This window comes from Xyrauchen texanus, chromosome 32 (assembly GCF_025860055.1).
Source record: "Xyrauchen texanus isolate HMW12.3.18 chromosome 32, RBS_HiC_50CHRs, whole genome shotgun sequence".
In the NCBI taxonomy this organism is placed as follows: Eukaryota; Metazoa; Chordata; class Actinopteri; order Cypriniformes; family Catostomidae; genus Xyrauchen; species Xyrauchen texanus.
Genome location: NC_068307.1, coordinates 3,778,659 through 3,922,837, shown reverse-complemented (window position 1 = coordinate 3,922,837; position 144,179 = coordinate 3,778,659). Strand labels below are relative to the sequence as shown.

The 144,179-nt window shown below is 40.6% G+C and overlaps 5 protein-coding genes across 7 annotated transcripts in view; 2 read left to right on the top strand and 3 right to left on the bottom strand.

Annotated features, from left to right (window-relative positions):
* Positions 1-31,973: 31,973 nt before the first annotated feature.
* Positions 31,974-53,377, bottom strand: LOC127626211 (vascular endothelial growth factor D-like). Its single transcript, XM_052101833.1, has 7 exons — positions 52,746-53,377; positions 41,479-41,677; positions 37,812-38,002; positions 37,281-37,411; positions 35,330-35,436; positions 33,508-33,629; positions 31,974-33,275 (listed from the first exon to the last, which is right to left on the bottom strand). The coding sequence occupies exons 1-6, from the start codon at positions 52,821-52,823 to the stop codon at positions 33,532-33,534; spliced, it is 804 nt and encodes a 267-aa protein (XP_051957793.1). The 5' UTR covers positions 52,824-53,377; the 3' UTR covers positions 31,974-33,275; positions 33,508-33,531.
* A 1,865-nt stretch (positions 53,378-55,242) lies between these two features.
* On the bottom strand, positions 55,243-76,288 carry pir (pirin). Its single transcript, XM_052101831.1, has 9 exons — positions 75,966-76,288; positions 75,792-75,884; positions 69,669-69,749; positions 67,170-67,376; positions 62,707-62,791; positions 59,209-59,253; positions 56,129-56,211; positions 55,979-56,045; positions 55,243-55,845 (listed from the first exon to the last, which is right to left on the bottom strand). Exons 1-9 carry the CDS (start codon positions 76,053-76,055, stop codon positions 55,727-55,729), a joined length of 870 nt encoding a protein of 289 aa, XP_051957791.1. The 5' UTR covers positions 76,056-76,288; the 3' UTR covers positions 55,243-55,726.
* A 19,458-nt stretch (positions 76,289-95,746) lies between these two features.
* On the top strand, positions 95,747-121,965 carry LOC127626207 (uncharacterized). Of its 3 annotated transcripts, none has more exons than XM_052101827.1 (7): positions 95,747-96,588; positions 96,700-96,806; positions 96,992-97,088; positions 97,371-97,722; positions 97,823-97,942; positions 103,880-104,016; positions 120,870-121,962. In XM_052101827.1, exons 1-7 carry the CDS (start codon positions 96,577-96,579, stop codon positions 121,104-121,106), a joined length of 1,062 nt encoding a protein of 353 aa, XP_051957787.1. In that variant the 5' UTR covers positions 95,747-96,576; the 3' UTR covers positions 121,107-121,962. The 3 variants fall into 3 exon arrangements, with proteins under 3 accessions (XP_051957787.1, XP_051957785.1, XP_051957786.1); XM_052101825.1 differs by lacking the exon at positions 120,870-121,962 and adding an exon at positions 104,164-105,562; XM_052101826.1 differs by lacking the exons at positions 95,747-96,588; positions 96,700-96,806; positions 96,992-97,088; ... (1 more) ...; positions 97,823-97,942; positions 103,880-104,016 and adding exons at positions 111,180-111,620; positions 111,732-111,838; positions 112,858-112,954; ... (1 more) ...; positions 119,958-120,077; positions 120,586-120,722 and having other exon boundaries at positions 120,870-121,965.
* A 12,795-nt stretch (positions 121,966-134,760) lies between these two features.
* Positions 134,761-141,282, top strand: LOC127626210 (uncharacterized). Its single transcript, XM_052101832.1, has 6 exons — positions 134,761-134,783; positions 134,876-134,948; positions 135,219-135,516; positions 135,758-135,883; positions 135,996-136,126; positions 139,934-141,282. Exons 2-6 carry the CDS (start codon positions 134,895-134,897, stop codon positions 140,159-140,161), a joined length of 837 nt encoding a protein of 278 aa, XP_051957792.1. The 5' UTR covers positions 134,761-134,783; positions 134,876-134,894; the 3' UTR covers positions 140,162-141,282.
* Positions 141,283-141,583: 301 nt separating this feature from the next.
* LOC127626203 (angiotensin-converting enzyme 2-like) overlaps positions 141,584-144,179 on the bottom strand; it is a 19,657-nt gene continuing 17,061 nt past the window's right edge. The window contains exons 17-18 of the mRNA XM_052101821.1: positions 143,920-144,114; positions 141,584-142,019 (exon numbers count right to left, since the gene is read on the bottom strand). Coding sequence (XP_051957781.1) covers positions 141,917-142,019; positions 143,920-144,114 — 298 coding nt within the window. The 3' untranslated portion in view covers positions 141,584-141,916. The remainder of the gene's footprint in view (positions 142,020-143,919; positions 144,115-144,179) is intronic.

Below are 144,179 nucleotides of genomic sequence, written 5' to 3'. Positions count from 1 at the left end.
GATTGTTATGAAAGTATATGATAAGATTTGGTGAAAATATTCACAGATCATTGATCTCATGTGCACGTTCATGATAGGGCATGAGAGCAACAGTTCACGCAGTGCCCTCGTGACATTGGGACGTTCAAGCGAAAACTCATTTTGTTTATCTTAACAGGTCCTCCACAGTGATAGTGACAACAGAAAACAACACAGCTGCAAACAAAACAGAGAACAGAACTAACTAAACATGTCTGAAGAGTTTGTAATCGAAGACTTGATGCATTTCTATGCCCAGCCTTATTTTTACTATAGTAAAAAAGGATTTAAAAATGTAACTTTTTCTCACCCACACCTATCATGATCACTACTGAAGACATGGATTTAACCACTGGAGTCTTATGGATTACTTTTATGCTGTCTTTATGTGCTTTTGGATCTTTAAAGTTCTGGCCACCATTCACATGCATTGCATGGATGTACAGAGTTTATATATTCTTCTAAAAACCTTCATTTGTGTTCTGCAGAGCAAAGACACTCATACAGATCTGGGATGGAATGAGGGTGAGAAAATGATGATAGAATTTTCATTCGTGGGTGAACTGTCCCTTTAAATGGTTAAAAAAAACATTCTAAATTAATCTTTGGAAAGTAAACAATGAACTTTTGGGGTTCCTAAGTTGATAATGTTACATTGGGATGCCAATTTAACAACCATCGGTGGGAAATCTTGTTCTATCGGGAAGACACGCAGGCTTGAGTGAAGTTTAAGATACCATTTATTTGATAAATGTAAAACAGGAAGTAATGTCTCTCTTTGGCGTAGGCCCCTTCCAGCAGTCCGAGGGAGTTGTACCCGGAACCGTCATGTTCTGCCGGAGATAGGAGGCAGGGGCAAGGAGCCTACCCCTGTGCAGGACAGGGCTCAACTGGTGGTGGTGGGGTGGTGGAGGTTGCCGTATTAGCACACTGATACAGCAATTTTATTGAGCATCTGCCTGCACCTTTGTGTTGTTGATGTGCATGCTTTCTGAGGTTTATAATTAATCTTTGAACCGAGCAACATTATAGTGTGTTAAAATAACTGTTTATTTATTTATTGTTTTTAAATATTAGTGTAAAACATTTTGAAAGAAATTCCTCTGAAAAAGATTTAAAAAGATCAAATTTGACTATATATACAGGCCCTTGTAAAAGGAAGTGTACCACTTTTACAATACAAGTGTCCCATTTTACCAGTGTTGGCTGAAAAAATTTGGGATTTAGTCAAAAGCGGGCCTTCAGAGGTTCCCAGTATTTAGTATTTCTTAATTTATATCTATGACTCATGTAGGACACTTTGTTAACTTTCCATAAAGGCATAATGTCTGGTTGAATGGCATCTGGATCCTTATCAAAATTACCAGGAAAAGTAAAATTGCCAAATGTGTCCCATTTTGCCCATATTTACGCTACTTTTATAACCATACAATGTGATATATTTAAGCAATATTATGTAAGAGTGCCGATGTGCTGAAAATGAAGGAACTGCGGGTAATCACAGTTATTGTGCTGTGTCTGCACGCTGCCAGGTAAATGATGTTTAAAGCAAACTATGAAACATACAGTAATTCTTCACAAAGAAAAGAAAGCAAAAAGGTAAAAGTAATTTGTCATAGTCGCTATTGTGCTTTACCATTATAGTGCCCATGTACTTACTAAAATGACAGGAAGCCCATTAAACAAAAGAGCTGAATTCTGCTTGAAAGAACACCATTCTCATTTTCTTGTCACAAGATCCTCAAATGTATAGCTATTGCTTCCTCTAGAAGAGACGCGAATGATCTTAGCTATGATTGACATTCTGCACCCACCACATCTATTTTGGACCTCTTCACATGGAAGAGAAGATCACATACATTCATCACAACATACACAATGGTGCCCACTTATTGCCCAGTGGAAGGCACTGAACTGGCAAATGGTTGGAAATGAGTTGTTGATGACCCATACTATCTATTTCTTTTGTAAAGAGTTGCAAAAGATGTCTTTCATCAAGTTTGTCTCTCACACAGTCTTTGTGACTCTCAAAAACATTAAACTGTATTACTTATGCCACCGGAAACACCCACACCTATCACAATTCCTGTATTCAGAATTTTCTTTACGGTTTCATTGATGAGTTTGCTTTTGGATTGACAAAGGAGGAAAGTACTTTTAAAGCAAAGATATGTAAGTGCAGCGTAGTTCTAGCGGGAAGATTAGCAGCTGTACATCATCGCACCATTAGCTGGGTAATTCCCGGCCAATCACATGTAAGCCGTTGCTTTATAAGTCTGCTCACAATCTATCACATTGCTGTTTCAGTGTGTTAACACGGCAACCTCCACTACCCCAGCACCACCTGTTGAGTCCCGTCCTGCACGGGGGTAGGCTCCTCGCCCCTGCACACTATCTCCAGCAGGATTTGATGGTTCCGAGTACAACTTCTTCGGACCGCCAGACGGGGCCTATGCCAAAAAGACATTACTTTTCTGTTTTATATTCATCAAATAAATGTCATCTTAAATCTCACCCAAGTCTGCAAGTCTTCCTGATAGAAATCTGGTTCTCACTAACTTTGACAAACCCATAAATTCAGCTTTATATTTGATACACACAGAGAGCATACTGTATATACCACTGTGCTATTACTTATCTGACAAAATAGAGGAACCATGTGGGAGGAAATATATTCACTCCTACTGCCTCTGTAGAAAGGTAACAATTAGCCAAGTGGTGCTAATCAAATGCACTTGATTAGACTATTGGAAGGACGTTTCACCATCTCCATAAATACAGAAGTTTTGACCGTTTTTTGGTCATGCCAAACAAAGACACGAGCTGGCAACTTTAATAGCAAATTGCTACTGGTCATCAAACTAGGAAGAGCTTTCAAGAGCATTTCCAAACAACGAAACCATTTGAAATCCAATTGTGGCTTCCCAAGCTACAAAGCTTCTCATAATTATGTTGGCTTGAAAAAGCCAACATACAGTCCTGTTATTCTACTGAGTCGGGTTAGGTTTTTTGTTTAAAAATCCCCAAATCTCAGACCACGTCCTCTTATTTTTCAAGCTACAGTTACTAAACTTGGCACAAACCTTCAAACTGTTCTGACTAAGTTTGCTTTACATTTTCAAACTGATTGGGCTTATGGTTTTTGCATAACAAAGTCCTTTTCAAGGCAAGTCAGTCCACTCAGCACTTAATTCTGACAGTGGTTTATACTGTACTGTACATTGTTTTTCTTACCTAAGATCCCTCTGAAAAATGCTTTTTTCCAGGCTGGTCTAGCTAATGTGCCTGCATGTTCTGGAGTATATTGAAAGGTGATGTTTGTATCTGAAAAGTGATTGGCTCTTTTACCTGTAAGGCGGACTTCTTTATCTACTGTGCATCCAACAAATGGACCCTTTTTACATATGTGGGTTTGGAATATGGAAGTAAATAATAGCAGGGTAAACTTCTACTGCATAGACTAGAGGTGAATGAGAGACTATAGCAAATACCATTTTGGCTAATCTGTTTGCTCCAACAGCAAAATAAAAAATCCACTTTGGTGCTTTCCCAGCTTTTTTTTTTTTTATTTTAATTCAAATAGTGCAAATATAAAAAGTGTATGCTGCTAAATGAGGCAGAAACTAATCATCACAGTCTGTGAAAAGGACCAATATTTTTTGATACAAGTGGTTTGGTCTTGCTTTAAATAAGCCGTAAGTCTGAAATGGAAAGTTTGTGAATCAGAGTTTCAGAGAATCAGAATCAGAATGAGCTTTATTGCCAAGTATGCTTACACATTCAAGGAATTTGCCTTGGTGACAGGAGCTTCCAGTGCACAAACAATACAACAACAATACAGAAATAATATATTTTTTTTATAAATATAAAAAGAGAATATATATATAAGGTAAGTACAAATAGAAATCTGTTATATACAAAAGTAAGGGAATGTAATGGCAGAAGAGGTGTGGATAATGGGGCCTTGGTAGGTCAGTGGTAAATACACGGACTACCACATCTAAAGTCATGAGTTCGAATCCAGGGCATGCTGAGTGACTCCAGCCAGGTCTCCTAAGCAACCAAATTGGTCTGGTTGCTAAGGAGGGTAGAGTCACATGGGGTAACCTCCTCATTATCGCTATAATGTGGTTCACTCTGTGTGGTGAGTTGTGCGTAGATTGGCGCGGTGGATGGCGTGGGCCTCCATACGCGTGTACATGGTAATGCGCTCAACGAGCCGCATGATAAGATGCGCGGGTTGACAGTCTCAGACGTGGAGGCAGCTGAGATTCATCCTCTGCAACCCGGATTGAGGTGTCACTACGCCACCACGAGGACTCAAAGCAAAATTGGGAATAGGACATTCCAAATTGGGAGAAAAAGGGGAGGAACCCCCCCCCCTCCAAAAAATGAAGACGTGTGGATAAATATAAATAGACTCAATGGGGCAGTTTTAACTGTTCATGAGATGTACTGTATAACCTGAGGGGAAAAAACGGTTTCTGTGACTGATGGTTCTAGTGCTCAATGCTCTGTAGCGCCGGCCAGAAGGCAACTGTTCAAAAAGGCAGTGGGCTGGGTGGGTGAGGTCCAGAGTGATTTTTCAGAGGTATATATATATATATATATATATATATATATATATATATATATATACATACATACCTTAAATGGAAGCTATTTCGCTTTTGATAAAAGTGTCAAAGTTCCAAATGTGTAAATATACAAAATATATAATATGCCAAGATCAGAACGTATGCATATATTTAGCACCCCCAAAAAGCCCCATTTGTAAGTCCAACATAAATGAAATACTATGATGTGAGAAGAACTTTTGTTGAAAGCAAGGCTCTGCATCATCATAGCAGAGACATAATAAGACATCAAGCTGTGTTTAAAGCCTGGTACGTATGTGGGCACTGTATATAGGAAGGCGATATCCTTCTTTTTAGATGACGACTGCATGGTGTTTGTTGCTTGGCTTCAATAAAGATCATTCATATTACATACGTCAATTTACAAAAACACAAATTCCTTGCAATGATCTGAAGTGAAATGCATTAAATGTAGAAGTGTCAGTATGAGGCAGCGGGCACATTTGTTCCCAGTACCAAGCCTCAGAGGCCTGAACATTTCACTATGAATTTCATTTTAAATCCTTGCTTCCTCTCTGAATGACTGGCAGCTCTGAAATACTTTTCTGTCCGGTCTCTTGACACCACGTCTTCTGAAATGATAAGCTTGAATGGGCAGCCCATGTTTCTACTCAAAGTCCTCAAAAATGTCAAAACAGAGATGACTGGGTGAAAAAAAAAAAGAAGAAAATTAGGATAAAAATCAATATGTTTGGGAAACAGTGCTTACTGATTTGTGTGCAGGATAGTGCTTGAAGAGCGAAATATGCGTTAATATATATATATATATTCAGTATATATATATAGTGCATTTGACCTGCTTTAATGGCCAAGAACAAATTGAAGTTAATGACAAGTGTGTTGGTTTAGAATATATATGTTTCAAATTTGTCACACATCTTTACAGAGCTAGTGAAATGTGATTTCTATCGGGAAGACTTGAGTGAGGTTTAAGATGTCATTTACAGTATTTGATGAATGTAAAAGTAATGTCTCTCTTTGGCATAGGCCCCGTCTGGCGGTCCGAGGGAGTTGTACTCGGAACCGTCATATCCTGCCGGAGATAAGAGGCAGGGGCGAGGAGTCTACCCCCGTGCCGGACAGGGCTCAACTGGTGGAGGTGGGGTGGTGGAGGTTGCCAGGCTAGCACACTGAAACAGCAACGTGATAGATTGTGAGCAGACTTATAAAGCAATGGCTTACATGCGACTGGCTAGAAATTACCCAACTAATGGTGTGATGATGAACAGCTGCTAGTCTTCCCGCTAGAACTACGCTGCGCTTACATTTCTGCAAGCTCCCAGACTGCACTTAAAATAATATTAAAGGCCCGGGTTCAACATAAATTAAGCTCAGCATTTGTGGCATAATGTTATATAAAGTCTGACTCGTTCTTCCTTTTCTTTAAAAAAATACAAAAAATAAATTGTTTACACTGAGGCACTTACAATGGAAGTCAATGGGGTCAATCTGTAAACGTTAAAATATTCACTTTTTCAAAAAGTATAGCCACAAGACATAAATAATATGCATGCTAACATTATTTTTTTCTATGTAACATTATATGCAAATTTTAAAACTTTGTTGCCATGTCAACACAACACCACCCTTAAACCTAGGGTGGCCAGATGTCCTGTTTTTCCCTGGACAGTCCCGTATTTAAGCACTTTTTTTTCCATACCAAGTAAAGCTAGCAAAACCAATACAATTTGTTATTTGAAGTTCATGGTTGGATTAAACAATCCAATTAGTGGACTGATTGAAGAGTCAGTTTGAAAGAGCACACAGATGAAATTGCGGCTGGAAAAAATGTCAAGGAAGTTGGAGAACACAGAAAACCTTGAGTGGGCTCTACTGAGAGACATCCCAGAGTGGAAAGACATTCAGAGCAGACTCGAACATTTCTACTCCAGAATCCCCACTCTCAGTTTGATTGAAACCAGGCTCTATGATGAGTGGGCTTGCGCGAAAAACATTGGCACTCGTCGCATCACTGAGTGGAACATGAACAAGATGGCCGTGTCTGAGATGCATTTTACGATAAACTCTTGAAAGACAAACACACACTGAGAAAAATTGCTGCCAGTGAAAAGTACAAGGTGACAACAGTTACAGATGCGGATGCACCCTCTACTTCACATTGATCTGTGCCTAGATAAGGATACGTCAATGTCATTTTTGCTGGGTGGGGGCTGTCCCATATCCACAAGCAGGAATCTGGTCACCCTACATAAACCCTAAACCAGTGATTAACCCTATAAGCTCTGAAGATGTTTTTAAAAATGTCCTGCTTCAGTGGCATGCCCAAAATTAAAGGCTTATAACTCGACAAACAAACAAACAAACAAACAAACAAAGGAGGATCAAGTGTTTGGTATCATTGTAAATAAAACTTTATATATATATATTTTTTCATGATTTAGATTATGATACATTCTGAGACTCTCAGCCTAAGAAATTCTGAAAAATAAATGGGTTCAAAAATTAACTTTTTTTTCTTATTTGACATTAAATATCTCTGGATGTAAATGAGGTGGCTCCGCCTTAGCGGTTGAGAGCGTTTTCTACCAGCGTTAGAAAGCGTTATGTGCTTTCCCAAAACTGTGCTTAACATGAACGTGCGAGGATGCGGTTTAAGTGCTACTTAAGACAGTCGCTGTCCATGTGACTGTAGTGCTGCTCGTCATTGCAACTTCATTATATTTGTGCGTAACTTCAAAAACATTAGTAATTTGCCTCGCTGGAAATATTGAAAAATATTTTCTTAAAAGTACAACTTAATTCACCACATAATAACTGCATTTTGTTTTGCAGAACGAGATTTTTATTTTACACAATCACTGCTTCGTTCATCAGATGTGCATTTTAATATTTCGTTTTAAAAAATTTACTCTATGGGTTGAGATTAAAGTTTACAGGACCAGTGAAGACAGCGGTTGCCCTGTGCACGGTCCTGCTAATGACAACAAGCATTAATTCAATAAAGCAATGTTAAACGATTAAATGAGTAGACGATTTTCATGCACGGCAGCAAGTTATTGACTTTTTTCCTTTTCCCTCTGATTGTAATTTTTACAGTTCACTGCAACAATCATGCTACAACATTGTTGTTACCAACTAGTCCACAAATAACTTGATTTGTTTTCTTATTAATTTATCTGTTCATCCAATATTGACTAACCATTTTCTGCATATGTTATTGTTGATATCAACAATTCATTTCCTTTGAATGAATTAAAGTTAAAACGGCTTGCCATATGAGGACTGCAGTTTTCAAAATCCTTTGTTCCCATTAAAACAGCCCTTAAAAGAAAACGATTATGGAATTCATACAGTCTTTTATTAAGAGAACAGAGAGAAAAAAATGTGTACTTTCACCAGTCTGTTCAGTGAAATGCTCTGAAGGTACAACACAAGACAGAAATAGCACTTAATGGTTGTGTGCACCCACATTAACTGACATAAAGTCCTCTCCTGTCCGCCTACATGCATCAGGTCAAAAGAGCAAATGTCAAGCCGACATTTGGCCAGCTTCAAATCAGAGACTCAGGTGTGTCCTCTGTGTGTGCATTACCACTCATTTATGTGGTGTATGCTTAAAAAAATACATTCATTATTTGTAGTTAGTTGCACAAACGGATGTGAATATTGCACATTCATTGTAATTTTAATATTTTGTAAAGAAACCAACAGAAACACAGTTACTGGTATAAAGGCATTTGTGAAACAGGCTTGTATTGTTTATATGGAAACTTCAATAGCCCACTGGGGTGATACTGTACATAGCAAACTTGTTTGTTTAGGTTTAATCACATAAACTTTAGTTTTATCTTATCCTTATTCTGAAATGTTTAATGGAATATTTTTGCTCACTGCTTTCATGTATGAAGACACCAATGCCTGATAACTTTGTTCTGCTGTCCTTGTTGATAAGATGTGTCATAAACACGTTAAACGTGTAATGTTGCATGTGACAGCAATTTTCTGAAACATATGCAGCATTATTACACAGTAGTATAGTAGCATGCCATTATAATAATTGCATGTGATCACAGGGCATGGTCTGATATGAGAAATATCAAAAAATGCTTTATTTATTTTATAAGAATCACAAAGACAAATATGAAGGGCAGTTTAATCTGCATTTAGGGTTCTGAGGTATTATCAGCATTACTAATATAAACATTCTTAATATCAAAGGATTAAAGAGATACAGTAACATTCCGGAATGTCTCTTAAAGTGACTCACATTTTCTGCTGCTGTATTGTATTTCATAAACTCATCAAATTTCAATGTATTTGGGAACGTTTTTCCTTCCGGGCCAAAAGCACCAAAAAAAAAAGAGTAAAACAAATGATTGGGCTTACGCAGTAGTCGTGCATCTTTATGACTTAAGAGACTCTGGTTTCTGAACATGTGAAAGGTTGGCATTTTATTTAAAGGGGTCATATCATAAAAATGCAAAGTTCTTTGTGCTATGAAAACATTCTGTAACTTCTGAATGTAAAACTTCCTTTACAGTAAAAAACACTTTTTGTGAAATCTAAGCTGCAAAAACATATTCTTTTATAATTCCACAACTTATGTTGAGGGCAAGAAAGAGAAAACTGGATTGATATTATGGTAATATCCAATATAATACCATATGATAAGAATGAAATAAGAGAAAATCCAGCATCAAACTGTCAATTCGGCAACACTAAGTACTTTTACTGCACGGAGCCGACCCCTCAGCTCGTCCGCTCTCACTGACGAGTTCTGAAGATGCCTCTCTAGGACCTCTTTCTCAGTCTCTAACCCACCCCCTGCCGGGTGCGTGGAGTGAGGTAAGACCCAGCCGCCTCGATGCTGTGTCCGGTACGTCCTTTGCTCACACCCTACGAGAAGTGTGGCATCCTCGTGGGCACTGGCCCATGGCACCTACTTAGCAGACATCTGCAGAGCAGCGGGCTGGGCAACAGTAACCACAACGTTCCAATACCTTTGCCAGATTTTACAATCTCAGGGTTGAGTCGGTCTCGTCCCGTGTTTGGTCAGGTCTGAGCCGGTAGAACTCGGTAATGCGGCACAACCGACCAGGTGTTCCGCTTGCACACAGCACCCTTCACCAAGTTGATCCAGTGTGCCTTCTATCCCTGGATGTTCTCATCCCTAGCCTTCTGGCTGGCGAATTCAGAGAAGCAAATACATGTTACCTACCCTTAGACTGGGCAGGATGTGGCCTCCGCAGGGTCTTTTCTCCCTGAAAGAATAGGACCGGAAAGACCGCCTTCCCCGACGCGTTTCATAGCTTTAAGATAGCCCCAGCCATTTCACGTCCTATGTGAGAGACATAGTGAGAGAAAAGGCCGCGGCTGCCGGGCTTGCTCCCATGCTAGTCATGTAGCGCCTGTTCCCCCCCTCAGGGGTGCGGGGAACCTAAGGTATGTATGTGACATCTTTTTGGGGGCGTTGTGGAGGGCTACGTGCAGCCAACACAGTTTCCTCTAGCACGCAGTAGCCTGCTTGCACCTGTCTCGACAGTTCACGTAATACGGTCAGTGCGTAGCGTTTTTATACGCGACCCTTTGTGTCACTTCATTTGACACAACGTTAAGTGAGTGACAGAAGGGGAATGTTGTGGTTACTATTGTAACCTCCGTTCCCCGAGGGAAGGAACGAGACGCTGTGTCCCTCCTGCCACAGCACTAGACCTACAACTGTAAACGGCCATACCTTATTTTCGGCTCCTCAGTGCAAAATCCTGACTGGCACTCACTGCCCGCTTCCCTTTATAGCCGTATGTCTGGGGCGGGGCATGCAAATTTTGTCTGCCAACTTGACATTGGCCTTTTCTCAGGTTCAGAGGTACATTTGGCGTACCAGGAAGACCCCTTGTGTCACTTCATTCGACACAACGTCTCGTTCCTTCCCTCGAGGAACAGAGGTTATAACAGTAACAACGATGTTTTATGAACTGTACCCCAAACCTAAACCTAACCATCAGTGGAGCAAACCTTTTTGGCAGATGCAACCTTAGAATCATATTCATCACTGATTAAGCGAAAACAAATAGATCTTGGTTTCAATGAGGAATGCAAACCCCGGTCTCCCACCAGATGACAATGTGATTCCAGTCATGCCACAAGGGAAGGTAGATGGTTCTTATCAATGAGTCAGCATAACATTGCCGATCCTAGGGTACGGTAACTCTCGGAAACAACATGCCAACTTATCGTGTGATCATGTTGGCAATGCAGTATATTAGATAATCCAGAAAGTCCACAGATCACAAGTGAGAGCAGCAAGGTACTACTATTCATTGCACAAGCAAAGAGGGCACTTTGAAGAAAATTGTAATTTAAATGCAACACAGAAAGAAAAAAAATATATAAAGGTAAGAGGGTGGAAAACGTTCATGAAAAATGTAATTACATCTGTTTTTAGTTGAAAGTAGTCACGTTCATATAATGGGTGAATTTCCTCTAACATTAAATATTTTCTCCACTGATGGTTAGGTTTAGGTTTGGGGTTTGGGTTGCAAGTGTATTAAATATGCATTCTTCTTCTTCACTGCATTACACCCTGCACATCTGAAAACAGCTAGCTCTTGGTGCCCTACATGGACATTTCAGCCAGAAAATTTAGCTCACACTTGCCCATTTGACCAAATACACTTACTGCTTTGGCCACTGGGGGCAGTGTTTAAAATGTCTGTGAGCACAAACCGATTTTAACAACCGAAGTCAACCGAATATTTCCGATTTCACTGTGAGATCAGTCTGGAGTGTTACATTTATCAAAGACAGAGAAAAAGTAAGTCTGTCTGTCTTTTATTGTTCTGCCATAAGCATTTAACTTGTTGAAAGGTCAGACAATGAGCACTGATCAAAGGAAAAACAAGCTTTCATGATATCACAAATATCCATCGAGAAAAGTTCATGGAAATGGAAGAGGTTTGATCAGTGGTTGCTGAAAAACATTGTAAGCTGCGATCTTTCATGTTTGAAAATGAAAGGTATAGTTTCAGAGCAGCAACATTATAATGCTCATACGTTGGGTTAGTGATATGAACAAACCCCTAACGCTAAGTATTGTACTTTGGCATAACCCGTCCTGCACCATTTGAGCTATGGACATGAATGAGGCCTCAAACCATGCGACTTGTCGAGGAGAAGTATGCAATTACTCTTTGGAGTGATTGGACTGATGTTTGAATGATAAAAGGGTAAAAACTCACTTAGATGTTTGAGTGCCACATCTTGGGACCAGAATATTTGAGATATAGAGACTTGGGGGTGGGATTTTACTGTATGTCTTGTGCCAGTATGGAACCACCTTGCAGTGTCCTAGCAAACACTCACAACATAATTGTTCTGACTTTTGCGAGCAAGCACCACTCACATTTTCTTAAAAAGTAGTTTTGAACTAGTTTTGCATCCACTTCATAAACACTGAGATGTATTGTAAATGCAAAGTGATTTAACCCTCCTATTGTCTTAGGGTCAGTTTTGACATGAGGACAGAAATAGGACAGAAAACTAATGCTCTGCTCATAACTTCAAATGTACAAGTGTATCTCAGTACATCTCATCTTAATCAAAAACTTTGACACAATCGCAAGACAAAATGTTCTTGGGTTTTGCAATGTATATACATATATTATGAGCAATAACACTATAAAAAGACTCCATTGTCTCATTATTCTGCACTTATCAATGCACATAACCTAATTTTAATATGCTAAGTGCCTCACATAATGCCTGACTGTAGGTAGAATCATAGACTGCATTATGCGGACCTCATGCATACATGTTGATCAATTATTCAATGTGACTAAATGGCAGAGGGAGCGAACGCTGGCGCATGTTGACTGCCTCTGTTCCCTGGGGATATCTGACTTGTACATCTATTTTAGTAGAACTTTTTTTAAGTCACAAAGAACATTGGTGGACATTATTAACATCCTGTTTGCTTAATTTTGGCCAAATCTGACTCAATTTGGCTAATTTTGGAGTTAAAAGAAGCAGTCATTTACCTTGTATGTGGATTTGCATTGTGATTCCATCTCACCGAGTCTTCTCCGGATTTGCATCTCGTTGCAAATATATCCACCATGGGTCAAGATGGAATTACAACTTTGACGTTTCAAACGCTTTTCAGTCCTTATGGTCGTCTTCGTCGTGTCCTATTAGGAAATCGGCACTGACTGTTGACCACACTGTGCTATCTGATCAAGACAGATCAATTATCACTAGAACTGGTATGGATACTCTCACTTTTGGATTATTCAACAGCCGCTCAATCAACAACAAATGACCATTCGTTTATGATCTACTGAATGATTGTAAATTTGACTTTCTTTGTCTAACTGAAACTTGGCAGCAACAAAATGACTTTTTACAGTTTAATCCATCAATTCCTAGGGGTTTTGTTTAAACTGTTAACCACGTGTTTCTGGTCGAGGGGGTGGTCTTACAATGCTTTATAATGAGAAATGGAAAGTGTCTAATATATCTGTACCTTCTTATGCCTCATTTGAATCAATGGCTTTACAAGTCAATGGGCCAGTACCTACTATTTTAACTACTATATATTGCCCTCCTAAGGTAAACACTAGCTTTTTTTACTTTACTATGTATAATTACTTCAAATATGATCATGGTTGGTGATTTTAACATACATGTTGAGAAGGAAACCAGCACTGATACAGAAGATTTTTAATCATGGCTTTGAACTGAAACAATTTATTGATTTTCCAACTCCCACTAAGGGTCATACAATTGATCTTATTTGCTGTTCTGGAATAACACCTATTCATTTGAATGCACTTGACCTGTCCATGTCTGATCACAAATTGGTGTCTTTTAATGCCAATTTAGCAGTATCAAAGATCGTTCCAAGTCGTACTATCTATTTCCGTAACATTAAGAATATTGATTTATCAGCATTTTCTAACGAACATGACAACCTTCCAAGTACAGATGAGCTATCTAGTCTGGATGAACTGGTTCTTCACTATAATGATCGATTACAGAATATTTTAGATGCTGTTGCCCCTGTGAGAACACGACCTGTGTCATTTGTTCATATTGCTCCCTGGTTTAATCAAGAATTACAATGAAATAAAAGGTCAATTAAAAGCAAAAGGTCAATGACTGGAACGTTTGCATGTAAAGACTGGTCTTACTGTGCATAAGGACATGTATTATAATCACATCTTCCACGGCAAAATCTAAATATTATGATTTAATTAATGTGGAAGAAAGCAATACAAGAACATTGTTTTCCACAGTGAATACGTCCACCTGATTTTATACCATCACACCTGCACTCTGTTGTTTTATGTGATGGCTCATTTTAACGATAAAATCAAAAACATTCACCAACAACTGATGACATAAAATGATGGGGCATATAGTGCATTTTATTCTGTTCAATTAGATTCTTCTTTGATTACTCTCTCTAGTTTCTATCTGCCTACTATGGATGAGATAACTAAGTGTGTTCAAAAATGTAAATCTACTACTTGTTAGTTAGATCCCATTCCTTCACATTTGGGCAAGTTTTGCTTACCATCTTTGTTACCGCTAATAACTCAAATGATACATTCTTCTCTTATTACTGGTACTATTTTTTCATCTCTTAAAGTAGCTGCGATAACCCCTATAGTTAAGAAACCTGGTGCAGATTATAATAACCCAGAAAATTTCCATCCCATCCCTAATCTACCTTTCCTGCTCAGCAGGTACATGCACATCTTGTAGATAATAAGTTATATGAACAATTTCAGTCTGGCTATCGGCCATTTCACAGCACAGAGACTGCACTAATTAGAGTTCCCCTTCTGTCACTCACTCGACGTTGTGTCGAATGAAGTGACACAAGGGATCTTCCTGGGACGGCAAATGTACCTCTGAACCTGAGAAAAGGCCAATGTCAAGTTGGCAGACAGAATTGACATGCCCCGCCCGGACATACGGATATAAAGGAAGCGGGTCAGCGAGTGCCAGCCAGAATTTTTCTTCGGAGCTGAACGGTTATGCAACAGCAAGCTGAAGTTCACCACAGTATCGCTCACCTCTGTCAGCGAGAAGCATCGCTGTTGGATCTATGGCACATTTTAGCTGGCGTTCTCTCTCTCTGCATGCTGTGCAGTCTACGCCCCTGGGTGCTTCGACAGCGCTTTTCACTCTTAAAAGAGTGTTCTCCTCCTAAAAGTGTTTTGATTTCTCTAAAAGAGTTTGAGTTTTCCACTCACATAAGAGTAATACACAGCGGTGTTGAACGTCCTTTTCAGGACGCGTCTTTTTCAAGATGCCTTTTCCGCCCCTGTGTTGTTCCTGATGCGGTCGATTACTCTCCAAGACCGACAGCCACAGACACTGCCTCATGTGCCTGGGCAGCGATCACAAGGAGGTGGCGTTTGTGGATGGCTCATGTACTCATTGCGAGAACATGACCATGGCAACGTTACGGCCGCGGCTCTCCTTCTTCAAGGTGAATGCAGCTTCAGCCACCCCCCGGGTTACTCCTTCTTCCCGCGGGATTGAGGACGACCCAGCTGGCGATGAAGGCGATATGGGGATAACGACGGGCTCGGTTTCGCCGGGTAAATCCCCACGAACCACCCGCCCCCTGACATGCTCGCTCGCTTCCGTCCGAGGTCGGGATGACTGCGGCTCGCCTCACAGCCAGCCATGACGTTACCAATGATCTATTGATGGGTGCAGATTCTGGACTTCTATCAATTCTTATTTTTCTTGATTTAAGTGCTGCTTTGATACAGTTTCACATAGCATTCTACTGGAGAGATTGGCTTCCATTGGTCTTACTGGTATTCCTTTGACTTGGTTTAGATCATATATATCGGGTTGAACACAGTTTGTTCAAATGAAAAGTTTTAGATTACACAGACCTCAGAGATTATTACTGGTGTGCCTCAGGGCTCAGTCGTGGGCCCTCTTTTGTTTATTATTTACCTTTTACCTTTAGTACAAATGTTTTGTAAATTTGGAATACTTTTCCATTGTTATGATGATGAAACCCAGCTGTATTTGTCTTCTAAGCCAAATTCAATTTTACAGCCTCTGTCACTATTGCCCTGTTTAACAGGAATTAAATCAAGGTTAACATGTAATTTTCTTAACAGTGACAAAACTGAGATCCTACTAATGTGCACCAAATCTTTATTGAAAAAGTTTGAAAAATTCTCACTGACTATCGAAAATTCTGTTGTTTTTCCTTCAGTTCATGTTAAGAGTCTGGGTGTCATATCAGATAGTACTCTAACATTTGAAGCACATATAAATAACATTATTCGGTCAGCGTAATATCATTTAAGTAACATAAATTGCCTTCGACCATCTCTAACGGCTAATGGCACTGCAGTTCTTGTACATGCGTTAGTCACATCTTGTATAGATGTTGCAATTCTCTTTTTAGCGGTGTCCCACAAAAACTTCTGCACACCGCTAAGAAGAGAATTGCAATAGTCTATACGAGATGTAACTAACTGCACACCGATTAAAATGTATTTTGGAGCAGGAAATGGGAGTCTTCACAGACAAAGAAGGAGGGACATAAATTACCATGTTACTGCACATAAGACCTTTCTGATTGGCTCAAGACACCTTTGGGATGTGGCTAACCTCAACATTACAAAGCCTCCCCCCCAGAGGATCTCTGCTCTCTAATCTCTCTTCTTCTGTGCTTCTTCAGATCTCTTCATCCTCTGCACTCTTGCCCTCGTGGCTCTTAGCCTTCTTCGGCACCCTTCTGTCTTCGCACAATGTAGAATCCAGGAAAGCTCGGAATGCAAAGGTTCAAGGAAGCTTTTCTCCCTCACTGCTCTACGACTCACACACGTGATGGGAGTCACGAGTCTTCCTTGCGGAAAGCCTCGCTTCAAAGCTGCATCATCAACCCAGCAACAAATTATCCACGATCTTAACAGAGGTCCAAATCATAGACGGAACAAACAGAACTTTCTACAAAGAGCCAAAGAACCAATGCATCATCCAAGTACATCTCCAACTTTTGTTGAATGTGCTGGTGTCTCTTTAATATAAATTGAGTAACCTGATCGCAAATCGAGTTAGACTAAATGAAGTATCGGTGGTTCTCAAGGCATTGTTTATAGACTCCATAAAGTTCAATTTCTCTGTACAGATGGTTTTATTCACCTTCTGTTACAGCTCACTTGTCAACCTGTTGTTTACAGTACGTTTGTCTATATGTATTAGTTAGTTTGATGATTTAGATTAGCAATAAAGTCTTGTTTGTATTCAAAGTTAATTTGACTGTGGTATATTTTAATAAATAATCTCGTCACTTGATTGTTTAAAGATCTGCTGTCTGAAGCTCGAACCATATTTTAACATAGTTGTGATATTATTTTGAGTAAGCCATGAGAATAGTATTACTCCAATACGTGGATTAATCATAATTCCCTTATTAAAGCTAATTACTTACATAGAAAATGTGAGTGGATACAATGAGCCATTGCATTACATTTTAATAGTGGAGAATTTATTCAGATTTCTAATCTGATCAATTGTTATTTATCATACATATTATGGTAGAGGTACACTGGCACTTTACACTATACCAAAGTTCCTACATTAGGATCACCTGTACATCTACTTATTGTGATAATCAAATCAGCCAATCATGTGGCTGCAGTGTAATGTATAACACCATGCAGGTACAGGTCAGGAACTTTAGTTAATGTTTCTGAATAAAAATTTATCTCATTGTAACGTGCACAAGAAGAGACAGTCACAATGTCGAATTAAAACAGCTTTATTAAACAAAAGCAGGCTACAGTACAAAGGGGCAAATCCAGTGAAGAGTAGTCAACCGGAGCGTGAGGTCGAGCCGGGAATCAGTAGATGACAAGGGCAAATCCAAAGAAGCGTAGACAAGGGGAGCGTTAGGGTCGAAGCCGGAAATCAGTATACAAAGGGGCTGAGACAAGCGAGAGGAAAAGACTGGGGATTCTAGGGGAACACTAGAGCTGGCAAAGCGAAGGGGTAAACTAAACAATAACCAACAAGAGTGAAGCGAAAGGGCAGCGTATATATAGGGGAAAACGAACAGTGCAGGTGAGACTAATAATCTAGTGATTAGAACGAGTGCGGGTGAAACTAATACTCTGATGAATGTGAGTGAGCGCGAGAGCCAGAGGAGGCGGGTGCAGGTGAAACTAATAACAGGGAAGAAGGTCCACGAGGGCACAAAGGGAAATGAAACAGTCCACGGGGTCAATGGGCAGTTCAAGGCAAGGTCTGGGGGGACATAGCGGAAAGGCGGGTGGCCGGGAGATCTGGGGGGCAGCCATAGGGCAGAGGCTGGGTCCGGGGGCCTGGAAGGCGACTGTAGGACAGGGACTGGGTTAGGAGACCTGGGAGGTGGCCACGGGACAGGAATAGGGTCAGGAAGTCCGGGAAGAGGAACGGTTACTGGGGGAACTGGCAGAACCAAGTGAGGAAGGGTTTCCGGGGGCGGAGCCATGAAAGGCGGGGCCGTGGAGGACTTGGGAGACGGAGTCCTGGACGGCGGAGCCCTGGGAGACTCGGCAAGCGGGGCACTGAGAGACTGAGGAGGCGGTGCAGAGGAAGGCTCGGGGGGCTCAGGAGGCGGTGCCATAGGGGGCCCAAGAGACAGGGCAGAGGGAGGTGGTGCCGCAGGAGGCTCTAGAGGTGGAGACCTGGAAGGCTCTGGCGGCGGAGCCCTAGGAGGCCCGAGAGGCAGAGCCGTAGGAGGCTCGAGAGGCGGAGCCGTAGAAAGCTCTGGAGTCTCTGGGAGCAGAGCCGTAGGAGGCTCCGGAGGTGAAGCCGTAGGAGGCTCTGGAGGGGGAGCCGTAGGAGGCTCGGGAGGCAGAGCCGTAGGCGGCTCGAGAGGCGGAGCCGTAGGAGGCTCGAGAGGCAGAGCCCTAGAAAGCTCTGGAGTCTCTGGGAGCAGAGCCGTAAGAGGCTCGGGAGGTGGAGCCGTAGGAGGCTCTGGAGGGGGAGCCGTAGGAGGCTCGGGAGGCAGAGCCGTAGGAGGCTCGGGGAGAAAGGCCGGGGAAAACTCGAGTGACTTGAGGAGCGGAGCCCTGGAAGGCTCGAGTGATTTGAGGGGCGGAGCCCTGGAAGACTCGAGTGATTTGAGGGGCGGAGCCCTGGGAGGCTCGAGAGACTTGAGAGGGGAGCCATGAAAGACTCGAGAGACGGAGCCTTGAGAGGCTCGGGAGGAGGAGGAGCCCTGGAAGACTCGAGAGACGGAGCCCTGAGAGGCTCGAGAGGAGGAGGAGCTCTGGAAGACTCGAGAGACGGAGCCCTGAGAGGCTCGAGAGGAGGAGCCCTGGAAGACTCGAGAGACGGAGCCCTGAGAGGCTTGAGAGGAGGAGGAGCCCTGAAAGACTCGAGAGACGAAGCCCTGAGAGGCTTGAGAGTGGGAGGAGCCCTGAAAGACTCGAGGGACGGAGCCTTGAGAGGCTCGAGAGGAGGAGGAGCCCTGAAAGACTCGAGAGACGAAGCCCTGAGAGGCTCGAGAGGCTCGAGAAGCTTGAGAGGCTTGAGAGGCTTGAGAGGCGGAGCCCTGGGAGGCTCGAGAGGCGAGGCCCTGGGAAGCTCGAGGGGCAGAGCCCTGGGAGGCTCGAGAGACTTGAGAGGCAGAGCCCTGGGAGGCTCGAGAGGAGGAGCCCTGGGAGGCTCGAGAGGCACGGCCCTGGGAGGCTCGAGGGGTAGAGCCCTGGGATGGTCGAGAGACTTGAGAAGCAGAGCCCTGGGAGGCTCGAGAGGAGGGGCCCTGGGCGCTCGAGAGGCGGGGCCCTGGGAGGCCCGAGAGGCGGAGCCCTGGAGGACTCTGAGGGGCGAGCAGAGGCTGGCAGAGTCATAGATGACTCTGAGGGCGGAGCAGGGGCCGGCAGAGCCGTGGAAGACTCTGAGGGCGGAGCAGAGGCTGGCAGAGCCGTGGAAGACTCTGAGGGCGGAGCAGAGGCCGGCAGAACCGTGGAAGACTCTGAGGGCGGAGCAGAGGCCGGCAGAGCCGTGGAAGACTCTGAGGGCGGAGCAGAGGCCGGCAGAGCCGTGGAAGACTCTGATGGCGGAGCAGAGGCCGGCAGAGCCGTGGAAGACTCTGAGGGCGGAGCAGAGGCCGGCAGAGCCATGAAAGACTCTGAGGGCGGAGCAGAGGCTGGCAGAGCCGTGGAAGACTCTGAGGGAACCTCTGTGGTCTTGAGCACAAGACGAGACTGGGGAGAAGGTGCCCTCTTCCTTCTCTTTCTCCTTTGGCCAACAGGGAGCATGGCCGGCATGGGCGCTGGCTCGCTGGCCGTGGCAGGCATGGGCGCTGGCTCGCTGGCCGTGGCATGCTTCGGGACTGGGGCCGTGGCAGGCTTCGAGACTGGGGCCCTGGTAGGCTTCGAGACTGGGGCCGTGGCGTGGAACTCTGGTTCAGTGTCTGCCTCCCCACAGTAAATGAGGAACCAGTGAACAGTAGGGCGAGGTCAATAAATTGAGCAGGTTGAGGGAGCAGCGACCACCAGGCATGAACGATGAGGTTGGCTCATTCAGTCCACATTGAAAAATGTCTTTCAGAGCCACCTCATCAAAGTTCACCTGGTTAGCCAGGGCACAAAAGTCAACCACATAAGCCTCCAAGGGTTGACTCGCCTGACGCAAAACCAAGAGTTGGGCCGCTGGGTCCATAATGTTAAGGGCAAGGTTTATAGTTCTACAACCGCTGCCCTGCATAAAAAAACCCTTGGCAAGCGTCCGAAGAGCCATCAAACCTCTCCGGGGGTGGAAAGCTTACGGCGCTCGCGGATGCGTTGAGAGCATCAACGGGCTCAGGGACAGACACAGGTGGAACAGGGTGAAATGAATGGGAAATAGCACCTACCTGCTGCCCCTGGGCCGTGAGCGCTTGGTCATGTCTCCCAACCGTAGATCCTTGTGCCGAATGTGCTGTAAAAATCCGCTCTAGTGAGCTGCGCAAATCGTCCGCGGGATACATTGTGACTGTCTTCGGTGAGGCTAATAATCTAATGATTAGAACGAGTGCGGGTGAAACTAATACTCTGATGAATGTGAGTCAGCGCGAGAGCCAGAGGGGGCGGGTGCAGGTGAAACTAATAACAGGGAACTTATTTACTTGGAATGCTGCCAAAAACAAAAAACATCCAGAGAGCAGCAGTTCTGCAGAAAGTTACGGCTTGTTGATGAAAGAGGTCAACAGAGAATGGCCAGACTGATTCGAGCTGACAGAAAGGCTACGGTAACTCAGATAACTGCTCTGTGCAATTGTAGTTAGCAGAACAGCATCTCAGAATGCACAACATGTTGAACCTTGAGGTGGATGGGCTACAACAGCAGAAGACCAAGTCGGGCACTTCGTTAGGACCACAGGACCTCAGTGAGTGTAACTGTTAAAGAGAAATATCTATTTAAAACAAATTGTTCCTTCCATTGTCTTGACGGGTCAATTTTGAGCCGTATGGGAAGAACCAGTTGTGACCTTTTACCTTCGGACTTTCTGGATGTTATAAAGATTTTAATAGTTTTTGTACAACTATGAATCAAATTTGACATTTTTACATTTTCAAAAAACATAGTTTAGTATGTTTTTTAAGCAATTTGAATTATGGAGACACTAGAAATGTCCTTATAAACCACATTTATAGCATAATACCCTTGTAATTACCAGTTTGTAACTTAACTTAAAATATCCTCGTAAACCACCCAACAGTGTTGAGTTCTGTTATCACTATCGCTGTGGATGACCTGTTTTTAGATTAAAAAATTTTTTTTCGTTTGAACGCCCCAGGGCGCTGTGTGAACTGTTGCTCTCGTGCCCTATCATGAACGCACATAGGAGATCAACAGTCAGTGAACATTTTCACTAAATAATACATTAGATTTCGTTTTTTATCTCATCAAGCCTTCTCGTATGCTTTCATAACGATCATGAGTCTCGTGGAATAATTTATTACACTTCTGAATTATACTTTTGTGTTCTTTTGAAGCTTGAAGAGGGGGTCACCATAAACTGCCATTGTATGACATCACTGAGTATTTTAATATTATAATTTGTTTTTTGCAATATCTCCCTTTGTGTTTAGAAAAAGAAAGGAAGTCATATCTTTTTGGGTTTCATCGTATACTTTTTACTCTCTCTCCGTCTCTCATTATTTTTCTTTCCCTCATTTAGCCTTTGTCCTTTCTGGTCCTCATGACTTCACAGACAAATAAACAGGTCAATGTTTGAACTCCATCTGGGGTTAGAAAGCAAATTAAACATGATTATCAGAGGATATTATATGTAATCATCTTTGATGGCATAGAAGGTACGCAGAGTTCAGGAAGCATCAGAGCAAAAAATTGTTAATTAAAATCAAACAAACATGCGCACACACATGCACACATACACGCGCGCACACACACAGTAAGGCAACTTAGCTATCTAAATGAGGAGTGGTGGTGGCATAGTGGGCTAAAGCACATAACTGTTAATCAGAAGGTCGCTGGTTTGATTCCCACGGCCACCAGCGTTGTGTCCTTGAGCAAGGCACTTAACTCCAGGTTGCTCTGGGGGGATTGTCCCTGTAATAAGTGCACTGTAAGTCGCTTTGGATAAAAGCATCAGCCAAATGCATAAATGTAAATGTAAATCTAAATGAGGACTTCTATTGTTTTTTTGTATATAGCTAATTATAATTACTCTATAGACTAAACCCTTACCAAAACCGCAACTGGTTGGGCGCTAATGGGAAGCTAGATGTGCAGCATATGCTTCCTGTGTTGACAACATCATTGATCATAATGGTAGTAATTTGCATTTGATGTGACGTGACGAGCCGCTATTGTCCGGTGTAGACAGGGTGTAACAAATGTTTACATTTTTCAAAAACTAACAAACACACAAAAACAAAAAGATTATTTATTTGGTTTATGAATCATTGTTCCAATTGAGGATGTCGCAAAATGTCAGATTTAGCTCACTTGTGGGGACATGTTTGCCTTAAGTATAAAGTATTTACACACAGCCATGAGACACATTCTTTTCATCTCTCTCATTTCATGTTCTGTTGTTTTTTGCACTCTTGTCTTTTCCCTGGAACCCTTTCATATAGATATGAGGTCACGTGCTTCCTGTCTGCACAATAGCAAGCAGTGGCGACTGTGACAGGCTGACCTGAATACATGTCTATGGCCCTACAGCTCTGCTATGAATTTGTTGAGGATTGTTTAGGGACATTCCGGCACTGACGCTTCAGAGCTTTAAAATGAAACTGAATCTCTACGGAGAGCGTGATCTAAAAGACCATTAGTAAAAAAAGGAGGTCAGTCTGCTGTTTCATACTGAACAGTTTGAAATGTCTCAGACTGTTTTCAATTTGCATGCTCAAATTCAATTCTCTTTGATCACAGAAAGTTGCTAATAGCCAAAACCAATCAGTTTCTTTTGACAGTTTGGGTGTAGACTGAGTTGATTTTGATTGCTGTTGGCATTTTAGCTTTGAGTTTTAATCAAACTCTTGATTAAAATCCAAAGATAAACACTTGACAAGCAATAACATTCACCGCAATAACTCTGCAACAAACAATCAATCTAGTTGTAACAAAAAACAAACTGATTTTATGAAATATCATCCTGAGCTACAGCTGAATAACAGATAAACCAGCTTAATTCTCCCAGTGTTTAGTCTGACTTTTATCATTCTACATAAGCAAAGTTGATTTAGAGCTAGAACTCAAAACTCAAGTTCTAAAAAGGCTGTTTATTCAAATATCCACAGTTTTTCTGAACAACCACTGGGCGCTGTCATTATAATTATAATCGCCACTGGACTGGTTCTGGTCTCTGTAAGAAGATATGTAATAACTACCAATATGAACGTTCCAGATGGAGAGCAAAACCCATTTTAAATCTTAGTTGGAGTGAAAATGAGTTTGGGCTCAACTTGGGCAGTTGTTGGCTGTTATAACAACTCAAAGTAATTTATGATATCAACGTAACTCACCTCAAATCATAGCTTCATGTCATCCACCCATTCTTCAAACTTTTACGAGGGAGGAACTTTAAAATAAGGTCATCGCTGAAATACTGGTACTATGGATCCACATGCTTTTTGACCATTTTTAAAATGTAATTCTCCAACATCACATTATCAGCTTAGAATATGCATCGATGCGAATGGAAACAGTGGAGAATAGAAGTTGATGAAAGGTTCTGTATTTAATTTAAAATGCAACTCGGCTGTTTACGCAACAGTCTTAAAGGCATAGCAGCAAAATAAAATCTAGTTCAAAGCACATTTTAAGCAAGTAACCCCCCCCCCCCCCCCAAAAAAAAAATGTCAATAGGCAACCTTAAAAAAAAAAAACAGACCTACAAGAAGCTACGATGATGTTAATAAATCATATATGGTTCTCTTGAAGCCATCAGTTCTCGTTATTTCAACTTAAAACCCCCCAAAATTGGGTTTATTAGTTGAATTTGCAAAGAAAAACTACACTTCCCATGATACTGAGGAGGAAAATCCACCAATCTGAAAATCGCTGCAAACAAAGTGCGCCAAAAGAGCTCTGCAGATACCACCCACTCCCATGAATCACTGTGAATTAATGTCTTCCTACAATCTCAAAATACTTACATTTAGGTCTATGTAATGGGAGCCAATTGGTAGATAGCTGTGCAGTGTGTAAACCTCACTCTCCTGTACCTCAAGAGGTACACTAGCAACTGTTGCTGGGGCTGAAGCCTTTAGCCTCCTTGTTAGCACACTCGCCTCCTACGCCAGAGACAGCAGTTCGAGTCCCATTCGGAGCGGAGCAAACAGGACCGGGTACATATATAGTCGAATATTTTGCAATAAACGTAAAATATGTTGTTGCTAATTTTGCATAGTTTTTCCATCGATTAAGTCATTCGCAATGCTTCATGGGAACGTAGTTCAGTCCCTTATTATAGAAGACAAGTACACTGTCTTCCACTTTTGGCTTTTATTCAGATTCTTAAATCCTTCTTTGCTTCCAATACAAATGTGTAATTTTGTGAATCACCGCAGAGCTGGTTGGTTTGGTTCATGGCTAACAACTCTTTTATGAAGGTTTTTATGAAATCCCTATGGGAAAACATTCATGGGAAAAACGCTTTGGTCCCACTTTATATTATGTGTCTTTAACTACTATGCACTAACTTTAAAATACATAAAATAACATTTATTTATTGTGTAATTTGAACGTTCACATTCACATTAATTCACATTTGCTGCTACTGAAGTTGAGGGTTTAGGGTTAGGTTTAGGGAAGGGTTTAAGATTAACAATGTAACAAGAATGTAATTAAGAGGTCATTTAAATGCAAGTACAATGCAAAACATTTTTACATTATAAGTACATTGTATCAAATACTTAATACATAATTGTTAAAGACACCTAATATAGGTGGGACTGGGTAGCTCAGCGAGTATTGACGCTGACTACCATGCCTGGAGTTGCGAGTTAATCTCCTAAGCAACCAAATTGGCCCGGTTGCTAGGAAGGGTAGAGTCACATGGGGTAACCTCCTCGTGGTCATTATTAGTGGTTCTCGCTCTCAATGGGGTGCGTGGTAAGTTACGCGTGGATCACAGAGAGTAGCATGAGCCTCCACATGTTGTGAGTCTCCGCGGTGTCATGCACAACGAGTCACGTGATAAGATGCGCAGATTGACGGTCTCAGAAGCGGAGGCAACTGAGGCTTGTCCTCCACCACCCGAATTGAGGCGAGTAACCGTGCCACCACGAGGACCTAGTAAATAGTGGGAATTGAGCATGCCAAATTGGGAAGAAAAGGGGATAAAATTAGAAGAAAAGAAATAAAAAGACATCTAATATAAAGTGGGTCCAATACTTTCAGAACCTTTGTTGTGCTCTTTTGCAAAATAGAGATTGTTTTCAAATATTCCTCCCATCCTACATTGGTCGAACAAACAGATGGCCCCACCCCAAACTCACACAATAGGGTGCAACTTTTTCATTCATCCTGGTTCCGGAAGTATTTTCCCCATTCATTTCTTTCATAGACTTTTTATAACATTCTTCCTAAAAGAGTTATATACTGACTCGATTATGTCTTCACAGTGAGTCATGGGAGTGGGCGGTCGCTCCGAGGCACGTTTTCGCGGGTTTCGTTGGCCGCGGTTCTCCAACACGATTTTTAAACAATGAAGTTGAAATAATGCAGGCCGATGGCCTCAACTGAAGCATATACAATAGATGAACAACCTCATAGCTCACAGTAGGTCTGTCTTTAAAGCTTTACAAGTTATAATGGAAAATCCATTAGTCTATGTGATAAATGAAAGGGATTTTTACTTCTAGAACCAGACCATTTCGCTCTATTGGTTGAGTCAATGTTGCTGGGTCGGGCTTGTCAGGACGGAGCAATGTTTGATTGCACGACAGAGCCACAATGTAGTTGTCTCCTCATATTAAGCCCGGAAAAAGGAATATTTTAACATTAAAAAATGACTAAAGGAAAAATGAATGAATACATATCCGATTTAACCCTTTCAAAAAAGTGTGATTTAGGCCTGTAAGGCCAATCTGGCATTTCTAACTATATCTGAGCTTTTATTCCACCATTGGTTCAAAGTTTCTTGAAGGGAGGCAGATGCCTCTTATGTGGAGAGATGAGAGACCTTTTCATCCACATATGTCTTGGTCTAACAATCAATCATGGGTGACAGCCATCTGTTCATTTGGCAGCATTGGTTAGTAAACAGAGACACTTGACCACTGATGAAACGTGAGAATTCTCATAGATTGCATTAAAAGCATACTGCTTATAGATCTGTTTAAGTGGTCGTAAGATGCAGGCACACCAGCAATTTATGATTTGCAACCCTAAGTATGAGTGAAGAGTGGAGCTGAGTGCAATAAGGATGCTGTAAGTGCTGGATGTTTCGTATTTTTCAGGACATGAAGAGGCAGGGCTGTGAATTTGCTGCAAAAAGTGATCTGTAAAGGTCAAGATAACTAGGATGTTTCCCAGGCATTTAACACTCCGGGGGGGCAATGACTGCGTGACCTTCAACAGTAACGGACAGAGTGCATGTGTATGTTTGGGGCTCTACCGGGAGAAAAAGCCTTTCCAGATTGTCAAAGATGAGCTGGAGGTGATGAATACGTGTCCAAGTGAAAATGTCATGTGTGGCAGGTGGAGTCTTTTCTGTGGAAAATCCATTTCAGGATAAACTCTCATACCATGCAGAAATACTGCAGTTTTCGTTCACCCATCTATCACAATAATTGACATAACTTGACAAGTACGAGATGAAGTCAGAAGAATACACATCAAATGTATTTATTGTCAATATGTAGTTACAGAATCACAACACATGGTTTACCCTTATACAAAGCATTTAAATACAGCAAATCTTTTTTTTATTTTGCTTGCAACCTGATGTAAACCTTTACAAAACGATTGGTCTGCATACAAAAAAACACTTGCAAAATTATTATTTATTTTCACTTTTACAAATCTTACTTTGCGGATGCAAATATTTCTTGACATTAAATGTAAGTGCAGCGTAGTTCTAGCGGGAAGACTAGCAGCTGTACATCACATCATTAGCTGGGTAATTCCCAGCCAATCGCATGTAAGCCATTGCTTTATAAGTCTGCTCACAATCTATCATATTGCTGTTTCAGTGTGCTAACACAGCAACCTCCACCACCCCACCACCACCAGTTGAGCCCAGTCCCGCACGGGGGTAGGCTCCTCGCCCCTGCCTCCTATCTCCGGCAGGACATGACGGTTCCAAGTACAACTCCCTCGGACCGCCAGATGGGTCCTATGCCAAAGAGAGACATTACTTTTCTGTTTTACATTCATCAAATACAAGCCTGCGTGTCTTCCCGATATAATTTATCTTCCTTATATATTTAGTGTTTCATGTCATTTCATGTAAATGAAAAGTTTAGCCTTAAAGGGACTTTAAGTGAAATATTTAGTGTATTGCTGCTGTTTATCTACTATAGTACAGGTGAAACTCGAAAAATTAGAATATCGTGCAAAAGTTCATTAATTTCAGTAATTCAACTTAAAAGGTGAAACTAATATATTATATAGACTCATTACAAGCAAAGTAAGATATTTCAAGCCTTTATTTGATATAATTTTTATGATTATGGCTTACAGCTTATGAAAACCCCAAATTCAGAATCTCAGAAAATTAGAATATTGTGAAAAGGTTCAGTATTGTAGGCTCAAAGTGTCACACTCTAATCAGCTAAACACCTGCAAAGGGTTCCTGAGCCTTTAAATGGTCTCTCAGTCTGGTTCAGTTGAATTCACAATCATGGGGAAGACTGCTGACCTGACAGTTGTGCAGAAAACCATCATTGACACCCTCCACAAGGAGGGAAAGCCTCAAAAGGTAATTGCAAAAGAAGTTGGATGTTCTCAAAGTGCTGTATCAAAGCACATTAATAGAAAGTTAAGTGGAAGGGAAAAGTGTGGAAGAAAAAAGTGCACAAGCAGCAGGGATGACCGTAGCCTGGAGAGGATTGTCAGGAAAAGGCCATTCAAATGTGTGGGGAGCTTCACAAGGAGTGGACTGAGGCTGGAGTTACTGCATCAAGAGCCACCACACACAGACGGGTCCTGGACATGGGCTTCAAATGTCAAACGTCTTACCTGGGCTAAAGAAAAAAGAACTGGTCTGTTGCTCAGTGGTCCAAAGTCCTCTTTTCTGATGAGAGCAAATTTTGCATCTCATTTGGAAACCAAGGTCCCAGAGTCTGGAGGAAGAATGGAGAGGCACACAATCCAAGATGCTTGAAGTCCAGTGTGAAGTTTCCACAGTCTGTGTTGGTTTGGGGAGCCATGTCATCGGCTGGTGTTGGTCCACTGTACTTTATTAAGTCCAGAGTCAACGCAGCCGTCTACCGGGACATTTTAGAGCACTTCATGCTTCCTTCAGCAGACAAGCTTTATGGAGATGCTGACTTCATTTTCCAGCAGGACTTGGCACCTGCCCACACTGCCAAAAGTACCAAAACCTGGTTCAATGACCATGGTATTACTGTGCTTGATTGGCCAGCAAACTCGCCTGACCTGAACCCCATAGAGAATCTATGGGTCATTGCCAAGAGAAAGATGAGAGACATGAGACCATACAATGCAGAAGAGCTGAAGGCCGCTATTGAAGCATCTTGGTCTTCCATAATACCTCAGCAGTGCCACAGGCTGATAGCATCCATGCCACGCCGCATTGAGGCAGTAATTAATGCAAAAGGGGCCCAAACCAAGTACTGAGTACATATGCATGATTATACTTTTCAGAGGGCCGACATTTCTGTATTTAAAATCCATTTTTTTTATTGATTTCATGTAATATTCTAATTTTCTGAGATTCTGAATTTGGGGTTTTCATAAGCTGTAAGCCATAATCATCATAGTTATATCAAATAAAGGCTTGAAATATCTTACTTTGCTTGTAATGAGTCTATATAATATATTAGTTTCACCTTTTAAGTTGAATTACTGAAATTAATGAACTTTTGCACGATATTCTAATTTTTCGAGTTTCACCTGTATATTCCAATTTAGTTAATATAAAATAGGGTGTTTTCTAGTTTATTAGTGTACTTTAAGTACTGTATAAAATTATGTTCAATTTAATGTCGTCACCTTATTTGTTTAACCCTTGTGAAAATTAACAATGTTTTTACTAATATTATATAGTACTCCATGGCTGAAGTAACCATGCTTTTTTTTTTTAGTTTTAATACAATTAACCATGGTTTTACTACAGTAGGCCTAATATTGTAGCTTAGTAACTATGACTGTAACAATAGTTCATTTGACCATTTATAAGGGAATGTTTAAAAGATCTTTAATTTTGTATAAATGCATCTCGAGACACCTGTATCCCATTTCATAATTTGTTGCACTGCATCAAGCTTTTTCAGCACTGGAGTCTCACATCGACATTATGATGAAGTTCAGGTTGGAAAGAGGACTTAATGTGACCGTTACACATGATTCCAGATTGTTTTTTACCTGGCAAAGTTTCAGCACGTGTTAAACAGTGAGCCAATGTTTTTCCCAATTTGCTCTGGTGTGCAGGCAAAATAATTTCAAATCAGAGCATCCTGAAGAGGTTTATAAACCCAAGTGTTCGCTGCCTCATGGAAAGTGAACATGCCCGGGCAAAATTATGCATTTAACATTGATTCGAATAAGCCTACTATGTTGCAGACAGTGACAGAGATTATTTTTGTTCGACTTTAATGTGATTTTACCATTTGAAGATCTATGTATTGTGCTATTTACTGTAGGCTCATAAGTCACTGTGCACTTTATTCCCTGCATCCATTGCAATGAACGTTCTTTATTCCTGAGTCCCGGCTCCTGTCAAATAACAGAATAACAGATTGTGAACTCTCGCGGTTAACCAAATATTACAAAAGATTACCGTGCACATATTTAGGGTATTAAGACATCTTTCACTTTATCATTAAACATTAAATGCATGCAGGAGATTTTAAAGTCATCCATACTGTTGAACGAATTCTGTCGCTTATATAAATTTAAACCATCAGCTTTGTAGACAGCCAGGGTAAACGGCACCATGTCTTTGTGTTTGAAAGTGTTTTGTGAATCAAAGACTGTTCTCTGAAGTCCTTCAAATAAACGTGCTGCACCCGTGAGACACACAATCTCTGAGCGCACACTAGATATCTCAAAATAAATAAATAATTAATTTAGTGCTCTTGGCCGTTTGGGTTTAGAGGCCACTGGGTAATGGCCCAATCGGCCCGGTGGTTAATCCGACCTTGAAGGTGAGATCATATTTTATCACCAATTAATGCAGAAATCCAGCTAATTCCAAAGGGTTCACATACTTTTTATTGACACTGTAATTTGATTAAAACAGTAGTTTAACTGTAATTTAACTACTTGAAGTTAAGAGTAGCTTGTAGCTTGAAAAGCAGTTTCAAAGTAGCTTCGCCAGGATATTAAGGTTACAGCTTATTATAAAACATCAGTCATTTTTATTGCATTAATAAATCTGGAATGAGTCACAAAATTTGTTCACAGACATTCCCTTTCTTAAAATAAAATTGTTGTTGGACAACATGTGATGCCTGTTTGTTGATTGGTTGGTCTCTATGGGCATAAAAGTCATACCTTTTCAAGCCAAGTCGTGGAATATCTTACAATTTTGTCATCTCGTACAAATTAATACAGGGCAGACAGTGTGAATCAACCTAATGGATGTGATTTAGTTTAATTGGAGTCTGCGTGGACATTTACTTCAATTGTCTTGGTAGCCATTATTATCTGATATTGTTAAACTGTGCACTTCAGACCATAAGTCATGGTTATTTTACAAAAGGTTTATGCCAATTAATGATTTATTAATAATTGCCCCCAAGCTGCTTAGACCTTGCGTTCATGCCATGAGCATCTGATGTTACTCTCTTACAATCGACTTTCCGTTTTGATAATTTATTAAAAAAATTACTCTGTGCATATTATTGCAATCAGTAAAAGCATCAATCTGATCAAAAAGCCATGTGTCATATGTTGTTGGAAAGCTCCCAAAAAGTTGTATACAGCCAGCCTATATGTTTTACTCACAGAAAAAATATAGTGAGTAATAGCCAAGTATACGTCTTTGACAATTATGATTGTGCTGCTTATATGCTGTTTTTCTGCTTATAACTTCATGAAAAAAATAAAATATTACATATCATTACTTAGAGGAGATTATCTTTTAAACGAGGTATGCACACATGGTAATCAGATGTATAGATCATTAGATAATCCACATGAAGCACAATGTTACATATGATCACCAGGAGATGGCGCCAAATACACGACACAGACTCAATGATGACTCAAATGACACAGAATGAAACTCATTTTGTGAAATCTCATTACTAAAGTCATGACTCCATGTTTTGCAAACCTTTAGTAGTTGTTGTGTTTGCTTGTATAATTAGTTCTTTTGTACAATTATTTAGTTTTGTTTGTTTGAAGATGCTTTTGGATACACAGAGAGGTTTTTGGACTCTATGATAAATTATATTTGTAATGGTATAACTTTTGATTGCTTTATCGTATCAACACAAACATTTTCACAGATACAGTTTACATGATAGGGAACAAAACAGAAAGTTTTTACACCCAGATATTTAAAAAAAGAAAACAGGTACATTTTTGGAAATTGTTTTTTGTTGTTGTTGTTGTGATTGTGATTTTTTTCAGCAGATTCTTAGGCTGAGTCTCAGAATGTGTCATAATCTACATCATAAAAAAATGACTTTTTTTTTTACAGTGATACCAAACACTTGACCCTTCTTGTTTTGTTTTTATTGCATTATAAGCCTTTCATTTTGGGTATGCCCCTGAAACAGGAAATCTTTAAAAACACCCTTTAGAGCTTAAAGGGCTAATCTGACTAAATCAACCTGACAAACATAATTATTATGTGTTTGATCAAGTAGAATTAGATCCTTGAGCTGACAATTGCAGGTTACCATTTTTAATTTTTAGTGTAGAAGCTCAAAGACTCCCCTAAGAATAGGGGAAACCAACACTTTTTACTCCAGTCAATATTTCTTAGGGTAGGGTTATTTTTGAAAGACCATTTCTGTTCACGTTCATGAAGTTTTGGCTTCACAAAAGCTTTTGAATATTTTCACCAAACAGTTCAATAAACACATATTGACCTTTTGTGACAACATAGTTTCATAGTTTATTTAACATAGCGACAACTTCTCTGTGTGACAACAATAATAATATTAATAATAATGTGAACACTTTACAATAAGGCCGTATTTGCTAAAGATTGCAAATGCATAAGGTATGAAATAACAATGAATATTACACAGCTCTCTGGAATACTTGATTCTGATTGGTCAATGGCACCATCTAGTGGCCTGATATTAAACAATAACAACCGCACGGCCTTGTTCTAATCCAGGAAATGATTTCCTGTTTTATCCTGTGTAAGTTGGAAGGCAAACAAAAATGATGACATGTCCTTGGTACAATCTGTGTGCCAAGGACTTTTTTTAAGACCCAAAAACAACAGTAAAATGGTATTTACAGTTCAATTTCAAATATCACAACCATAGGCCTGTTTATTAAATTACCGTTTTTTATTTGGCCAGCTTCTATCTCTGATAGAAACTTTATTATTGTTGGCTGCTTGCTCAATGTTGAACTCAAAGTCAATGTTGGACACTTCAGTATAAAAGAAAACTTATGGCTATTCGTACCATTGACAATTTCACCAATCTACTGAGACTGGGGAAAAATGTAGGTTTTGACACATTTTAAATCCTTATCATTTATACTTAGATACAATTTACAGTATATCTAAAATATTTATATTTAACAAATCCCACAGACATTGTTTAGTGTGAATCATATGTAGTGTTCCGTGCAAAGGAGGCATTTACAGCACATTTCATATTTACATTGTGTTCAGACTTGAAGAGCAGCATTGTTTTTATATTTTAAAAGCTATCGCTGCTGTGTTACTCACGAGATATATGATTTGATATAAATAGAGAGATAAATTAATAAAAATTTTTTGCAGTCTCTGCTTTCAGCACTTGAAGATTATCAGGACGTTGTGCTCATCGTAATGTATTTTCTCTCTTGCAGCTGTGAAAGAATGAATGATAGCGAGTGTCACTGGGAGAAATACCTCAAACATGCTTTAATGGTTTGATATTTGTCATGATGCCGAATAACAAGCCATGCTTCACTACGTGACTGCAAAACTACTTTACTAAACAAAATTTGAAGATCATGGCACACAAGAAGCTGGAATTGAAGGGCTGTAGTTTGCTCTAAATGTATCAGTTTTAATGGTTTATTTTGAAAATCGTTCTACCTTGAGAAGTATTGTTGAATTGTGTCACGTATTTTGTATTCTGTGTGTCCATACTTTTGGGATACATTCACATCGCTCTATGTCCATCTCACAGTCTTCTGTGTTGATGGTGGATGGCGGCTCTGTTAAGAACAAATCAGGTTATTGTGGGTGCAGTAAATGTGAAAATCATAAATATAAATCATGTGTTTATATTGAAAGAAAGTTCTTCCAACATAGCAAACAAATATTGTTTGAGACCACTAGTGAAAATCCTTCTATTTTTACAGACTGATCTCACTGTGAATTCGGTGACATTAGTTCGAAAGTTTGTTTTGCGGTTGAAATCAGTCTATGCTTATCGAAATTGGAATCACTGCCCCCAGTGGTCGATGCAGGAAGTGCTGTTGATCGTATGAGTGAAATGTCCACCGAGTGGCGCCAAAAGCAAGTTATATTTTTTGTTGTAAATTATGCAAAACAGTCAATGGGAATGCATTTCTTTTTAACTCTACCCCCTTAAAGGAATATTCTGTTTAATACAAGTTTTGCTTAATTGACAGCATTATATATTATAATATTATAATGTTGAAAAAACTAAAAAATCTGGGTTCCAGTGAGACACTTACAATGGAAGTGAATGGGGCAAATTTGGAGACGTATAAATACTCACTGTTTCAAAAGCATAGCCACAAGACGTAAAATAATATGAGTGTTAACATGATTTTATGTGATAAAAATATTTCAGTAAACTTTTCTGTGTAAAGTTATAGCCAATTTTACAGCTTCACTGCCATGAAGATGTGATGTCAACAAACCGAAAAAACCTAAAATGACTGCAAAATTACGATTTACCCCTTTAAGCTCGGATGAGCCCTCCCGTGAGAAAAGAATGGTCAAAATAGTCTTTAGTCTTGACCAACGCTCAAAGTGTAGAACACAACCAGCAATTTGTTTAACTCAAAGTCAAAAATATAGTGAGTAATATAGGTACATGTCTTTGTCAATTATGTTGGTGTTGCTTATATGCTTCGTTTTCGCTTAGAACTTCACGAAAATTAAACAGAACATAAAATATTACATACTATTACTTAGAAGAGGTGATTATCTTCCAAACGAGCCCATACAGAAGGTATAACACGCTACCATAGCAAAATAACCATATAAACAAAGACATTGGTTAATGTAAATCCGTTAAGAACGTCAAACAATGTCAATAAATCCTACTGTGGCAGGTGGAGGGCGGGGCCGGGTGGTGATCCTACACACCAGGTCCCGTATTAGGCTAATTAAGCCTCCGTGAGGGATAAAGGTGGACTGCAGAGGATCGTGCGGGAGAGAGAGATCGTTTACGGACATGTCCGTCGTGTGTGTGTTTATGTTGTCTTTTAAGTTTATCATTAAACCATTATTTATATTGAAAAGCCGGTTCTCGCGTCCTCCTTTCCATTGATCACTTTACACCTACATTTATTTCAATTTAGGTTGAAAAGCTCCTCACACTTACACACGCTCACACAATTACATTTGGCATGCCAAATTGGGGAGAAAAGGGGATAAAAAAATAAAAAAATAATAATATATATATATATATATATATATATATATATATATATATATATATATATATACACACATATCACACATATCTTATTCAGTTTATATTGTTTCTTTGTTTTACTATTTTTTAAATCCTAATATCTATTTCTTTCCATGTTTAATTTAGGTTTTTAATCCCAGATTTTCAATATGGTCCCAGACTTTTGTAGGCCACCAAAAATATCTAACTTAAAAATAAAGTAACCAAGAAAGTAACAGAGAAAGTGCTAGAGCCAGTACTGACCTTGTTTACTGGAGGGGTACGGTACGCATTGTCCCGCCATCCAGTCCCATATTAAACCTCTGTTACATAGCCTCCTGACCTCTTCTGCCTTGCGTGTAGGAGAGCAACTGCACAATCAAATACACATCCACACAGATCTATCATTGCAAATGTAACAATATTGCACAGCACCATGATGTGGGAATGATAATTGCCTCACTTTTCTTAAACTTGAAGAAACATTAGGCAAAAAATAAACAGTTCACTCAAAAATGAAAATTCTGTCATTATTTACTCACTCTTACATTGTTCAAAATCTATATGACAAAAGGAGAAATTCGGAAGAATTGTACTTATGGCCAGGTATTGATACAGAAGTCCTATACACAAGCTCTCGGTTCGATTCCAATTTGATATCGATTCTTTTGGGAATATTTAAGTTATAATGTCTGTGTTGCTTAAATATGACATAAATTCACTCCAAGCTAATGCTGAACATTATACAGAGGGCCTTCTAACAAGGTACATTACAAAAATATTCATTTTACAACTAAATTTTATTAGTTTTTCATCATTTTGGTCACATTTTAGCTTTAAAAAAATATTAAAATCCATAATTTAATTCAATAAATATGATGTTTTATTGCATGTATTATATTATCTGCATGTTTATTGTTAAATGTATAATTTATACAATGTACAAGTATTTACATTGATTAGTAGAACACATACTAAAAATTGGTACTGTCTCTTTAAGAAAACCTGTAGTTCTGTAAATGAGTGCATATTAATGATAGAGGACTAGAATGGCTTCTTTACCTCATCCATGTTATAATGAGTAGGATTAAAGTTTATTTTTTGTTGTTTTGATCAACAACTGACTGTGAAGAACAGAAAGTATATTATAAGAGACTTTATTCAATGATAAATGGATTGTGTGGATCTCGTCTTCAGACACACATTACACGGAACGAGTCAAACCAAACTTTATCTCTCAACACACTGTGAAAGGATCTCTGTGCTGAACTGTTATACTAACCAATATACTAATAATCAATGGTGAGTGAAATCTGAACATTAACCAGCCGGTGACTTATCATAGACATTTTAGTCGCATATTGCGTGAAATTTGGTCTCTTATGCAATTGTTTTTCTCGCATTGTAAGAGCTGTGCATATAGTAAAAGACTGATCTTGGGATTTAAGAGTCGATATTGGAATAAAGACTGCTATGTATTGGAAAATCTGTATTTTTACCCAGTATAATTGTACTGGTTGCTCTTTTCCATGCATTTACAATAAATGAGGACTGAAGCTTTCAAGCTTAAAAAAAAACACGCATAAATGATGATCAAAGTATCATAAAAGTGGTTTGTGCAACTCATCAGCTATTTTCTAAGTCTGCTGAAGCCACATGATAGCTTTAGATGAGCGACAGAGGAAAATTTAAGTTGTTATTCAATGATAAACTTCACCTTCAATGAGCTGTTAAAAGCTGCAACCCGATTATAGAATCAGTGAGTTGAACTCAAGAACCGGATCAGTCCAAATTGTTGACGAATCGTTCAGACAAACATTGAAAACATCTTATTGAAAGGATTATTCGTTCACAAATTGGACATTGATGCTAGGGTAGATGTCAAGATTTTTAATGAATAAAATAAAATTCTAAAGTTATTTATGGCTTCAAAATGGCTTGATTTGACATACTATTTGAAGCTTGAAAGTCTAAGTTTAGTGTAATTGCATGGAACAGTGTGACTTGTGCTGATCCAATTCTTTCAAATGTCTTTATTTGTGTTCCATGGAAGAAACAACATGAACATGATGGTGATTAAATGATGATAGAAATTTCATTTAGGGTTGAACTGTCCCTTTAAATTGAATGTTTCGCTCATTGGTTTGTTTTTGAAACGAAGGCTACACCTCATGTTCACATTAATTTAGCTTTTAGACATAGGTCTGGTACTGACCCATTCCTCTTGTGCCTCTCACGAGAATGTCTGCGGATTATCGTGTGTTCCTGGCACATACAATCAGTATGATTGGCTACTTTCACCAGCACTGGCTCTGGTCCAGATTTATACGTGGAAACACTCAAAATCTGAGGAAAAGAGTCAAATGGAAAAGTACGTACACATAAAATATGATTAACACAGTAAAAATATTATTTTGTCCTAGATTGACTATTGGGTAAGCTTAATATCAAATTGTCAATATATTTAATGATCTGCAAGTCATTTTCATTTTAAGGAGAAGTGTGTTTTTTATGTCTAGCATTTTATTGGTAGGATAATTCCCCCCAAAATGTTACATTGGGGGGGGGGGGGCAATAACAGATGAGGGGAGTGTTTGGGAAACCCATTTGAAAAGTATAATTACTTTTGCAGTTCAGTTTGGTGCCACTAGAGGCACTGGAATTACACACTTCAGCTTTAAATGAGCAAAACTGCATTGGACCATTTTTTACATAATACCCACGCAATGCAATGAGTAGTGCTCACAGTTTTATTGACATAAGTCATGCTCGTGTTACGGCAGGTAACTCCTTCTTTGTTGCAACAGCCGCTACACCTGAACACAGAAACGCACGGCGGCTTGAAGAACGCGGCTGTATTAGTGCCCAGCTCTTTGGCCACATCTACACACGTCTCTCTGGGCATACACTGTGTCTTCTGCCATTCCTCATCTATGTCTGGTAGGAAATAATCACAAAAAACAAATGGTAGATGAGCTATGCTTGGTGTGGCATAGTGGTTGAGAGGTTGTAGGTTCGAATGACCATATGGAAATTCTGCTTATGTATTAAAAACATGCTAATGTCTAAAAGGGTGTTAAATGTGACCTTTAAAATAAGCACTGTGACAGCACCTTAGTACTGTGATTATATTATGGTATTTACTTAATACTCCAAGGTTCAAAGAATACCATGGCATTACTATAGTACATGCCCAAGAAACATAGTAATACCATGGTACAGTATTTTTGTAGTGAATGCATATGGGTATAGGACAGAAATGAGTGGCTTCTCCAATGAGGTTCAAGCACGTAATGAAGGCATGTTGTTGTAATGAGCTCAAATTAGTGACCCTACTATTTTACCGGTGTTGTGCTGAAATCGGACTCCCCACGAACTCTTACTCTCCGCTACCCGATTGGTCCCTATCCCTAAAGGCCACACCTACGTTCATAGATATCTATACATAGATACCCCATTTGACTGCTCCATCTTGGAACGGTCAACATTTCGGCTGCTTAGAAATCACACCAGCCATAATAATGCTTTTCACTAAAAAAGCCACAACATTGTGCTGCCTACGGTTGTAAGAAACGCAGAGACATAACTCCCAGATTAAATGGAATAATCTATTATATGTGAAAATGTGAACCTTAAACAATCAGGCTGTTGGCTTCTCTGATAACTAATAATATTTATTAAAGCTTTAACCGTTTAATTTCTGTTTAAAATCATTTTTATTATCTACAATATTTAGAATTATCAACTGCCAAAGACTGTTGCAGATGCACGGTCAACTACTTTCGTTTGTTTTGACCTTTCCAAAATTGCGGACCGTTTACATATAGCGGCCAATAGGAAGAGCCACTAATGAGCCACTCTATGTATTTGTTCTATGCCTACATTTACCCCTAAACATAACCATACTAGGGAGTCGGAATCGGCACAACACCGTAAGCTACATTTTTCAGATGCATGACTATAGCTTTTTCAGCAACAAGCTACATTTTTGGACAATTAGCGCTGCAGCATCACAAAACACTTAGGCCCTGTCCCAAATGCACACCCGATGCATTACAGTCTCGTGGGCTTCATTTGCACGTTCCTGCGAAGTCTACGAGACTGTAGGGTGTCTCATTTGACATTTTAGTGAGCGATCACCCCTTGCACTCTCAATGCGCCATTTGGCTGATGCGGGCTCCTCAGCGGACTATTACCCAACAGTCACTGCAACGGATACTCTCGACCAATCACAGCAGACTGGAGTTGCCTTGCCAGAGGAAAGAAAACATGGCGAACGAGGCGGTGTCAATCGAGGATTAAAAATGTAATAATCGTTTTTTACTGATTGTCAACAGTGGATCGGTGTCTTATCACGTGTAAATAGTATCACTTTTAAGTCTGATGTGTGAAACTGGTTCAAAACTTTGTTTTATTTAATCTAATTTAATTTAATCATTGCTTATATTTATTGATATACAGGTGAAACTCGAAAAATTAGAATATCGTGCAAAAGTTCATTAGTTTCAGTAATTCAACTTAAAACGTGAAACTAATATATTATATAGACTCATTACAAGCAAAGTAAGATATTTCAAGCCTTTATTTGATATAACTATGATGATTATGGCTTACAGCTTATGAAAACCCCAAATTCAGAATCTCAGAAAATTAGAATATTACATGAAATCAATAAAAAAAAAGGATTTTAAATACAGAAATGTCGGCCCTCTGAAAAGTATAATCATGCATATGTACTCAGTACTTGGTTTGGGCCCCTTTTGCATTAATTACTGCCTCAATGCGGCGGGGCATGGATGCTATCAGCCTGTGGCACTGCTGAGGTGTTATGGAAGACCAAGATGCTTCAATAGCGGCCTTCAGCTCTTCTGCATTGTTTGGTCTCATGTCTCTCATCTTTCTCTTGGCAATGACCCATAGATTCTCTACGGGGTTCAGGTCAGGCGAGTTTGCTGGCCAATCAAGCACAGTAATACCATGGTCATTGAACCAGGTTTTGGTACTTTTGGCAGTGTGGGCAGGTGCCAAGTCCTGCTGGAAAATGAAGTCAGCATCTCCATAAAGCTTGTCTGCTGAAGGAAGCATGAAGTGCTCTAAAATGTCCCAGTAGATGGCTGCGTTGACTCTGGACTTAATAAAGCACAGTGGACCAACACCAGCCGATGACATGGCTCCCCAAACCAACACAGACTGTGGAAACTTCACACTGGACTTCAAGCATCTTGGATTGTGTGCCTCTCCATTCTTCCTCCAGACTCTGGGACCTTGGTTTCCAAATGAGATGTAAAATTTGTTCTCATCAGAAAAGAGGACTTTGGACCACTGAGCAACAGACCAGTTCTTTTTCTTTAGCCCAGGTAAGACGTTTGACATTTGAAGCCCATGTCCAGGACCCGTCTGTGTGTGGTGGCTCTTGATGCAGTAACTCCAGCCTCAGTCCACTCCTTGTGAAGCTCCCCACACATTTGAATGGCCTTTTCCTGACAATCCTCTCCAGGCTACGGTCATCCCTGCTGCTTGTGCACCTTTTTCTTCCACACTTTTCCCTTCCACTTAACTTTCTATTAATGTGCTTTGATACAGCACTTTGAGAACATCCAACTTCTTTTGCAATTACCTTTTGAGGCTTTCCCTCCTTGTGGAGGGTGTCAATGATGGTTTTCTGCACAACTGTCAGGTCAACAGTCTTCCCCATGATTGTGAATTCAACTGAACCAGACTGAGAGACCATTTAAAGGCTCAGGAACCCTTTGCAGGTGTTTTGGATTAATTAGCTGATTAGAGTGTGACACTTTGAGCCTACAATACTGAACCTTTTCACAATATTCTAATTTTCTGAGATTCTGAATTTGGGGTTTTCATAAGCTGTAAGCCATAATCATAAAAATTATATCAAATAAAGGCTTGAAATATCTTACTTTGCTTGTAATGAGTCTATATAATATATTAGTTTCACCTTTTAAGTTGAATTACTGAAATTAATGAACTTTTGCACGATATTCTAATTTTTCGAGTTTCACCTGTAGTGTTAAAAGGCGGTCTAACAGTGATATTTATACCTGCAGAAGTTTTGGCGAATATATGGCAGTATGTTCTTTCTATACATTTTACTATGTGTGTTTGAAATGATTTAATAAAAAAAAACATTCAATAGTGAGTTTAAAGTATGTTCCTTTTCCCTATCTATCAATGCCATGACTTTTTTAAATAATAATTTGTAAAACTGCATGTATATAAAAACAATGTACTTGTGCCATGTGCAGCCTTAAAGGATCATTGTATTCTTTTTCTAAACGAAATATTAAGTTAATCGCTGCTGTTTATTACTATATTTCGACTCATTTATACACAATTTCTTAATTTTTCCAGATTGTGACAAGAGACAATGTGCATCCATCTGTGTGTGTCTCAACCTTTGAGTATATCTGAGCTGAATGAGGTGGCCGCATAGCGAGTTGACCTGCGGTTCTCAGGCTGAGTGGCGTAATCAAAGTGCTTCACTTTCAGTCTGCATCTCCACAGCTTCCAGTCGGGGTATTCGGTCAACATTAGAAGCTCATCCAGACTCGCAGCTTCCCTCAGATCTCGCTCCCACTTCTCCTGGTTTATATCCTGTGGAGAAATACAGTGATGAATGTGAAATGTGACTAGGACATTGGAGATGATGTTTTAGTATATAGCGGGGTCCAAAAGTCTGATCAGAGCCCCTGGAGGACAACGAGGGAATGAATTTTCTTAAAAGGCCTAGCGTCCTAATTTTTTGTCTCCTGCTTCCCAATGCCTTTTCCCTCTTGCGTTCTCCATTTATTTGGCTGTTGCTCACTGCTGGTCTCTCGCTCGTCAGGACAGTGCACATGTCTGATAACTCGGGTTTGAAATCAGACGCTTCATTGTGTGTTTCCCTCTGCGTTCATGCTGTATTAAACTAAAGTGTATCTGTTAGGAGTTACTGGTTTTATTTTTGAAATTACATATGTTAGCCAGCAGGTGGTGGCAAAAGATCATTTTTGTGTGTAATATGAGCTAGTTGGTGATGTAAAGTGAATCCATTTGTCATTGTTTACATAGAACTGCGCTCCGTGATCGCTCGTATTACTAATACATTACCAAAACTAGGAAATATCTTTAAAAGGCTTAAAACTGACAATTTCAGGATTAAGACTCATCACAGCTGAGAGACACAACAGACTGATTTATTACGGAACTCAAGTGCTTACCTTTTGGATACATACTATTTAAAATGGCGGAGGACATCGCTGTTTCTATAGTGAATGACTCCCACAGACCGGCCCCGCTTAGACTCTATTTTCCACTGAGAAACTGACCGCATCTCTGATTGGGTGTGACAACAGGTGATTGCACACACACTCCATCTCTCTCTCTCTCTCTCTCTCTCTCTCTCTCTCACACACACACATCCAGCCATCTATCCTTGTTTATCCAATATCTTGTTAGAAACAGCATAAGCCTGGTTTTTCCTAATATTTTGAAATGTACTTGTTTATTGAACTGTTGTACAGTATATAAGCAATATCACACTCGCAGTCTTGCGATATGGCCCTACATCAGCACTGCTGTGATTACCTACGGCACTCAGCCTGCGGCCAAATCACAGCAGTGCTTATGTAGGGCAATATAGCACTCTTGCTCGTGTGATATTGCTTAAATATATATATATAATTTTATTATCTTCCCTGAGGTCCAATTATAATGTTATAAAAGTGTTTGTTTTTTTTTGCACTGAAGCAGTCACAGTTTAGTAATATATGATAATTTTCTACCCTGTTTTTGGCCCTCTGTCTGAAATCCTCGGTTTTGTTCTAAGCGTCTCCTTAACTTCAATGTAAACAAATGTAAAGTACTCCAGATGGGTCCCCTTTAGTGTTATGTTTGGAATAGTTAGTCACACAAGACCTCTGCTCTCTTGACTTGAACTGTGCACCAGTGGGCGGGGCCAATGGTGCGATGACGCATGTTGTGGGATGTGTAAATACAAATGAGCAATGTTTCGTGACATCACGAACAGACAGATTTAAAAACGAGATGCTTCAGCAGGGTGGCAACTATAAATGCTCTTTAGACTGAGGAGAAAGTTTCGAGTTCTGATATTTACACTCAAATTATTTTGATATTTAATATTTGAGCCAATTTTTAAGATATCCATTTCAATTTAATAACACATTTCCATTTAATTGAATTGAATAGTCTTGAAGAAAAGTTAATAAATAAAACTTGCATTTTTTAAGATTTATACATTTTATTTGGTTAAAGATTAATCTAGATGGAAATTTGTTATTAAATTGAAATGGGTACGTCTTAAAAATAGGCTAAAATATGTAGAAATATCAAGGAAAATTGTATTATACATTTCATGACCCCTTTAAACAAAAAAACCTATTTTAATATAATAATCTGAAGTATTTAATAGTGTTTATGTAATGAGACTTATTCTGATATTTTAAAATACCGGCTAAATAAAAAGCTAAGTATATTATTTAACAGCTTTCTTGTACTTTTCTTATTTATTTTAATAATTAAAAAACATATATTAATTGTATTACTTTTTACTCTTATTTCTGATTCTTAATTGAATTAAAAAAGATTTATGTAATTATTTTCTTTATCTTTTTTTATGCAAAGCAATTTGAATTACCATTGAAATGTGCAATAAAAAATAAACTTGCATCGCCTATTGCTAAAAATTGTTAATAAAATGTGAGGACAAGATGCATCGAGAATCGCTTTGTAATTGAATCGTTACACTTTGAATTGTAATCGAATCGTGAGGCCAGTGAAGATTCACACCTCTAGTAAATTTGAGCTACTAAAAAACATGCTCTTAGGAAAATGAACTGTGGTTTCACGACAGGTGTCATGCTGTAACAATGTGACCATTGTTTTTTTTAAACCATGGCACATGTGCCACAAAATAACCATGGTGTAACTACAGTAAAACTGGCAGAATGATAATGATTTTTATTTATATAGTCATAATTTAGTTTAGCTTTTACTATATTATTACTACAGTTTTACCACAGAAATCAAGGTTAAAATATGGTGCAGTAACACCATGGTAAATTCTGTTGTTATGATTTTACTATAAATACCATTTTCAACTGTTACTGTAGTAAAGCCATGGTTCATTTTATGTAAGGGATGGATAAAGCTTTTATGAGGTAACCCAAGATAATTACAAGGAAACGCAAAACTTATTGTGAAGGAACTCAAAACTATTTCAGAAAATTAATTTTGTCCCTGTCCTCTATGGGACTCCATAGTGACCGCATTTGAAATCTGGGATTTTTTTATTTACTTATTTATTTATTTATTTTTAGTCAAAATAAAAAGTCCTGCAACGTGTTTATGTACCTAAATAAAAAAAAAAAAAAAAAAACATTTTAATTTTATTAGGATTTGTTAAAAAAATTAATTATAACGTGAAAAAAAATAAAAAAATAAAATTATATATATATATATATATTTTACATTCTTTGATTTCTAGGTCACTTATCAAAAAATCATGGAAGCATTGCTTTTGTATCCTTCTAAAAATTCGTATTATCTTATAAATATAATAAAATAATGCAAAATCAGAATATTTTCATGAGTTGTCTCAAACTTTCTGAACGCCTATTTAATGTTAGTAATAATGTTAGTAATACTTTATTAATGCAAAGCTCCTTTTTAACACCTAATTAATACATATTAAGCTTGAATCTGGATCATTTTCTTTTTTCCCAGAAGAGGGCAGTAGTGATCATTCATGTCGGGTCTTCTCTGAGATTTATGGCGGTGTAAATGAATCACTATTACACCAGGGAAAACATGCAGCTGTTCCAGAGTTGCATCAGGCCCTGCACAGATCCTTAGTTTTACAACCTCACTATAATCCAAAGAGTCTTCCTAACAGTTGCTTTATATACTTGACATACTGCTAAAAAGATCTTTTGAAAATCGACATGCCTGCAGAACTTTACAGCAAGACCAAAATGAACTCTTGAATCATCTGAAGAACTTCTAACGTTCAGCTGACGGGACAATCAAACTCTGGTCTTTCAAGAGTTTGTAGAAATTCTCTGATAAGAACTTTAGAGTTAATCCTGAATTTAGATTTGTCAGACCATAAAGTTTCAGTTTTGTTCTCTTGTGCTCAAACCAGCTTGTGTAGCCAAACACACAGAACACTCTCTGGAAGAGGCCCACTCTAAACAACTGGAACATACAGTCTGTTAACTCAGTATGGACCACCTGTTTAGAAGCTCAGTGAAGACACACACAGATCCCGGTGATTGGAGTTTGGGACACCTGCCACCAAAACGAACAGAAGATATTTGCCTGATGGTATCTACAACATAACCTTTACAAAGTCAATAGTGAGCCGTTTTACCCTTCGTTAAAACACAGAAGAACAAGGGGATGGAAGTTATTGAGTAGATCGTGCTCAGGTGGGGTTTGCTTAACTGGAGTTGGAGTACACACACATGCAAAAAATTCCAAAAGCCTACTACCTCTCAATCAATACCACATGAGAATCTGTGTCTGCAGAACTCTGCATAAGGGCGCTCACATACTAGAGAAAGCTCTTAAAGGGAACGTTTGTCAGATAGGAATGTGTTAGCTCTGTTCTGAAGGTTTGGAAAGAGCCATGTCAGTTTGAAATCAAGTGTAATATAGTGAATTGGATTTCCTAAAGCACAACTGGACCCATTGAAATTCCCACTGGTCAACGGATTCTTATGTCAGAGTGCACTGCATCATGTTATATTATTACCTGTGCAAGCCGTTTTCATCCAGACCAGATGATCATGTGTATCTCGGGTACAAATCGAATAGATTTAAAAACTATATGATTTTGTGGACAGATGTGCCAAGTTAGACAAGCCATGTACTCTGACTGTTAAACGCCCCCTAGAGGAAGACACTGTTTTTCCTCATTAGCCGACAGCCTCCAAACGGTTGCACCACTCCTCTTAAATGGATTCACAATGCCCTAAATTTCTGCTAATTTCCACAGAATAGAGCGCAAAGGTCTGGTTCGGGGAGTAAAAATCCCATTCATTTTTTCCATGGGTGGAATAACAATTTTATAGATAACTTGTAAACCTTTTAAGACGGACCTAACGAGAGCTCTAAGGTTGTTAATCAAAGCTATATACTTCTATTGAAAACACCAGTTAACATTATTTTAACAATATATTTTTTTAGAAATCATGTTTAGAAGTGGAGTTCCTGGTGAACAACAACACTACCTATGATCCTGGAGGGAAACGCTCCACCAATCAGAGAGTCGTGGAGAGCAGAGTGCGCCAAACAAGCTCAACGCGACTACCCACTCGCATGTCATATTGTGATTGCCGCAATCAAGTCGGTCTTCCTCTATGTAAATATCTCAATACTTTGCCATATAATTGAAATATATTGTTTGTATACTTATAATAAACAACTTTAAATCAATAGCTTTAATTTGATTACATTTGCAATGCTTCGTGGGATTGTAGTTCATTCCCTCATCTTAAAATACCGTCTTAAATCTTTGTCTTTTTGTCCAATTTTCAAATACTTTTTTGCTTCAAATAAAATTTTGTAATGTTGTGATTTACCTCGGAGCTTGGTTCATAGCGTACAACTCTTTTATGAAGGATTTTATGAAATCCCTATGGAAGAAATGAATGGAAGATATACTTCCAGAAACCAAGATGACTGAAAAGGTGGGCACTGTTGCACTTTATTGGACAGCCCAACATTAGGGTATGTAAGTGCCTTTTACGTGAAATCCAGGATTTGCCTGCCAAGTCAGGGCAGAAAATTTGACATTGGCTCATGCAGTTATCAAGAAGTTACAATATTTCAGGAACAGCACTGGCTTGGTTTTGAATGTTTACTACACACCGGGTGTGTCACGCAAAGAGGGCGAAAGGAGGCGAGAAATAAACTTCCAAGCATCCTTTTATAAGACGGGAAAGCCACAAAGCGGGCGGAAAGTAAAACAGCCTAGCCCGGAGAGTACTGGCACGCTATATGGAAGTCATCACCAGCGAAAGCTCGCATCCTGCTGTCGTGTAGTGACATGATCCCCTCTGATTCCTTCAGTATGTTTGGGTGGAGCTGTCTGCTTCCACTTATCCACATAGACAATGCTACAACAAACAGAAAGAGCGAGAGGAGAAGGAGGGGTGGAGTGGTTTAAAAGAAAGACAAAAAATATGAGTACCAACTGTGAGTTTTCCCTCAAAATATTTAATGAGGTGGAGGCCCCTAAACAAGGAGGAGTTCCACGTACAGAGAGAAATAGTGGCGTGAAAACACAAAATACCTTAGGGTACACAGATACCACTGCAACAGTCATTTTCTTAATCAGTATTTTTACTTAGATATAAGTAAAATATATCTAAGCATCCCTACAGTACATTTACTTCAGTACCATAACATAGTAAGACTTGTTTCAGTATATCTAAAAATGTATATATATATCTTACCCCATTGTTTTCATAAAAATGCTTAAAACAGGGGAAACGAGGGGGCCTGGGTGGCTCAGCAAGTATTGACGCCGACTACCACCCCTGGAGTCGTGAGTTCGGATCCAGGGTGTGCTGAGTGACTCCAGCCAGGTCTCCTAAGCAACCAAATTGGCCAGGTTGCTAGGGAGGGTAGAGTCACATGGGGTTCCTCATCGTGGTCACGATAAGTGGTTCTCGCTCTCAATGGGGCGCGTGGTAAGTTGTGTGTGGATCGCGGAGAGTAGCATGAGCCTCTACATGCTGTGAGTCTCTGCGGTGTCATGCACAACGAGTCACGTGATAAGATGCGTGGATTGACGGTCTCAGAAGCGGCGGCAACTGAGACTTGTCCTCAACCACCCGGATTGAATTGAGTAACCACGGCACCGCGAAAAGTAGTGGGAATTGGGCATTCCAAATTGGAAAGAAAATGGCGATTAAAAAAAAAAACAGGGGTTAAAGACTAATAAAACTACTAAATAAAAAATATATACTTTGAAAGCAAGTCTTAATATCTTATGCATCTTGACAAAGACAAAAATACTGATGTGCATATGCTAACACAGCCTCTTTATGGAGCGTATCTGTCCAACCTAATCGGATATTATGCTGTTGCGCCACTGCTTGGAACCCCATCACCCCTCTTACATAACCCAACATTGATATACACAAACAAACACACATATACAGAAAACAGCTTTCCGTAATATATCCAGAGTGTATCCAGAGCCCCTTCCCATCTCCCATCAAAAATGAAACCATAGTGTATTCCAAAGTTTGTCATCTATTTCAAATGCCACATCAGACTCGTTCAAGCCCCGTTTCACACAGTGCCAGACAGTAAAAAAATCGAATTTTCCATTATATGAAGTGAAGGTCATAGCAGGGAGGCCCAACCGGCGTGCTGAGCTTGCAACAGGTCCCTGCTTAGTGAGTCAGCATAGAATGCTATTAAACCCTCTTCTACAGCATGTTACAGGATTCAAGGTATGTTCACAACTGAATATAGACACATTATATCACTTAAAACCTTTAGCTTATACCAGCCAGCTTCACACAGCAACGTAGGCTCAAACAATGACATGAGTTTGGGGCGGGACTATCTGTTTTATCAACCAAGGGCAAATGGAGGGTGTTTTTGGAAATCTGTTTGAAAAAACGATCTATTTTGCAGATACGTCCATGCCACATGGTAGGCTAATTCAACCTTGGGTTCCCTCAGGTGGGGGGTTCAGTTTATGAGTAACATAAGGCTGCTAACAAGTTGTAAAATAAGGATTACAACTACCACAAGCATGATGAGACAGGAAAATGCTGTAGTCCTTTTCTAGCAAGTTTTATCAACTTACTTTTTTTTAAAACATGGCATATTCAAAATTCACTTTTGGACCATGACTGTGCATAATTTATGTTGTTGTTGTAGAACAAAATGTCCAAGTGCTTTCAAATAATGTTTACCACAGACCTTGCAGACATTGCTGTAGACAGGAGGCAACGGTAACCAGAAGTAAACTGATCAACCGCCGTAGCCAAGAAATGCAAAAATCATTAAGCTGCAGTATCATACAGGACGGTGGAACTAAGCATATAATCATTAATCGTAATGAAAAATAGCAAATGAATGGTTGCTTTTAGTGTTAAATATTAATATACTGTACTCTCAGAAGAAGAGTTTTTACTTTTCTCAAGTCTGAAACCTGTATATGTTACCTATATAGTCGAAAAGCGGCTAGTGTGAAGCGACATTTAACATTGTTTCCAACGAGCATAACGCTGAGCTAGGTTTTTGTGGAATGTAAAAAAACATATTTTCACTGCTTGCAATGTACAAGAATGCAGTCTGTAACGTGATCAATGGAAAGGAGGAGACGAGAACCGGCTTGACAATATAAATAATAGTTTCATTGGTAAACTTAAAACAAGGACACGAACACACACATGACGGACATGTCCGTAAATGAAGTCGACCTTTATCCCTCTCGGGAGGCTTGATTAGCCTAATACGGGACCGGGTGTGTATGATCACCACCCGGCCCCGCCCTCCGCCCTGCCACACAGTCATTTTGCTATTATTGTTATAAGAACACAAAATGTTCTCATTTAGTCTTAGTGTCATCTTGCGGTGTGGACATGTGACTCTGACATGTGATTGACAGAGGTTGGGAGAGGGAAATTTCAACCCCGAATTTGTCTGGAACACGGCAAAAGAGCGTTACATCAACCATTGCATGGTGAAATTCCATGTGCAAAGAAAGCGTAGGCGGACGTTGAGCGCATGCGAAACCATCAAAAAAGTAATTGTCAACCAATCTCTTTTGAATGCTGCACTTTATACTCTGGGAGAGTGAAGTTGAAAAGAATCTCACCACTAAAATGATATACTTGTCCATTGTGAATATTCAGTGTAGCTGTGTATGAAGCACCACCCACAATGAGGCCACTGCCAAACCAAGTGTGGCAGGGCGGAGGGCGGGACCGGGTCGTGATCCTACACACCCGGTCCCGTATTAGGCTAATCAAGCCTCCCGAGAGGGATAAAGGCTGACTGTAGAGGATCATGCGGGAGAGAGAGATCGTTTACGGACATGTAGGATCACGACCCGGCCCCGCCCTCCGCCCTGCCACACCAAGCAACTTCCTATTGGTCAACACGGCGAATTCGCCTCTGAAAGTTCACCAAATTTGAACTCCATGCAAGGGGAAATTCTTCATCACTGGACGTCATCACGCAAAATTCCCGATTGCGCAGACTCCCGTTAAGATTACTGAATTTCGTCGTTCGAAGGTTGATATAGCCGCGCCTATATTCTAAGCCTTGTCATTCCAGTCAAAATGTAAAGATGCCACTACTGTGAATGCAATCCATTCCGTTCGTATTTACACATCCAACCCTTTCCAGAAAACGTATTTCCATTTTCTGGTTTAGAGGTCATGTGTGAACACTACCTTTTAGAAAATACTGGTAAATTTTGCTCTGGCAATTTCCCTTAATAAGAAGTTGTTTCATTACCACTACATTTTCATATTGATGGTCTGTATGAACAGCAAAGATTTTCCAAATGGCATTTTTGCGCCCTTGAATGGCACTTCGGGAAGGGGACACCACTCAAATGTTCGTTCCAAAGACCCTTCCACAAGACTGTTAGCAAAGGGTTCATCCCTTCAAAGTGCCCACATCAAGAGCTCTGTCTTTCTATGTGAGTAGGGTATAGGTCTATATGTGGAGTGGTGGTGGCGTAATGGGCTAAAGCACATAACTGTTAATCAGAAGGTTGCTGGTTTGATCCCTACAGTCACCACCATTGTGTCCTTGAGTAAGGCACTTAACTCCAGGTTGCTCCGGGGAGATTGTCCCTGTAATAAGTGCACTGTAATTTGCTTTGGATAAAAGCGTCATACATTTACATTTATGCCAAATGCATAAATGTAAATGTATGATCACTTTTAATTGGAATTTTCCCAGAGTCAAGAGATCAACTGTTTCGGTTCGTACGAAGTTAGGACGTGCTGAAAGTTCTGACGGAGATGATGCAATTACTCAGTGCCGTAACACTGGTGAATTGGAAGTTAAACAAAATGTCAACAAATTGGTCAGATAATGAAACGAGTGCTTCTCTTTATCCGAGCGGAATACATTTTCTGACATCTTTAAGGAACAAAGCGATTCCGTTATGTAAGATAAAATCACCTGCCTCCTTTGGGAATGTGCAGATCTCTTTGTAGTGATAAAACAGATTACTGTGCTTTTCAGCCTCAGATATCGTCTCTGCCTTCGGATGGTTGTGACAGTATTTTGTTCTCTGTAGTTCATTCGTTTTATTTGAAGTAGTCGAATATGATGTCAATAGATACGTTTCCATCCAAGTAATTGAATTCATACGTAAAACCATATTATCGCAAAAACAATGCGAGAATAAAGCTGTGTTTCCATACAAGGGTGTTCAAAGGAGGAAATCAGCACTTCCAGAGAAATTATAGCCACTGTGAGTGTTTTATCAATAAGATACTGGTGGTTTAGAGCATGCAGACAAAACACTCTAAAGTGTCTCATGTTTGGGAGTGACAGCGCGTCACACACTTCTGAGCACTACATATGCGTGTTCATCCATCCATATGACTATACCGTGTGGATCTATAAGATTTGTGTACAAAAGTGTCAATAAACCTTCTGTTCCGTACAGTTCAAGTTTGTTTTCGGCTTCTTTGCTCTGCAAACTCTTTGTAGGCTTTGTTTCAGGATGACCGGAGCAACATTTCAGATGTGGTAATTGGCCCGCTGGTTAGTCCAGTAATGAACGAGTGTTTTAGTTACATTACTTTTATGATCCACATCTTTTAACAAATTCAAAAGAAGTTTATTCGGTAAATGTGTTGCCATCATAGTTTATACGCAATTCTTCTTATCGAATTAAAAATGTATCCAACACAAGCAGGTGTATACATTTTTTATGCACATTTTGGAGATCTATTTGCATATTGTATGTGTTTCCATACAGCAGTTTTTATGCAATATCCCAAAATGCTCATAAAAAAGTTGATGCGACTGAGTTACTAGCTATTGAGTCTCGCGCAACCGCATTAATGTAAACAATTGCCAAAAATGTAAAACCTCACTCACATTGCATGCGTGAAACCGGCTAATGATTATTTTTGTAATTCGGCTCGATGGCTCTAGTGGCAGAGAACTTGAAACAGAAATTGTTCAAATTTTGTGAACAAACAAAAACATGCACACAAAAAAAAAATACATTTCTACGCTCTATTTTTGTTTTGCTATAAATGAGCTAAACATCCTTAAAACAAAACTAATGGTTGCGTTAGAGCCAGGGGCAGGACCAGAAGGGTGGCACGGGGCTTAAAGACACAAAACAGCTTGAGCTTTGCACCAAGTCAACCCCGCTTGCATCCTGGAGAAAGTGCGCAACGGCTTAAACCATCCGTGTCCATAATAACGTCCCGTCAGACGAAATACTGGATGCAACCACTTACTCGACTCTTGCCACCGCTTTGCCACCCAGGGCAAAAAATCCTGGGCACGCCACTGGTTAGAGCACAGTTGCATAAGATATTAAGACATGTTAAGACTCTTTCATTACCCATGAAGTATAAAACAATTGAAATTATATTCTCTGAACAAAATGGGATTTTGGCTATATAAATGTTGGCTGAGGGATGCTACTCACCCTCTGGGGTCTGTAGGCGTCCACGACCAGCATCAGTCTGATATACAGGAGTACCGCACATATCTGTGTCTTCATCATGCTGCTCTCTCTCCAGGCTACAGTCCTGCAATAGAGCTGTGAGGCAGGCCAGTCTGTACTGTGTATACACTCACACTCACAAATCAATAAGCAACTCCCTCCACAGGTTTCTCACGCGGGACCACACAGACGCAGTCTTTACGAGAAGAGACCTGTCAGCGACCTTACAGAGCCAAATGGGATCTCCTCCTAAAAAACATACATTTGTCAGGACAACACTTTGATGATGTCATCCGTCTTGGACAGGGCAGATTTGGCCCAGCTTATCCACAAATCCAAATGTGTGACTGTGTGTTTGTGCTATCCACCACGGGCTCAGATCCAGTTTTCTCCAGCAGCGAGTGCGTGCATGTCCGTCCGCTCCCTTGCGCTTCAGTCCCGCTCCGCTGTCACGCCGTTTCCTGCTTGCAGACTTCCAGACTTAGTTGCTCGCATACAGAAACATGTGGGTTTAAATATGATCCAGACCGCTACAGAGGGCAAGTAGTGAAGGAGGGGTCGGTGGGGGACTGAATCCAGCCAATATCTCTCCTAAATACAGCAAAGTGGCTGGATGAATAAGGAGGGGAGCCAAGCGGACATGCCCTTTCTCTGTTTGTGTATATGCGTCACAATCTGGCAGAACCAACAGTGAGCTTGTAATACGAGACGTGAATGAGAGGAAGATTTAATGCAGTGTTGTAATGGGTTAAGTGCGTTTTTCTGCACCTACACCGCTTTAAAAGCTTCAAAGGAATCTATTGTCAGTGGCATCCCATAATTCTCAATTCTGCATGTTCATGTTTATAAATTGTGGATGAATCATGAGGTTAAGTGCGGGTCGGGATGTACGTGAAAGAAAATTTGACACAGAGATATTTGACAAAGCAAGGCATGTTGTGGTCAGATGTCCTGTAATGTTAACAGCTAAAACCAAACATCTTAATAATATTAGTAGTTACACAATATAACAGAAATGAACTGAGTAAATGGTGAGAAGACTAAACTTTGTTCTGTAGTATATGGGTACCAAAATACCCATTTGAAGCTCCAAAAAGCACATAAAGGCAGCATAAACGTAATCCGTATGACTTCAGTGGTTTAATGCATGGTTTCAGAAGCGACATGATAGGTGTGGGCAGGGCTGGACTGGGAAGAGAAATCGGCCCGGGATTTAACATGGCAACTGGCCCATGTCAGCAGAGTTTTGTGGTTTGTTCTGCATCACGCGGCAGCTCATTTTAGCTATGGCGGCCCATCTGGCCTGTTTCGTGGCCAACCCACCGGCACACTCGGTTCTCCCGATGGCCAGTCTGCCCCTGATTGGTCCAAAAGTGCTTTTGCCCACCGTGAAAATGCCCGGTATGCCAGATTACCAGTCCAGCCATGGGTGAGAAACAGATCAATATTTAAGTCATTTTTTCCTTTACATTCTCCTCCCTGCCCAGTAGGTGGCGATACACACAAAGAACGTGAAAGTGGAGATTCATGGTAAAAAAAGGTCTCACCCACAGCTATCATATCATTTCTGAAGACATGGATTAAACCACGAGTTATATGGATTACTTTTATGCTGCCTTTATGTGCTTTATAGGAGCTTCAAAGTTCTGGCCAAAGTTCACTTGCATTGTATGGACCTACAGAGCTGAGATATTTTTCTAAAAATCTTTTTTGTGTTTAGCAGAAGAAAGAAAGTCAAACACATCTGGGATGGCATGAGGGTGAGTAAATGATGAGAGCATTTTCATTTTTGGGTGAACCGTCACTGTAACCCCTAATTGTTAAGAAACAAAGTTCTCAAACACATTTTTCCAGGTGAAATTTTATTTATTTATTTTACAATCATAATACATTTTTGAGTCAAGAATAACAAAATATCTCAGGGTTACACCAAATGACCAAAACAAAATGGACCTTTTCATAAAAATGTCATATTTTACAATATGGGCAAAAAAAAAAAAAAAAAAAACATGTAACTGGCGAAGATTTTCTGTGGAGTGTTTTGTTTTCAAACAAAAATCATATTTTTAAATAAATAGTTTTAAAGCATTTTTTAAAGAAATTAATAATAAAAAGATTATTCTGCACTACTCACTTTGTTTTTTTTGAAGAATTTTAGCTTTTAATTAGACTTTTTAATTTTTTCATTTTACCGTCCGGACAGTTACACCACTTAGATTTTTTACTGTAATCCCCAGAAGAAAAAGTTATATAAATATGACTGAACTCAATAATTGAAAACATGTTCTTCATAGAAGAGGTGCAATTTAAGTAATTGCATTTGTAATATTTAGTATGTTTTAGTAATTTAGTAGATCTGGACAAAAAAAAAAAAGTGCATTATGACAAACGTATTTGTCAATAACTAATATATATATATATATATATATATATATATATATATATATATATATATATATATATATATATATATATATATATATATATATATATATATATGAGGACACTTTTGGACACTTAAATGTCTAAATGACATTCCTTTAATAAGATATCAAAGCAAATAGTATCTACAAATAAATGTTGCTAGACCTTTTCTCTGAACTAACTTTACTTTTAACCAATACATTTTTAGTAGATGTATGAAGTCAGTTTTCCTCAAGTTCACACAGGTGTTCTAGCAGAGTAACCACAGGTGGAGTTCAGCACATTTTTCGACACATTCCACTAATGTTTGACAACCAAAAAGAGACCAAATCCTTTTGCATTCATTTTTTTAAACATCTTATATTTTTTATCATTTAAAAACTATATTTCAACTTTATTTCTACATTTAACCCACACATTATTCACTGTACTGTATATATAGTAATGCATTGTATATAATAAGTTATAGGAACACAAACGGGAAGAAAAAAAAAACACATATACGTGTAGTCCCACACAGACCAACTTTTGAGAAAAGCTTAGAATTTTTGACCAATCTTTGACTTCCAAACTTTTGCTCTCTCAAATCCATTAGTGGCTGATCTGTAATCTCCGATGGCTTGATTAATCTCTTCCTGTGTGTTCATGACAAAGGGCCCTGAAATGAATAAATAAAACCCCTAGTTTTAGAAAAGTCAGAGAAATGCATTGACATACATATCCATAAACAGTTATGTTTTTAATTGTCATATTGTCATATGGTAATATTACTAATAAAATACATAACATACCGTACTGAACCACAGGCTCTTTTATGGGTTCACCAGCAATTAACACAAAGTGAGATTCCTCAACTGCCTAAAAATAATAATAAAAAGTCAATAAAAAGACAATTCACTTAAAGCAGAACAGCGTCATATAGGAACAGATGGGGAAAAAACCTTGTTTTCCACTCTAATGTATTCACCATCTTCAAAAACCACTGTGTGGTGTGGCTCAATTGTCCGAGGATCATCATCTGGGCCTGAAGGAAAACCAAATAAATAGTGCTGTCAGTCAATTAAATTTTGTAATCACGATTAATCGCATAAATTTAGCCGCATTGGGCATCTGTGGCTCAGTTGGTAGAGCTGGTCGGCCACTAATCGCAGGGTTGGTGATTCGAATCCCGGCCCACACGACTCCACATGCCGAAGTGTCCTTGGGCAAGACACTGAACCCCAAGTTGCTCCCAATGGCAGGATAACACCTTCCTGCCATTGGTGTATGAATGTGTGTGTAAATGGGTGAATGAGTCACAGTGTAAATCGCTTTGAATACCGTTAAGGTTAAAAAGGCGCTATATAAGTGCAGACCATTTACCATAATTTTTGTAATTAATCGCGATTATTCGCAGTGCTGAAATCTGACACTACATTTACTAATTTTCTTGTCAAAATGTATTTCCATTTGAGGAAGAAAACAAAACAATATGTAGCAATTAGGGCTGTCGATTTAACACGTTAATTCAGTGCAATTCATTTTATTAAAAATAACGTGTTAAAAAAATTACGCAATTAATCGCAATGCCCCCGGACTGTAATAAGGAAGATTCCTGAGAAATGCAAGCTTGTAGTACCACCTGATTACTCCAGAGGGCAGTAATGGAAATTTCAGCTGTGTGGCAACGCGCAGATTATACAGTGAACAAAACAACCAGACAGCACAAAACAAACATTCGTTACGTTCTTGCGTTCAAAACACTCAAAGGAGCGCAAATCCGAACTAAGGGATCACAAGATGTGTTCTATGTATTAAACTATATTTAACTTGACACAGTGACCTAAAAAATGTATGTTTATGATGCAACGCACCCGAGACGCTACACAAGCATGTCTGACGCTTGTTGAAATTGAACAAGCCCTCATAATAAATCTCAAACTGATTGACAAATTCACTTGTGTAATGGATTGCTGTGACCTGTGTACCAATGATTGACTTATGATCAATAATATGGTAGTAAACAATACAGTGTATTCTAAAGCTGTTTTTTTGTATTGTCTTATCAATGATGAACTCTTCCGCTACAGGAATGTAATGCATTTTAATTATCTGACTAATATATATATATATATATATATATACACACATACATACATACACACACTGTATATATAATTTTTTCATATTTAAAGATAACTATGTATAATTATTTAATCATTATATATTGAATTATTGTTATATAAGGGGCTTTCTCAGCAAATATTTGTATTTTCGAATAAATGCAATTAATCGCGATTAATTAATCGGGACATCATGTAATTAATTCAATAACATTTTTTAGTGATTGGCAGCCCTAGTAGTAATATAATGCTTTATTAACATTTTCTAAACAAAGCCTTCCACAATATAAACAGAAATGCACTAAAATATGACAAATTCAAGTAACATTAAAAGTTTGACAAATTGAAAGAACTAGTCCCCACATAATTTGCATAATCATTGCAATGAGCATTAAATCTCAAACTCTCATCCTCCACAGTATTAATCTGCCTGTGGACTGTGGCTATCCACTTTGTTACAGCAATCATGAAGCTGCGTTCATGATTCGCATCAGGCCAGCAACACCAGCGTCGAGCACTGCTTCGATCTCACCATGCACCTTACATAGATGAAAAATACTTGATTTCTCTCACAAGTCCCATCTGGGCTTACATCAAATAGCGCTAAAAGCTCCTTTCTCCATCATTTTATCACTGACAGAGAAGCGCTGTCAGAGATTATTTTATTTACTGAGATAACAACCTCCATGGCTCTATCATAGGAGAGAGCGTAATGGTCAACTTTAGCGTGTTAAGACAGATGTGCCCATTGAATGTCTATGGGACTGCCACGTATGCTTAGCTTATGGTCTCCTTGGTAGAAGGGCTCTGGCACTGTGGTGTGCACGTCAAAGTAATGACTCCGGGCACAACATTTCTCCCCTTTACACCAGTGTTTATTCTGTATTAATGATAAATGCATTAATCTCGATTAAGGAAAATTAACACATAACACGTAGCAAGACCATCAACTTCAGAGTCTTAGTCAAGATCGTGGAGTTTGTTTTATGCCTGCCTGGGACACCTTCATCTGTGGAGCGTATGTTCTCATTAATGAACGCAGCATGGACACCGGATAAACCTCGACCCAGTGTAACTGTCATGAAGGGAATGCTTTTCGTACCTCTTAATTTTGGACTGCTCTGCATTTTACGATAAACTCTTGAAAGACAAACACACACTGAGAAAAATTGCTGCCAGTGAAAAGTACAAGGTGACAACAGTTACAGATGCGGATGCACCCTCTACTTCACATTGATCTGTGCCTAGGTAAGGATATGTCAATTTCATTTTTGCTGGGAACAGGCTGTCCCGTATCCACAAGCAGGAATCAGGTCACCCTACATAAACGTCATGATCCTATGCAAATTATGCTATACAAACAAGGCTATATTCCGTAAATGATGTCAAATGACATGATCTGGCAAGCCACTCAAGTTAGATGGAAGTTGATTGAGTACAAAGTGCCCCGTAAGCCAGAATAAATCAGGATATATATATATATATATATATATATATTTTTTTTTTTCTCATGTTTAACATGGTCCCAAATTTCATCACACCCTCTCAACAAATCGGTTTCTCAACACCTACTTTATGCAAACTGTGTTTTAGTGAACAATGAAGATTCGAGATTTGTTTAGACATGCTTTGAAGTCACAGGTGGAAGACTCATGGTTAATGAATGTTTGTATAATCTCCTATAACCTAGAAATCATCACATTTGAGGCAATAAATAAACACATCAAACATTGCTTTGGAAATCTAATTTCTTAAGAGTTGCCATTGGCACACGATCACAAGAATAGTCAGAATGTCTGTCAGATGTCCAAGAGAGAGAGAGAGAGAGAAAGTGAAAATAATCTTAAAGCACCTACTCAAAGGAGAGTAAGCTGCTGTGATACTGGAATCTCCACATGGAGGACAAAATTTGAACTCACCAGTGCATAAAGAACCTGCGATTGTGTAGATGAAAGCTGTCCAACCTGAAAAAGAATAAATGTAATTATAACAATGGAAAATAATTATATAATAATAGCATGTATGGTGAATTCAGTTATATTTAGCTATTTTTGACAATGAGATGACGGTCAAAATGTGTCCCTATTTCCCTGAATTTACCCATAATATTAATATACGGTATACAGTGGCAACCAAAATGTATGTATTTTTTTTTGTGTTTAGCAAAATAGTTTTGCGTTCCCTTGTAATAAATGAACCATGGTGTTACTATACAGTAGTAATTTAGTTGTAACCATTACTGACATTAATTGGATACAATAAACCTCTCTGAACGTAACAATTTTAGGTCGCTGTATCAAGTGATTCCTGAGATTCCTGCCTCCGGAAAACAAACTCCATGACCTTGGCCAAGACTCTGAAGTTGATGGTCTTGCTCTCCAGCTCACGAAAAACATCTGTGTATCTCTCGGACACGCCCATCTTGTTCATGTTCCACTCAGTGATGCGACGAGTGCCAATGTTTTTCGCACAAGCCCACTCATCATAGAGCGTGGTTTCAATCAAACTGAGAGTGGGGATTCTGGAGTAGAAGTGTTCGAGTCTGCTCTGTATGTCTTTCCACTCTGGGATGTCTCTCAGTAGAGCCCACTCAAGGTTTTCTGTGTTCTTCAAAGAGTGGCTCCAATTTTGGAGGTAATCCACCGATGCTGAATAAAAGTTTCTCACTGCACCAAAGAAATCATCCGCTCGCATGTCACCGGCTTCCACCAGGGCATCCAACTGCTTTATAATGTCAGAGGGTATGAATGATTCCTCCAGCCTGGCCTGGAAGGCCTTTCTCAGGCCATGAATTTGCAAAGCTATGGCCATGCACAACAGAGTGATAAGCAATATGTCCTTCACTTAAGTGAGACTGTGACTCCTTTTTTGAAATGTAAACTCTTTTTGAAGATCCTCATTAAATGTATTTGCACGCTTCCTTGACATTTTTTCCAGCCGCAATTTCATCTGTGAGCTCTTTCAAACTGACCATCTATTGATAGTGGATTGTGATCGGATAGTTTAATCCAACCATGTACTTCAAATAACACAGTGTGATTTTAATGGTTTTACCAGCAGTACCCTCGGCTACCGTTGATTATAATACTCACGTGACTGAGAAAGTCGCATATGCGATAGAGAAATTGTAGAACAGAGGATATACGGGACAAAACACAATTTTATCTGAATAAGGTGGGATACTAGAAAAAGTCCCTAAATACAGGACTGTCCCGGGAAAAAAACGGACGACTGGAGACCCTACTTCGGTCCGGAAAGATGATTGTGTTAATTTTTTAAACACATCATTTTTTTTATAATTGAGCGCACTGAATTAATGATTTAAATAGACAGCCCTACTACAAATACCATATTTCAACTGTGGTTACTGTGGTAACACTATGGTTAATGTTTTGTAAGGGAATGCAAATCTATTAGAAGGGAATGCATTTCCATTTTTTTGTTGTTACAAATGATATCAGCATAATAAGTTGATTTTGATTAAGAATTACATTTTAAATGCCAGACTATCAAAGTGGCCTCAGACTTTTGAACCCCACTGTGTATACATTTCAAATGCAAGTTAAAATGCACACTGCTATAAAACTATCCAGGATCAATACATTTCTAATAGGGATGCACGGATGTATCTATCTGCTGCCGATATTAATCGGCCAATTATTGACCAAATTAAAACCATTGGTTTTAAGCATGAAAATGCCGATATGAAAAAACGATGGTTTATTTATAATTAATTAGTAACACACTTTTAAAACTGTAAATTTGAAAATGCACAATTCAGAAATATGAATAGCCACAATATGTAGAAGGGTTGGCACTCCTAAGAACATGTAATATCAAATTTTTATTCTTTCTTGTTCTCACATTATATTGATAAAAGCCATAAACGGACGTGACAGTTGTGAAAGCAGAACTTACCTACCGTACAGGATAAATAAACTTTGACTTCTGAGATATCCGTATGAAGTCCATTAATGCTGCATGATTAATTGAATTACAATTGCAACATGGCCTTGCACGATTATTAAACCTTTTCTCCCAATTTGAAATGCCCATTTCCCACTGCTTACTAGGTCCTCGTGGTGCCGCGGTTACTCACCTCAATCTGGGTGGCGGAGGACAGGTCTCAGTTGCCTCCACTTCTGAGATAGTCAATTTGTGCATCTTATCACGTGACTCGTTGTGCATGACACTGCGTAGACTCGCAGCACGTGTAGACTCGCAGCACGTGTAGACTCGCAGCACGTGTAGGCTACCCCATGTGACTCTACCCTCCCTAGCAACTGGGCCAATTTGGTTGCTTTGGAGACCTGGCTGGAGTCACTCAGCACACCCTGGATTCAAACTCAAGACACCAGTGGTGACAGTCAGCGTCAGTACTTGCTGAGATACCCAGGTCCCCTTTTTTATGCATCCCTAATTCAGCAATAGGACCAAATAAAGAGCTATTTGAATTCGATGAAGTCCTTCTGCTGCTTCTTCCACATCTAATGATAACTAATCAATTCCTCTCATCTGACCTTCTCTTAACTTGATATGACCATGCTGATATGAGCCCATCCTGACGTCACCTGATGGTATTTCTGGTCCCACTTCATATTAGGTGTCTTTAAACTAATATGCACTTAAGCATTTGATACAATGCACTTATTATGTACAAATGTGTTGTTGTATTATACTTACAATTGAAGTACCTGCATTTAATTACATTAACAGATACACTGTTAACCAAACGCTAAACCCATGTTGTTACACAATAAATACATTGCATTGTATGTATTTTAATGTTATTACATAGTAGTTAAAGACACCTAATATAAAGTATGACCATATTTCTTTCCAGACGAGACTACATGTGACACACACGACCATGAATTACATTTCTTACTCAACACCTCTAACTGTTTTTGTAGTGTCCCTGCATGGTGCTTTGTGGTCAGTTTGAGTCATACAACAAGCACTAAAGCACATTGTATTATTTCACTGTCTAATGCAGAATGGTTTATTTGGTTCATATGTGAAATCTTCCCTTTGTAACACTTTGTGACTCTTGAAGTGACTAAAAGGATGAAGTATGACATATTTTACCATTTGAGTAAAAATTACACAATACTGTCTTTTCCCCAAAATTTGTAAGAGTGAGGTATGATGTTTCAGTGAAGTACTTTTGTAAAGACTTTTCTAAGCACTTCGGGGAAACCCAGTTTCATTTATTGTTAAAATGTGCTTGTTGTAACTAAGGAGAACGCCATTTGTTTTTTATTTAAAGACAAAATTGTAAGAAAGCCATTTAATTTCACTCTGCCTGTAAGTAACTTATGATTTCACAGCAAACTCACTCTCCCGAACACTCACAAATGGAAAAAAACAAACAAAAAAAACAATATGGACGTAAACATCTTTTAGTAATGTCTTACCTTTGGGTACAGGCTGCATGTGTTTTGCACCTTTCTTCAGTTTAAAGTCCAGGTACATGGTTGGAGTTCTTGTGTAAATCTTTGACTGAAAAATGAAAAGCATGTCAATGCCGAAAACATCATATTTTATCTTGAAAAATCTTACGGTTCACACCAGATGACTACTGTGAAACCAAACGTTAATGTTCTCCACTCAACATGTCACAGGTTTGCCATCTTTCTTTATTACTACAAGACAAAACAACAAGAGAAATTGTTCAATATTGTTTAAATTATAGTCTAGAACAGATGTAAAAACATTGTGTGTGAGTTCCAGCAAATATCTGGTTCCAGTAAGACCAAATATTTGGCTGACCCACATTTAACTTAAGCAATGCATTCACCCGTCTGCCCTTGAGAAACCTCCACAACCACATTTTACATTTAAAACTTTTTAAAAAACTACTTCCACTCAAGCCTGCTCCAAATATCTTGCTGTTGTCTCAGAAAGGGGAAAGAGGATGCCCTCGCAGCTGCAATTAGTGTGCTGGACTCTAGTATCAGATAGTAAAATGGACATTCCGGTTGGCTGGAACATTTCAAAAGCAGTTGGCCGCTCAGATCAAACGTTAAAGAAATAGTTCACCCAACAATGAAAATGTCTTTAATCATTTCCATGTTGTTCAAAGCCATAATGCTATCTTTCTATGTGGAACACAAAAGGAGGAATTTTAAAGGATGTCCCATTCGCTATGCAATACACTGGCAGTTAATAGTAGCAGAGTTTCACATTTTAAAGCACATTTTTAAAATTCGAATCATTGCGTGTTTCCATCCACTACGTCATGCGCGTTATCTTGAAGGAACCCGCCTTGTTATGATGGAGAAGCTGAATGGCCTCCTTTCTTCAGGGAGAGTTGTTTTTGCATATTGGAGCAATTGTACATTGGTTTATTAAATTCTGCCAGGAGACCAGACTGATCTCACAGTGAAATCGGTAGTGGGTAGAATTTTCTTTGGTAAAATTGGTCAGTGCGGTCCGTAATTCGAAACAATGCCCCCAGTCAGGGCCGCATTAAGGTGGTCCTGGGCCCCGGGCTTATCGTTTCGCTGGGCCCCTGTCAGTCGTCAGAGCGGCGGTGAGGGGTAGAGTGGAATGTTTTCACTCCATGTGCATGCGCTACACGTACGAGTTTAGCCATTGCGCACACTCTGTGTTTACATCAGCATCTCCTGCAGAATGCATTTACATATGCGCCCTCCCGAGAATGTCAACGGGAAAACACTGCGACTGGGCACCCCCTGGCAGTTCGGGGCCCCCCTGCTGCCACGGGCCTGGGGCTTAAGCCCAGGTAAGCCCATGTATTAATGCGGTCCTGCCCCCAGTGGAGAAAAAGATAAGTGTTGTTGGGTGTATGGGCACGTGTGAGCTAAATTTTCAGAATAAATTGTCCACAGAGGGGTGCCAAAACCAAGTTGTTAAGTGTGTTGTTTTCAGCTGAACAGGATGCAATACAGTGAAGAGGAATACCAAAACACCAAAGCTAAATCTAACCATTTGAGGAATCAAAATGTAATGATTACTTCCTTGTTTCAACTCAGGATCCGAACACGGGTCTCACAGGCTGCTGACGCAACATACTTCAGGTCAGTCCACAATCGACCCGAACAACATACTAGATGGCAACCAGTCTGGCGTCATAAGCGGTCACTCAGCTAAGACTGCTGGCGAGAGCATTAACCAAATCGTTTGTCATTATTCTACTGGACCTTTCGGCAGCTTTCAAGACTGTCAACCACCAGATCTTCCTTTCAACACTTACAGCTATGGGCATCATAGGAAATGTGCTCCACTGGTTTGAGTCTTTCCTAAAATGTTTGGAAGGCAGCAATGTCTAAGTCACACCAACTAGCTACCGGGGTACCTCAGGGCACAGTGTTTTAACCCCTCATCTTCTCCATTTACATGACATCACTGGGATCTGGTATTCAGGCCTTTTCCTATCATTGCTACAGTATGCTGATAACGCCAATCTACATCTCATTCCAGCCTGATGATCCTGCAGATGCTGCATGGATCTCAGCCTGCCTGACAGACTTTTCGTATTTGATGAAAGAACACCACCTCCAACTCAACACAGTGAATTCGGAGTTTCTCGTTGCTGCTTCGCCAAGCAGTTCATCATAACTTAACCATTCAACTAGACTCAACAACAATTACACCATCCAAGACTGCCAAAAATCATGGTGCCATCTCACAGAGGCTCAAAATCACTTGGACTTTCATTTCAACTGTTCCTCCATTGGTGAAACGACCTGCCAAACCGCACTCAAGCAGCTGCTCTCTAGCCACCTTCAAGAAACATCTAAAAAGACACACCTCTCTCGCGAGCACTTGGCCCAATCCTACTAATGCAATAACTATCTTCTTTTAAAAAAATATACTTAATCACCTTCGTCTCTACATGCGTGCTTCTCTTGTGCAATTTGCAACTTTGTATTACATCACTTCTCTTATTATTGCCACTGTATGATTAAAAAGTTGCTTTGGATAAAAGTGAATACTTAAATTAATAAATGTAAATGTAAATGCAAGGGATGCTAAACATGCACGAGCCAATGCAAGAATGTAGAATGGGAGAAGCTGCTTGTCAGTGTGTTGGCATAATGTGGTTAATCCTAGGGAACTGGAACTCTCAGAAACAACATGACAATGTTGCAGAAATGCCAAAGAATGAGTGCATTATCTCATATAATGAGGGCTGAATTGGCTGCTATACCCAAACCCCACCCTCCTGTTTACCTGGTAGTGCCTGAACTCCAAGCTTTATGTCCAACTGTGGGTTAAACAGTTTCGAATTGAATGTTCGAAAGGGCCATGTTCGAAGAATTGTGTGGCAAGTTTCATTCCTGTGCACAAATGGTCAAAACACATCATTGTTTTGTGAAAACTATGAAAAATCGTATCCATCTGTGCCTAGTGCATAAACTTTTACACAAATTTTGAGAGTTTATGCGCATATCAAGCGAAACATTCAGGTTTCTTAAGGGCTAATTTTTAATTAACATAAAAACAGTTAGCTGAAAACCCAGCAAGTGACTCATATTAAAGCTTAAAAAGATCCAAAAGTGTCATAAAAGTAATCCATGCAACTCGTGCATTATTTCCCAAGTCTTCTGAAGATATACGATAGGTTTTGGTAAAATGGACCCAAAGTTATTTTACAGACCATGGCTCTCCTTTGCTCACTAATGAGTGCATCAAAACTTGCGTTGTTCACACGAGAACGAGCTTCTCTCATTTGAGTAAATGATGACATAATTTTCGGGTGAACTATTCCTTTAAGAAAATGCCTTTGGTGATTAAGATTATATCTTTGAGTCACTGCTTGCAGTGTATATTATGCCGCTTTAAATCATAAACAGGAAACAGGCAGACAGAAGCACATGTTTTCCAAAATTAAGAACACTGATGATAAACAGACAAAAGTGAAAGACAGAGGCGTACAGGCTATACCCCCCCCCCTCCCTCCCTCTCTCCCTCTCTCCCTCCCTCCCTCTCTCTCTCCCTCTCTCTCTCTCTCTCTCGTTTGGTTTTAATCATGAGGAACATGTTTTATATCACCTGACATGAAAAGAAGGGCTCTTGGCTGGGAAAATAAGCCATACTTTAGATTAGTGCTACAGTATATCAGATTCAATTTCCATGACCTTTCCAGTCATTTGTTATCAGTACTGGATGAGCCTTTTCAAGACCTTTTTGCTAATAAACCATTGAGAGTGGTTTGTGAACCAGTTCATTGATATATTAAAAAGAACCAACTCAAAGGAACGATTCGCTCACAAATCATCACTATGGGTTGCAAGCTTTGACACTCCATTTGACACAAAGAATAGTCACAAGATGCAAACATTTTATGTGTTAAAAAAATCGTTGTTTCAGCATTTACCAGATTAACTAGTTTACATCGTCTATAAAGTGAAATAATGAAATAAAGTTGTAAAATTGGATATAACTTCACACAGATAAGGTTAGCAAGCAATTTTATCACACTAAATCAGGTTAATAAGCATATTGTTTTCGTCTTGTGGCTATACTTTTGAAATGATGAGTATTTTAACATTTACTGATTGGCCCCCCATTCACTTCCATTGTAAATGCAAAGGACTGAACTGTATTGTCATGGCGCTAACCCTAACCTTACCCCAAACAAAATGCACTGGGACAGAAGACAAGACAAAGACAAAATTCCCGTCACCCGTGTCATATGTCATTGCCACCTAATGTAACTTTTCTAGATGCCACAAATGATCTTAACTTGTAAGGAACCCGGAATGTTCTTGTTAAGATTTATTTTGACCAGATCTGGAAATCCCAATCTAAGCATTCCCTGATATTTCCATGTTTTCTTTGACAGTGGGGACCTCTTAAATAACAGTCCACAAAACCGGTCTCAGATCAGTAGCTTACACTGAATACTAACCTTTACTCCAAGCGCTTCCCCCGAGATAACTGCCACAGTGACTCCATCTTTGCTTGGTTTGGGGATCTCTTTGCTCTTTAGCTCCTGGTACTGCGGCTCCACCATCTTATCTGTACCCTTCAAGTTCACCCAAAGCTGTAGGCCTTGAATGGGTTCATCTGACACAGGCATCTCAGCATGAATCACCCCACGCCCTGCGGTCATCCACTTACACAACAGAAAACAAACCATTACGTTCTGTTTATACTGCTAAGTGGGGAATAAACACTGATGTTATGTAACATGATTGAACACAATGTGCAAATCTCAATTTTTTTTCTATACTATTCAATTCTATTCTAAGTTAACATCGAGTAACTTACATTTTAAACACAAGTTCGCCAGTCATTTGGTTTATTTTTGCACCGTCAACGGAAACACTTCCAAAATAATGATAAACCGTTGCATGTTGGAGAGCAACACGCAGACTTACAGGATGTCTGGAACGCCATTAGCACATACAAGCAGAGTTATACAAACAGCGAAATGTTCTGGTGATAACGGTGAGTTTTCGTCATGTCGGAATTACCGTAATTTGAAGATTCTGACTTGTAAAATGCTTTTTCGTAGAATTTTCAATTACAAGTTGTAAACTCACGTAAAAGGAACAAATATGCCAGTCGCCTCGGCGTCTGAGACTCGATAAGAATCCGCGCATCTTATCACGTGGCGTGTTGAGTGTGTAACCGCGGAGACATAGCGCATGTGGAGGCCCACGGTATCCTCTTCGGCCTCCACGCACAACTTACCACGCACCCCATTGAGAGCGAGAACCACATTATAGTGATCACGAGGAGGTTACCCCATGTGACTCTACCCTCCCTAGCAACCGGGCCAATTTGGTTGCTTAGGAGACCTGGCTGGAGTCACTCAGCACGCCCTGGATTCAAACTCACAGCTCCAGTTGTGGTAGTCAGCCCAGGCCCTGTGTTTTTGTTTTTAAAGATTTAGCATTAACATATAAGTGAATTAATGTAGTGATAATTAATATATTTTGTTGTCATCAACAAAATGCACACAAGCAACTGTTTTGTTGTTATAAGTATTGCCATAGAAACTAACTATTTCTCAGTCCGAGGACGTCAAAATCTCCAAATTGTCATCTCTTACAGTAATTTTGACAGTACGTGAATGCAACTTAAATATCAGCACTCTGTGAAAACAAATTAGGCCATGTCCAACCTTATACGTTTTTGTTTGAAAACGCATTGATTTTGATGTTTATGTCTCTTATCTACACAAGAATGGTGCTTTCCTCCGACTCGTCCCTCTGTTTCTTTAAAAAAAAATCTAAAATCTGGGTTGCACAGAGGCGCTTACAATGGAAGTCGATGGGGTCAATCAGTAAACGTTAAAAAAAACTTGCTGTTTCGAAAGTATAGCCACAAGACATAAATAATATGGGTGTTTACATGATTTTTGTGAGATTAAATCACTTAATGTCCTTTTCTGTGGAAAGTTATATCCAAATTTACAACTTTGTTCCAATGACAACATAACATGTTATAAACTTCACATTTCTGCCTTTAAACCCTCCAAAACAAAATGCCCCATTTATTCCAATTTTTTTTTTGTAGAAAAGGAGGGACAAGTTGAAATCTTTCTTTTTGTGGTAATCAACATTATACCATAAATACTGTCAATTGAGCTTAACTTGCGTTGAACCCGGAATATTCTGTTAATGCTAGGTCTGTTCGTAGTAATCGCCAGTAAACAAACTGAAGTGCTTGGTTCGGGGGCACTGCTTAATGTCATTTTATGTAGATTTCAAGAGATCTATATTGGGTTTTATGTCAGTATTAAAATGAACCTCTCTCTCTCTCTCTCTCTCTCTCTCTCTCTCTCTTGTTTAGTGGAAATTTCCATTCCTACTGAGGTTTAGCAGCCTCTCTCAGGGAGCCATAGTGCAGTAGGTGGTATGAGTTATGGAGGGAAACACGGCAGACCTGTCAGCAGCTTTCTCCTCGTTCTTTTTCTTTCGTGCTCCTGGTTTTATCTGGGGAGTCCCTGAGTTTTTGATGGTAAGGAAGCAGTGGTGTTAGCTAAGGTTAAAGTATTAAGGGTTACAGACATATTAAAATCCCCTTAAAACATTCCCTTTCTGACCCGTTAGAAAGTGAGACAGCTTTACTACTGAGAAAACACAGGAAATGCCCAAGGGTGCACAAGCTCTTAGTACGTTTGGTGTGTGTGTGTGTGTGTGTGTGTGTGTGTGTGTGTGTGTATGTGTGTGCGCGCATGTAAGCATGTGTGCACTTCATATTAAATTTAAATACATTGTATTATAATATAAAGTTATTAAAGCTCTGTTATGAATACATTTTTGACAGCCTACACAAACATTCCACATGGAGGCTTTCACACAACGTTTGCATTGACTTTGCATGCACATTGATAGATGTATATAACTTAAGTTTCATCATCCTGACAGACATTAAGCAGGTCTCATTGTTGTTCTACCTGTAGGTCACCAGGTTCCAACTTCCCGCTGTGACCACTGGAATCCTCATGGGCCGACGATCCACTCAACAAATACGTAACCTGTGCAAGAACCGAAACACATTTGAATTACTGCACCAAACATAGCATGGTAGCGCTTTTAAATATAGGGAAGAGATGTTAAATATTGCTATTACGAGGGCTTGATAAAGATTTTCAGTTTGATTTAATTCCGGTTCACAAGCTCTTGATTCGATTTGCGAATATTTTTATTTCAGATATAATGTCCATTTTGCTTAATTAATGGTTTAAATTATTACAGGGAACATATACATCATATATATATATATATATATATATATATATATATATATATATGAATATACTGTATATTAATGAAAACAATTATAAAAAAAAAATAATAATAATAATTATTAAATAAATATATATAGTCGATATTTTTTTATCGAATTATTACATAATGTGCAAATTAATGAATTGCATATATCAATATTTACAAAGTCCCAAAATAAGCAATTACATATTAAATAATTATAAATATATAATAAATATTATATTTAGAATTCTGCTGTTTTTGTAAAATGACCTCTACATTGTATAAATGACCGTCATCCCAGGCAACCGATTTCCTGCATAGCCGTTAGTTTCATGTCGCTCATATCACTCCACGATCTCTTTCTTTTCATGTCCATTTTTTATTATATAAAAAGCTGTGCGATAAGCAGGATAACATACAGTCAGCCAATCATTATCGCAAAATAAATTAATAAAAAAAATCCCTTCAAGGTGATACAAGGCCTTCTCTTTGCATCGAGGTCCTGATCAGTCTGGGTTTATTTTGTGATAATGACTTGGGGGATTAATATTCTTTGGGGGAATATTCATGCAAAAGACAGTAAGCATGGAAAAGTCATTACTCATTCAATTTATTTAGAGGAAAATGTATCTAAAATTGTGAAAGGTGAAACATATGTCAAGGGCTGTGTTTGCAGAGTAGACAACGTTTATGTTCGAGGGATTTAAAAAAAAAACAAACCTGATGGGGAATAAAATTAAATGCAAAAGCAGATATATCTAAAGCTCTGTGAGAAATGAAATTGTTATGTTTTAGATACATCTTCAGAACAGCCTGAAATGTTTAATGCAATATTAATATTCATAAACATATAATCAGAAACATGCTTCTTGTAGAGCCAGGGTAGGGTATGGTGCTAATGTGTCATCAATAAAAATGTGCATAAATTAAATATGCTACTAATTAACCAAATCCACCTACAGCCTCTTACCAGCTGTCCACTCAAAAAGGCAAAAATGAATCTGCATGGCCTGTGGTCCGACATACATAACGGATTACACGTCATCTCCCACACAGACAGCGCTGCTTTCAACAGGATACAGGAGGCGGGGGTAAGAGATCAACATCTGACCCTTCTGAGGCTCGCTTGATGTGCAGCCACAGGCAGCACTGTGATCTCAAACCACAGCTGTGATCTGACGGTCATGTGACCGCTTGCAAGAAAAAACACCTGCATGTCTCAGGCAACATGGAGGTCCAGTAATAAAAAGGGGAATAAAAAATCCTGTGCAAAGATGGCCTTAGAGTTTAAAGTCAATCATGCAAGATAAACTAAAAGCTATGAGGGTTTGACATGGCCGGGGGCTAGGGGGGCATTTGCATAGTTGTTATGTGACAAAAATGCTTCAATGGCAACCTTTTATTAATCTATCAATTATTGCTTGCTTGTGTTATACAGCTTTCTGGATACTGTAGCAGAAGCATAAATGGCTCCAGAGCAGCGCTACTCAACACATGGGCCCCCGAGTGATCTTTTGCATCCTGTATTATATTATAATTAGAAATATATATATCAGCAAGCTATCAAATCTGTATGAATTGCGTGGTGTCTATATTGCTAGTTTTCTACATTGCTGAATCACATTAGAGAGGGAATTCAACTGCAAAAGGATGTTACAGTCGGTTGGTCTGCGTGCATGTTCATGCATAGTACATGTCTGTCAATCAAATCTACACACTCACAATCTCACTTGAGAGTTACACAACACAGCACAGATCTGTCCACACTCTTGAATAGCTCATCAGATTTATGTGCTTGTCATGACAACAATATTTACAGAGTTTTCCCTGCAGTGACGGCGTTGAGGCGCCTTCAAGCAAATGCTTTTAAGTGAATTTCTCACCCTCATGCCATCCCAGATGTCTATGACTTTATTTCTTCTGCTGAACACAAATGAAGATATTAAGAAGAATATCTCAGCTCTGTAGGTCCTTACAATGCAAGTGAATGGTGGCCAGAACTTTGAAGCTCCAAAAAGCACATAAATGCAGCATAAAAGTAATCCATATGACTCAAATGGGTGATGAAGATGAGTAAATCGCGGTTCGATTCCTGGCGCCCACACGACTCCACATGCCCAAGTGTCCTTGGGCAAGACACTGAACCCCAAGTTGCTCCCAATGGCAGGCTAGCGCCTTGCATGGCAGCTCTGCCATCATTGGTGTATATGAATGGGTCACAGAGTAAAGCGTTTTGAAAACCACTAAGGTTAAAAAAGCACAATATAAGTGCAGACCATTTACGATGAGAGATAAAATAACTAACAATAAATAACATTCCATCATTCCTACTATAACAATGTATACTTATCATTTTATATATATATATATATATATATATATATATATATATATATCGTAAAAAGAGTGCAGCCCTCGAGGGTACAGGGATCCAGCTTTGTGGCCCCTGACATTTCCGAAGTTGAGTAACCCTCTCTAGATTGCGGTCTAAATTAAGTCAGTTACCAGAACATCTCTGAACCATCTTCCACAACCGATTAACAGTAAAAAGAGTTATACTTATGAGGAAACAAAATGCATTATGAATCATTTTATATAGAAAATAAGATGAGACAACTATATGTCCAGATGGCAATTGATACACAAAAACAAGCCTTACAAAAATCCAGATAATTTCTATAATCACAGATTCATTTTCCATAGTAAGAGTATTTAAACCAGACATGGTGCCAAAAAGACAAAAACAAACATTTCCTCTGAATCTCAGAGGCTATGCAATTTGGTCAGCTCATCTTTTGGGAAATCTCCATCACTACTTCTGGGCAGACTATTCATCTGGAAGGAAACTTTAATGATCATGCATCCTCCCTATTTTAACTATCTAGACTCTGCCAGAAATGGAACAGGAGTGGTTTACTGGCCACTAAAAATAATCTCTAAAGTTTTGTTAATGGAATATTCCGGGTTCAATACAAGCTAAACTCAATCAACAGCATTTGTAGCATAATGTGCATTACCAGAATAAATTCTCTCAACCCTCATTTTCTTTAAAAAACATAACTTTGTGTTAGAGGGACCACGTTCACATGTGCCTAAGAAAGCGTGTTTTTGCTGGGTTCATTCTAAAACAGCATGTAAACGAGAACATTGTTTTCCTAACTCCGTTTAAGGGGTTAAGAGAAAGCGGTTTAACACTCCTAGGTTTCTCTCAAGGAAGGCTGCTAATGTGTAAACACATACGCGCCTTTCTTGACCAAAACAGGTTTTTGAAGAGTGCGCATTTGCCTGGAACAGATCAAATAACAAACGTCATAGGATGGAGCCTAAAAACAAGTCAATAAAACATGTTTGCGAGTACAGTGGGAAAAGCACATACACTATAAACTATACCCATTTATATACACCAATGTAAAATATCAACAGTCCCTCACATTCAGTATATGCACGTGCACGTTGGGGGAATCCCGGAGTTTTGCATAAAGGGAAACACCCACTATTGCAGCGTAATTCTGCTGCAGGTTGCGATAGAAATGTAAGGAGACAAACACAGTGAAGCAACAGAGAATAAAATAGTGAATTCTGAAGAAAACCATGTTTGCTATTTACACTAATGTTCTTGCATAATTACCTTGCGTCGCAGGGTAATTACATTGCTCTGGAGAAAGCTGCTTACTGAGCAGTATGTATACGGGAGTATAGAGTACACATCTTATACAGTGCATGTAAATATGAACGCTGCTTTCTAACAATAACCCGCTTTCTGGTCCATGTAAACGTAGTCAGTGAGACACTTACAATGGAAGTGAATGAGGCCAATCAGTAAACGCTAAAATACTCACTGTTTCTAAAGTATAGCCACAAGATGTAAATAAAATATGTGTTAACTTGACTTTAGAGTGATCAAATTGCATACTAACCTTGCAAAATTACATCCAATTTTACAACTTCATTGTCATGAGGTCCATAAATACTATGATTTAAACCACTTCATGGCAAGTGTTAACGCTTTAAGCTCGGACGTGCCTGCTGCCGAAAAATAATTATCAATATGAAAATATCAACAGTCTTGACCAACACAAAATATGTCTCGTTTTAAAGCTTAGAAGCTCTACATTATAATGCACAAACTATATATAAAATTAAGTGCAGAAGATTGTATGTTCCTTTTGTTTTATAAGTTCACTCCCCTTTCAGAATGTATACAAATATAAGAGATAAAAGATCAAATGTTTTATGTAGTTCTGCCCTTCAGAAGCTACATAACACAACATTTAATCAATGTACACAAATCATCCTCTTTAAAAGTTTGCATCCCTTTGGTTCTTGTGTTGCCTTCTTGAGGATCAAGGAATGTTTGCACCTTTTGTAATAGTTTGGTATGAGTTGCTCAGTTGTCCGAAGCGTGAAAAGCTGGATCTCAACATCTCAATTAAGAAGATTTTTCTTAAGAAAAGTGGTCAGCTTCACTACTCATGACAAAGCAGCGACTCATGAACAATTATTACACAGTCATTGATCATTGAGAAAGCAACACACCGTATTAAGATCAAGGGAATGTACACTTTTCAACAGGACTGCTTGTGTAAATTCAGTTATTATTTTTTCTTGTGAAATATATATGAGTATCTGTTATGTAAAATACTTCAGTGCAGTACTACATAAACAAAATGCTATTTTATCACACTTTTTTTTTCTTTTTTTTTTTACAATAATGCCCCCGTTTTGAGACTTAAAAAAATCTGGTCACTATATGTATGTATATATATATATATATATATATATATGTAAAATCATTGTTGTTGTATTTTTGTTTATTTAGAGGCTCAAGCCAAGAAATTTGTGTATGCCACTGAAACAGGAAACCATAAAAGGAGCTTAAAAGGTTTACAGAAGAATTAATTCAAGTGCTTTTATACAAATTATAAGCTTCATTTTTCTGCCTTTAAATCCTTCAAAAATTGGCCACATTCACTTCCAATGAGTGTCTCATTGAAACCATGATTTCATTATTTCATTTTATTTTTTTAAGAAATATATTGAGCCAAAGTCATTGTTTTTTTTTTTTGTTTGTTTTTTTTTTCACAAAAGCTGGCAATTTATCTTAACTTGTACTGAACCTGGAATATTATTTTAATCAAATTATTTTAACTTTGGGATCCGTGTGCTCTGATGTTTTGATAAAATTATAAGAACCGGCGCCCACTAGTGGAAATAAATCCCACGGAGCCTTCATCGAGGTGAGATGCCTTCATACGTGTTATCTGGCTCCACATAATAATTGAAGTGTTTTGAGTTGACTCCTCACCATTTACTTGAAATTAAATGGCTATTGAGGTTTATCAGTGGTATCATTTATTAGGAAGTTTTCATCCGCTGCTGAAGTGCCAAATAGAATCAATCAGAACGGCATTGTCATGTGACACCTGTTATTTTTCTCAGCGCTGTTGCGGGCGGCCCAATCACAGTGGTTTGCGAATACAGGATAACGCGTTTCACTTAATCGCTTTATAGCGATGGCTCAGAATAGGGTCCATTTGTAAATAATCTACTAATCCATGCACATCTGTACGATTTTATATTTTAGAGTACAAATGTTTTAAGCGAGACAAAAACGTGCGGCTCGGCTTGTGACAGCGGAAATGACCGTATCGTTACTTTCACTTCAAAACATTGGAGGCGAAGCTTTGTTAGTCCTAGTTAAGTCGGAAATTACACGGCATATGACACCACAGTTTTTTTAATATACTGGGCATAAAATGTCGTATCAGATTCTACGCTCGTATTTAACAAACAAGTTCAGCGTTTACCGTCTCAAATCCACGGTGAGGGTGATCAGGAAAGCCCGCAGGTTTGCCGACACGGAATTCATCAAGCATCAAGAAAGGATCGAGATTCTTCAACTGAAATAAAACAACATGTCGTGTTATGCGCATCATGTATAAGGACATGTGAAAATTATAATGTCAGCAATGGAAATGTACCTCTCTCCCTCCAATACTCCTGCGAACTCGAGCTCCGACACCTTCAGACTGTTCTACACTTAAAACGAGTTTACTTACTTTCCTGATCATCTTAAGCACCTTATCGATATCTCCTTATGATGACAATGTTTTTAAAGTTCTCTTTACGAAGACTGCACAAATGCACGAGAGTCAAACGCAAACCAAGATGCACGTGTATTTAGAAAACAACTCTACAGTGCAATATTATTATTCGCTCGTGCAGTATAGTTAAGTTCACCTGTGACAGGTGTGTGTTGTCACAGGTGATGTTTTGGGTTTGTCATGACTTCCTGCACCGATCACAGTCACTCAACATAGAGCATGCAGTGCCAGTCACAATGACTGTGCAATATTTTCAGCCACTTTACACGTGACAAAAAAAAGACAAATCGTAATTGATGTACAGTGCTGTGAAAAGTATTTGCCACAATCCTGATTTCTTCAGTTTTTGTGTATGTGTCATACTGAATTTGTTTTTTCAAAAATTCTAACAAAATCAAACATAAAATAAAGGCAATCTTAGTAAACACAAAATTCTGTTTTGAAATTATAATGTTATTTATTGAAGCAAAAAAGATTCCAAATGCCAACTGGGCTTGTGTGAAAAAGTATTTGCTCCCTTAGTTACTAAATCTCCAAATCTATGAAACTGCATTTATAATGGGGTTCCGTTGGACTAGACAAACCCAGGCCTGATTACTGCCAGCCCTGTTCAATCAAATCAACACCTAAATAGAACTTTTTCAGCAGCATGAAGTTGACTAAAAGGTCTCACCCAGTAACATTCTATGGCAAGGCCGAAAGAAATTCCAGAAATGGTGATGGTGATGATGATGATGATGATGATGATGATGATGATGATACTGATGGTGATGGTGATGATGATGATGATGGTGATGATGATACTGATGGTGATGGTGATGATGATGATGATGGTGATGATGAGGAAAAAGGTGATTGAAATACATCTGGTAAGGGTTACAAAGATATTTCAAAGGCTCTGGGACTCCAAAGAACCACAGTAAGAGCCATTATCTACAAATGAGAAAACTTGGCACAGTAGTGAACCTTCCCAAAAGTGGCCGACCTTCCAAAATACCTCCAAGAGTACAGCGATGACTCATCTTGGAAGTCACAAAAAATCCAAGGACAACATCCAAGAAACAGCAGGCCTCTCTCACATCAATAAATGTCACTATTCATGACTACTATCAGAAAGTCACCGGGCAAAAATGCCATCCATGGAAGAGTGGCGAGGCAAAAAACACTGCTGACCCAGAAGAACATTAAGGCTCGTCTGAATTTTGCCAAAACGCACCTTGAGGATCATCAAACCTTTTGGGAGAATGTTCTGTGGACTGATGAGTCGAAAGTGGAACTGTTCTGAAGACAGGGGTCCCGTTACATCTGGTGTAAATCAAACACAGATTTCCACAAAAAGAACATCATACCTAAAGCATGGCGGTGGTAGTGTGATGGTGTGGGGATGCTTTGCTGCTTCAGGGCGACTTGCCATAATTGAGGGAAACATGAATTCTGCTCTCTACCAGAAAACCCTAAAGGAGAACATCCAGTCATCAGTCCATGAGTTGAAGCTCAAGCACAACTGGATTATGCAGCAAAACAATAATCCAAAGCATAGAAGTAAGTCAACCTCTAAATGGGTCAAAAGGAGCTAAATTAAAGTTTTGGAGTGGCCTAGTCAAAGTCCTGACTTGAACCCGACTGAGATGCTGTGGCAGGACCTTAAATGGCAGTTCATGCTTGAAAAACCTCCAATGTTAATTTTTTGGTGAACTATCCCGGACTTTCCCAGACCTTCAGCTTCATCATACCACGTTGGTGGAATGACCTTCCCAACTCCATCCGTGAAGCTGACTCACTTTCTGTCTTCAAATAATGGCTAAAAACACATATTTTCCATGAGCACTTAACCAGTCACTAAAACAAACAAACAAACAAACAAACAAACAAACAAACAAACAAACAAACAATTTATTGTTGCACTTTAATCTGTTTTGAATACTATACTATACTTTCTTATTGTACTTGTATGTTAAAATGACACAAGTTTATCCCAACTCAAATGCATGACATCAAATGAAATAGAATTAAGTTGGAAGTAATCCAAAAGTAATCAGATTATATTATATCATCTATATGATTATATTACTTATTGCATTTTTGTTTTCATGTAATTTGTAATCATTACCTGATTACAACTCTCCATTAATCTGCCCAGGATTGTTAAAGCGTCTCCATCCAGGTGTCTGTATGCATATTTTACAACCACATAAGGCGGTGCATACGTGATATGTACTCTTCGTCCTTGTCCTATCAATCTTTGATGATGCACTCTCATCCAATCCACTGTGTTGAGCCATGATGTTTTTGAATATGCGTATACTTGCACCTTGACCTCCTGCAAGGTTTGCAGCAAGTACATCATGCCCAACCTGTGGATATTTGAGATATTTATTCAAAGGGATAGTTTATAAAATATCATCCTTTAATTGCAAATTACAGTGCATAACATTAGATTACAATATAATGTAACTGCACCTGAAGTGCTTCATATTGTCCCATCAGGTAGAGGGGGCATTTTGTTGTCCACTCCAGTGATTCTGTTATGCATGCCCAGCCCTTCAATACCAATGTCAATCAAGACAGAAATGCTCTGCTTATCTTATTTGGTTGGTCATAGGACTAAGCAAGAAAAGCTTGCAACTACTGTAAGACAGTTTAGAATTAGTTAAATCCGATGGCTCACTTGACTGGGGATGACGTCAGAGAGTAAAGGGTCTTGGTTAACATCAGGTTTGCAGCTCGTTGCCAGCCAAAACCTTTCCCCGTTCCACTGATCACCGCTACACGGGGAGACCCTCCAACTCTGAGACTGATAACACCATTTAGCCTCAGTCGCCTTGAGATAAGGACATTTGAATTAATAATATATATAGATTTAGTTTCATTTGGTTTAACGAAATACACACATATTACATATCCAGGTTTAACACAAGTTTTAGCTCAATCGAAAGCATTTGTGGCATAATATTGATTTCCACAAAAAAATACTATTTTCTTTGAAAAAGGTAACTATGGAGGTGACAGTGAATCACTTACAATGGAAGTGAATGGGGCCAATGATCGGAGGGCAGAAATGTGAAGCTTATAATTTTATAAAAGCACTCGCATTAATTGTTTTGTTAAAACGTGCATATTCTTTTAGATTTACAGTTTTTAAATCAGCATTTATACGGTTGTGGGTTTCAAGCATACAGTGTCATGACAACGGATTTGTAAAATTGGATGTTACTTTACACAGAAAAGGTTAGCGAGCGATATTATGAAACTAAAATCATGTTAAAACGTATATTGATTATGTCTTGTGGCTATACTTTAAAAAAGGTGAGTATTTTAACGTTTACCTACTGGCCACATTCACTTCCAATGTAAGTGCCTCACTGTAACCTTGTTTTAAAGAAAAGGATGGACGAGGCTAAATGTTTTTTTGTGGTAATTATGCCACAAATGCTGTCAACTGAGCATAACTTGCGATAGATGCTTCTCTCAATATCCCCAATCTTCACTGTGACCAAATCACTGCGAGGAATCACTTTAATTTATTATTATAAGTAGTATTACTGGAAATATTAAAAGTGGGACAAAAGGCGTGATTCGAACCCAGATCGTCAGCATGACAAAGCATTTCACACCGTTGTAACACCCTGAGATACCAAGTAGGTATAGCTGCAGGCCAGAGAATCTCTAAAAGAGGGTGGGGTTACTCCAAAGGGGGCATCACTTCCACTTACAGTTAAGGTTAGGGAAAGGGTTAAGGTTGGGACTCCCTCTACCTCTAGAAGTTTGGAGCTCCTGCTCTTTTTTTGGAGCTGTGCCTGCAGCTATAACGTTCTCAGTTTAGCGGCACGTGGAGGCGCAGTTTGTTAGTGAGTTTCCACCAGACTATTGGATTGCAAATTGTCACTCCGTTTTCCATTTTCTTAACCCACTAAACATGTAACCCATTTACCAGTTCAATGTCACTGCACCATTGCAAAAAGATCAAATATACTTGCCTTCATTTGAACAGCAGTTGACCCCAAAGAAATTTGTCGTGGCAGTCTTGAGCTTGGTCTCAGCAATGGTGGGGGGAGTTGCTGTAAATAGATGACTTAAATATGTATATGTGTGTATATGCTATTCAAGCAATGATAATATCACTGGTAATAACTACAATCACTGTCTGCTGGTGTATCTGGTCTTGTCCTGTTCACTCTATGTTCTAGATTACATTTGTGATTTTCCATTGGATTACCTTGCCTTGAGTCCCTACCCTGACACTTGCCTTTGAACTAGGACCACAACGCAGCTCAGCTGTCTGATTCATTACACACAGCATCTCACATAAGCATAGCAGTCTTCAGACTGATCTATTGCCAATTGTCTACCCTAGCCAGAAGTACAAAACTGGCAGTGACCTCTGACCAGAAGCTGGCCACTTTGAATGAAAGGCAGAAGCGGTCACCGCTCCTCCTATCCTGCCCTGTTTTATCATCGCTAGACTCCTTTCATTATAGAACTGCCTTAGGTAGGCCAGGCCATCCATCTTGATTCCGTGTTCAACCTGTGAATAGTGGCCAATCAGACTGTCCACAACGTCAAACTGCTTCAGTTGTGTGAGAAAAAACAATGCTGTTTTAACATATAAATGGGCTTACAGGAGTAAAGTGAACAAACATGGTATTCAGCTTTTAAATCTCTATATACTGTAATTGCGTAGAGAGTGCAACTGTGCCGTTTCAGCCATCTTGGTTCCAGAAGTGTTTTTCCCAGGCCTATTTTCAATCAGGATTACATAAAATCCTTCAAAGAGTTGTAACCTTTGGGACGGCTGTGGCTCAGTTGGTAGAGCGGGCCGGCCACTAATCGCAGGATTGGCGGTTTGATTCCCGGCCCACACGACTCCACATGCGAAAGTGTCCTTGGGCAAGACACTGAACCCCAAGTTGTGCCCAATGGCAGGCTAGCACCTTGTGTATGAATGTGTGTGTGAATGGGTGAATGAGTCACAGTGTAATGTGCTTTGAATACCGTTAAGGTTAAAAAGGCGCTATATAAGTGCAGACCATTTAAACCATGAACCAAACCAACAAGCTCCGAGTTGAATCACAACTTTGAATTGAAGCAAATGCGTATTTTAAAATTGGACAAAAAGAGAGAAGTACGAGGCTGTGAACTTAACATCTTTAATGAAAGAATGAACTACAATCGCGTTGCAAATTATATAATCGAATTAAAAACTATGGAAAATTATTGATTTAAAGTAATCGATTACAAGTATAGAAACAATCTATTTTAAGTTTATTGCAAAATTACACAAACATTTACAAATATAGTTAGTAGTTTTTGAGTATAGTGAGACTGCAAGTGTTGTGCATTATTCAAAGTGAGTCACGGGAGTGGGTGGTCGCTGCAGCGCAGTTTTGGCGCACTTTGTTGGCTGAGATTCTCTGATTGGTGGATATTTCTCTGCTGAATCATGGGTAGTGTAGTTCTTGACCCCAAATTCCACTAGTAAACACAATTTTTCAAAATCAAGATGAAATAATGTGGAGTGATTGTTCGACAGAAGCATTGGTTGATTAACAACCATAGAGCTCATGGTAGGTCTGTCTTCGAAGGTTTATTAGTTATTGTTAAAAATCAGTTCACATATGGAGAAAACGAATGTGGTTTTTTTTATTTGGAAAGCAGAAAAGAAGTGGCATAAGGGTAATTTATCATTAACGAAAATGAACCCATTTGTGTCAGGATTGTGATCACACTGTCAGGGTTTATTTTGTGATAATGGCCGTTTTCCAAATGGCATTTTTGCACCTTTGAAGGGCACTTCATGAAGGGAACGAATGACACTCGAATGGTCATTCTAAACAAAAGTAAGAAGTAATTTTTTTCACAAAGGGCCGTTCACAAGACTTCTAGTGAAGGGTACATTCAAACTGTAATGCTCCCTTCAGAGTGCCTACATCAAGTGCTCTGTCCTTTGTAGTGAGTAGGGCATAGGGGTGATCACTTTTAATTGGAATTCGCCCAATGACTGTATGACAGTACATTATATGTCACATGTTTGTTACTCTCAGATTTCAACAGAATATATGTAATTTACCTGTAAGTGTTTACATAAGACCCATGTCACATGACAGCACCTTGCTTTAGCACAATTGAGATTAAGTGGACGCTGGTCAGACCTCCACCTATTACATTTACATTTATGGCAGACCGCTTTTATCCAAAGCGACTTACAGTGAACTTATTACAGGGACAATCCCCCCGGAGCAACCTGGAGTTAAGTGCCTTGCTCAAGGACACAATGGTGGTGGCAGTGGGGATTGAACCAGCAACCTTCTGATTAACAGTTATGTGCTTTAGCCCACTACACCACCACCACTCCCTTCTGACCCTATTACCATCACTTTCTGACCCATGTGGCACACAGGAGGAGGACCTGAGAAAAAAATTACAAGGTGTATTACTTAAACTTTACATGGTTTTCCATTCTGAAAACATTCCTGTTCTTGGGTGGGATTGCAACTGAAAACCTAGGAGAAATTATTATATTCTCCCAATATGGTTTTGGTAATTTTGTGACTGACCCAATTTGTGTGTGTTTGGAGGTAGAGGACAATTCTTATTTAAATATGGACTATGAATTGAATATTCTCATCATGTAAAGAGAAGCAATGAATTAGCTGCACGGTGTGTTGCAGACGATCCTCCGGGTAGCTTTCCTGGATTGCCTGCACCCAAGATGGGACGTTTGCTATCTGTGCCCTGGAAGGCCCCTTGCCATGACAACCATTTTTTTCCTATACATTTTCCCCAGTGTGGAGTGTCACCCTGAAAAACTTCACCTCACTCTCATCCTCAGATAAGACTGGAATTATTCTGTCTGCTGTGCCTCTGATGAGGACACTGTCCGGGTCATATTTGTGTACCTGAGTGGAAGTCCTTCACAATATAATCCATGAGATAGATATTTACATTTACATTTATGCATTTGGCAGATGCTTTTATCCAAAGCGACTTACAGAGCCCTTATTACAGGGACAATCCCCCCAGAGCAACCTGGAGTTAAGTGTCTTGCTCAAGGACACAATGGTGGTGGCTGTGGGGCTCGAAATCCTTCTGATTATCAGATTACCAGTTATGTGCTTTAGACCACTACACCACCACCACTCTCTTCACGCTTACTATTCAAAGTTAAGAGTTTGGTTAGTGTGAAAACACATACCCTGATATAAAATGCCAAATTAGACATTCTTCGTGGGGTTTAAGAATGGTATTTTCCAAACTAATTTCCCGGAATGTTTACATTCTGGAACTGTATGTAGGATACAATTAAACTAAAGTAATTTTCTGGGTGCATTACAAGTTCATCTCAATTGAAAGCATTTGTGGCATAACGTTGATTACCACAAACATTTATTTCGACTCATGCCCCAAAAATCTGGGTAACAGTGAGGCACTAACAATGGAAGTTAATGGGTCCAATCTGTAAACGTTAAAATACTGTTTTAAAAGTATAGTCACAAGACGTAAACAATATTCGTGTTAACATGATTGAAGTTTTTCTGTGTAAAGTTATAGCCAATTTCACAACGTTGTTGCCATGACGATGAAAGAACATTAAGCCTAAAACCCTAATTGACAATAAAATAATGTTTTTGAATGTGCTTTAATAAAATTATAAGCTTCAAATTTCTACATTAAACCCTTCAAAAATTGGCTCAAAAGTTGATTACCACAAAAATTGGAATTTTTGTGGTAATCAACATTATGCAACAAATTCTGTCGATTTAGCTTAGCTTGTATAGAAAATTAAAAAAATATATTTATTTTTTGTAAAGTGTAGAAAGATAAAATTCATGAAATTATGTGTATTGAATATTGATGCCACTGTATCATTTTGATGAAAAGAAATGATAACAGATTTATTTATTTATTTTATTAAAATTCATTAAAAAAAAATGTAGTGTAGATATAGGGGCAATGATGGGGCAAAATCTGTCAACATACTTGCATGGTGAAAGTTAATTATAATAATATATTTTAATATAACAAGTTATCTATGCTTTTGAAACACACTGTCTACTGCAGAAGTGAAGAGTAAACAATAAAATGCTCATCCAAAACACATTGGTGAGGGGTAGAGAGTGTGTTTCAAAAGCATAGACAACTTGTTGTAATAAAATATATTATTAGAATTAAATTTCACCATGAAAGTCTGGACATGACACATAGCAACAGAGAAAGCATTAAAAGCATTAGATTACATGATTACTGATAGTGGCACCTGGTGGCCAAGGTTGGTACCGCATTCCTACATTTGCAGTTTGGAGATTCTACCAGCAGATGGTAATAAAGTTCAAATTCTGAAAGTACAGAACATCAAATAATGTCCCTGACCATTGTTCTGTTGTCTCTATCGCTGTGGAGGTCCTGTTTTTAGATAAACGAAACAAGTTTCTCTTGAACGCCAAAATGTCGCGAGGGGTGTGGCCTGTTGCTCTCGTGCCCTATCGTGCAAAGGAGATCAACATTCAGTGAATATTTTCACAAAATAATACATTAGATTTCAGTTTGTTGCTGAACAAACCTTCTCCTATGCTTTCATAACAATCATGAGTCTCCTGGAATAATTTATTCGACTTCTGAATTATACTTTTGTGTCCTTTTACAGCTTGAAGAGGAGGTCACTATAAACTGCCACTGTATGACATCACTGAGCAAAACATTTATTCACAATTTCTCCCTTTGTGTTAAGAAAAAGACAGAAAGTCATATTAGGGTCATAACAACACAGGAGTGAGTAAACAAAGACAACATTTTCATTTTTGGGTGAATTATGGCTTTAATATAAGCTATAAAACAGTATTATAGTATGCAATCAAAGTTGCCAAAATACTATATAGCATGTAAAAAAGTTTTTATATCGATGTTCATTTATAAGCTTGAAATATATGTTGTAGTTTTAATAAGCCTAAAGGAAAAAGGTACATTATAAATAAGCAATGTATTGAAATTGTTGCTTTAAAAGACTACTGAAGTGTTTTTAACACCTTGAAAACATTATACTACCTGTATAGATAGTCTCAAGAAAAATTGCCAAAAGGAATATTCCATGTCCACTAAAACCGTATCTCAATCAACATTTGTGGCATAATGTTGATTACCACAAAAATTCATTTCAGCTCGTCCCTCCTTTTCTTTAAAAAAGCAGACATTTACAATGGAAGTGAATGGGGCTACTATGTACAGTGGCCCAGAGGAGCAGAACACCAAAAGCAAACTAAAGTTCACAACATAATGAAATTAAGCCACAACACAAAGAGATTAATGATTGTTATAATTTCTTTGATTTGTGCCTTAATTTTGCTGTGTTTTGGATTAATTTAGTTGTGTTGTGCACCTCTGGGTCACCATAAATGTGTAACCATTAATGACTCACTGTTTTAAAGGTATAGCCACAAATCATGTGCGTGTTAACATGATTTTAGTGTGATAAAATGGCTTACTAACCTTTTCTGTGTGAAGTTATTCCTAATTTTACAATTTTGTAGCCATGACGATGCGACACTGTAAACCCAAAATGACCGTAAAAACATCGGTTTAAACACATTTACAGCTCAAATAATACACAAGTTTGAGAGGAGAATTCCTGTCAGCGCTTTTATAAAATTATAAGTCTCTTAATTTTTTTTTTACTTTAAACCCTCCAAACATTGGCCCCATTCAATAATAAGTTATTATTCTTAACTCCAACCTGGAATATTCCTGTAATAATTCTTTACATGTTTTAAACACTTCCATCACTGAGGTAAATATTGTCAAAGTTAAAACCAGAGTGGCTTAAATTAACAATCAGTAACAAGGCATTTTGTTTACACATAGAATGCGTAACTGCAGTTATCTGGTACAATCATGACATTAATGAATGCTGTTTTATCTGGAGAGATTAAGCTATTTTCATATTGTACTGTACATGAGTGTGTAGTTGTATTTTTGTTGTATGGCCTGCTGTACATTCAAAGAGTAAGCAGATATATACGCATCTTGATGTAACATTTCTGCACATGCCAAAATATCAGTGTTGTTCTCTTTCAACTCAGCTTGGTTGAGTTGGGTTTTGGCATTTTCTGTGAGGATGTGACTATAGGATCTTCTTATGTGTCTGTTGCAATAATTGTGAGTGTGTGCAACCTCATGTAAACTTTGAACTGCTTTGGGTGTGTTTGTGGCCTTTATACAACTTGTTTGTTTCAGAAGGCCTCGTCTGCTACGTGACATTTTTGTTGGTATGCGGTCTGTAGTGGTATGAAAGCATGATGCATAACACTGACTGGCAATTTGGAGCAGGAAACCATGGAGTCAAAATGTCACTGCAAACTAATGCATGTTGTGTTTCAATAAATAAAGCAGCACTTTCACCATTTAGGTTAGCCTTTTGTTATTAATTCAATTTATATTTAATATTATTGCCTTCAATCTTAATAATTCAGAAAAGTTTCCCAAATCTGAGAGCAATTATCAGATTTTTTAATAATTTAATTCATCATTTTCTCCACACTGCTAAATCAGAAAGTCAGGTCCAGACTGTTAAGATGGTTACCATCATTCCATTTTGGATTGTCTTAATTCAGTAATGACTGTAGGTATTTAAGTATGGCGAGCAGTTTAGGATCAGAGGATTGGTCAATATTTGATACCGTAGAATAAAAGTTCAACACAGACCAAAAATGTGGGATTTTTAGTGCAGAATCAAAATAATCACACATGAGTGATTCTCACAAAACCTGTGAAGAAAATGTCCTGGTCATAGTTAACCCCAAATCAGAAATAATAATATTAATACAAAAGTAATTCTTAACATAAAATAAGAAAATGAAGCCTATAATAGGGGTGCTAATGATTTGAGACCTCATTTTGTTATTTTAAGTCAAATTAATGTAGAAGTTATGTTATCTCTGAAAAGTTCATATTCTAAGCTTTCAAATTATACATCATTTGCATGACTTATGTGTGCAGAGACTTTTACTTTTTAAGCTTCTACTTTTTTCATGATATAGTGCCCCCGTTTTGACCAGCCATCAGGACTATAGAGTTTAAGGGGTTTCAAAGGCCCTAAAAATAGGCCTAATAATCTGTATGCAAAATATAATAGGCCTCAATTTATGTATGCAAAATATAATTTCTTATTAGTCTTTTTTGATATCGAAGTGAAATTGGACCAGGACATTTTCTTTTTTCAGGATTTGCGAGAATCATCCACATGGGTGATCCTGATGTATATATAGTGTGCATCTTGGTTTGGGATTAATGAACGTCCTGGTTACTTTCGTAACCTTCGTTCCCTGATGGAGGGAATGAGACGTTGTGTCGATGTAGTGGCCTTTGGGAGCCCCAAACACCTCTGATCTTTGAGAAGAGGCCAATGGGAATTGGTGAGTTGAATTTGCATGCCACTCCCCTAGACATACGGGTATAAAAGGAACTGGCTCGCAACCACTCATTCAGGTTTTGTGCTGAGGAGCCAAGACAAGGTCCCGGCCATTTCAGAAATGTATGGTCTGTCCAAGGGCTGAACATGCGGCCGCAGATCGGCATGATTACCACGCGATGTGCCCCGTGATGCCATGCCCATCTCGGAACTCGAGTCTGAAGCCAGTACTGAAGCCAGTACTGTCTCATGTGCATCAACCCGAGTGGTGTGACCGCCGCAGAGGACACCATATGCCCCAGGAGCCATTGAAATTGTTTCAGGGGGACTGCTGTTCTCCGCCTGAATGACTTCAGGCAGTTCAGCACCGACAGCGCGCGCTTGCTCGTGAGGCGTGCCATCATGAGTCTAACTCCATCCAGAGAAAAGAGAACCAGGGAGAGCTTGCTCTTTTCCCAGTTGACCTGGAGACCCAGCTGGCTTCGGTGCCTGAACACCAGGTCCCTGTAGGCACACAATAAGTCTCGAGAGTGAGCTAGAATCAGCCAGTTGTTGAGATAGTTGAGGATGCGGATTCCCACTTCCCTTAGCTGGGCAAGTTCTGCCTCTGCGATTTTCGTGAAGACAGATGTGACAGGGACAAGCCAAAGGGGAGGACCCTGTACTGGTACACCCGGCCCTCAAAGGCAAAAAGAAGGAAGGGCCTGTGTCGAGGTAAAACAGAGACGTGGATGTACGCGTCCTTCAGGTCTACCACCGCAAACCAATCTTGATGCCGAACGCTCGCTAAAACACGTTTCTGCATTAGCATCTTGAACGGGAGTCTGTGTAAGGCCTGGTTCAGTACTCGCAGGTCCAAGATTGGCCGCAACCCACCGCCTTTCTTTGGTACGATGAAATAGGGGATGTAGAACCCCTTATTCATCTTGGCTGGATGGACAGGCTCTATCACGTCCTTCCGTAGAAGGGTCACACAGTCAGAAACTCGCTTAACTTTCACCACCATCTTCTCCAATAAAGAACAAAACTAAATCAGCAGCCATGGCAGGCCGAGCGGACATGGAGGACAACATGGCGATCACTATAAATTGATTTGAGGACATTTTGAAAACTGAATTAGCGGCAATGTGCACCGAGTTCTGTAAAAACAAACGATGGTGCAATGCTGAGCTTTTTCCCCGACTTTTCTCCCTCAACGTCAAAGAAACGAAGCTCCTATACTCTAATAAGGAAAGAATTGAAAGAGGCAGGTACACTGAAGATTGTCATGAAATACGGCAAGACTAAATTACTGTACTCTCCGGAGGAAGCGCATCAATTCCTAAGCTCGATCCCCCAACCTCATTCTTCAAATATGGACATGGCAGAACAGATTGTTATTACTGAGTGACTAGTAATAACAATCTGTATAGAACTACATGTGATGGTCTTCTACTGGCAGTTTGTTCATGTTAGCTAGGACAGCCTTTCTCAAAGTGGGTGCCGCGGCACACTGGGGTGCCCCCTGACTGTGTCAGGGGTGCCCAAAAAATTACGTAGGCTAAAAAAAAAAAAAGAAAAAAAAAAATCTGACATTTCATATATAAATATATTTGAATTTACATAAATACATTCTTCTTCTTTTCAAACATATGAACGTATTAATACAATTGTAAATTCATTTTAGATATATATATATATATATATATATATATATATATATATATATATATATATATATAAAATTAACCATAAAAATCCGTCTCACAAGACCGAGGCAAGACACACACACAACTTGGCGCAAGTGACGCTAACCCATAGCAACGCGTTATAGCAACAACACCTCAGACTGACAGAAACGTAAAAATAAACGTGAATTTAGGCCACTTTAGTTTTGTACACATTGTCATGTTAATTATAAGCAAATACATTTTTTTTTTTATTGACCACAATATTATCATTGATATATGTTTGAGAAGGGCACTTTTGATTAATTTTGAAATAGGGCAGGGGCTCGAGCACATTTTTCTTTACAACTTGATGAGTCAACGGGCGTGAGTGGGCATGCTCAGCTCTTGGCAAATGTTCGGTTTGTGGATGGGGACCGTATTAGAGAGAATTTTTTCTTTTGCAAACCGCTGCCAAACAAAACAACAGGAGAAGAAATTTATCGTGTGACAACTGAGTATCTTGAAAAGGGAGGATTGAGTTGGAAGAACTGTATTAGTATCTGTACTGATGGTGCAGCTGCAATGACGGGCTGTGCCAAAGGTTTCATTTGCAGGGCAAAGCAGCAAAACCCTGACATCCGAACAACCCACTGCTTCCTTCACAGAGAGGCACTTGCTGCAAAGACGCTCCCAAAAGAACTTTCGGACGTGCTTGACAGAGCAGTGGACATTGTTAATTTCATAAAGGCGCGCCCATTAAAGAGCCGTCTGTTTTCGATTCTGTGCGAGGAAATGGGGGCAGAGCATCAGAGCTTGTTGCTACACACGGCAGTCCGCTGGCTGTCACGGGGGAAGGTTTTGGGCCGATTGTGCGAGTTAAGAGAAGAACTCTCTTAAAATCTGCATATGCAGAGCTGCTCGCAGATGAGCAATGGTGCCTAAAACTCACGTATTTGGCTGACATCTTTAAGCACCTCAATGAGCTGAATATTAAAATGCAAGGCAAAGAAGAAAACCTCCTCTCCTCGTCTGACAAACTGCGTGGCTTCAGATCTAAGCTCACACTCTGGCGTTCCTTTGTGGGACAGGGCAGGCTGGATATGTTTCCCCTGTGCAATGTGCATGTAAACAGCAGTACACTTTCTGATCTCATAACCCAGCATCTGAAATCTCTCGATGAGCGATTAATCATTATTTTCCATCGGAGTCTTATGCACAGTTTGACTGGGTCCGTGATCCTTGGAGTTCAAGCGCGCTGGAGAGCGCAAAGGACTGGCCACTGCCAACACAGGAGCAACTGATGGAGATCAGGGAAGACCGCACATTGAAAATGAGATTTGGTGACATGGAATTGGACAGGTTTTGGATTTCAGTGAAAAAAGAGTATCCAGTGGCTTCAAGTAGCGCTGTTGCTATTTTGCTACCCTTCTCCACAACTTATCTGTGCGAACTGAGCTTTTCAAGCCTGACGTACATCAAGAACAAGTACAGGGAGCAACTGAGGACTGTGGACCAGGAGCTCCGTGTCTGCCTCTCATCCATCCCTGCCAGGATAGGGCGGCTGTGTGTGTCGCACCAGGCTCACGTCTCTCATTGATTGTGGTCACCCCCACCCCCGGCTTGTGTGAGCGCGTATGCGCGCTGCATGCGCGCATGTAGATCTTTCTCCCTCTCTCGTTGTGGATTATTGTTTGTGTGTGTGTGGGTGTATGTGTATGTGGGTGTGTGTACATGCGCATGGCACGGATGAAAACAAGCACTATATGGAAAAACATTCCTGCTTATCTCTGGTGCATTTTTTAACATGCATCTTTTTCTTATCGTATTGTATATATATTTTTTTCATGTCTGCCCATTTTTATTTTATTTTAACTGCATCCTGCACTTCATTTTAGTTCTCCTGGTCTGGATTTGTTGTTGGGTTCTTGTATTGGGCAGTCCACCTCTTACGGTTTTATGGCATTTGTGTCTCTGATTAATTATTTTGTGAATTACTTTGCAAACCTGTGTTTTTAAAGGTGCTATAAAGTTGTTATTATTATTGTTATTTACAGTTCGTATTATGCTCTGTTCATTACTGTTCTGTCTAAATAAACAGGACATTTGCATTTACATTTGGGTTATGCAGTGTTTTTAAATTATATTTTACACTGGGGTGCCTTGAGATTTTATGCACTTTTGAAAGGTGCCCTGACTGAAAAAAGTTTGAGAAAGGCTGAGCTAGGAGACAAGGTATCTCAGTTTCATACGTATATGATGTAATTATTTATGTTTGCTTCCTCGTTACAGAAAATATAATTAATTACTGATGTGAATTCAAAAAGATATTCTGTTCTCTTATAATTAGGCTAATGGCGGTGTACTAATGTTGTACAGGCTGTCATGTTGCTGTCACTGACAATGACAGAGGAGTATAATGCTGTAGTTCTATGGGGTGGGTTTGCTTTATGTTACAGGGTTGTTCAGTGGGTGAGGGATGGTTTAATGGTAGACTTAAGATTATTTATTTGCAGTGGTTTCACTTTGACTCATTTGTTCAAATCACTTATTTGTTTGATACTTATGACTAAATTGAATATACTAAGTTGTAATGTAAATGGCTTAAATGGCCCCCATAAACGTCCAATGTTATAGAATAATTGCTACAAAGAAAGGTTGAGTTTTTTTGTGATGGTAAATGGTCTGCACTTATATAGCACCTTTTTAACCTTAATGGTCTTCAAAGCGCTATACACTGTGACACATTCACCCATTCACACACACATTCATACACCATGCAAGGTGCTAGCCACTGGGAGCAACTTGGGGTTCAGTGTCTTGCCCAAGGACACTTCGGCATGTTGAGTCATGTGGGCTGGGAATCAAACCACCAATCCTGCGATTAGTGGCCGACCCGCTCTACCAATTGAGCCACAGCTGCCATGATCAATTCAGAACTAAACTATGTTAGGTAAAGGCTCGGTAGATGACCCACGAATACTATGGGAGGCAACAAAAGGTTTTATAAGGAATTTTTTTATTTCATATGCATATTTTCGCCAGAAAATGAATCTTAAGAAAACCTCTGACCTGGAATCCAAACTGCGGTCACTAGAGCAGGCAAACCGTCATTCTTTTTCTGATAGTACTGCAGCCAAAATTGAAACTGTTAGGAAATAACTTAATTTATTATATAGATAAAGAGCTGAATTTCTTATACAAAGATCCAGACAAAATAATTGTTTTCATGGTAGCAGACCTAGCCATTTATTAGCTTTAAGACTACGTAATAATGAAAAATGTGCTAATATTACAGCAGTGAAATCTCAAGCCGGTGAGGTTCTGACTGACCAGAAGAGTATAAACAACACTTTTCATTCCTTCTATTGTGATCTTTACAGCTCCAACTCTAAATGCGACCCTACCTCCTTTACTTCCATTTTATCTACTCTTAATCTTCCGCATCTGTCAGAATCAGACTCTCAGTTCTCAGCTAGACCCATATCACTTGTCGAATTAGAATCATCGGTTGGAGGTATGAGCAATGGGAAATCCCCAGGTCTAGATGGCATACCAGTTGAGTTCTATTTGAACTTCTGGGCCAAGTTGGGTCCACTAATGCTAGATATGATGCAATATTCAAGTGATCAAGGATCCTTTGGGCAAAATATGAACATGGCTATTATATTTCTTTTGTTAAAAAAAGATAAAGACTCTGCATCATGTTCTAGTTATCGCCCAGTTTCTCTAATTGGTACAGATGTTAACATTTATGCAAAAGTTTTAGCATGCCATCTAGAAGGCATTATGACCAAACTTGTTCATCATGATCAAACAGGGTTTATCAAATCTCGCTCTGCCTCAGATAACCTGCAAAGACTGCTTTACATATTTATCTCAGCAGAACAATTGACTTCTCCTTCTGCAATACTCTCTTTAGATGCAAAGAAAGCATTCGACCATTTAGAGTGGAATTATTTGTGGGCAGTGCTAGTTCACCTAGGTTTTAGCTCTAACTTTGTAAATATGATTAAAATCATTTATGCTAATCCCTCAGCTATCATTCTTACTGGCCAGGTATGTTCACAATCTTTTTCGATTGGAAGAGGCACTCGTCAGGGTTGTCCTCTTTCACCTTTACTGTTTGCTCTGTCTCTAGAACCTCTTGCTCAAGCTGTACATCAGTCAGAACTTATGCTTCCTATATCGGTTAGGAACACCTCACATCACATATCTTTATTTACAGATGACATATTGCTTTTTCTAGACAATCCAGTTCATGCTGTCCCTCATGTTTTAAATGTATTTAATCAGTTTAGTTGTCTATCTGGGTATAAAATTAATTGGACAAAGTCATATCTGCTTCCTCTCGATTTCTGTGTTGGATCTGTGACGTTTTCTGTTTTTATTCCGGTAGTGCATTCAGTTCAAATACTTAGGGGTAGATATATATCCTTCTCTGCAGGGTATTGTTTCAGAAAATGTAAACAATAACTTGGCCAGGTCTTGCAAATTGGACGCATCTTCATACTTCTTTCCTTGCAAGAATATCTGTTGTTAAAATTGAATATCTGGTGTTAATTAACCACTTTCTTTAACAACTATTTGGTCTAAGGACTTCAGCGGTGACATACAATCTTTATCTACTGACCAAATTTGAGAGACAATCACATCATCCTCAAAAAATCCAAATCATCAGATGATCCATTGGAAACTACTGCATAGACTCTACCTGTCCCCTTTAAAACATTTCTATATGCATTTGTCACCTTCCCAGAATTGTAACTTATGTTCGCAGAGACCACTTGGTACATATTTAAATTTTTTCTGGGAATGTCCTGCACTTTTTCCTTTCTGGTCTCAGCTTGCTCATGACATATCATTCTTGTTAGATAAGGATATGGTTTTCACTCCAGAACTTTTCTTCCGAAATAACTTCTCTGAATTGGCATTGTCTTCGCAACAGGGAAACTTACTTTTAGCTGCTTTCACTGCTGCAAAGAAAATGTTAGTCAGTCGTTCCACATACGATGAGCAGGCATGTATGGAGCTTATCTTTGCTGGATATTATTTCTTTAGAGCTATCAAAAGCTCGCATACATGGAGCAAAGACAAAGAATTTAAAGACTTGGTGTGCTACATTTGATAATATTAAATCCTTTGTTTCTTCTTTTTGATGTAAAATTAATTCTATATTTTATGTATATTTTCTATTTATCTATTGATTAGGTATTTAACTTTTTTTTTTTCCACTACAATGTCTTTCAGTTCTTCAACACAGTATAAGTCTACCTGGTGGGTGATGGGTGGGGGTGGCTACACTCTAACATGTTGTATTTATTTATTGTTTTATATTGAACTGACTACTCCATAAAAACAATTGCTCATAAAAAAAAAAGAAAAGGCAACAAAGGATTCTCCACCTGGCCCTCCAACGGGGGATGGAGTGGTCTGTTCTCCAGCTCCAGGCCTGTAGCGGGTCTCCATGTCCCTGGATCGCCCGTCTCAGGGGCACTTCGAAGCCTTCCTCGGGTTCTTGGTGGTGCGCTGTGAGAAAGGGGGAGTCTGCTTCCCGCGGGGGGCTCTACACTGGCCCGCTGGGTCAGGCTGCGGCAGAGCCGGTGCCGTTGCCACAGGGGGATGCCCTTGGCGACCGCAACGTTGCCATGGTCATGTTCTCGTAGTGAGCGTCCACGAATGCTGTCTCCACGTGGGCAGCGCCCAAGCACGTGAGGCAGCGATCATGGCCGTCGGAAGCGGAGAGGTAACGACCACAACCAGGAATTATACACAAACGCAAAGGCATCTTTAAAAAGACACTCTCCATGAGTGCCACACTTTTAGAAGGAAATATAGTCTTTTAGACTGCTGAAGCACCCAGGGGCGTTCTCTGCACTCCACCGGTGCACGAGGGGGAGAAGCCGCTTTAATGCGGTAGAGCTTTTTGTAGAGGTGAATGGATCAGTGGAGGAATTCAGCTCGCTGAACACAACCGCTTGGCTCCGAAGAAAAATCTGAATGAGTGGTTGACTCCTTAAAATGTTGCACCTGTGGAAGATCTTTGAGGGCAAATACTTAAAGAAGTAAGAATTTTAAACTAATCATTGAAAGGTCAAGTCAAGTTTGACATACAGCACAGAATGGAGTGAACTTTGAGGGTAGCATTTGTTTTTCATATTCCTACTTACTAAGCAGCACTTCCCCTGCAGCCAGTTTGTTCATCTTCTTTTTGTTCTATTACTTTATGTGAGGAAGTATCCTGTGTACATATATGTGCATGTGTAACTTTCTTTTTTCATTAATATTAAATCAGTGATGTTTGCGAAAACGTGGCACTTCCTGAAACACGCAAATATGCACATGACAGTGCTACATGTTTTTGCCATAAATGTGCATTAAATGTCAAATGTCTTTAACAAAATTTCCTGAAAATATATATTTTTTTCTTGTCTTTCTTGCTTTGGCATTTAAAGGAATATTCCGGGCTCAATACAATTTAAGCTCAATTGACAGCATTTGTGGCATAATGCTGATTACTACGAAAACAGTTAGATTCCACCATTCTTATCTTTACAAAAAGTATAAATCTGGGTTACAGTGAGGTATTTACAATCGAAGTGAATGGGGCCAATCTGTAAACATTAAAATACTTGCTGTTTCAAAAGTATAGCAACAAGACATAAACAGTATGTGTAATAACACGAAAACCTCTCACTAACCTTTTCTGTGTAAAGTTATAGCCAATTTGACAAATTTGCTACCCATGTAATTTAACACTAGCTCAAATAATCAACACGTTTATGCATAATAATTTATTCAAGTGCTTTCATAAACATTTTAAATTCTTATTTCTGCCTTTAAGCCAAAAATTGTCCCCATTCACTTTCATTGTAAGTGTTTGTTACCTCGATTTTTACTCTTTTGATGAAAAGAAGGGACGATTTGAAATCAGTGTTTATGGATTTTAAACATTTTGCCCCAATTACTATCGATTGATCTTCAGTTGTTTTGCCAGAACCCAGAATATATTTTAAAAGGGCAGTTAAAAGACAACTTCCTGTGAAAAAATATGTTTTACACCGGTAGCACACCAGTTTACAAAACAAATTGACTGTTTGAGCCCTTGGTTTGTGATTTAGTCAGTTTGACTCATAGATAATCCAGTGAGCAGCTTGTAGCACTGTGGACATGTTATGCCACTGATTCTTACACAGAGAGTTACTGAACAAATCTGGGCAGTAAACAACTTTGCTAGTTCTTTATTTCAACAAAAACATGAATGACACATACAGCTATCATATTACTTCCATGTGGGTAACACTTCTTCTTTTTCAGTAAACCATACGTTTGGACATCAGTACGCAGCTTCCTCTTCCTACCTCACTATTAGGTCTGCTGACTTTGAAAAGGCAGTATTTTAGAGCCACACTTACACATCCTTGTAATCGGTGCTGAGATCAACATGGCAGCAGAGGTAAGCAATTTTTGTTGTATGCAAATCTATTTTGCTGTTTAAATAAATAGCAATCAATTGACATCTATGTTAGTATGTAGGTGGAAACATTGACTGTGTGAAATTTTTCAGGGGAGTCTTGTTAGCGGTGGCGTGACGTTGCTCCATACTGAGAGTGAAGGGAAACACTCCTATGAAGTGAAGAACTTTTTAAACTATAACAATGGAATTTTTGTAAGGTAAGATTAATGTAATAGAATAAATTGTTTCTAAATCCTTTATAAATCTATCCGTTATTAAATTATCTATCTATCTATCTATCTATCTGTCTGTCTGTCTGTCTGTCTGTCTGTCTGTCTGTCTGTCTGTCTGTCTGTCTGTCTGTCTATCTTGTTCTGTTGTCTCTCCATCCATCCATCCTCAGAAATGGAGATACAGTCCTGATGCTAAATGGGAAAGACACTGAGGGTTTATGTCCAGATGAAGTTGCAGAGATTCTGTCTGAAGGATCCCCCCTACTGGTGAGTTCAGAATTTACCCACACATTAATGCACTCAAATATACACACAGAAGAGAGAGAAGTGAAATTGCAATTTTTTATATTTAATTTTTTTTTAATTTGGATTAATCCGGAAACTCCATGTGAAATTAAAGGCCATGTGATCAAAAGGTTGATCACATGGCCTTATGTGGGTGGTGTTTTAAACATATTCTGGAGACCACCTCATCATGAGTGATTACTTGAGAAACAATACATATGTATGAACTTGATTAACTTGATGTGGATTTTCTGTACACCCTAGACTATCCATCATCCCTGCAAGGTACAAACAGAGTGTACATCTGAGGAGATCAGAGTGTACAAAAAGGAGCCGACAGTCATAAGTTTCAGCCTGATGATGGTAAAAGAGGAAGATCTGGGGACAGGTGGCCACCAGGAAACACCACATCCAGAAGAAGAGTTGGAAGATACGGACATCAAGGATGACTGTTTCAGTGATGAAGAATTTCTTCTTGTCTCATTTGGTGACACAAGCTTCTCCATGGTGGTTTCTCGGGGCTCGGATGCTGACAACCCTTGCCACAACTGTGGAGAAACAGATTGCCAATTTAACGAAGTTGTTGTCATGCCTGAGACAGCTGAGATTGCCTTTAGTAAGAAATTAGATTTTGATCTGTATCTGATCATGATAATTGGTGTCTAGAAAACCTGTTTACTTACAATATTACTACAATAATGCTTCCATTACCTCAGATCGTTCACGGATTGTGAGAATGATGAAAGAACGGAGTAATCTGTTCCTGAAGAGTTACATCAAGGGCAAGTATGTCACCCCATCAAGGGAGCAGATATTTTTGAAGGACACCATGTCAGGTTTGTATCAAATAATGTAAATTCATGTTTGAGGGGGGAAATTAATTTATTGTATACTTGCTGTATTTTAGCAGTCCTACTAAGCTTTTATTTTTCTGGCTATTTTTATGGTAGCCCCTAGAACTGTTTGGTAGAAATGTTTCTACCAAAATACATTACATTAAAACATAACCAAAAAATATTTTCAAACTCATTGATTGGAAAGTCTCTGAATTTTCATCTGAGAATTAAAGTGTCTCACAGCCTCCCAAAAAAGTTGATGAATTTGATACATTTGTGGATAATGCCACCAAGTTGTTAAAAAATTACAAAAAGCTGTTTAAAATCCTTTAAGCATTGGAATAAGACATTATTACCTACATCCTAAAATCATAGTTCCCCTTCTGTTGCTCACTCGATGTTGTGTCGATTGAAGCGACACCAGGGTTCTTTCTTGAAGGCCTCGGTTACCTCTGAACTTGAGAAAAGGGCAATGATAAATTTGCAGACGGAATTTGCATGTCCATCCCCCGGACATACGGTATAAAAGGAGGGAATCGTGCGTCTGTCCATTCAGATTTTTTTTTCAGAGTTGAGCGGTTGTGTGTTCAGCAAGCTGGTGTTCCACTACTGTTCCACTCGCCTCTAAGAGCATTGCTGTTGAATCCTATGGCGCATTGCCAGTGGCTTTCTCGCTTCGCTGCACGCAAGTGCAGTCCATACACCTGAGCACTTCGATGGCGTTTCCTCAAAGAGCAAATAGACCTGTAAAAGAGTATATTTCTTCTTAAAGAGTATACACATTGGCGTTGAACGTCTTTTTAAAGACACCTCTCGACAACCGACCGCGCCCCCGGGCCACAAAGTTCAGAGCTCCGGCACTCGGACAGGTGACGCCCACAATCGTGATCTAGGAACGACATCTGTGGCTGAACCTGGTCAAGATGCGGGACCCCAACAAAGGGCACTTTCTCAACGCCCCCATCTCCTAGTTCGGCTTATTCGGCGACACCGTTGAAGACTTTACCCAGCAGTCTTCGGCAATGAGGAAGCAGACGGAGGCCATCTCCCACATCATGCCTCGCCACCGTTCCAGCGCAAGCCGTGCTCCGTCTGCTCGCCGAGACCATCCCTCTGCAGCTTCTAAACAACAGGCAGCTCTGCTTCAACCTGGGCCCAGTTCTCAGCCCCAGAATAGAGCTCCCCGCAGGAAGCTGATGCTCCCCCGTCTCACGAACCAATATCAGGACCCAGAAGGTTCCCAATCGTTCCTGAGACGATTAAACCAAGGAGCGCGATGGCCGCTATAGAGTTGGTATCTGGACCATTCCATCCCCTGGTGGATGGCCGGGAGGGAAATCTCTTGCCGCACCTCCCTGGTACCCACATTGCCAAGAAAAGAGCCTTTGACTGTAGACTCCCTGCGGGCCAGTCTAGAAGACGCCTCCATAGAACCTCCTCCTCAGTCACTTTCCCGCCCCCAGCCGGGTATGCGGAGGTAGGTAAGTGCTTTAAGTTTTTTAACTGTTTCGGGACGACTGGCTGATTCTAGCTCACTCTCAAGAGTCTCTGTGCGCCAACAGGGACCAGGTGCTCAGGCACTTCAGCCGTATAGGGCTTCAGGTCAACTGGGAAAAGAGCAAGCTCTCCTCGGTTCAGAGCAGACTCAGTCTTAACGACTGACATGCAGCCGGTACTGAACTGCCTAAGTTCGCTCAGAGAAGGCACAGCGGTTCCACTGCGGTGGTTCCAGAGGCTCCTGGAGCATATGACATCCTTAGCGGTGGCCTCGCTTCTCAGGTTGATGCATATGAGACCTCTTCAGCACTGGTTTCAGACACGAGTCCCGAGATGGGCATGGCGGCGCGACACATACCGTTTGTTCATCACCTCTTTCTGCCACCAGACATTGAACCCTTAGACAGACCTCTGTTTTCAGCGGGCAGAAGTACCCCTACAGCAGGTGTCCAGACACGTCGTGGTCACCACAGACGCCTCCAAACTGGGTTGGGGGACTGTGTGCAAAGGGCACGCAGCCACTGGCTCCTGGTACAGAACCGCACCTATGTTGGCACGTCAACTACCTAGAGTTGTTGGCTGTTCTTCTTGCCCTGCATAGGGCTCTCCCGCTGATCCAGGGCCAACATGTCTTGATCCATTCAGACAGCACCACAATGGTGGCGTACATAAATTGCCAAGCCATAGTAGCTCCCGTCACATGTCACAACTCACCCGCCATGGCTCAGGTCGCTGCACACCACTCATATCCTTGGCAACCTCAACAAGGCAGCGCGGACACGCTGCTGCGAGAGGGCATGCTCAGCGTAGAGTAGAGGCTCCACCCCCAAGTGGTCCAGCTGATTTGGGAGCGGTTCGGCAACACACAGGTGGACCACTTTGCTTCCCAAGAGACCTCCCACTGCCCGAACTGGCTCCCCGCAGGAAGCTGATGCTCCCCCGTCTCAAGAACCAATATCAGGACCCAGAAGGTTCCCAATCGTTCCTGAGACGATTAAACCAAGGAGCGAGATGGCCGCTATAGAGTTGGTATCTGGACCATTCCATCCCCTGGTGGATGGCCGGGAGGGAAATCTCTTGCCACACCCCCCTGGGCCATGGTACCCACATTGCCAAGAAAAAGAGCCTTCGACTGTAGACTCCCTGCGGGACAGTCTAGAAGACGCCTCCATAGAACCTCCTCAGTCACTTTCCCGCCCCCAGCCGGGTATGCGGAGGTAGGTAAGTGCTTTAAGTTTTTAACTGTTTTGGGATGCAATTTTGCTCCCCAACATAATATTACTTGCTCCCCCCACTGCAAAGCCCCACCGGGTACGTCATACGTGATCGTCCCGTTAGTGCCCCCCACCCGGAGCTTGGACGCTTCGCTTATGCTTCCAACCCGCTGGCATTGCCGAGACCATCCGACTCGGATAAGCGATTTTGTTCACCAGGCACTCACCCCACAGGGATGCGATAGAGCCGTCCCTCCAGCCAAGATGAAGTCAGGGTTCTACAGCCCTCACTTCATCGTACCCAAGATAGGCGGTGTGTGGCAGCCAATCTGTTCTGTTCTGAACCAGGCCTCACACAGACTCCCGTTCAAAGGTGCTCACGCGGAAAGTTATTCTAACCTGTGTCTAGCATCTAGATTGGTTCGCAGCGGTAGACCTTTCACGTCTCACTTTTGCCTCGGCACAGACCCTTCCTACGGCTCACGTCCGACGGCCCGGCATACCAGTACCAGGTCCTCCCCTTCGGCTCGTCCCTGTCCCCTCGCATTTTCACGAAGGTTGCAGAGGCCGCACTTGCCCCGCTAAGGATAGTGGGCATCCACGTACTTGATTTCCTCGAAGACTGGCTGATTCTAGCTCACTCTCAAGAGTCTCTGTGCACCAACAGGGACCAGGTGCTCAGGCACCTCAGCTGTATAGGGCTTCAGGTCAACTGGGAAAGGAGCAAGCTCTCCTCGGTTCAGAGCAGACTCAGTCTTAACAACTGACATGCAGCCGGTACTGAACTGCCTAAGTTCGTTCAGAGAAGGCACAGCGGTTCCACTGCGGTGGTTCCAGAGGCTCCTGGAGCATATGACATCCTTAGCGGTGGCCACACTTAGGTTGATGCATATGAGACCTCTTCAGCACTGGTTTCAGACTCAACAAGGCAGCGTGGACACGCTGCTGCGAGAGGGCACGCTCAGCGGAGAGTAGAGGCTCCACCCCCAAGTGGTCCAGCTGATTTGGGAGCGGTTCGGCAACACAGGTGGACCAGTTTGCTACCCAAGAGACCTCCCACTGCCTGAACTTGTACTCCCTAATGGAGGCTTCCCTTGGGACAGATGCGCTGGCACACAGCTGGCCCCGGGGGCTGCGCAAATGTGCATTTTCCTCAGTGAGCCTACTTGCACAGGTGCTGTGCAAGGCCAGTGAGGACGAGGAAAATGTCACCCTAGTAGCCAAGTGACCTACCACCTGCTGTAGTAGACATGATCAACCAAGCCAGAGCTCCCTCTAGCAGGCAGCTTTACACCCCGAAGTGGCGCTTGTTCACGAATTAGTGTTCTTCCCGATCTGAAGAACCGCAGAGATGCGCAGTCGGGTCAGTGCTTTCATGTCTGCAGGAGAGGCTGGAGGGGAGGCTGTCCCCCTACACCTTGAAGGTCTATGTATCCGGCATGTCGGCTCACCACAATGCAGTGGACGGCAAGTCCTTAGGGAAGCACGACCTGATCATCAGGTTCCTTAGAGGCGCCCGGAGGCTGAACCCTCCCAGGCCATGCCTGTTCCCCTCATGGGATCTCTCCTTGGTCCTTTCAGGCCTTCAGAGACCCCCCTTCGAGCCATTAGAGTCAGTTGAGCTAAGAGCCCTCTCCTCGAAGACGGCCCTCCTGATTGCGCTCACTTCCATCAAGAGGGTTGGGGACCTGCGAGCGTTCTCTATCAGTGACACTTGCCTGGAGTCTGGTCTGGCAGATGCTCACGTCATCCTATGATCTCGACTGGGCTACGTGTCCAAGGTTCCTACGACTCCCTCAGAGGTTGTGAACCTGCAAGCGAAGCTGCCCCAGGAGGAGACAGACCCAGCCTTCTCGATGCTGTGTCCAGTGCATGCTTTGCATACCTATGTGGACCACATGCAGAGCTTTAGATGTTCTGAGCAGCTCTTTGTTTGCTGTGGCAGAAGGCGGAAAGGGGCGCTGTCTTTAACAAAGGTTGCCCACTGGGTTGTCAACACCATGGCTGGCCTATCAAACCCAGGCCGTGTCCGCCCCCTTGCGGGTTCGAGCACAATCTATGAGCAATGTGGCATTCTCGTGGGCACTGGCCAATGGCACCTCCCTAGCAGACATCTGCAGAGTGGCAGGTTGGGCAACACCCAATACCTTTACAAGATTCCACAATTTCAGGGTTGAGTAGGTCTCGTCCCGTATTTTCTCAGGTCTGAGCACATAGAACTCGGCAATGCAGGATGGCTGACTGGGTGTTCTGCTTGCACATAGCGCCCTTCCCCTCCACTGAGGCGATCATGTGCACTCTATCTCCCAGGAGAGTCCACTAAACTCTTTCCTCCCTAGCCCTCTTGTCCACGAATTCAGAAGAGGAATTCCCGACCAGACACACTACGGGTACTAACTACTCTGTACCAGAATAGGTGCTCCACAGGGTTTGGCCATAATGGATTAATCACCCTGTGTGTATTTTCCACGGTACGGTCCCCCTCTTGATGGACCCGCATCTCCCATGGGCAGTCCCCTCTGCCCCCTGGTCACTGTGTTTGTAGTAACTCCTCCTTTGCTAGGTAGGTTCTACCACCTCACCACTTCCACATGTGGCCTGAAAACCCATGTGACGTATTCACCACATTTAACCTCCCCCCAGCGTGGGCAGGATGTGGTCTGCAGGACCTACATCAGCAGTACACCTACACGGTTCAGTGCATGGCGTAATTGAATAGGGACCCCTAGTGCCGCTTCAATCGACACAACGTCAAGTGAGCGACAGAAGGGGAATGACTAGCTTTCTATTGTAACCCCCGTTCCCTGATGGAGGGAACGAGACTTTGTGTCCCCCCAGCCACGACGCTGTACTGAGCCACTGTAGCGGCCGAACCTCTTTCTCGGCTCCTGAATGGACAGGCGCACGATTCTCTCCTTTTATGCCGTATGTCCAGGGGAGGGGCATGCAAATTATGTCTGCCAATTTCTCATTGGCCTTTTCTCAAGTTCAGAAGTAAACGAGGCCTTCAAGAAAGACCCTTAGTGTCATATCAATCGACACAAAGTCTCGTTCCATCCATCTGGGATCAGGGGTTATAATAGTAACCTAGACGTTCTGCTGTCTGATTATTTGGATCATGCTTAAATTCTGCTGGTTAAAATCACTGCCATTGGCCTTGTTTCTGATTATATCAAAAGCAATATTTTAAACATATTTTTCAATACAGTGCTTTTTTTTGTTTCAGCACCAATCACCATCTACTATTATATGGTTAACATTCTGGACAGCAATGCGGGTGTTCCTGTTGTGCTGAACTTCACTGGCACCAACAACTTTTTCCGCTGCACTACCGAGCAAGATAAGAAGACTTTAAAAGTCGAGGTAGGTTTCATTCATTGCAAAATGGTTTTTGAAGATGGATGTTGAAGGTTTGATTGACTAGTCTTTCTTGTCTTAAATATTGATGATTTTATAAATGATGCCCTTTAAGTGCCAGGTTAACTAAACTCTTGCTTATGATTATTTCAGAGTTATACTAAAAGCGAGCTGAAAAACATCTGTGCCGATGACCCAGAAAAATGGTCCTTTGTATTCTACATGACTTCAGAGAAAGACAGTCTCCGTCGTTTCGAGTCAGCACTCCACAGAGGATGGTTTATTCACATCCAAAATGTCTGTGACAGTAATGAAGTAGACATGGATGAAAGAGAGAATGATAAATCCAACATGTTCTTTATTATAATTGAGAGTAAGACCATAAATTAAGGGTCAGAAATCTTATCAACATGTCTTTAACACTCTTGGGTCTGAATGGAGGAGTCAGGAGACAACGAAGCAGTGTAGGCAAGACTTTTTATTTCTCTGCCTCACGTTTCTTACTACAGTCTGTTCACGTAGATTCGATTACATAACTAAATAAATGGTTTACACACTGAGTCCGATCCTAACTCAGCAAGTGTTGTGTTTGTGTTCTCTCTCTCCCCCTCTGGGTACTCTGCGTTCCTTTTATGTCTCTCTCCGCATCACTATAACAAGACACAGGTGTTATTGTTGATTATAAACCAGGTGACAAGCCTTACCGCTCTCTCTCTCTCCCGCAGACCGACACACGACCACGCCCCCACGCCTCAATGTCATAGTGACAAGAAAAGTTTTTGTGTAAACAAAAGAAAAATAACTCAATTTAAAGTAGCAAAGCTTTTTTCAGAACTCAAATCTTGGATCAGTCCAATAGTAAGAGTACTGCATTGTTTTAAACTGTCAATATTTTTAATTCTAAGATTTTCAAACAGGACACTTGGCAGAATTTGTTCTCAAATACAGCATTACATTTTAAACCCAACCCTAACCCTAATGAACTGACCTCACTGTTTGATTCAATCTGGCATGACCAACCCAGGTGTAACCCTAGTGTGTCATTAAAAGATATGAGTTCTTTGAGACAACTTAATGAGAAGCAAATTGGTCATATTTATCTGTTAAGAGAATTTTCTGTAAACTGTTAAGAGGCATTGGTTAATGTTGCCTTGCCACTTCCTCATAAACTTTGAAGGCAGAATATAGTTGGAGAAATTTGTTTTAGTTCAGTCTAAAGATGCAGAGCCTCTTCCAAAGAATTTAGTGTTTTACTGCCATTGCAGTAGTGAGTAGATGTGTATCATACAATTAGCTGACATGTTTTTACCCCGTTATTCATATGCATGTGTGTGCACGAGTGTCATCTTCTGTTATGTTTTGTTTTTTTATGTTGAGGTACTTTAAAACTGATATATTTGAAACAACACATGTAATTCTAATATATTTTATTGCTTAATGCCTGAGATTTTTTTGTGCTGGAACTGGTTATTATTTATTAGTTTTTCATATTTATATTATTGACCAACATTTTCATTTGACTGTATAAGCTAAAAGATACTAATGACTTGAACCATGCTACATAAATTAATACTTTATAATGTTTTCAAGTATGATATTTCTACTTTTAAATCTTTAAACATTAATAATTAAAAAATAAAATAATAGTCATGTGAAAGTGTGTTTAAGTAAATCTTCTCTTCATTTTATTACAATGAACAAAGACTCCAAATGTGCTTGTTGATGTACAGTAAATGTTTTTTTCATCTTGCTTTTTTACTTTAGGCATAAAATAATTCAATCACTTTAATAGATGGTCAATTAATTTTGAATCAGTTCAGTCATGACAACTCTCTGAAGATCTAGCATGTAAATGTGGGTATGACATATTGATATGATTTTGTTCTTGGCAGACTAGATCTGCTACGCTGCTGCTGCGACTTGCTGCCATACATAGACATACTTGGTGCTTAAAGCGGAAGAAAAGAAGTGCATGTACTTTCCTTGCTAGTATTAAACTCTATTTTTTTGATAAATACAGAGGCAAGAAAATGTATGTGAACCCATTGGAATTAGCTGGTTTTCTGCATTAATTGGTCATAAAATGTGATCTCAACTTCATTAAAGTATAGACAAGGCATGTGCTTAAGCTGACAACACAAAAACAATTATAATATTTCATATCTTTACTGGACACATCCTATTGAACATTTACCATGATGTGGAGAAAAAAAAAAGTGAGCCACTAGGCTAAAAATGTAAAAAAAAGCTAAATAGAGTCAACGGTTGGCAAACCTGGCACCCAATTAATGAAACAAGATTGGAGGTGTGGGTTAGAGCTACTGTGACTTATAAAAAGCACTCAAACTTCTTGAGTTTGCTTTTCACAAGAAGCATCTGCTGACGTGGACCATGCCTCTAAAAAAGAAAAAACAATTTCAGAAGACCAACGATAAATAATTGTTACTATGCAAAAAGCTGGAAAGGGAAACAATGTTTTCTTAAATAGCTTAGATAGTCATCTATGCATTGTTAGACCAACTTTCTATAAATGGAGATGATTTAGTACTGTGGCTACAATCCTTAGAAGTGGCCGTCCAGCCAAGATGACTCAAAGTGCACACCGCAGAATGCTCAGTGAGGTTAAAAATAACCTTCTTTGGAACTGGTTAACATCTCTGTTCGTGAGTGAATGAAGATGAGATCATATTTTATGACCAGTCAATGCAAAAACAAACGTCGATTTTCAATGGGTTCACTTTGTCTTGCTATAGTAAATTATATGCTATGACTGCTTTTTTCACAACAAATATTTATTTAAAATTAAATACATTTATTTAGGGGTTACTATACAGCAGGGCTCTTCAACTACTTTCTTGCAGGGGTCAGATTATCCAGATGAAAACTCAACATGGGGCCATACGTTTATTTTACCTAACACGTTCACTGTAACTAACATGTTGACATGTAAAACAAAACACTGTTAATAGTCAGGGATGTTTAATTAACATGTTTCATGTCTGGCCTTAAATTCTTTCTTAAGATTTGGCTGATGAATTAACATGACTCAAATGGGTTTTAACAAATGGGTTTTGATTCATTTATTTTGAAAAAATAAACATAAAATGTAGGGTTCTTGTTTATAAAAACTAAAGGAACATTTTGATCTGCTAAAGTCTGTATCTTTGACACTGTCAACCCATATAAGAAAACACTGACAATCTAATGTAGAACGTCTAGGTTACGTATGTAACCTCCGTTCCCCGATGGAGGGAACGAGACGTTGTGTCGGAGAAGCGACACTAGGGGTCTCTCTTGAGCACCGATATATGCCTCTGATCAATGAAAAAAGGCCAATGAGAAGTTGGCAGACGGTATTTGCATACCCCACCCCCGGACATATGGGCATTTAAGCGGGGCAAATACGGGAGTTCATTCAGGATTTTTCTGAGCCGGAAATGGTCCGGCAACAACAGTGGCTCGGCTCAGTGACGTGGTGGGGAAGACACAACATGACTGAAGTGGGATACAGAAGCGGCAGGTATTCTTACATGCAAATGCAACCAGCTGTATCAGCCTCCACGTACCCTTCCCCAATTCCCCATTAAAGTCATCAGAATCCTTATGGTTACCCTAGTGAGGGGAACAAGTTGATGCTTGCCAACCTGGGAACGGGCCAAGCCTGGCTGGGCCTCTTTTCTCTATATGTTTCTCGCATAGAGCAATTACGGCCAGGGCCCTTACATGCATTAAGGGAAGGGGGTCTTACCCAGTTTCCTATTCTTTCAGGGGGAGAAGACCCTGCGGAGACCACACCTACCCTGCAGGGGAGGTAAAGGTGGCGAATACATCACATGGCCACTTAGGTCCTATGTAGGAAAGTTGGCGCGGTGGTAGATCCAGCCTTATAGAGGGGGGAGTGCAATAGCACGGCGACCGAGGCAGCTGGAACTGCCTAAGGGAGTTAAGGCCTGAACAAGAGGCCATAACCTGTGGAGCACCTATTCAGTACAGGATTGAGTACCCATAGTGGCTTGGGTCGGCGAATTCCTCCGCTGAACTGCGGACCCATGAGGGCTAGGGAGGAATCAACCAGGGATCCGAAAGATGGGGTCTACTGGGAACAAAGGCACACTATTTTACCCCGGCTGAGGGAAAGGGCGCTAGGCGCAAACGATTCACCAGGCCAATTCGTCAGCGTGTTACCGAGTTCTACAGGCTTGGACCTGAGAAAACACTGGACGATACTGACTCAACTCGGAGATTGTAGAATCTCGCGAAAGTGTTAGGTGTTGCCCATCCTGCTGCTCTACAGATGTCTGCTAGGGAGGTGCCCCTGGCCAGTGCCCACGAGGACGCAACACTTCTGGTTGAGTGCGCTCGAACCCGCAAGGGGGGGGCACGGCCTGGGTGTGATAAGCCAATGAAATGGCATCGACAACCCAGTGGGCGAGCCTCTGTTTGGAGACAGCGTTCCCTTTCTGCTGTCCCCCAAAGCAGACAAAGAGCTGCTCAGATCTTCTAGAGCTCTGCGTGCGGTCCAGATAGATACGCAAAGCACGTACTGGACACAGCAACGAAAGGGCTGGGTCTGCCTCCTCCCGGGGCAGCACTTGCAGGTTCACTACCTGATCTCTGAAGGGTGTAGTAGGAACCTTGGGCACGTAGCCCGGTCACGGTCTTAGGATCACGTATGTGTCTGCCGGACCAAACTCCAGGCAAGTGTCGCTGACAGAGAACGCTTGCAGGTCCCCGACCCTCTTGATGGAGGCGAGCGCGATCAGCAGGGCCATTTTGAGAGAGAGGGCCCTGAGTCCAGCTGAATCTAGCGGCTCGAAGGGGGGTCTCCGGAGGCCCATGAGGTCCACCGAGAGATCCCAGGAGGGGAACAGGCTTGGCCGGGAGGGAGTTAGCCTCCGGGCGCCTTTTAGGAAACTGATAATTAAGTCGTGCTTACCCAGAGACTTGCCGTCTATTGTTTTGTGGTGAGCTGCATTAGCAGCGACATACACCTTGAGGGGGACAGCCTCCCCTCCAGCCTCTCCTGTAGGAACACGAGCACTGACCTAACTGCGCACCTCTGTGGGTCTTCAGCCCGGGAAGAACACCAATTTGCGAACAGGCACCACTTTAGCGTGTAAAGATGCCTGGTAGAAGGGGCATCTTTACACCCTAAAGTGGTTGATTGTGTCTACGATGGTCCATGGTAGACCGGCTAGATCTTCCGCATCCCGTCCAAGGGCCAGACGTGGAGGTTCCAGAGGTCTGGGTGCGGGGTGCCAGAGCGTGCCCTGTCCCTGGGAAAGAAGGTCCTTCCTCAAGGGAATTCACCAGGGAGGGGCTGTCGCGAGAAGCGTGAGATCCGAGAACCAAGTCCGAGTGGGCCAATAGGGGGCCACCAAGGTGACTTGCTCCTCGTCCTCCCTGACCTTGCACAGCACCTGTGCAAGAAGGCTCACTGGGGGAAATGCTTACTTGTGCAGCCCTGTGGGCCAGCTGTGTGCCAATGTGTCTGCCCTGAGAGGAGCCTCTGTCCGAGCATACCAGAGCGGGCAGTGGGAGGTTTCTTGGGAGGCAAACAGGTCTACCTGGGCCTTGCCGAACTGCTCCCAGATCAGCTGGACCGACTGGGGGTGGAGCCTCCACTCCCCACTGGGCAAGCGTTGTCGTGACAGCGCGTCCGACTACCACATTGAGGTTGCCGGGGATGTGAGTGGCACGCAGCGACTTGAGTCTCCAAAGGAGGAGACGACGGGCGAGTTGTGACATGTGGTGGGAGCATACTCCACCTTGGCGATTTATGTAAGCCACCACTGTGGTGCTGTCTGACCTAACTAGGACATGTTTGTCTCGAACTAATGGGAGAAACTTCCTCAGGGCAAAGAGAACAGCCAGCAACTCTAGGCAGTTGATGTGCCAGCGCAGTGGGGCCCCGTTCCAACGGCTGCGTGCCTGTTGCACACGCCGTCCCAACCCGATTTGGAGGCGTCGGTCATGACCAGGACGTGTCGGGACACCTGCTGCAAGGGTACTCCTGCCGTAGAAAGCAGAGGTCTGTCCAGGGTTTGAAGGTTTGGCGGCAGTTGCAGGGGGGTGCCCTCGGCAAGCAGACGGGGCATGGCCCGGGGCAGCAGGTTTGCGGCATGGCATGATGTGAGAGATGGCCTCCGTCTGCTTCTTCAACGTGGAGAACTGTTGGGCGAAGTCCTCGACGGTGTCGCCGAAGAGGACGAACTGGGAGACAGGGGCGTTCAGGAATTCTTGAGAGCCTTGTAGGCTTCACGCATCTCGACCAAGTTCAGCCACAGTTGACGTTCCTGGACCAAGAGCGTGGCCATCACCTGCCTGAGTGACTGTGACCTTCGTCGCTCTCAGGGCGAGGCCGGTCGCTGAGTGCAGTTCCTGCAGCGTGTCGGGATCAGGGCCACCCCCGTGCATATTTCTGATTTGGCGCGTTCAGCAGCGCTGTAGGCCTTCACGGTCAGCGAGGATGTTTTAACCTGGTATTAGGATGCATTTCAGTTGATCCGATCACATGTGGTCAGCCCTAAATACAGGTCTAAAGGGGGGTCTAAAACATTTAGAGATTGGATTGGATTAGAGACAGTCCCTCACCTGTTTAGGAACACTAAAACAAGAGTTTAAATGTTGCCGGTTTCGAATGGCTTTAAAAGTCATGTCAAGTCAAGCAATTTTTATTTAATTTAAAGTATATTTAAGTCAGTTTTTACTATAAATTCTACTCCCTGCCCGGTAGGTGGCGATATTAGTAATAGCAAAAAATGAGAAAAAGACTCCAATTATTCATAAATCATATTGTATGTGTTTATAATCTTTTGATAAACAGTTTTTTTTGGTCCTAACTTTGTAACCATGTAATTTTGGTTCTGTTCACTTTCATCTCGCTTTTAAAAGTCTCATTTTAGCCCCATAGATATTCAGTCTAATTTTCAGTTCAAGCATCACCCTTGTTATTTCATTGAATATCTTGGCCTCTGAGTGGACTAGAAGCTCAATCCCTTTGTGATGATACAAAACATTTTATCAATAATAGTCAAAAACATATTTCCTGATTATTTCTTTTGCATGCTTTTCCATCTGGATGATATATTTTGATTTGGATATATAAGATGTATCCCACTGATTCTTACATAGTGAGTTACTGAACAAATCTGGGCAGTAAGCAACTTTGCTAGTTCTTTATTTCAACAAAAACATGACTATCTGTCTATCTGTCTGTCTGTCTGTCCGTCCGTCCGTCCATCCATACATCCATTATCTATCTATCTATCTATCTATCTATCTATCTATCTATCTATCTATCTATCTATCTGTCTGTCTGTCTGTCTGTCTGTCTGTCTGTCTGTCTGTCTGTCTGTCTGCCTGTCTATATTGTTCTGTTGTCTGTATATCTGTCTAGCTATCTTTTTCCCTCCATGTGCGTAACACTTTTTTGTCTTCCCCTAAAACAGAACACTTCTTCTTTTTCAGTAAACCATATGCTTTGGACATCAGTACGCAGCTTCCTCTTCCTACCTCACTATTAGGTCTGCTGACTTTGAAAAGGCAGTATTTTAGAGCCACACTTACACATCCTTGTAATCGGTGCTGAGATCAACATGGCAGCAGAGGTAAGCAATTTTTGTTGTATGCAAATCTATCTTGCTGTTTAAATAAACAGCAATCAATTGACATCTTTGTTAGTATGTAGGTGGAAACATTAACTGTGTGAAATTTTTCAGGGGAGTCTTGTTAGCGGTGGCGTGACGTTGCTCCATACTGAGAGTGAAGGGAAACACTCCTATGAAGTGAAGAACTTTTTAAACTATAACAATGGAATTTTTGTAAGGTAAGATTATTGTGATAGAATAAATTTTTTCTAAATCATTTATAAATCTATCCGTTATTAAATTATCTATCTATCTATCTATCTATCTATCTATCTATCTATCTATCTATCTATCTATCTATCTATCTATCTATCTATCTATCTATCTATCTATCTATCTATCTGTCTGTCTGTCTGTCTGTCTGTCTGTCTTGTTCTGTTGTCTATCTATCTATCTATCTATCTATCTATCTATCTATCTATCTATCTATCTATCTATCTATCTATCTGTCTGTCTGTCTGTCTGTCTGTCTGTCTGTCTGTCTGTCTGTCTTGTTCTGTTGTCTATCTATCTATCTATCTATCTATCTATCTATCTATCTATCTATCTATCTATCTATCTATCTATCTATCTATCTGTCTGTCTGTCTGTCTGTCTGTCTGTCTGTCTGTCTGTCTGTCTGCCTATCTGTCTGTCTTGTTCTGCTATCTATCTATCTATCTATCTGTCTGTCTGTCTGTCTGTCCGTCCGTCCGTCCGTCTGTCTGTCTATCTATCTATCTATCTATCTATCTGACTGTCTGTCTTGTTCTGCTATCTATCTATCTATCTATCTATCTATCTATCTATCTATCTATCTATCTATCTATCTATCTATCTGTCTATCTATCTATCTATCTATCTATCTATCTATCTATCTATCTATCTATCTATCTATCTATCTTGTTCTGCTATCTATCTATCTATCTATCTATCTATCTATCTATCTATCTATCTATCTATCTATCTATCTATCTATCTATCTATCTATCTGACTGTCTGTCTGGTTCTGCTATCTATCTATCTATCTATCTATCTATCTATCTATCTATCTATCTATCTATCTATCTATCTATCTATCTATCTATCTATCTATCTATCTGTCTTGTTCTGTTGTCTATCTATCTATCTATCTATCTATCTATCTATCTATCTATCTATCTATCTATCTATCTATCTATCTATCTATCTATCTATCTATCTATCTATCTATCTTCAGAAATGGAGATAAAGTCCTGATGCTAAACGGGAAAGACACTGAGGGTTTATGTCCAGAAGAAGTTGCAGAGATTCTGTCTGAAGGATCCCCCCTACTGGTGAGTTCAGAATTTACCCACACATTACAGTTTTTCTCAGTTGCTTTGGTACATTTCTCGAATCATCCTCGACATTTGCAAAACAGTAAGTGCATTTCTCAGAACAATTCGTACAAATAGCAAAACACCATGGATTACCTGCAAAAGCCAGTCTCTCGCTCAAAATCCTTAGTTCATCTCTCAAATGTAAATATCTGTGTCAATGAACATGTCAGTGCCATCAGAATTACAAGTCCTTGTGTCATTGTGTACTGATAATACAGTCAAATTGCTTAGTCATGTTATCAATATAACAGTGTACTCTGGAGGGATGTTCTGATGTAAACTATGGCTAAAGTTTTGATGACAATTATTGTAAATTGTAGGTTACACCTTGTATGTGGGAGTTTGATCACAATGAATATCTTCTCTTGCGATGCAGCATGGAAAGAATCTTTTAGATTGTCTTATCCAGCCTCTGCAGGCATCTGCTGTGATGTCATCACACGCTGCATCCATGGCAGCCAGAAGGGTCATCTGTGTATGTGGCTGGCGATCATATACTTTCCATCTCCATGCTGAGAAAATTCCTCAATGGGGTTAAGGAATGGGGAGTAGGGTGGGGCAGTGGTTGAGGCTCAGGGTTACTGACCAGAAGGTCGGGGTTCAAGCCCCAGCACCACCAAGATGCTGGGCCCTTGAGTAAGACACTTAACTCCAGGTTGCTCTGGGGGGATTGTCCCTGTAATAACTGCACTGTAAGTCGCTTTGGATAAAAGCGTCTGCCAAATGCATAAATGTAAATGAGAGGAACTCCATCAGCATTCTGTTGTGGGCCGCAAACCTTTGCCTGATGACGTTGGAGCGATGTAAACTGACATTGTCCCAAACTATCACGTACTTTCAAGTGGTCTACAAGTGTGGCTCTTATCTCATCAGGAACGCGCATATGTCCTTGGCCTCTTCTGCCTTTTCCTCTGTTTTGCCTCCCAACTCCTCTGTCCTCACTCCTCTTCTTCTTCTTCTCTCTGGCTGTTGACCCTGTCCAATTCCTTGTCTTTCCATTGTCAGACATTGTAACATTGTGTTGTGCTCAGGCTATATATATACTTGCCAGTTGATGGTTCATGAGATGCACCTTTGTTAGAGTAAGTCAATAATTCACCTGGGAGCAATTTACCAATTCAGGACAGATTTAGAATAAAAGTCTAATGGAAATGTATAGAAATATGCTTGACATATTATGACAACTTGTTCAACCATTTTGCATGTAAAGACTTATTGTCATGGAATCCAGTTCCACAATCCACCCCACTTCTTCCAGTTCCCACACTCGCTCTCAATCTCCTGAATATTAGTTTCACCTGTGCTGTTTTGGACTCTATTTATACCCTGCCAGTTCACTTTTATTTTGTTGGTTATTGCATGTAGTTATCCTGCTTTGCTAACTCCTTTAGAAACACTTCTAGTTGTCTCTAGCGTTCTGTCTCATGTTTATTCCCCGCCTGCCCTGCTCCATCTGTTTGTTTATTGGATTTCTTGGTTCTGACTTTGGACTCTGTTTTGACCTCGCTATCTGTATTTGCCCTCTGAGTTTTGTTGAATTCTATCATTAAACCTTTTCCTTCATATGAATCCATCTCGTCCTGTTCCTGTCACAGAATAACCAACCGTAATCATGGATTCAGCGGAAAACCTACAAAGCTCTTTAGAATGGATGTGTGCGGCGATTACGTCTCAAGGATCTACTGTTGGGAGGCATGAACAGGCATTGGCCACCCAGGGACAGTAGATCCAGGAAATATTACAGACAGTACGAGCTTTATCTGACCAGTTAAATCCCATTCAACCTTCCGCTTCTATTCAACCTGTACCTGTCCCAGAACCTGTAGAAATTCCTGACACGCTGCTGGAATCCTGAGAGGGTCTTCAGATAATTGCTGGGGCATTCTTATGCAGTGTAGTGTTTTTCTACAATATCACCCCCATCTCCCTGCTTACTGGCAGAGCAAGGCAGTGGGCCACCGCACTATGGACCACTAATAGCCCTATTCTATCGTCATATGATCAGTTTTGTGACCAAATTGTCAGGGTATTCGATCATCCAGCAGCCGGGAGTGATATAGGTAGCTGCCTTATGGATATTAAGCCGGGGTCGCGTACCGCAGCTGACTATGCTCTAGAATTTCGCACTCTTGCCGCAGGAAGCGGATAGAGCGAACCGGCTCTGTTAACTGTGTATCGCCTTGGTTTATATCCTCAGTTACAAATGGAGCTAGCCTGCCGGGGAGAGTCGTTGAATTTGGAGAATTATATACAGCTTTCCATCTCGGTTGATAACCTGTTACGCGATCGCACATATAGACATTCTTCCAGTGGTTCTGAACAAACCATACGCCCCAATCCATTACAAGCCTCACCCTTGGAAGGTCTTACTCAACCTGAACCCATGCAACTTGGTCGTTCTCCATTAACTCCTGCTGAGCGAAGGAGACGTTTAACGCAGCACCTCTGTTTATACTGTGGTCAACCTGGACATCGTATTTTTTCATGCCCTCTTCGCCCTCAGCCTTCGTCCTCCATGAGCCAGGTCAGAACTTCTGTCATTTTGGACATAACTCAAAATCAAGTTACGCTTCCTGTCATTTTATCAATTAACAATATTCATTTTTCCACTGCAGCCCTAGTCGATTCCGGAGCGACCGGGAATTTCTTTGATGATCATTTGGTCCAGAGTCTTGGTATTCTCCTCTGTTCAGTTGAGCCGCCCCTTAATGTTAATTCATTGGATGGAGCACCACTTGGATCCAGATTTTTTACCCACAGAACTGTGCCTCTGACACTTCAGGTGGGCCTAATACACAAGGAAATAATTACATTTTTTGTTGTTCGTTCACCCATAGATTCTGTAGTTTTAGGTCATCCTTGGCTAAACCTCCATGACCCCCATATTTCCTGGCGCACGGGGGAGCTGTCGAGCTGGAATAATTACTGCTTATTGCGCTGTCTTTGTTTACCCGTTTTTTCAACCTCAGTGGAAAGTCCTGAAATTAAGTTTCCTGTATCCATCCCCTCTGCGTATTCTGAATATGCTGATGTTTTTCGCTAAAACTCCGGTCGCCCTTCCTCCACATCATAGCTGGGATTGCGCTATTGATCTACTTCCGGGGTCTTCACTCCCTAAATGCAGAGTGTACCCCTTGTCGCTCCCAGAATCTAAGGCTATGGAGGATTACATTGATGAGGCCCTAAACCTTGGTATAATTCGTCCTTCCACTTCCCCTGTAGCGTCAGGGTTCTAATTTGTGGAGAAGAAGGACGGCGGACTCCGTCATTGTATTGACTATCATGCCTTGAATGACGTCACGGTGAAATTCACATATCCCTTGCCTCTTATCCACCCGACACTGGAACTTGTCAGTAAAGCCCAGATTTTTTTCCAAACTCGACCTCAGGAGTGCATACAATCTCATTCGCATCAAGGAAGGAGACAAATGGAAAACTACTTTTGTCACCACTAGGGGGCACTATGAATATTTGGTTATGCCATATGGCCTTGCTAATGCCCCTTCAGTGTTCCAATCTTTCATGAATGAGATTTTTCGGGACATGATTGACTGTTTCCTGATTATATACATTGATGACCTGTTAATTTTCTCTTCTAACCTGTCTGAACACACGGATCACGTTTCTCGGGTACTACAAAGGCTCAGGGAACACACCTTGTTCGTCAAAGCTGAGAAATGTGAATTTCATCATTCTTCTGTCTCTTTTCTGGGCTATGTCCTGTCTGCCGGCTCTTTGAAGATGGAGACCAACAAGGTCTCTGCAGTCCAGTCCTGGCCTGAACCCAAAGCTGAAAGAGCTTCAGCGTTTCCTGGGATTTGCAAATTATTATAGACGTTTCATCAGAAACTTCGGGAAGATAGCTGCACCTCTCACAACTCTGACACGAGGTAAACCCAAAACTTTATTGTGGACACCAGCTCAACATTCTTTCCAGGACCTAAAAGATGCATTTACCTGTTCTCCGGTATTGAAACAACCAGATCCTACTCTGCCCTTCGTTGTGGAGGTCGACGCCTCTGAATCTGGTGTGGGAGCTGTGCTCTCACAAAGACATAGAGCCCCTGAAAATTATACCCCTGTGCATTTTACTCCCATAAGTTGTCTCCCCCCGAACAAAATTAAGATGTTGGAAACCGGGAGTTACTGGCTATCAAGTTAGCCTTAGAGGAATGGCGTCATTGGTTAGAGGGTTCTAGGTACCCTTTTGATGTACTTACCGATCACAAGAATCTGGAATACATTCGCTAAACGGTTAAATTCCAGACAGGCCAGATGGGCAATGTTCTTTGCTCATTTAAATTTTTCGGTAACCTACCGCCCAGGGTCTAAGAATACCAAGGCTGATGCCCTCTCCAGGCTTTTTTGTAATGACTCCAAGCCTACAGAGCCCGACACAATCCTACCTGCTTCATGCCTAATCGCCCCAGTGAGGTGGGAATTATTGGAGACTATACAACATGCCCAAGGGAATGAACCTCACCACCTCAGACTCCCCCGGACAAGACGTATGTTCCGGCAGTGATTCGTCCCCAGCTGATGCAATGGGTACATACATCCCTTTGTTCTGGTCATCCGGGTATCACTTGTACAGTGGAGTTACTCTCTAGGAAATTTTGGTGGCCCTCCTTAGCGGACGATGTTCGTGATTATATTCTGTCTTGTCCTGTCTGTGCCCAATCCAAAACGCAGCCTACCAGCTGGACTCCTTCAGCCGTTACCCATCCCTAATCGGCCGTGGTCTCATATCTCCATGGATTTCATTACTGATTTGCCACCTTCAGACAATTGCACTACCATTCTTGTAGTTATAGACAGATTCTCTAAAATGTGCCGTTTGGTTCTGTTGTCCGGACTACCCAATGCTACCCAACTTGCGGACATCATAATCAATAACATATTCCGAAATTTTGGCATTCCAGAGGAGATTACTTCTGACAGGTGAACCCAGTTCACGTCCAGATTCTGGCGAGCTTTTTGTGATCGACTGGGAATCCAACTCAAGTTCTCTTCTGGATACCACCCACAAACGAATGGTCAAACAGAACATCTGAATCAAGAAATCGGCAAATATCTCAGAGCCTATTGTTCACAGAATCAGACTAACTGGATCACATACCTCCCTTGGGCTGAGTATGCCCAAAACTCTCTCGTCAGTTCGTCCACCCGGCTCACCCCTTTCAATGTGTCCTGGGTTATCAACCACCTCTGTTCCCGTGGGAGGCTGAACCAAGTGATGTTCCAGCCGTGGATTCCTGGGCCCAAAGGTGCACTCAAGTCTGGAGAGAGACCCATGATCATCTGCAGCACGCCACTCAAACTCAAAAATCTAAAGCTGACAGGCGACGCAGACCCACACCCATCTTCCATCCGGGCCAGCGGGTGTGGTTATCAACCCGTGACATCCGTCTACGTCTCCCCTCCTTGTTAGACTCCAGACGTTGCGGTGGCCAGTTGCAGTACTTGGTAGACTGGGAGGGCTATGGACCAGAGGAGCAGTCTTGGGTGCTGTCAAGGGACATCTTGGACCGTGAACTGAAAGAAAATTTCCATCTCCAGCATCCTAATCGACCTGCACCACTTCTTAGGGACCAAACTCCTCGTCACCGAGCGTGGTCGTCTGGAGCCGTCCGCAGAAGAGGGGGAAGTACTGTCATGGAATCCCGTTCCACAATCCACCCCACTTCTTCCAGTTCCCACACTCGCTCTCAATCTCCTGAATATTAGTTTCACCTGTGCTGTTTTGGACTCTATTTATACCCTGCCAGTTCACTTTTATTTCGTTGGTTATTGCATGTAGTTATCTTGCTTTGCTAACTCCTTTAGAAACACTTCTAGTTGTCTCTAGCGTTCTGTCTTGTGTTTATTCCCCACCTGCCCTGCTCCGTCTGTTTGTTTATTGGATCTCTTGGCTCTGACTTTGGACTCTTATTTGACCTCGCTATCTGGATTTGCCCTCTGAGTTTTGTTGAATTCTATTATTAAACCTTTTCCTGCATATGAATCCATCTCGTCCTGTTCCTGTCACACTTATGCTATGAACTAATGCCTAAATGTAGTGGGAGGTGAGACTATTCAACAGAGACCCATAATAATACATTTTGATCAACATGACATAAGCAATTGATAGTGTAGGAAACAGCAGAGAATTGTACATAATCATTTACATGGATGTACCAAAGCATTTGCAACTGCTTTTTTGATGTGCACAGGTGACACAATGACGTGAAGATTGAACAGGTAGTTTTGAAAATTTCAATTCTGATCTGAGAAATGTACCAAAGCGACTGAGAAAAACTGTAATGCACTCAAATATACACACAGAAGAGTGAGAAGTGAATTTTTTTGGTTTAATCCGGAAACTCAGATTGATCACATGGTCTTGTGTGGGTGGTGTTTTAAACATATTCTGGAGACCACCTCATCATGAGTGATTACTTGAGAAACAAAACATATGTATGAACTTGATTAACTTGATGTGGATTTTCTGTACACCCTAGACTATCCATCATCCCTGCAAGGTACAAACAGAGTGTACATCTGAGGAGATCAGAGCGTACAAAAAGGAGCCGACAGTCATAAGTTTCAGCCTGATGATGGTAAAAGAGGAAGATCTGGGGACAGGTGGCCACCAGGAAACACCACATCCAGAAGAAGAGTTGGAAGATACGGACATCAAGGATGACTGTTTCAGTGATGAAGAATTTCTTCTTGTCTCATTTGGTGACACAAGCTTCTCCATGGTGGTTTCTCGGGGCTCGGATGCTGACAACCCTTGCCACAACTGTGGAAAAACAGATTGCCAATTTAACGAAGTTGTTGTCATGCCTGAGACAGCTGAGATTGCCTTTAGTAAGAAATTAGATTTTGATCTGTATCTGATCATTATCATGATAATTGGTGTCTAGAAAACCTGTTTACTTACAATATTACTACAATAATGCTTCCATTACCTCAGATCGTTCACGGATTGTGAGAATGATGAAAGAACGGAGTAATCTGTTCCTGAAGAGTTACATCAAGGCCAAGTACGTCACCCCATGGAGGGAGCAGATATTTTTGAAGGACACCATGTCAGGTTTGTATCAAATAATGTAAATTCATGTTTGAGGGGGGAAATTAATTTATTGTATACTTGCTGTATTTTAGCAGTCCTACTAAGCTTTTATTTTTCTGGCTATTTTTATGGTAGCCCCTAGAAATGTTTGGTAGAAATGTTTCTACCAAAAAACATTACATTAAAACATAACCAAAACATATTTTCAAACTCATTGATTGGGAAGTCTCTGAATTTTTATCTGAGAATTAAAGTGTCTCACAGCCTCCCAAAAAAGTTTATGAAATTGATAAATTTGTGGACAATGCCACCAAGTTGTTAAAAAAATTACAAAAAGCTGTTTAAAATCCTTTAAGCATTGGAATAACACATCATTATCTACATCCTAAAATCATACTTCTGCTGTCCGATTATTTGGATCATGCTTAAATTCTGCTGGTTAAAATCACTGCCATTGGCCTTGTGTCTGATTATTTCAAAAGCAATATTTTCAACATATTTGTCAATGCAGTGCTTTTTTTTGTTTCAGCACCAATCACCATCTACTATTATATGGTTAACATTCTGGACAGCAGTGCGGGTGTTCCTGTTGTGCTGAACTTCACTGGCACCAACAACTTTTTCCGCTGCACTACAGAGCAAGATAAGAAGACTTTAAAAGTCGAGGTAGGTTTCATTCATTGCAAAATGGTTTTTGAAGATGGATGTTGAAGGTTTGATTGACTAGTCTTTCTTGTCTTAAATATTGATGATTTTATAAACAATGTCCTTTAAGTGCCAGGTTAACTAAACTCTTGCTTATGATTATTTCAGAGTTATACTAAAAGCGAGCTGAAAAACATCTGTGCCGATGACCCAGAAAAATGGTCCTTTGTATTCTACATGACTTCAGCGCCAGACAGACTCCGTCGTTTCGAGTCAGCACTCCACAGAGGATGGTTTATTCACACCCAAAATGTCTGTGACAGTGATGAAGTAGACATGCATGAAAGAGAGAATGATCCACCCAACATGTTCTTTATTATAATTGAGAGTAAGACCATAAATTAAGGGTCAGAATTCTTATCAACATGTCATAGTGACAAGAAAAGTTTTTGTGTAAACAAAAGAAAAAGAACTTTAAAGTAGCAAAGCTTTTTTCAGAACTCAAATCTTGGATCAGTCCAATAGTAAGAGTACTGCATTGTTTTAAACTGTCAATATTTGTAATTCTAAGATTTTCAAACAGGACATTGGCAGAATTTGTTCTCAAATACAGCATTACATTTTAAACCCAACCCTAACCCTAATGAACTGACCTCACTGTTTGATTCAATCTGGCATGACCAACCCAGGTGTAACCCTAGTGTGTCATTAAAAGATATGAGTTCTTTGAGACAACTTAATGAGAAGCAAATTGGTCATATTTATCTGTTAAGAGAATTTTCTGTAAACTGTTAAGAGGCATTGGTTAATGTTGCCTTGCCACTTCCTCATGAACTTTGAAGGCAGAATATAGTTGGAGAAATTTGTTTCAATTTGGTCTGAAGATGCAGAGCCTCTTCCAGAGAATTTAGTGTTTTACTGCCATTGCAGTAGTGAGTAGATGTGTATCATACAATTAGCTGACATGTTTTTACCCCGTTATTCATATGCATGTGTGTGCACGAGTGTCATCTTCTGTTATGTTTTGTTTTTAATGTTGAGATACTTTAAAACTGATATATTTGAAACAACACATGTAATTCTAATATATTTTATTGCTTAATGCCTATGATTTTTGTGTGCTGAAACTGGTTATTTTTATAATATTTTTATATTTATATTACTGACCAACATTTTCATTTGTCTGTATAAGCGAAAAGCTACGAATGACTTTGAACTATTGCTTTGTGCTACTATATAAACATATACATTATAATATTATCATGTTTTTAAGTATGTTATTTCTCCTTTGAAATCTTCAAAGAACAATAATTAAAAAATAAAATAAAATTAATGTGAAAGTGTGTTTAAATAAATCTTCTCTTCATTTTATTACAATGAACAAAGACTCCAAATGTGCTTATTGGTGTACAGTAAATGTTTTTTGAATCTTGCTTTTTTACATTAGGTATAAAATAATTCAATCACTTCAATTGTCACGGATTTACCAGGTTCTCTCGCCACACATACACAGCCTTCCCTCTCTCCTGAATACTAATCACCAGCACCTGTCTCTCATCACCATACTTATCAGCTTCCTACATTAGCCACACTCACTCTTCAGTCGATGTCTGGTCTCTCATGGAATACAAACTCTCTTACCTGCTACTTGGTCTCCAGCAACGTCTTCAAAGTTCAACTCCAGTGATATCCAACGATTTCTCCAAGGTTCCTCTCCAACGTTTACAACATTCTGTTACCCCTGGTTCTCTTCTCCTTGTGTCCCTGTCTGATGTTTGTGAGTATGGCTCATCTAGGATTCTCACTTACTATATCAGTTTATTCCTAAACTGTTATCAGTGTACTGCTCCTCATTTACTGTTCAACATCTTCTGATTTGATACTCACCTGTTTACTTAAACTGTGTGTTTAATTAATACCTGCCTTCAGGTTCAAACATCATCTTCGTGTCTGGGTATCCGTTAAAGAAGACCAGGCCTGCCAAAATCATTAACCCAGCAGATATAACACTGTCGGATCAAACAACTTTGAACTTCTAACTTGACATAGATTATAGTTAATGACTATGCTCTGAAATTTTGTAATCACTCTAGCTGCTTCCAGCAGATGTAATGAGCCTGCTCTTCTCACCAGCTACCGTCAGGGATTCGAACTGAGGCTGCGGATGCATCTCTTCTCTTATGATGATTCAATGGGGCTAGAGCGTTTCATCCAACTCTCCATCCAATCCATGGCCAACAGAATGAAAGCCTGCCTGAATGAACTAGCCTCCACCTGTTCTGTATCATTCAGCTTTCCAGAACCAGACAGTGAATCTTTGCAAGTGGATGCCTTCTGGTTGATCTTGGCAGAGTGCCAACTTCAGCTGACCCAGTAATTAAGCTTGTATTGCGGTGGTGGGGAACACGTCCTCTCAGTGTGTACCATTCGTCCCCCGTGCCCACTGGTGAGTCACGTTAACACTCCTAATGTCAGTTATTCACCAATATTAACCAGTGTGACACTTACTGTCTCTGGTCACTTAGAGTATCCACTTTCCTCGACTCTGGGTCAGCCGGCAGCTTCATCTCTGGCGCTCCAGCTCCAATAGAGACCCTGTGAGTCCAACTTCAAGATTCATTCCATAATCTGCAAGCCTCTGGGCAGAGGAGTCATCCATCACTGTATTGGTCCTGTCAAACTTCAAATCAGATGTTTGCACTACGAAGAAATCATTCTAGTGGTTCTGGGGAGCTCTACAGCCAAAATCATATTAGGATGTCCCTGGCTCATTCAAAATTCTCCCGTTATCTCCTGGTCCATCAGAAACATCCTGAGGTGGGGGCCCCAATGTTTTCCTTCCTGTTTCCCCAATCATCCTACTCCAAGACCCACGGCTACAATCAAAATATCTCCTCTTCTCCATCTTAATACCACCTCATTGAAAGCCCAACTAGTCAAACTTCTGTGAAGATCCACTTTTCCACATCTGCTGACGTGGACCATGCCTCTCAAAAAAAAAAAAATTTTTCAGAAGACCAACAATAAATAATAGTTACTGTGCAAAAAGCTGGAAAGGGATACAATGTTTTCTTGAATAGTTTAGATAGTCATCTATGCACCGTTAGACAAATTGTATATAAATGGAGATGATTTAGTACTGTTGGTACTCTCCCTAGAATCGGCCATCCAGCCAAGATGACTCAAAGTGCACACCACAGAATGCTCAGTGAGGTAACAAAATAACCTTAGAATGACAGCTAAAGATTTCATGGAATCTTTGGAACTGGTTAACACCTCTGTTCATGAGTGAATGAAGATGAGATCATATTTTATGACCAGTCAATGCAAAAAAAATCAAATTCCAATGGGTTCACATACTTTGCCTTGCTACTGTAAATTATACACTATGACTGCTTTTTTCACAACAAATATTTATTTAAAATTAAATACATTTATTTAGGGGTTACTATACAGCAGGGCTCTTCAACTACTTTCTTGCAGGGGTCAGATTATCCAGGTGAAAACTCAACAAGGGCCATACGTTTATTTTACCTAACACGTTCACTGTAACTGACATGTAAAACAAAACGCTGTTAATAGTCAGGGATGTTTAATTAACATGTTTAATGTCTGGCCTTAAATTCTTTCTTAAGATTTGGCTGTTGAATTAACATGACTCACACCCTAAATTAACAAATGGGTTTTGATTCATTTATTTTGAAAAAATTAACATAAAATGTAGGATTATTGTTTATAAAAACTAAAGGAACATTTTGATCTGCTAAAGTCTGTATCTTTGACACTGTCAACCCATATAAGAAAACATTGACAATCTAATGTAGAACTGTCTGTTATTATCTAATGTAAACTGAAAAAAGACCACTGTCTGTTCTTCCTTTATTAATTAGCATTTCCTTGTCCTGCACATATGGTGAATTCCTGCAGGAACCAGTTACAGTACCTGTGAAGATAATCACAGGTAAAAGGAGAACAGATACTTTTGATTATGTTCAGGATTGAGAATGCTGACACACATTTGTATTTAGAACCAAACACATACTGGTTCAGTGACGCTTCACATTATCACTTTTTGTGAGCACTACAGATGCTGAACAGATGAGACATGCCCGTTAAACATGGAGAATAAAAGCAAACTTTTCTGTTTATACGGTTTTGTTGAAAAAGTTTGTGCATATGAGCTGACATCACTTCTTTAAAAACTGCTGTGATGTAGTTTTGTTTGCACCCAGCAGGTTAACTCATTTGACTGAAGAAAATGTGTTCAGCTAAAAGTTAGAGGCTCTTGTTTTGGAGAGCATTGTTACTAAACTATGCCCAGACAAGCTTAAACGTGTGCTCCTGTCGGACTGGACTACGTATTGATTCTGATGGCCGCTGATGTTGTTGCATGCACTGCTGACTGTTGTTCAACACACCACTGAGTTTTGCACAGAGAGCGTTCCAATGTTTTGATTGATTTTATCAAAATCAAAAAAGGTCAGATAAACGTGATTGGTGGGCAGCATCGAATCGCCAACTTACATTAAATAAAGAAATTACATCGTACCGAGAGGATCTGAAAGATGGTTGTATGCAAGAAAAAATGCCAGTACTCCGTAACTTAATTAGTCTTGAGTTTCGTTGTGCGAGCGTGAAGTTTCGGTTGTATTCCCTTGCTGTGCAATCTTCAGTCTATCTTGATTCATGTTGGGAACAAGGTGTCTGGATCCTGACTTCCTGTCTGGTTCGGTTTCGTTTCATTCTGTGTCTGGATCCAGACACTCATGATCAATGTCTGTCTGTTATTGACATGGGTGAGCTTATGTCATCTTGGCAGCATGCACTCGCATTAATAGTTTGTCTGTCTCTCGCCAACACATGTGCGCATTGTGTCGTGCTCCCGTTGCGTTGAAGAGCTGTCTTTGTGTTGTGCTGAGGTTCGGAAACTTCAGTCTAAGGTGTTGGTCCTGTCAGACCAAAACCCAGACTGACAGTGACAGAACCATGACAGATTGTTAATGGACAAAAATAACCTTGCAAGAAACAAGGCTCACTGTGGGAGCAAGTTCCCCTTTGGCTAACCAGTATGACTGTAATGCCAATATTAGTTATTTATGTGCAGTGCAGGTCATGGTTTAAAATTAGTAAACTAGGTAAGTGTTAAGGGTCAGTGTTTAAGCAAAGATTGTGAATGAAGATTAATTACTAATATATTAGCTCATCCTGGATAAACTGAAAATGTTCACATAGATGTATTGTTAATTGGCAGATGAAGGCTTTTGATGGCAATTAATTGATCCATAACAATTAACACAAGTTTATGTAATTAATTTTAATAGTGTAGTCCATCTTTAGACCAAGGTGATACAGGCAGAGATTAGTGAGGAGCATCGTAGTTCAACCGGGAGGTCATTTCGGTGAGGTCTATCCTAAATCCAAGGATCAAGCAGTGGCATATGAAGTATCTCATGTCTTATGGTTGAAGTTTGCATCAGTTCATCTCCTGAACTCCATCGTAATAGACTGAAGTGATGTCTGGTTAGCACTGGCTGCATTTAGTTGTCATTACTCAGAGACGCACTGAAACAAAACAGTTATTAATTTGCACTTTAATTTTATCTGACTCCAATTTTATATTAATCTGACTCCAATTTTAAATTGACCTCTAATTTAGATTAAAGCTCTAATTGTCATGTTTAGATGTGTGTTCATGTTTATTATGTTGGTTCATGATTTATGACTTTTTTATTTTGAAAAGTCTAGTTCCTGGTTTTTGTCATGCGATTTCATGTTTCCCTCCATGTCCATGTGTCTTGTTTTCATTGGTTCATTGTTTGATTACTTTTGTTATTAGTTCTGTTGATCATTGGTTTCTGTTTCCCCATGTCATGTATTTAAGCCCTCATTTATACCATTGTCCTTTGTCTAGTATTGTATGTGAATGTAACGTTCTTTTGTTCATGCAATGTCAAGTCAAGTCAAGTCTTGATTATGTCAAGTTCATGTTTATGTTTAATTAACGTTTATAGTCAGGGTTTTTGGATTTCACGTTTTGTTTAAATAAACTGCACTTGGGTTCATCGTGTCTTCGTCATCATCTTCATCATTGTCCTAGCCATCATTGTTACACTAATTACTTTCTGATCATTCATCTGGCGATCGCGATTTCATAACAAAGGTATGAATTCCCATTTTGATTGCATGTTACTCCTGGCACAAATAACTAAATTGCTGTTTATGGAGCATTGCTATCGTGAAACAGAGAACGGATATCAATGTTGAACCCATAGACCTTTGAAAAGATGTATATTTTTGTTAACATTAATTACATTTGTAGGCGGTAAATTATATTGTAAATGTAAGCAGAGTGATGTCACTCCCAAGTGCGGTGAAATTGTGTATCAACAGGTTAAATACCCAAATCATTAAAAAAGGGAAATTTGGGAGTCTTTAGGTTTGGAAGTCCTAGGGTCATAACTCATTAACATACAGGTATGGATGGGGAAAGAATTATACAGCATTTGGCAAAGACCTTATAACTTTGTTACCATTAGTTTTATCAACATGGAAAGAGACCATTATACCAGTCACACTGAGACATTTTATATGATACAAAACATGTCCAGTTACATTATTTGTTTTCATGGTTTACTTTGTTACATTTTCACATATACATTTTGTGTGTCTTTGTGTTTGCCTTGTGGGGGAGAGAGAGAACAGATGAGTGAGTTTTAGGAGAATAGGCCAAAATTGGCCTGCGGTTAGGTAGAAGTCAGATGTTATATTTGTGGTTTATGGTCCTTGCTCAGTAGGTGCATTGACTCATCTGTGTAGGAGTTTTATTACGTTGGTTCATGCAGAGTTCTTTGTCTTTCCCAGAAGTGATGCAGAGAGTTTGGAGCGAGTCTTACACATAGCAGTGGAGTCCGACACCAATCAGGAATGGAGCTGGATCTGGCCGGCTCTGGTAACCTCGGGATATGAATCCCAAGGTTGAGACCTGGAAACAAATAGAATAATATTAGCGTAGATGCCATTCAATTTATTGCAGAGTTATAGATCATGATAAATGTTTCTGGTTCTTGCAGACCTAACTAAAGCAGCCTAATTTTGAGTTAATGGATAATTAGGTGTATGTCTGGCTAAACAGATGAGTCTTTAGTCTAGACTTAAACTGAGTGAGTGAGTCTACAGTATTTCCCAAACAGTGTTATGGAGACTATTCCATAGTTTAGGAGCAACATGGTCTACCTCCTTTTGTGGATTTGATATTCTAGGAACTATTAACAGGCCAGAAATTTGTGATGGTAATGAACGTGATGGAATGTAGCGTGGTAGAAGGTCACTTAAGTACTGCAGAGCTAGACCATTAAAAGTTTTGTATGTAGTTAACCAAATTTTTTAATTAATATGAAATTTAGCAGGTAGCCAAAGTAATGATGATAAAATGGGTCTAATGTGATCATATTTCTTGGTTCTAGTCAGCCCTCTAGCTGCTGCATTTTGAACCAATTGAAGTTTATTTATTGAACTCCCAGTAATGCATAAGAATAATCTAGTCTTGAGGTCATGTACACATGAATTAGTTTTTCGGCATCAACAACAGAGAGCATGTGTCATAATTCAGCAACATTTCTCAGGTGGAAGAATGCTGTTCTACAAACATTGGAAAATGTGATTTTCAAAGGACATGTTGGAAATAAAAGTCTGATCTTAAAATACACAACCACGAGAACCTCACAGATCTTCTTTAGTGTGTCTGATATCAACACAGATGACAAGCACAAATACCTGAAAATCCTTTAATACAGGTAATAAACTAAAATAACTGATAATTCTGCTTGACATGTTACATTTATGATAACATTTCAAACGCATCTGGGAGAAACAGCGTACTAGTTCTCTTACGAGAGGTTCTCTCGTATTGCGTAAGCTAGCTTACGCTACGGGAAAGATTAATCTTTTCTGAGATATTGAAGCCAAAAAATTATCCTTAATTTTTGTATCCATTGTCAACGCAGTGCGGCAGCTGCAGACCTTGAGCGGGCTAGCTAGCGAGCTCATAGGTTGCTCTGCGGCAACTGCTGCAGCCTATAGACGAGCTTGGGCGAACTCGCATCCAATGAGAGGCGTCCGCGCGCTCACTGCATCAAAGCCCGCCAAAATGGGCGTGACTTGAGTGCATATAAGCGTAGTTCGTAGGCTGGAACCCTGATCTTCGCATCGCTGACCTGGAAGCAGCGTCGCCGTTCAAGGGGCATCAAGCAAGCGTGGACAGCGCTAGAAGAAGCCGGCCGTCTCAGCCACCTTCAGCCATCCTGCGAGCTACGCCATCCGACGACGTATCCTTTTATTCAGCAAGCTAGTTCTCACGAACTATTCACAAAAGAGTACTAGCGTCTTTTTCAAGATGCCTCGCTCCACTTGCGCCTCATGTCGCACCCTTCTCAGCACAGGAGACCGCCACATCATCTGCGCTCTCTGCCTGGGACTGGGGCACGCAGAGCTCGCCCTCACTGAGGGCGGATGCGATTTCTGCGAGGAGCTACCGATGTCGACCCTGCGGGCTCGACTCGAAGCGCTCAAAGCAAAAACCGCCGCGCTGCCTTACCTTCAGCCGCGCAGGAAGAAGCGCCGCTCACAAAGGCTGCCGGAAACTGTGGTTGAAGCGACTGCCTCGCCGGAGCCTCTCCCTCGAGCATCGCTTTCACCCTCCCCGCCCCCCCGGGACGCGCAGTTGCCGCCAAGCGGCCGCACTGCTGCCATGTCGGATGACGAGGCGGAGGATAAGGGCCGCTGTTCCATCATGGCTTCGGACAGCGAGGAGTGGTCAGGCTCCCAAGCCTCCTCCTCGGTCCAGGAATCCAGCAGGACCCGCGCCGGAGTCGAAGGGGAGTTAACACGCCTCCTCACACAGGCCGTCGACCGCCTCGGGCTCGAGTGGTCACCGCCCCCTGAGCAGGCACCCAACAGACTCGACGGCTGCTTTCTTCAGAGCCACCCGCGGCCCGAGCCGCTCCCTTCCTGCCGGAATTACACACGGAGTTTGCAAAGTCGTGGAACGCTCCTTTTTCAGCCAGGTCCCGTTCCCACGTCTCCACCTCTCTCGCGTCGGTGGACGGTGCCACTGAGAGAGGCTACTCCTCCATCCCCCGGTCGAGGACTCGGTAGCAGCACACCTTTGTCCGCCCTCCGCGAGATGGCGTTCCAAGCCTGTGCTCCCGTCTAAGGCCTGCAGAGCGACTTCCGCCTATGTTGGACGCGCCTATTCCGCCGCCGGCCAAGCCGCATCTGCTCTGCACTCAATGGCCGTTTTACAGATCCTACAAGCAGACCTTCTTCGGGAGTGGGATGAGAAAGGCAGGCACCTAGAGGCTGTTACTGATCTATGAAGCGCGACAGACCTCACCCTTCGCGCTACCAAAGCTGCAGCCCAAGCTCTAGGGAAGTGCATGAGTGCATGGCCTCGCTGACTGTGACCGAGAGACACTTGTGGCTAACACTAGCCGACATGGGAGAAGCAGAGCGCTCCACGTTCCTCAACGCACCGCTCTCTCCGACCGGTCTCTTTGGCTCCGCGGTGAGTGGCATTGTTGACCGCTTCTCAGAAGTCCAGAAAGCCACCCAAGCCATAAACCTCTTCCTGCCGCGTCGCGCTAGCTCCTCTGCAGGCCGCTCACGTGATCAGCTTCCTGCACGAGCCTCTTCACAGCGCCCAGTTCAACAAACTCAGACTTCTCAGCGTCGACAGGGTGGCCGCCCTCGATCGCGCTCAGACAGCCGCCGCAGACCGCCGCCCCCCCGCGGGCCTTGATCTAAGGTAACGCTGAAACCCGAGCAGCCGAAGTCTTCCTAACTGTGTTGAACAAACGACGGCTCAGTCCCGCCGCGGCCGGACCACCGTCAAAGCTTCTCCCCTGTCAGTCCCCTTCTCTCAGGCTACTGCAGTGGTGAATTTAGCAGCCAACAAGCCGGTGACACTGCCCGCTTGCCTGCACTCAAACGCCATTTTCACGGCGACCCAAATAAATCTTGTAAAGAGCAAACATGTCTTATGTGTAGAAAATGTGCCCACAACCCAGTGTTCACCCCTACACACAAGCATAACACATCCCGTGCCCCTATCAGAGCACGCTCTCATAAAGCGGTTACGAACCGCTCGAGCGTCAGAGTCAATGAAGTCGCCCACAAATGCGTGCACGCGCCCATTCTCTGGCCGCTCTGTCACACGACCAGCCCTATGTGTAGAAAATGTGCCCACAATCCAGTGTTCACCTCTACACACAAGCACTGCATGTCTCGTGTCCCCACCAGAGCACGCTCACATAAAGCGGTTACTGAACCGCTCGAGCGCTAGAGTCAATAAATGCGCCCACGAATACGTCGCGGCGTGCCCATTCTCTGCCTGCTCTGTTACACGGCCAGCAAACATTCCTCTGTGTGTAAGTCCCGTGCCCATGACTATGCTTGCGCATCACGTAACAGATGTGACTCTTTCCCCATTCATTCCAATAGGGAAGTCACTCACAAAACAGCCTGTTCATGCTGTCTGCGAGCAATCATGCATAAACACACTAAACGCGCTCACACATTTTGTTCAGCGCTCTGTGTGCGGCAATCAGAGCGAATTGGCCATTCACCCTCTAGCGTTAGGCTTCAAAGCGTGGGAAGCTATTCCAGGGATATCCAAGTGGGTGTTAAGCACAATACAACAGGGCTATTTGCTACAGTTCGATCGCCGCCCTCCTCGCTTCAGAGCTGGCTCGAAACCACTGTGAACACGGAAGCAGCGTGCATGCTTCGTTCAGAAATAGCAAGCCTTCTGTGCAAAAGGGCCATAGAGAAAGTGCCACCCTCTCTGAGCGAAGTCGGGCTTTACAGCCGTTATTTTCTTGTTCCCAAGAAAGACGGCGGCCTCAGACCCATATTAGATCTCAGGGTTTTGAACAAGGTGCTTGCAAAAGACCGTTCAAAATGCTTACAATCAGGAAACTCCTCGCGCATGTGCCTAGGGGACTGGTTTATTTCTCTCGATCTAAAAGATGCGTACTTTCAGATTCAGATAAATCCCCGTCACAGGCCATTCTTGAGATTCGCCTTCGATGGCCAGGTTTATCAATACACCGTCCTTCCGTTCGGCCTGTCCTTAGCACCCCGTACTTTCAGGAAGTGCATGGATGCGGCGCTCGCACCCCTACGGAGTCAGGGTTTGCGAATTTTGAACTATTTGGACGACTGGCTGATTATGGCACAGTCATATATGGAGCTTCTGTCTCACAGAGCAGTTCTCCTCAGCCATCTGAACAGTTTGGGTCTTGCAGTCAATTGGACCAAGAGATCACTACAGCCCAGTCAGACAATTTCCTTCCTTGGAATAGAACTAGACTCCGTGGCAATGACGGCTTGCTTATCTACACAGCGCGCGCGCCATGTTCAGCGACTAGCCGCATCTTTTCAGATGAACAGCCTCACGCCTCTGAAGAAATTCCAGAGAGTGCTAGGTTACATGGCCTCAGCCGCAGCAGTACTTCAGCTGGGTTTACTGCACATCGCCCGCTTCAGCATTGGCTAAACACCCGGCGTCTCGCCGGGCTTGGGCCACAGGCCGCCAGCCCATCAAGGTGACTCAGACCTGTATTTCAGCTCTGCAGCCCTGGACAGTGGCCGAATGGTATCAGCGGGGAGTGACAATGGGAGCTGTATCTCACCGAAAAGTCATCTCGACAGACGCGTCCAACACGGGTTGGGGCGCGGTCTGCGAGGGCTCTCCGGTTTTCGGCCTATGGTCAGTTCAGGAAAAGCTCCTTCACATAAATTGTCTGGAAATGATAGCGGTCGAGTACGCGCTCGTGCGCTTTCTCCCGGTCATTCAGGGTCACCACGTCCTGGTCCATTCGGACAACAGATCTGTGGTATCCTACCTAAACCGTCAGGGCGGTGTAAGATCCAGGAACCTATTCCATCTGACGAAACGCATACTGAGTTGGTCCCAGTGCCACCTGCGCTCGCTGAGGGCAACGCACGTGCCAGGCCACCTGAACGACGGCCCGGACAGACTGTCCAGAGACAATATTCCCCCAGGGGAATGGTCCCTGCACGCTCAAACATTCCAGACGTTATGGCACCTATTCGGCAGAGCAGAGATAGACCTCTTTGCGTCCAAAGAGAACTCTCACTGCCCAATATTTTTCTCGAAAAGCGAGGACGCGCTGGCCCAGGACTGGCCCAGACGCCCGCTTTACGCCTTCCCTCCCGTCTCGCTATTGCCACAGGTAATGCAGAGGATCAGGGAAACGCGTCACTCGGTGCTCCTCATAGCCCTGCGTTGGGAGAATCAGACATGGTTCCCGGAGCTTACGCAGCTGTCAATGACAGCACCGTGGCCCATCCCAGTGAGAGCAGATCTCCTCTCTCAAGCTCGCGGCACAATCTGGCATCCCCACCCAGAGCGCTGGGCGCTGCATGCGTGGGTGATCAACGACTACCCGTCGTTCTGCCAGAAGGAGTAATAAACACCATCATACACGCTAGAGCCCCTTCCACGAGAAGACTCTATGCGTCAAAATGGCCTGTGTTCTCAAAATGGTGCACCGACAGAGATCTGGACCCGCGGACAAGTGTCGTCGCAGCTCGTATTTCTACAAGAGCTGCTGGATAAGGGCAGATCCCCATCCACGCTCAAAGTGTATGTGGCGTATTAAAGTGTATTAATTCCCTGGGGCTCATACAGTGGATGCTTGGCGCGCACGGCGTTGACAATGGGTTCCCGTAGCGTAAGCTAGCTTACGCAATACGAGAGAACCTCTCGTAAGAGAACGTATCGGTTACCTAACGTAACCTCGGTTCTCTCTAGATGAGGGAACGAGTATTGCGTAGCCGGCCGTGCTTCAGCGCCACGCAGCGACTTTTCGCTTCAGTCAATGAAAACCAGGGTTCCAGCCTACTGAACTACGCTTATATGCACTCAAGTCACGCCCATTTTGGCGGGCTTTGATGCAGTGAGCGCGCGGACGCCTCTCATTGGATGCGAGTTCTCCCAAGCTCGTCTATAGGCTGCAGCAGTTGCCGCAGAGCAACCTATGAGCTCGCTAGCTAGCCCGCTCAAGGTCTGCAGCTGCCGCACTGCGTTGACAATGGATACAAAAATTAAGGATAATTTTTTGGCTTCAATATCTCAGAAAAGATGAATCTTTCCCGTAGCGTAAGCTAGCTTACGCAGTACTCGTTCCCTCATCTAGAGAGAACCGAGGTTACGTTAGGTAACCGATACGTTTTTTCGCACTTTCTTTGTCTTTTCTGACATCGGTGCGCTATAATATCATACAGTAGCACACTGACATAGTGATTGATATGTTTTCATGAAACAGAGACCCTCCAATTCCAAACACATGTGGTCACAGGAGTCGCATTTAAATGACCAGGTGTAAACAGTCATGTGTCTCACCTGACCACATGTGATCGGATCACCCAAGATGCATCGTAATACCAGGTGTAAACAGGATCATAGATGTGCAGGTTCTGCGGACCAGTGAGTACCTGGACATACTGAGTTGGGCATAGGGACATGCTTCTGCACAATTAAACCAAATGCAAGACATGCTGTATTGAGCATGTATGAAATACTGCAGCAAAAATAGACAGTACAAACAAAACCTTATGTTGCAGATCTAGACAGCTGGACCTGGGGTGGAGGTGGGTTTCATAGAAAATAATTCTCACAACTAGTCCAATGGTTCTACACATAAATACATTTCTACCAAAAGAGTATCAGACAATTGTTGTAGACCAAAGTTGTATATCAATATTAACACTGTCAAAAACATTACACCACCCTGAGAATACCTATATCTGGATCCACTGTTGCCACCCCACTTAAAAATCTGGAGGCGTCGCGGTTGTATTGTCCCTGAAATGATTCTTTTTTTCCCCTTCCCCCACAACACCTTTTTGCCTAGCACGGCCTCATGCTTTGGTTTCTTGACTCTTGTAGCTTCCTCTTTCCACCACATTGTCTGGCCAACTTAGTTTAAAAAGCCTGCTCTTCTGAGCCAAAGTTCACACATCCTTGTCATCAGTGCTGAGCTCAACGTGGCAGCAAAGGTACTCTATGCAATCATATCATATCTATCTATCTATCTACAATACATTGCAATACTTCTGATTTAAGAATCATTGTTCTCTATCTTCTTTAGAAAAATAAATAAACTCCTGATGATAAATTTTGCAACCATGAACGACATTCTGATTGAAGGATTTTCTGTAATGGTAGGTTTAGAATTTATTCACACATTAATGCACTCAAAGATACAAATTCACAAACTTCGTGTCAACCATTTAAATGTTGCAGGACAAAGAATGAGACTGATCATTCTACAACACACATTAATGTATTTAAGTCAGGAAAAAATCATACGGTCTTTTGTGAGGGGTGTTTAAATTCCAGAGACCACCTCATCATGGTTGATTTATTTAGACGTTGCTTGAGAAATAATAGCTCTTTCTGAACGTATGTAAGTAAATAATCTCTTCTCTTAGACTATCCATCATCCATGTAAGAAACAAACAGAAGAGTGTGCCTCTGAGGAGATCAGTGCCTATAAAAAGAGGCAGACAGTCATGAGGTTCAGCCTGACGATGGTAAGAGAGGAAGATCCAGAAACAGGAGGCAACCAGGAAACACCACATCCAAAAGCAGAGTGGGAAGATCAGGACATTGAGGATAACTGTTTCTGTGATGAAGACCTGCTTCTTGAATCCATAGATGATGATCATGGCTCCGACCCTGACAGTCCTTCATGCCACAACTGTGATGAGAAAGCTGAAATAGCTCAAAGTAAGAAATGTATTCTTTTGCATTGATTGATTTTTGACCCATTTTGAATTGTTAACTTTTAATTGTTAATTTTAGAATTATATGCAAATAGTATCCCCTTTGCATCTCTTAGTTGTTTTAATTGATAATTGGTGTCCATAGAACTTCCAGCAATAAAGTCACTACAGATTTGAAGGAAAACCAATGCAAACTTATTTGAGATTTTTTTAAGTGGCAATTTATTCTGCTTCCATTTTCTCAGATTTTGCACTGATTGGGCGACTGTATAAAGAACTGTATGAAGAAAATAATTTGTTCATGAAGAGTCATAAGGGCAAGTATGTTGCACCGTTTTGTAAACAGATATGTGTGGAGGACACCATGTCAGGTTTGTAATATGTTACTTTAAAGCTGTTATGAAAACCTTTATTATTCCCGTTTTTTGCATCGTTTATTATTTCAGTCTTAGTGTTTTTGAAAATGAATTACTTTTTTTACAGCAACAATCACCATCTACCACATCACCAAAGACTTCAACAAATCAAAAGTTTCCGTTGTGCTGAACTTCACAGGCACGGATAACTTCTTTTCCTGCACCACTCAAGGTGAAAAAAAGATTTTAACACTTACGGTAGGTGTTTTAAGAGTTTATAATTTGTACTCTAAAATGTAATGTCAATGCATTTGTTAAATAGCACGTCAGTATGATTTATTTGGTACAGAGCCCCATTACCGAGCCCCTTAGAGGATATGGTGGAAATATTGTTCTTAAATGGAACGCAAAATATGGCGAGTGAATGCAAAACTTATTGCAAGGGGATGCAAACTTGTGAGGGCACGCAAAACTTGCGAGGGAATGCAAACTATTGCGAGTGAATGCAAAACTTATTGGGAACTTAATAGCCTTGTCCATCAGGGAGACAGAGACATCAAACCAGTGTCATTCAGTAGAGGAGGACAGGGTACAACTTTCACAACATCTCCTTTTACCCCTACTGGTGGAAAAACTACACAATCGTTTGAAATTGTAACTGTAAAAAGATCATTTTTACTCTTATGTTTTTTATGTTTTATGTTGTGTGATCAGTTTTGTTCAATCTCCTCCTATGTCTTTGCAGAAACATGATTTCTGTCAAAATGGCTTTTGTTCTGACAATTTTTGGGGTGAAATCTCTGAACTTTTTAACAACATAAGGTACATTTTTAATATGCAATTCCATATCAAGTCAAGTCTCCTTTATTTATACAGCACTTTTTACAATTCAGATTGTTTCAAAGCAGATTTATAATATTAACAGGAAAATTCTGCATTGTTTGTCAATTTTTCTCGTTGATATAAATCAATGATCATATAGTAATATAAATAAGTTACAATTTGTACAAAAACACCAGTAGTGGTAAAAGGAGATGTTGTGAAAGTTGTCCCCTGTCCTCCTCTACTGAATGACACTGGTTTGATGTCTCTGTCTCCCTGATGGACAAACTATTATAAAATTAATACCCTTTTCCACAAGAAAGGGCAAAAAAAAGGCTGTGAAAGATGCTCACTGAAGCCTTCTATCGAACTGCACTGGTCTCATGTCAACGGGCCCTTTAAAATAAAAAGGCTATTACAAAAACACACCCTCTGCGTTATAGTTATAGAAAAAGTGCACTTTCCACACGGTCCCTTAACTCGCATCTCTGTCAAGAGCGAGCTTTCCCCATTGTTGCCAACTTAGCGACTTTGTCGCTATTTTTAGCGACTTTTCAGACCCCTTTAGCGACATTTTTTTCAAAAAAGCGACTAGCGACAAATCTAGCGACTTTTTGGACAAACCTTAGCAACTTTCCAAATTCCAAATATCGCCAGTACTGCAAGCGTGAGGTCTTACTTCCCCGCTGCGTCTGCTCTGTTCAGTGAGCGGCTGAGAGGAGCAGCACATTCCGTTGACTGCACTCCAGCGGACATAGACATGAATGAGCTGCGCATGTGCACGCTGTGTTAGCAGGAACCAATCAGTGATCACATAGCAGCTGCCTTCTCCTTTGTTTTAATTCAAAACATTTAATTTGACTGTTTTTTCTTGGCATGCGCTTATATTCACTACTAATCAGAGTTTTAGTTCATTCCGGTTCGGTTTCTGAACTCTCCGACTTCAGATCGTATATTTACAGACTCTATACATTTTACTTATCCAAACACAACAATAAACCTTCTTCAAACTCATAAACATGTAACGTTAGCTAAGTTCCGTTCCGTTGTCTAACAGAAAATATGTAATTGAGAACCGTTTTACTGGACATTCGGCTATATACTTATATAAAAACAGTATGAGCACGGTTTAGGGGAGATAACCGTTATTATAAACTGAAGTAGGCTACAGTACCGACAAATTAGGCAGAATGCAAATACGACGCGATGACGTCATTAATATGCTAATGACGCATGACTTCATCTGGAGACATTTAGCCACTTTTCGAGCAGGCTTTAGCTACTTTCCATTGAAAATAGTTGGCAACACTGGCTTTCCCGGCGTAATTCACATTGCGGCGGCTTTTGTAGGGCAGTGCTTATTTTATAGAACGAAAGTACTGAAGATTTAACTTGTGCAACATTGTTAGCTTTGCCTTTTTAGCAGCAATACGGTAATTTTGTAGGTATTGGCATTTTCCGGTGAATGTGTGGGGAATATCGAAAACAAAACTAACTTTACTCCGCTAACTTATTGGGAGGGAATGCAAAATCTTGCAAGGGAACGCAATTTATTGCGAGGGAATACAAAATTTATTGGGAGGGGATGCAATCTACTGCAAAGGCATGCAAAACCTTTTGTGCTGGAACACAAACTATTGGAAGGGAATGCAATAATTATTACGAGGGAATGCAAAACATATTGTGAAGGTACACAAACTATTGCGAGGACACGCAAAACATATTGCAAGGGGATGCTAAATATTGCGAGGGCACGCAAATCTTATTGCAAAACTTTTTGAGAGATAACTCAAACTATAGTGAGGGATCTATCTCAAAATTTATTGTGACGGAACGCAAAACATTTTGTGAGGGAACACAAACTATTTCGAAGGAACACAAAAGTTATTGGGAGGGAACGCAAAATATTGCGAAGGAATGCAAAACTAATTTCGAGCGGATGCAAACTACTCTGAGGGCATGGAAAACTTATTGAGAGGGAAGGCAAAATCTTGCAAGGGAACACAATTTCTGTCATAATTTCTGCATAACTGTAGAGATTGATGGCGTCTTTAATTTAATATTCCTGTTTCATTCGACTGTATTTGTGGCATAGTGTTGATTACTACAAAAATGTATTTAGACTGAGCCAGAGCCGGATTATCCATAAGGGCACTTGGGCCAGTGCCCAGGGGCACCAACCTTTCACAACCACTAGGGGGTACCACATGACACAAGCTTTAAAAATATTTTTCGTAAATTGTTATATTATTAACTTGAAATTCTTGAAAGACCATACATAACTTGTTTATGAACACTAATTTAACAATAATAATAATAATAATAATAATAAATTATAAATAAATGAAGATTACATGACCACTATCACTCCCCCTCCCCAATCTGTCACAGTTGAGTTGATCCACAACAATTACGCGCAAATGTGTCATTTTTTAACGGCTACTACAGAAAATGAATCAAAATCCAAAATGGACAGACGGCAATTGAGTGGTTTCGCAAAAAGAAGATTAAAGAAAGAGAAGGATGCTAGACGTTTAGCTACAATAAAAAATGTTCCAGGGATCGACAAATTTTTTGTTAAATCACTAGTTTTTGGGAGAACACGGGAATTGCAGACACCAGCAGCACTAAATCTGACACCGCTGGCGCTGCTAGCGGGGAGATGCAGCAGCTGCTAATGTTAGTCAGGGCGTCGGCGATGACCGCCAGGCTGAATGAGGATATTCTCCTTGTCCTTGGAGGAGACAGGAGCGAGGAAGACTCGGGTGAGGAAGAGGACATTAATGAAGATAAATATTAGGGGTGGGACGGTACATGTAAGTTATTCAGTATTGAACCGAAACGGTACGGGCGTCACGTCTCGGTGCACGAATTTACACGGAGAATACACGGTATAAAAATAAATAAAACTAAATAGCGATACATATCGCTCTATTTCGCATAATGAACAGTCTGATCAAGATTGCAATGCTGGAGTGTGTGTGTGTGTTTGTGTGTGCGCGCGCGTGATCGAACTTTTGAGGTATAGTGCCCAGGGGCACCACACTGTTTGATACGGCCCTGACTGAGCTTAACTTGTATTAAACCTGAATATTCCTTTAAGCGTAGATCATTTTCTTTCTTGTGCAAAGGGATTTTATGTAATGCACAATGGTTCATTCTTCTTCATATCTCCTTCAGAATTACTGTAAGTTCTTTCCTTTAAGCTGCAGCTAAACCAAAATTGTATCATGTGTATTTCAGAGATTTGACAAAAACAAATTGCACAGCATTTCTCCAGATGACACTGAAAAATCATGCCTTGTATTCTACATGTCTCGATCTCCAAGCAGTCTCCGGCGCTTCGAATCTGCACTCTACAGAGGGTGGTTTATACAAAACGTAGACAGTGATAATGTGAAAATGCAAAGATGCAACAGTGAAACTGGCAATGATTCGATCCACACCTTTTTTTCCGTTATTAAAAGTTAGACCACATAGTGAACTGAACAGTCACTCCTATCTCCTTATAATGACTATAAGCTTATAACTACAAGCTAAGACTAGTATAATAAGTGTAAGGATGTTGTTTATTATCATTATTTGTATTATTAGCAGTTATGATGATGTTTTAAACTGTCAATACTTTGGAAAATTAAGATATATGTTCTCAGCATAGTTAATCCTCAAATACATCTTGAAAGAAAAAAGTAATTAACTTTTGTAGACTGTTCAGATGAGTTAAATTGTAAACTGTTAAAAAGCATTGTTTGATTGTTACTAATCACAGATCATAGATGTGTTTTATTTTTATTTTTTCATTTTTATTATTAAAGGTTAAAAATGTTCACGTTACTGCCATTGCAATAGTAGATGTGTACTGTGTTACTTAAAGCTGACATGTATTTACCCATTATGCATATGCATGTGTTTGTTTAGCTAATTTGAAACTAATATTTATTTCAGAGATCGACGCCCAGTCTGTGCATTCTAGTCTCAAGTCAGGTTACAAGTCGTCAACTTTAAACTTCAAGTCTTAAGCAAGTCATTAGTGCTCTTTGCCCAAATTAGTGTCATATTATGAATTAATAATTACACCCTCCACAGTTTTTTAGACTGTTGAGAAGACCCCTATTTCATTTTAAATGAATGATCTGATTGCCATTACAGCATCTGACAAGGTTAAACAGGGGACAAATCACTTCCTGTATTGATTTGATACGGGACGCATCGTTATATCTTTAAATACAGGACGATTCTGTATTTTACCTTCGTTAGTCTACAGTGCATCTTTTAGCTGGTTTCATTAATGAGGCTTGTGAAATAATTCATGCCAAAGCTTTAGTTGTAGTGCATGAGCTCTGTGAAACTAAGTAGGCCTAGCTAGCTAACCCAGCTAAAATGATAAGTTAAATGCTACTGAACCATGGCGTGTAAGCTCTTTCTGTTGTTTAAGAAGCGTCTGTAATTTTTAAACCACAGGTTCTACATGTTGAAATCCTTTTGTTGACTTTGATATTGTATTCTTTATATCCAAATAAAATTACCTTTGGTTTAATTTCGGATGTGTCATCCTTGAATGCACAATTTTCCAGCTTAGTCCTGTGGAAGATGATTGGTTGGTTGTCTGATTAGTTGAACGTGGAATGTGGAAATGTAAATTTGAAAATGGAATGAATTGATTATTGGGGACATTTTTAAATGTATAACTCAGATCTTTGATTTTCGAAGGTATACATTTGTTCCAAGTCAGAGGGATTGAGTCCAAGTCAAGTCGCAAATCATCTTTGATTTATGTCGAGTCGAATCACGATACATCAAATTTGTCAAGTCATGCGACTTGAGTCCACATCCCCCATTATTGACTTTTTTTTTTGCACCAAACCATTTTTATTTGTATTACATAGAACAAATCTTTACAATAATATATTGTTTGTCTTTTATTTAAACAATATTAATAATATTAACCAATATTTACATTTGTCTGTATAAGCTTTGCACAACTTTTAGCTATTCTGTTGTTTTACATTAAATTAATCATATTATCATGAGCTCATCCTCTATATCATTGTTCATTTGAAACTCAAGCAATAAAATAAATATTTATGAACACATCAAACAAGTAATCTGTTAATTATTTTAAAATATAGGATGTCTCCAAATGCATGCTCTGGTGTAAAAGCTTTTTCCATCACTCTCAGTTCTCATTTTACAGGAGAGCTCTCGAGTTTGGAATCATCCATTTCTTCACATTCCTGTTTGTTCGGCGTGTTCCTCAAAAGCTTTGTTCACTTTTCCTTCGTCTGAATCCTCATATGGGTTCATAGCCGCCTCAACCCCCTTAGCTCTCCTGAGAAAATAAACAACGACAATTTAAATTGATAGTTAATTGTGTTTCAATCAAGTTCAGCCTTTCAGTAAGGCAGTGGTTCTCAAAGTGAGTTCTCAAAGTGAAGTCTTGTTCACTTTGAAACGTTTAAATTTGCAGTGGGGACAATACACAGAAATCCAATGATGCCTGTGTGCAATTTCTTCTTCTTCGCTGCCTTCTCAGGTGCGCTCACTGCACAGCCCTTATGTAAACAAAGACATTCTAGTGTGTATGACAGATTCAAATGGGTGAAGGGGAAGACTTTCATTGAATTAAGACTTACATTTCTGTCTATTTTCGGTTTTGAAAGAGTAAATATAGTGCATGAGTAATATGGATGACTTTTATGGTGCTTTTTGAGCAGGGTCGGATTGGGCATCGGGAGGGGGGGATTTTTCCCAGTGGGCCACTAGAATGTTGTGTTTTTAAAATAAATAAGTACAAATAATTCAATTCAAAATAGCCAATAAAATCCTTTTAAAATGTACTAGGATTGTACAACAGTCAGTTTCATAAGGCTTCAATCCTGAATCTTTCACGGGACGAGGTTTGTCATCACTTAAAGACATTGGACAATGAAAGCTAAAAAGGGGACGTTCTCACCAAACGCGTCCTTGTGCTACAAATGCTAGACGTAGTGCCACGAAAAGAGCAGATACGCAGGCATCTCAAAATGCATCTTAAACACTTGAACTTCTTTTTTGGGGGGGGGGTAAGATTCCCCTTTTCTCCACAATTTGGCATACCCAATTCCCAATGCGTTCTAAGTCCTCATGGTGACATAGTGTCTCGCCTCAATCCAGGTGGCAGAGGACGAATCTCAGTTGCCTGAGACGTCAATCCACGCATTTTATCACATGGCTTGTTGAGTGCGTTACCGCGAAGACCTAGCATGTGTGGAGACTTCAAACTCACCACGCGCCCCACCGAGAGCAAGAATCACATTATAGCCACCACGAGGAGGTCACCCCAACGTGACTCTACCCACCCTAGCAACCAAGCCAATTGGTTGCTTAGGAAGCCTGACTGGAGTCACTCAGCATGCCCTGGATTCGAACTTGCGACTCCAGGTGTGGTAGTCAGCGTCTTTACTTGCAGAGCTACCAAAGCCTACTTGAAGTTCTTTTTAAACTTGACAGGATGTCTTAACACTCGGCGCTCCTGCAGGAAACACTGAATAACAATGGGACGTGACACAACAGTCAAAGATGTCCATCTAGAGCATAGTTGCATAGGAAACTATTTAAAAATAGTGCAGACAGATCCCAAAGTGTAGTTGCGGAGAAAAACAGCTTGTTTGCAATTAGATGTGGCGAAATATACAATGTCACTGGGCTCGCAAAAAGTTTTCCTAGTTTCACAGGGGGTTTGACCAATAAAAATTGAGAACCACTGCATTAAGGTATTTTATACATAATTTATATTGATATACGGTACACGTTTGTGTATATATACAGTATATATCATACCAATTACATGTATATGGTAAGTGTTAATGTGTTTTTAATGTAATTTTACTGTGTAATACCAATTAATTGTATGCATTTCAAGTGTAATTGTTATGTGGAGATGGTTGTATTTGCATAATTAACATTCATTATAGTAATGTAATATGTCTAATGTGGAAACTGAAATAAAGTCTTACATATAATAGCTTAATGTAACAAGACAAGCTGTCAGGTAAAAATACTATCCATTGTGGGGGTTTCTTATATATGGCCAGTGATGCATGTAGCTACTTGAAGCTTTAGCATGATGCAATTCTAACACACAAACATGCCAATGTGTAATACAGACCGAATGTGCATAATGTTTGGTAGAAAAACTCCCACTTCAAAACAATGATTCATTCTTGAGGGGTTTCCCTTGTAGTACTTACTTCTTCCTGTTGAATACCCCTGTGACAATGAGGTACATTCCCATACACACCGTTAGTCCAATTACTACTCCAAACACTACCAGCCACACTGTGACCTTTTCTTCTTTGGGTGGAGCAAATGTTGACTGCAGCCCAACAAATTCCATTGTTTCATCATTGAGTAGAAATGCGCTGTTGATGCGTTCTCTTGAAAGCCTATGGAAAGCCAAAACATTGTTAAGGGAAATTCTGTGGTCAGTGAAACGATTGCTTCACCCAAT

Bases quoted from the DNA above. Each gene is read 5' to 3' on its own strand.
- LOC127626211 (XM_052101833.1), bottom strand. From the start codon at position 52,823: ATGATGAAGACACAGATATGTGCGGTACTCCTGTATATCAGACTGATG. The intron at 38,003-41,478 runs GTTGAGACACAC...ATTTCCTACCAG, and splicing joins CAGCTCAGATATACTCAAAG to ACATAGATGAGGAATGGCAG. The intron at 35,437-37,280 runs GTCAGTACCAGA...TTGATTGTGCAG, and splicing joins GAGAGGCACAAGAGGAATGG to TTGCTCTCCTACACGCAAGG.
- LOC127626207 (XM_052101826.1), top strand. The intron at 111,839-112,857 runs GTAAGATTATTG...ATCTATCTTCAG, and splicing joins AACAATGGAATTTTTGTAAG to AAATGGAGATAAAGTCCTGA. The intron at 112,955-119,499 runs GTGAGTTCAGAA...TGTACACCCTAG, and splicing joins CTGAAGGATCCCCCCTACTG to ACTATCCATCATCCCTGCAA.
- pir (XM_052101831.1), bottom strand. From the start codon at position 76,055: ATGATCAGGAAAGTAAGTAAACTCGTTTTAAGTGTAGAACAGTCTGAA. The intron at 69,750-75,791 runs GTAAACGCTGAA...GTTCTTGCACAG, and splicing joins CTCACCGTGGATTTGAGACG to GTTACGTATTTGTTGAGTGG. The intron at 56,046-56,128 runs GTTTTTTCCCCA...TATTATTTTTAG, and splicing joins ACATTAGAGTGGAAAACAAG to GCAGTTGAGGAATCTCACTT.
- LOC127626210 (XM_052101832.1), top strand. From the start codon at position 134,895: ATGATAAATTTTGCAACCATGAACGACATTCTGATTGAAGGATTTTCT. The intron at 134,949-135,218 runs GTAGGTTTAGAA...CTCTTCTCTTAG, and splicing joins TTGAAGGATTTTCTGTAATG to ACTATCCATCATCCATGTAA. The intron at 135,517-135,757 runs GTAAGAAATGTA...CCATTTTCTCAG, and splicing joins GAAAGCTGAAATAGCTCAAA to ATTTTGCACTGATTGGGCGA.